The following is a 144,179-nucleotide window of genomic DNA, read 5'->3' as shown; positions in this document are numbered from 1 at the left end:
AAGAGCTGCATGAAATCATCAGTGTGGCAGGTTGTGATCCAGATTTAAGAAAAAAAAAGAACCTTGAGTACCTTGTTATGTGTTTGATTTGGAATGCATTACTAATATGCAATTTATTGTACGCTATTTTCCACAGCTACATGATTCTGCCCACAGGACGTAAACTCTGTTGTGGAAATAAAAGCCACCAAATATGCAGACCAAATTAAAGCAAACAATAGCGTTTATATTTACAGGGTTTGTGTGCTTTGATGTCTCTGCATTTAGCCATGGCTACCTTGCACATAGCCCCAGACCAACAACAGATTTTGAGCATTTCTTGCCCTCAATTAACCACACTGAATAATTTAAATCGCGCTGAATTCTGTGAGGTCAGATTTTCTTGAGAGGAGGCTGAAAATGCTAAGGAATTTAGGAGCATAATTCATAAATTACACTCTGAGTGTAATTAGGATTTGGTACTTTTGCAGATCTCATTTAGACATACATATAAACTATGAACAATACACTCTATGGTATGTACCCATTTTAAAACTTGGCCTGAGACATTCAGTGTCTTTGCTAAGGAACATTTTGATGGGGACATTCTAGGCTGCTGCTGGAGTTTAAAATGTGACTACTATGCCATATTGCCAGATATGATTTTTTTTTTTTTTTTTTTTTTTTTTTTTGTGTGTGTGTGTGTGTGTGTGTGTGTGTGTGTGTGTGATGTTATAGTTGTTCACTTGGTTCCAGCTGTTATGACTGTCAGTGTATGAGACTGTGCTCTTGTAAAAAATGACCCTTTAAGTTGTCTTTGCAGCAGCTTATAACAACCCATAGTTACGATTATGACAGGAGCAAAGGAGGAAGTCTGTCGATGTAGTAAGTGCAAAAATGAAGAGGTTGGAAACACAGGACCACCCTTCAGTTCCAGTGTGAAACCCATTGTCTATGTTGTTTCTTATAGAAGTACTTATTTTACCTTAGAGCATAATCTTTTCACAAACCTAACAAAACCACCACCATAAGTTTAATTTGGTGTTTATCATTGTAACCTTGGCTACCTGGATCCTGTGTACCTGCCACCATTGGGGCTAGTATTTCAGGAGATACTCCTATGGATCAGTGGGTATGGACCAATGACCTGTCATTCAGGTTAGAAGACTGGACATTTACTTGGTTAATTAAGTTTAACAAATTCAGTTATTACTATTATTACTACTATTGTTACTTCTATAAATACTGCTACTAGTGGGATTTGTTTAAAAATCTGTACTTAAAAATCCTAAAATTACATAGAAGATTTTATTTTAGCCAAAGTTCTCACTAAAAGTAGTATTTTATGACTTAGAACAAGAACTACTGGCTGAAGACTAGACTTGCTTGTTATGGTCCTGCCATCTGTTTGATTTGGACTTGGACTAAACTTTAATCCTTTTTTTAAACATCCGGAACTTGTGCAAATCGCTTGAGTGCTGAAGTAAAATTCAGACAAAAGCAAAACATTTTTCCATAGCTGCAGCACTGGTACATTTTCATGGACAATTGCCAGTAGCAGAAAGTGTGAAACCAGTTTGCAACTTGCCATCATTAAAGACAGACTAATTTTAAAGTTTATGGAACTATTTATCAGAAATTCCCCATTATTTCTGCAGATTTTCTCTCTTTCTCCTCATTTCTTACTGTGTTTCTTCTCTCTCATCCTTCACCCTAACTATGCCTTCACTAGAGAATCTGTCTCAAGCCAAAGAGAAACACAAAACTGGCCTATCTGAGGGGACAGCAATGGGAACATGTCCAGTGAAAATGGGTGCAATTAGTGTCTCAGAGATGGTACAACGGCTGGAGGACAGCAACATTCTTCAGAGTTGTCCCCCTAAGCCTGAATGCTACAAATCTAAAATGCACTGTGGAAAGTATTAACTACTAGTGCTATTGTTGCACCAATGAAATTACATTGTGATTATGTAGACATACGTGGACAGCACTGATAAACAGGGGCTCAGGCACTTGTTCGCACTATCATCCTTGAGCTCCTCGACTATTCTCTCTCTCTGAAAAATGAAGTCAGCACTCACTGTGACAGAATCCATTCCATGTAGCTTTCTAAAGAGGAAAATACTAGATGAACTAGCTAGTTCCCAGACAGGAGGCAGACAGAAAATACAATGAACTGTGAAGCACAGCTTGAAATTAGAAGGCAAATGTGAACTAGCCAGGCCTGGAAAAAGTCTCCACTGAGATAGAACGGTACTTTCATTCAAGATTTAAGAATGTCAGAGCACAGGAAACCCAACATTTTATCTATTTAACATGTATTTGTGTAGGGACAAGTATGTACCATGTAGCAATGCAGCTTATAAGCTAGTTTGCAATGCCTGTCCCCAGATCGGCCTTTGAAATACATTAAGCTTCGCAATTAATTACAAGGGACTGCAAAAAAAATAAATCTCAACTTAAATACATGCATTAAAGCACACACACAAAACTCAGAAAGAAAATACAAATCATTTGCAAATAATGGTACAATAAATAATACAATAAAAAATAGTCACCAGATCACTATTGACTACGTGACTGAGTTTGAGTCTAAAATGATCTCTGTTGTGACTTGATCTCTGTTGTGACCTGTTTTGAGTGCAGTGGGTGAAAAGTTGTACATGTTGATTCCACGAATAGAAATAAGTGTTTGTTCAAGCACCACCAAATTAGTGAGCACTCTGTGGGAGCCTGAGTACTTAGACATTTATAGATGAGGTTGAGATTAGCAAATGTAATGACACAATCAAAACATAACATGAACATGAACATGGCAATAGGGTGATCTTAGTGGCTTCCTGTCCAGAATCTGAATTGCTTAATTATATACATCATAAGAGGCTTGATTGTTGTAGATGCTGCTTGTGACCAAGAGGCTACACTGCAAATGTAAAAAGATCAGTGAATGCATAAGTAGTTGCAGCCTAAAATGGTAAACAGTCTCTAATGATTATAAATGCCTTTTCAGCTATGCTCATCATTCTACAATGTGTCTCAAATGAGTGGAAATCTTACATACATTGTGCAGTAATCTTTCAATTTAACTTGTTAGCCTCTGACAAAACAAGAAAGAAAAAAATCTATTTTATTCTATGAGTAATGGGACTAAAAAGCAGTTTTGACTTTGGCTTCAGATTTTCTAATACAGGAGAGCCTGCTCTCAAAAGCACCAACAAATCAGCTATGAACTGTTAAATATTGTATTATAAATAATTTAATTGTTGCTGTTACTGTAATAATCTGTGCTTTAACCAGCTATTTTCAGTAATGCCAAAATCTCAGATCAGGGCAGGGTCTGGTTCTTTATTAACTCATTTATTAACTTAGCGCTAATTGTCCATTATCTTTTCAATTAAGCTGGTTAATATAATGGCAGTGTCCCCAAGAACTACTGTGCAGTGCCTTACATACACCATACATGCACAGCTATTTTACATAATGTATTTGAATCTAATTCAGTTTAATTACTGTTAATCTACAGTTTCAGTAATGGAGATTTTCCTTTGGGTTTTGGGGCATGGTTCTATAAAATCATACCATAGTTACAGAAAATACCTAATGCTGATTGGCTGGCAAGTGTAAAAATTACACTGTAACTGGACACCTCAAACAAATATCCAGTCCTCAGTTTAACAACCGCTTGAACATATGAACATATTTTAGATGTGGAAAAAAAATCAAAGCTTGATTGTTAACAGGTAGCTAGGTAGGTAACACCAGTAATTCAGCTCTGGCAATGATTTAGAGATTGATCTGACCTTTATCAGGTGTGTGATGGAGAACTCTGAGAAAATTTCAGGAGAGAAAATATCCCCCACTTCTTCAATCAAGCCTTCAGCAGCTCTGTTTCACACTAACAACTACTTTATCTAATGTTGTGTATTACAGACTGGGATATTATAAATATATTTCTATAGTATATTAAAATGGATTCTACAGTCGCACTGGGAACTGTGCCCTTTGTCTCAGAAACCACTTGTGAAGACAGCGTGTTGAGTTTTAGGGAGCTGATGAAACGCAGCATTGGCCTGTTATACAGACAGCTGTGGTTAAAAGTTTAAGTTGTTCTCACTGGCTCTGAGATGATAGTTGTGAGTCTTGCAGGATGGGGCACTGCACATAAGTAAGACGCAATGCAGCAGAATAGTAAACAACAATGACATTGATGGAGTAGCAGCTTTGACTGAGTTGATGACACTCTTACAGTGGGTGGTCTAACAATTTTCCCCATTCCTATCTCAGCAGGAGAGTGATAGAGATGCAATGGACACAAATATGACAATAAATAACATCTAAAATATGTTCTCCTTATGTCTACATCCTAAAAAATATCTCATGCAAAATCATTAGTCAGTGTTGGGCCAAAAAGAAGGATTTGAATAAATGAATGCAAAACAAACAACTTTAATAATTCTAATATGACATAATTTACATAAATGGCCTCTATTTGTGGATAGGCTACTGCCAATGACAGATTACAAGATGGTGGACAATTAGACACACACATGTAAAAGACTTTGTGGTTTGTGGTTGGTTAGTCATGTTATAAAGAGGTTCTGATACTAACAACCCAACTACCTAACGCCCTCTTTGTCTGTTTTGAGGCTATGCCACCCATGGCCACCTTTCAGCCCTGCCTTTGGCTAGTGTACGTTCATTACTGTCCTCATTTTTGGCTTAGCCATGTACAGAAAAAGTTACTACTGTCCCATCAGTTGTGTTTGTGTACTCTAAGAACTGAGCGAAAGTGGTTCTGGCAGTAGAGTTATGTGCATATGTTTACAGTTGTGGGAACTGCTGGTGGCAGGGGACACCATAAGTCATGAATTTTACCCATATTTTTATTTTAGTAGCTTATGGAGTACACTGTGCCAAAAGAAAATTTGCATAATATTTTCAGGAGCTCCAGGGGTATGTCGGCACTTAGGGCTAGCATGATCTTCATGGGAGGAGCTGCCACTCACTGTCATTGTGTAAATCCATCCTAGATAATTCAGTATGTATTTAGTTATATCAGAGTGGAAGGAAAAAAAGGGAGAAAGAAAGGTCACACAGCTTGGTGTTAATAGTGGCATGACACATAGACATCTGAAGCCAGAAATCTACTGTATACATGAAGGTTTCAGCTGTCATGGAGACTAGTTTGAATGTGGGTGGGAAGTTAATGAAAAAGAAAACCTAGATAGTGGTGAGAAGTGGCAGTTATAGCCTACCTCATAGCAACACGACCCCTGAGAACAAAAAGGAAAAAACATTTAGATGCGAGTATTTGCTGTCCAGGAAGTGATTCTTGTGGGTGAAGAGTTGACACCAGAAGCTTTGCAACTTGCATTTGTGTTCAGGCTACAAAACTACTAAAACACACTGGTTAAAGTTTATATTTGAAAAACCTAAAAATATTTAAACTTGTTTTGTCTTGTGCACAACCACATACACACTGTGTTTTTTTCCTAACCATAACTAAATACACAGTGTTCCCTTCTAACAATAATAAATGTTAATCATGCTTAAACCGCCACAAGCAGATATTGTAGGGAAGTTGCATGGAATATTTTATCAACCTATATTTGTTTGATCTGTTTATAAAAACTGTCATCTGTAATGTCAGGCTCAATTAGAAAGTAGGCAAAGAGAAGCACCTGAAGAAGGCTAGAAAACCTTCCATAATAAAGGATGAAGAAAGTCTGGTAAGGAAGGGAACCCTTCTCAGAGGACACAAGAGAGAGCCTAGTTAAAAATCACTTCAACAACATCATTTTAATATTAAATGAAAAACTACAGTGAGCTAAAATAAATGCAAAGGCTTTCTACTGTAAGTTTTACTCAGCAATATGCTAATGTTGAGTAACTCTGAGCATCCATTTGGCTACTGCCCAAAACATGAACATGCCAGGATAACTTGGGAAACAAAATTATATGTGTAACAATTGGGTCAATTTGTTTTCTGTTGGCAAGAAATGGCAATGGCAAGAACCCTCCATCACTCAATGGTGCACATCATTACAGCAATAAAGAGAAAGAAAATCTTGGCACAATATTTGGCAAAGTTAATCCCACTTGCTACAACTGGTTTTGACATAATTTAGAATACACTTTTTCCCCCCACACTTTGTCCATGTTGTTGCAACCAGGGGAAAAATACAATGTATCAAAAGGGATGTTCACCAATACCAAGACAGTATTATTTCTCCAAAACACCAGGTTGTTGAAACTCACACTGGAGGCCAACATTGCCCCTAGACATCAGACCTGCCTGCGGATACTACATTGATGCTTGGAGCATCACAACCACAATGATATGTGGTATATTACTGCACTGATGAAAAAAAGATCAGTTGTAAAGGGAAATGCCATTGCTAAGAATGTTTACTAGTGATTTTAAAGCAACTGTGACAGAGAACAGAAAAAAAGATATATTGTACTCTCTGGCCTAGAAATCACTTCAGTATCACAGAAAAATAAAGTATTAATCTTGATCAGAGACACCTTCCTCTGAACATTAAAAATCTGGAGGCTCTGCCTAAACCTGTTTTTCCTGACAGAGCTCTGTGACTCTCCTCCCAAGTTTCTAGCTCGTTGTTCCTCCTCCGTACGGTCCCTCCCTGCATGTCCAGATTGTTCATTTCTGCAGCTCCCAGCCTGCTTGGTTTTGGCGAGGCTGTGCTGTCTGGTTCTTTGTCTTCCCTGTGGCTCTGTCTGTCTCCTCCAGGACTCCCAGTGCTCTTTGTCTCTCAGGTGTCCTTCCCTCTTTCCAAAAACTTCCACATTTCTCTACTGTCTCTCTTATTATGGCTAAGTCACCTAACCTCTACTAGTGTGGGCCTGATCTATGACCCTGCTCAAAGCAGGTGTTCACACAAGAAGTGTGAAAAGACTATGTTAGTGTGTCCGAATTGGCCTAAATTTTAAGTGTGCTGTTGATGGACACTTTAGTTTTGATGAAATGAAATTCAGCCAAACAAAATCATTAATTTTACTATTTGCACCTGTGCTTTTCCTTTGCAAATGTCTTCTCGAGAAAATAAGCAGATGTCTATGAGACTAAAAGCTGAAAAACAAATTTTAAGTGATGATAAGGCTGGTTCAGGAAGTTTTCAGCATTTGTGGAAAGTTTATGTAAGGTTTTACATAAGTCTGTTAAGTAACAGTAACTTCAGTATCAGTTTTAATTACATACTTTGGCACATTTAATTGATTCCTTGTTTGCTGTGAATATATACTACATACTTAACATGCTGCATACTATTGGTACACAGCTCACCTGTTGCTCATTTACCCATCAGCAATGTGACCTACTGCCCGCCTCACCAGCTGCACCTCATTAGCCTGTTAGTCTCTGCAGAGTCTATATAGAGGGCTTGTCTATGCTGCTTTTTGTCAGATTGTCTGAGGGTCTGATCTTTGTATGTGTGTCTACCCATCTACTTTCATGGTTTTTCCTGCTTTTTAATTCCCTGTGAAGTTAAGGCCTTTGTGTATTTGCAAAGTGCAGAGCAAGAAGACAGAGCAAACAATTATAACCCCACTTTTGTAATTTTCGCATGAAAAATACAATGTTTTAGCTCATTGATTTTTAGGCTGGGAACTTTCCAGCAAGGCACACAAATGTGATGTGGTTGGAATTTTAAAAAAACACCAGCATCCTAGAAAACAGTGCTGGCAAACAGCCATATTAAGCTGGGCTGGGCTGTTGAAATTTCAAAAATGTTGGGCTTCCTTCTCCAGTCATAGCTGCTCTGCTACCCTTATAGTGACAACCCAATTTATCAGCCTGAGAGAACAGATGAAGGTGATTACATCATAGGCCAATCAAGATAACACAAAGACATTGATGGGTCTGATATTGAAGTGATGACTGCCTATGTTGGTTTTCAGTCATTTTTACATCCCTTTAAATCAATTCACTTATCTCGTGTCCTCTATAGGTTCCTATTAGCACAAAGAAATACGAGTATTTGTTTGAATTTGTATGTGAAGGACATTTTTACAGCACAAAAGATAAGGGATGTTTGGGAAATGGCCAAAATTGTTTGTCTGCTCTCAATCTAAAAAAAAAAAAAAAAAAAACACTAGTGCAGATCTCTGTGAAATCATTTGTTTTTGCTGTTGTTTTGTTTTTATTTATTTATTTTTAATATATTTCTAGTTTGAAGAAATTCAGCAGTATAGTCTACACCCACATCTGGCTACAAACATTTCTGAGATTTAGAATTTCTTTATCCAAGCTGGTACATACCATCTTTTTTTTTTTTTTTTTTTTACAATTAAAAATTTGGATAATTCTGAAGAAAGTTGGGTTACGGTTAGGGGTTAGTTGCCTCTTTATGATTGCTTTGCAAATTACTGTGACATTCTTTAGCTGTGTCATTGCAACCATATTTGGATGACCACTGCACTTGAATGACACTTGAATGACCACAAGAATTTGTTACTATTTTGTTTGTAAGTCATGCCACAGTAATGGATCAATGGATCGGAACAGATGAATGGATCAGTTGTCCAACACTGAAAAGGGTCATGATACCAGCGCAGTTTAAATTTTGCATAAATGGTCCACACAGAGAGCCCTAATGTTCCCTGACAACATTACGATATTGTCTTAAAATCAAATCTGGAGTAGGCAGCTTTGGCAGAGAGAACTGTAAATGTATTTTCACACTTTCAGGTCTGTGAGATGTTGGGGAAAAAACTGAAATGAAAATCATTACCTTTGTGAAAGTGAAGGTATTATGAGTGTTGTTGAAATTATATGCCATTCTTGGACATTTGTTTGTATTTGTTTTTGAAATACTGCCATCTGGATTTTCATCTGAAATGAAAGTATGTCCTTTTTGGAATCATACCATTTCATTTCACTCTGGACAACCAAACTTATTTAACTTGGGTTTGATAACTTTATTGCTTTGTTTTGTTTTGTTTTTTTCAAAACTGAATGCACCTGAAGTGAAAGTAGAAGTCATTGTAAATAATGTTTGCGGGTCTAATCTATGATGCCCAACCACAAAAGCAATAGGGAACAGCTGTGCCTCTATTAATTCCAGAGATTGCATGTGCAAACGGTGTGAAGAAATATGTTGAAATGGCTATTACAACAGTGTTTTCCAAACTTATCAAAATGACAGGAAATGATTGAATATTAGCTCATTCAAGTGAGTCTCTTTGTTCAGCCGTGTGCACTGGTGTACAGCTTTGTCTGACTTATTAGCTTTTTAATACCATGCATAAATCCATTTACAGTCTGAATGTGTGTGTCTGTGTCTGTGTGTGAGTATGTGTGTGTGTGGGGGGGGGGCAAGCACATTTCCAGGCCCCTTCACCTCTGCCAGGCCCACAGAGAGTGGGGTCAAAAGTTAATACTTGTTAAATTACACCTGACTCAGCTATAGAAAAGTATAGAAATTCATCACCTAATAATTGCATTCATATCAGCTGATTCGGCAGGTTATGCTCAATGTGTCTATCTTGCCAGCATTTAATGCCAATACAGGAAGTAGCATGTAATTTATGTAGTGAAACAGACAAGAAGTGAAAGTAAATGTGTGGAAATTTGTGTAGTGGAAAGGCACATAGCTCATTTGATTGTCTTGCAAGAGAAGAATTAAAATCCCATTATAGCGATGTGATCTTATTCTACCTAATTCAAATGATTTGGCTGCCTAACTTTCCTAATCAAAGCATTTTAGTCGCCTGTTACCACTCCATAATCATAGTTTATCTGCCACAACCATAACATTTATCTAATCTTAACCACATGATAGATTTTGTAGATGTTGATACAAGATTAAGTTTAAGTGTTAGATTAACTCTACAACCATGCCAGCATCTATATGTGGCTGCACTTGGGCACAGCAGTGCTTTGAGCTAAATGCTAATGCTAGCATGGCAACATGCTCACAATGACATGCCAGCTTGCTTATGTTCAACCAGTGTAATGTTACCATATTTGACATCCTAGCTTAGCATGTTAGCAGGCTAACATTTGCTAATTTGTAACATAGCACTGAGCACAAAGTAGTCTATAGTTGTAGCATGTAAATTTGATCAGATTATCCCTGAAGCCATGCCACTGGCATGAACAAACATATATAGCAATATGCTACAAAAGATTCTCATCAATTTTACCTTCTATATACCTTCTATTTTTAATTGTTATGTCCAAAGAGAAATGTGTGTGTGTGTGTGTGTGTGCATTGTATTTTAAATGATTTCAGTTTGAGAATGAGAGTATTTGTTGTCTTGTCTTCAGTTTGAGAAAGGCGTTTGTTCTTTATGTGCACTAAAACTCTTTCATAAGATGAAATAGAGAGGTCATATACTCAGTCATACTGGATTTTGACTGCTGTGATCCATCAGAATAAAACCTTTAGTGCAGATTTTATTTTTCCATATTTGTTCAAATCAGCTGCTCAAGAGAGACTTGTAACTTATTGACAATGTCTAGACAATAATTTTCCAGCTTACTGCTGAGACATTACATCCATGACAGTCTGAATTGAGGAACTAATCGGGGAATTAATAAGATGTGATGTGGGCTGCTTTTTACAACATTGAGTACCAAACAATCTGTTAAGCAGACCAAAATCACTGTGTCACAAGCCTCCTCCTGCTGTTTACTTATTCACGATTCTTGCACATTAACAGCAGTTGTAAGATATTTCCTGACTCACTGATTTTAGAACATGAAGCCTCTGTGGAAACTAGGCTTTGTAACTGGGCCAACTCTGTCAGCTTCAAGACTCTGGGGTTGTTAGGATTGCATCTGTTGTTCTTGAAGTTAAGTTGCAACTGAATCACAATAAATGTGATTAAGATGCCTTTGCCTGAATTGCAAGTTAAGCCAAATTAATTCCCCTTTTTACGACTCATTTGAACCTGCATATCTGTGTTTTCATTGGAGAGTGCATGGAGATGTGCTACTCTAATCTATTCAAATAAGTAGTATGAATTCAGAAGAATAGCAAAAGTTCAGGGTGAGCTACACTTAGATTTGGTTCTAAAACACAACGTTATGATTTTATGAAACCATTTTACTATATTTGCTGCCCACTAATTATAAGTATTAGATTTGTGGTTTTTGCCTGCGATAAAGCCTGACTAGATTCATGACTTGTGAGCTGACCAATGTAGTGAAGAGGGAGCTAAGCATGAGAGTGAACCTCTCGCTTTACCAGTTGATATACGTTCCAGTCCAAAATAGGCCATATAAGTTTTCCTCCCAGGGCATCTTGGGCTCACCCTCAGGGACAGGTTCAGGAGCGCAGACGTCCAGAGGGAGCTCCAAACTGAACCGCTGCTCCTTTGTGTTGAGAGGAGACAGATGAGGTGGTTGAGGATGCCTTCTGGATGTATTCCTATGGAGGTATTTTAGGCATGTCCTACAGGGAAAAAACCCCAGGGCAGATCCAGAATGAGCTAGAGGGATTATATATCCATTCTGGCCTGGGAACACCTTGGGATTTGTAAGGAGGAGCTGGAGAACAAGGCTGAGGAGAAGGACATTTGTTGCCATAATGACTGGGACCTGGATATAGAGCAGAAATTAGGGGACACTTTATATTAAGGCTGCATTTCATTATATGGTTTTAATTAAAAATGACACAACTGACCTGTGACCAGATATCACTGCTCTATATCATGTTTATATTGTTGTTGTGTTGTCATCACCCAGCTCCAGCTGGTGTGACATGTAACAGCAGGACACAGTGTGACACTCTTGATGAGGGACGTACTGTGATTATTAGTGTTATAAGTACAAAATGTTAAAAACCTGTGAGCGACTATTTCAAGAAATTACTTGGGTCATTTTGCAGTGATGGTATTCTTTCTATTCATGGTGTTTTACTTGCACTGCATGGTGTATGTGTGTGTCTGTGTGTGTATTGTGGTGAGTGGATAAACAGGATGTGAAGAGAATACATTGGATTTAGTCCTTTTGTGAGTGAATAGATCATTATTACCTTGATGATTACATTATTCAACAGGATTAGTCATCTGTTGATAATGTTTATCGGATTAATTCTGGACTAGAATGATGCCTATTCAGATCTTTTTGATCAAAACACTGTGTTCGTGAATGGGAGTGAATCACAGTGTTTCTACCTTAACTCTCTGGATAACAATTTTGGACATTTCCATACTGCTAAAGCACAGCCAAGTGGGACTTGTCAGTCGCATTCCTCTGTTCAGCCACTAGCTGCTTCTCCCTCCTTCCACTCTCACACGAGGCAGGTATCTGGGCCATGTTTTGGCACCTCTGGGAGAGATATCTCTTCCCTCAGCACCCAAGCCATGTGTGGGGCCATTATTCTGCTGTGGCCTTTTCATCTCTGGCCTCCCATGGGCAGTTCTTCCTGGCTGGGACAGATTGGCAGCAGCAAGGGCCAACAATCTTTATCACCTTTTCTTATCATCTGCCCTGCAGTTGACAGTTTGCCCTTGACGGATTTATCTGAAGAGCAGTGGCGCAACAGCATGCTCATGGCGTGGACATGTAAGCAATCCTTTTCTGAGACTTTGTGCAAATAACACAACTGGTTACTAAGAGCACGTGTATGAATATACACTCTTCAAGCAAACAATGTCCTGTCTCCACCTGGTTCAAGACCTCAGACTCAATGCCACTGACTCAGATTTTGTTCAGCAATTCAAGTAGGTCTATATATATACACTGACAACTGTGTCAGCTGGTTGAAGAAACAGCTGACCAATCAGAGCTTTGTGGGCTCAAAAATGAGACATCATTTTCCCAACTTACTAGTTCTCTCACTACACATCCTCTACATTCATGAATAATGGCAACAAAATGGTCACATGCATGAATAAGTGTGTAATTTGTCTAACAGAGATAGCAACTCTTCAATCAGCATATTTCTTTGATTATTGTGAAAAATATTAACTTCTGCTTCCACTGCTACTGCTGTAAAATTGACAGCACAGATGTGTTTTCTGTCTCTCTGTACATTGCTTCTAAAAATAGCTTGACATAACAGCACATTCATTAAAAACCTACATCCTGCACTAGTTATCCTGATTGCAGTAGACGGAGAATGTATTTATTAATGTTTTCCGTTTTCTAAATCTGTCTCACATCAAACTATATTTCTACACAACACTGGGGATTTGTGTCCCTCACATGAGTACAATGTGTTTTATCACTGAAAGACAATGGACTATCTAATAACACCATCTAGCCAAAAAATGAGGGACCACGTTTTATTTGGTTGTTTGCTTTGAGTGTTGCTTCTCAGAGTTGGAAATTGTAACAATTCCTGGGTCAAGCAATGAAACAAGCAATGATCAAATAAGGATCTGCCATTCCCTTAGAGTAGACAACAAGATCATCACCACATTTGTCTCAACACACACACACACACATTAAATGTTAATACAAATGTGAGGTTCTTCCCTCTGCTCACTCATGGAAAAACAACACCTCTGGAAATTTGATGTGTCCCTACAAGCATGTATCACATGCCCTCTATTGCATATGTGTATGTGTATGTACAAGAGCAACAAGCTGCAAAGAGCCTATTGACAATAGGACAGAAGCAAAATTCAGTTTCTCAACCCTTATTCTTCCATGTTTGCTTATTGATGACACTGCAAAATGTAAACTTGAAAGGAAATATTTAAGCCAAGCCCTTGTTTAGTCAGTACAACAACTGCCCCCCCCTCTACAAAAATGTGCATGACAGATGGTAGGTCTGACTGTACTGACTGGCTCACCTGCACACCTATGATGCACCACAGAGCAGAGAAGCACAGTAGGGAGCAATAAAGCTACACACCTTAACATTTATTATGCATTGTCCTTCCATCTTATTTCCCTGTCTATCAGTTTGTAGTGACAGACTGATGATGTTGTAGTAGGCCAGTGTCTGGACCCACAGGAGAAAGTCTGTCTGACAAAGACCATCTGGCATCCCATCATTATTCAGAGCAACCCCCAGACCCTGAGGACAGAGCCTTCTTGTCGTGTAACACTGAGTGAAATGAAGTCCTATGACAAAACAATGCTACTTTAGCAAATGAGAGCAATAATACCAATTTGTATGACAAGTCACAGTAATCCCAGTTAAAATGTGCTATTAATTGCAAGTTTCAGTGTGTTTGTTTTACAGTCAGTCACAACATTTCTCCAATACCAAAAAGAACATTACATCTCTCATGGATTATGTATGGGAATGATACAAGAGCTTGAAGAATCCCAGCACTGTACATCAACAAAAAAACAGCCTTCAGCGTAATCAATATTGAGCTCTCACAGCAGATTATGGTTAGTGTTCATGTTCTGTACATGTAGATACGTACAGAGCATCCTCTGATGTGCAAGCAGATCACCCAGGACCTGTATCTGTCCATTTTTATTCTCAGTTTTTCCTTTTTAATTCAGGTCAGCAAGCTCATTTTAATTTAGATGGCACTTTGCACTTTGCTGTCAAAACTTTCTGTTGCATAGCAACAAGGCTGTCCCAGTGCCGCTAGCATTCTTTGATTTCCTGCTTTTTCAGCTACTTCTAACATTTGCAGCTGTGCTTTGCATTTGAGCTGGACAAAAAAGTCCATATGATCACAGCCTTGTGGTCAACAGACTCACAAAGAGACAGGAGGAGGGCAAGAAAAGAACAGAAAATTTCCTCTGATGGCAGTGTGTCTCCATCATTATCCAGAGTTATCTCAAAGAAAACCTCTAAAATGGGATTGCAAGCAGTGATGCTGTTAGAATGAAAGTTTGTTAGGAAATGATTTGCAAACTGCCACCTGTTGTAGTTTAGTTTATAATTACATATCAGAGATTGCTCCGTGAGTCTGAGGGTAACTGCCTTTCACATCACCTCACCTACTTATCACACTCAAATCTGATATGGTATCTGATGGTTGCATGGAGAAAGCACAGCATGTGTTTTAACAACTGGATTGATATTAAAACCAATGGAAGTTCAATTAGCCCAACTGCTGGAGAGCAGGTTGCAAGTGAGAGATTAAAGCACAATCAATGGTCTCCTTCCTGTGTCCTTTTTACACAGACAGGTTAATGGTGTTCAGGGGGAGACTTAAGCATTAGTCCCCTCGTTAAAGACTGACCTGCTACTAATTTATTGGGTATGTGAGTGAGGTTGACGTAGCAACGAGATTCAAAAAGGGATTAATCACTCGTTCAATAATGTTTTGAACTGGGGGGTGAATCTGAGCCAAACCACCAAGAGTTTGGTCCCAAGTCTTAAGGATCCTTTCTGTCTGGTCTTTGATGCTTTTTAGAGAATCTCTATGTTGTATGTTTGACACAACTGTCTCAAACTTATCAAGTCTTGTCTTGTGACTCACCCCTCATCACTCACTAATGTACAGATACATAGCAAGTGTGCACGTGTGTACAGAGACTGGGATGTGAGTTCCTGCAGTTTCACGTGCAAGGTTTTCCTGAGTTAGGGAGGAATGACACTGAAAATCAATGAAAAGCCGTAACAGACAGAGTGTGTGTGCCAGATCTGAGATGAAAAGAGCAGAGAAGTCGGAGATGAAATATCAGCAAGTCTACTTTGATCAGGGAAGATGCAAGTTCCGTAGCAGGCCAGCCATTTGCTTCACCCAATGTTTTAATCTCCACTATGCGTGGGAGGTTGAACAGGATTGTGCTTGCCTGAACCTTGTGTTGAGTGACATGAACGTTGAAAACATACAACAAATTGTCAAAGATGAAGCATGTTAAAGGGAAACACAGTATACTACGGGCACTACTTATGAAGATTTTTCTAGAAGAGTTTCAATTTGATTGGTCTTTAAAGCTGCCTCAAGCAATATTTTTATATTAACAATGGATCAAAAGACTCAAGTTGTGCTAAAAGTGATGAACACAGTATTACTTACGTTGCAGTTCCCCTCAGCTCCATGGAGCATTTTATTGTCTTTCAGCTCATTGTTTTGGTTTAATGGCCCAAAACTTTGCTGTTTTAGGTTCAGTCTCACCGCTCTCATTGGCCTCATTTCCCGCCGCACCAGGCAGCTGTTTTAAGCTCACCATAAAAACTGTATTGCCCACCCAATAGCAAGCAAAAGGCATACATTTAACAGCTGTAGGGCTTGATATTCCCCTCAGCATTTAGCAAAAGAGCTAAGAATGAGAGTTAATATTGGACTATTAAACTTTGCCAGGTGGCCAGAAATATGTCTCCAAATGAATAATAACGTTGCTCCAGGCTGCTGAAGGTGTACTTAGGCAACTGCTTGCAAACATAGAGTAAATGTGCTATCAACCCCAAGGAACAAGGTCAAATAAGCTAAAAACTCTGTAAATCACTGAAATGTTGAAGAAAAAATATTTGCAACCAGATGACAAATAAGACAAGACAAGACAAATATAAGCAAATATAGCCTACATGTAATATGCAGAATTTACTATATAAATATATGTATTTTTTTCACTGCAGAGAAACACAATGCAAATATACTAAAAATAAGATATTCCTCATAAAACAACATAAAATACAGTACAGTAACTGACAGAATAAAACAAAACACCACTACACCAAATCTATCCCATCTATCAGCAGTTAAAACATCACCTCACATGACCGTGAACCTGTTTTTTTTTTTTTTTTGTCTGTTTGTTTGTTTTTCTCCTGTTGTTGTTCGTCAGCTTTTTTTCTTTTCATCCTCAACTGAATGTGAGATAAAACAGTTCCTCACCCCACTGAAGCTCCAGAGGGGAGGAATTCAAACTCTCCAGAGATGAAGAGGACACTCAAATCTTCCAAGCCTTTGAAATCTCTCTCTTGGTTAAAATGTGAGGCAGCTCAGGCAGTTTAACACCAAAGGTCCTATTGGCCACTTTAACTGTTATGCAACCCGTTCTTGTCACCTGTTGAGAGATCTCCAAACCATGCCACAATAAAAAAAATAAATAAATAACTGACTCTACCAGGGAGTTGTCAAGTGTTTCACAAGCTTCTCATAATCCCAAACCAGACTGCAGTGGCATGATCTCAAAGTGTCATTTGGCTGTGTTACCTGGTTTGGACTTTAAACTAAAATCAGCACAGGTATCTTTAGTTTTCACTACATTAAAATGCAAGAATATGTAAATAAATAAAAATAACCTTCTGTATTTATAGAAAAATTCCTCCGTATTAATATTCATCCCACACTATATTTAAATGTAATTGCTGTTCAACTATAACTGTTAAACATTAAAATGGATCAATGATGTTTTACCTTTCAGCCTATATCGAAAGGCTTTAAAATGCAGTGGCAAAGATTTGCTTGAATTCCACAGATACATGTAAATAAAATTTGGAGTTTGAATAAAATCAAACTGCCTGAGGCCTGTAAGCTTGAACTCTTGCTGTTTCTATTAATCCTGAAATCCCTACCAGCAGTACATATGGTGAACTGATTAATGACTGAGTGTGGTAAAGGGAGAATTTTGGAAATAAAATACTGTGAGTCAGTATGGAGAGCTTATTTGAATTTAAAGGTGTATTTCAAATGCTTCTTTAAAACTGTGCATCATAATTTCCCATTAAAATACAATATTTTGTTTTCATAAGCTTAAATTGGACAACAGACTTTAGAAAGCAAGTATAAAGTTTGTGGAGGTGAAAAGCCACTTGTTTAGAAAGGCAGCTGAATGTATGCAGTTATCTCCAAGCCCAATGTCCAGCCCCACCTGCTCTTTCCTCCACTTGGGTAACTAAGCAGGTGTTCCTGAGTCGTGCAGGGGAGGGGAAATGGGGTTGCCGTGTCCTCAAACCTGCACTGTGAATGATGGATGTTTTAACAATGAGGGCAAAGGTCAGTGCTGAAGCAGGTCACAGAAGAGGATCAAAGTAGCTGTAGTTAACTACACAGGTTTGCTCCTCATCATTTCACTCTCCAACTTATTCTCCAATAAAGTATGAGGACATTCCTTGTTACATTTCTCTCCCTTTCCCTCCCACTCTCTCAATCACATTTTCTCTCTCAAACTCGCTCACTTTCTCTCTTCCACACACACACAATGCACAAATTCTACAAACAAAACTGGTCTCATTAGAATTTGTCAAGCAAGTACAATATAGTAGTGTTTTCCACCCACAGTATGTGTGAGAGATATATTTGTGTTATTGTTGTGTTGCTTTCTCTATATCACTTCCTTCCTAGAGATCCTTAAAATCGGTACATTAATTTTTCCCTCCACTTTGGACCTCTGTCTGGGCTCAACACAGAGTGGGGGGCACTATGGTGCAATTCCCACCCATGGAGTATCACATGCCCCACTTTATTTCCATCCACCTCCTAAAACTAACTGTCAGGTAAAAAGAAAAAAATAGACATATTAACCATTGTGCTGCAGCACACCAACCCAACAATGGCTGAAATGTATTTTAGATATTGTATTTATTGTATTTCTATCGATCCCTGTCTTTTGTTTGAATTAATGGGTGCAGTTCAACCTTTGCAGATGGTTTCCTACAATATTTTGAAAAGTGTCCTATAGTCATTTGTGTTTGTTGATCTGTCCATCTGTTTGTGAAGATGTCCTTCCAGGCTTCAGCACTGTCCCTATCCTAATTTGTTACCCAACACTGCAAAATCCCACAACAATCTTTTAGAAGAGCTGGGAAGGAGAGAGCAGTGTGCAGGGCTTATCTTCATATTTTGCAAGAGTTGTGCTACCCCATGTTTAGGAAAACTCTTAATGAAATAGTTGAAAAATGCAGATATTTTGCCCTGCCTTCTTTTTCCCGTGTTAAAGTTTGGCATAAAAATATTATAATTGATTTGAGTGTGCAAACCCACATTTGTACTTCTAAGGAAAACTTCTAAAGCAAAGGAAGTCTCGTGACATTGTGTATATAAAGAGACAAAGTGTGAGTTTGGAGGAGGATGGAGACTGTGGTGGGCGGATGAGTTGACAAAAGACAAGACTTTCGCATTAGAGTTTTTGTGCCTAACCAAACCATAACCATGCCACAACCTTAACCACATGTTTATTATTGTTACTGTCAGGATACATTGCCATTTGTACACTCTGATGGGTCATATCTGAGGGTAGGGACAAATTACCTATATGGTCATTTATTGCATACATTTGTCACTGTCTTGAGAGTGTAATTTGAAGGGAAAGCTACAAAAGCATAGAATACTACCAACATAAACTAATGGCATGTATCATCACCAACAACTATCTTAAATGTAGGTTAACTTACCATTACATTAAAGAGTGTAAATACCAGTGCTTTAATGTAATAAACTTATATTTCCCATCTACTGAAAATCACAGACATGTTTCCAATACATGTGGGCCCACACACTGTCTTCTGGCTGTAAAGCATCACCGATCAATACTGTCCAATTGTTAAAAACAAAAAAAAAAAACAACAACAACAAAAAAGAGGAGTTCAGTTTGTCCTCTCATCATCAGCACAACAGATTCAGCTGTACAGTAGCAATAGCTGTGAAAAGCCTTAATTTTGAGTGGTGTGTTTTTTCAGGGGAGGACAGATTTATGATACACATGTGTTATGTGTCTTTGTGGAATGGACCATCTTTTAGTACTCTGAATTCTCATTACTATAGCATATGTTTTTGACAGAATCCTTTAAAGTCAGTATTCTTTATCTATTATTATTATTTAAAATCTGAATCAGGTCTTGAAGCCTGTGACCTACATGTGACTCTATCTTGAAGCACAAATTCTAATTCATATCAGCATTGCCATGGCAGTGGGCAATGAGCACTGCAGGATGGATGTGACATCCCTTGTCATTCTTACACTGTGCAGGCGCGCCTTTCTGATACGGCTGTCAGGTCAGATTGCTATATGGGTTATATTCTTGGACAAATATGACCAACTATCGAAAAAAAACCTTGACATAAAGGTCTTGAATTAATGCCTCGTGGTGTGAATGTTGCCCAAAAAACGTCAAAGTTTGAGGGTGATTGATGTGTAGTCCATCCTGGTTTTAATCACGGAAATGAGAAAAAAAATGACTCATACATATTGACAAAAGGAATTAAAGTGTCTTGCGGTGGTGCTACATGTCAGGCAGTAAACACCAAAGAGGGACAGTGCAGACAGCGTGTGTCATGGCTGCACACATTGCTTGTACAATTACTCTCAATGTTCCATCCCTCTTGAGAATTTACACACTCCAGCTCCACTCTTAATGAGAGTGCTAATCATCCAATGCACTGCACTAGTCAGACAATACTTTATCTATCCTCGGGGTACGTACGTGAAAATAATGATTCATTAACTCAGGTGAAGAAGGGTATGGGATTAAATCAATATTTCTATTCCAGCACCCTTCATCTGAACCTTCTATTTAAGAGCAGGAAGGCCATCTCTCATGTTTGTGCTTGTCCTTGTCATAAAAGATTATTATTGATATGTCAACCTAAAGCTGCTCTTTAATGGAGGTTTTTTTTTTTTTTTTTTTTGCAATCTCTGTAAATCACAGTATCAGACAAATAATATGATTTTTATACCTTTCAAATACCTTAAATCCCTTAACTGGCATTTGAAAAAGAAGACTGATATCAGTAGTGATAACACTGGAGTGAGTCACTTTCCACTTTCAAGCCTTTCAGTTTCAGAACTTTTTGTCCCACTTACAAATTCCTCATCAAATTCATTATCTGTAAGATACATTATTAAATTCTGCTGGCTACTCTACACAGTCCAACAAAGTACAAGCATGGATAAGAATCATAAGATATTATGTTGTCATTCTGAAGCTCCCAAAAAGAAATCTTTTCTCTCACATTTTACTGTGCCCCACACTATTGGGTGAGGAATATTTCTGTTTTGCCATGCTGTCAGGGTGCTTCACTCACACATTGACATCACCATAAATCACTGCAATCCTGTCATTCTGTTTTTCTGTTATTGTGCCACCCACCATCTTCCCATCACCACCATTAGAGTTTCCATCATCCCCTTGCTGGCTTTACTTCATTGACAGAATCTAGACATTAAGGGTCTGTTTCCTATCTCCTATCTCCATGGGCCCATACTCAGTGAAAATGTTTAGGTGGGATTTAGTTGTCAAAGTCTTTCTCTGTTGCTAACCTCAGCAAATATTATTATTCACCTCCAATGGTTTCCCTCTTTGCTAACATGTTGGATGAGAACCTTTTTGCTGGATATCAGTCTGCCACCATGGTCCAGACTGCAGTATCTCAACAGCAGCTGAATCAGTTGGCATGATATTTTGTACAAACAGTCATGTCCTCTAAAGGATACAGCCTGTTGACTTCAGTGATCCATTGACCATTCTCTAGCCCCACCATGAGGTTGACATGAGGTTTGATTCTGGACAACTATTGGATTGATTGCCATGGAACTTTGTGCATATGATGCCCACAGGATGAAATCTAATGACTCTGGTGATCCTTTGACATTTCATCGAGCACCATGATGAGGTTGGATGGATTCCCATCATCGCCATAATTTGTCCACTGCTTTGTTTTACGAAATATCTTCAGAAACCCCTCAGAGAATACCTTCTAAACAAATTCCATTCCAGCCTCAATTGAATTTTGTATTAGTAATTAGCTAATGTTAGCATGCTAACACATTAAATTAAGATGATGAACATGGGACATCAGCATGTTAGCATTGTCATTATTAGCATTTAGCTCAAAGTACTGATGTGCCAATGTACAGCCTCACAGCACAACTAGCTTTGCCGTAGACTCTTGGTCTCTTTTTTCCTTGCACAGAAAGGGAAAGAAAATGAATGAAAACAGATTTCATATACTGATTTGACATGAAAAAAACTCCTTGATAGCTTAAAATTGGCTCATTGACAGTATTTCATGGTTCATTACACACATTTTATTTATATTTGAGCATACGAAATGATATCGAAATGACAGAATTATGACAGTTGAGAGGGTAAAACAGGCCTTGTATTTAGTATCTCTCACTGCATATTTAATCTTGTGTGAGGAGTCATGCAATAAGATGTAATGGAGGGATTACAGAAATGTTACTATGTCCAACATGGTACTATGTCCAACATGGTAAAATTACCACTGTTACTTTTTAAATAAAAGTTACCAATATAGTAACAAGACAGAAGCTTGCTTAAACATGAGACTGACATTTTAGAAAATCTAAAAAACCAATGTAGCTGATGTTTGAAAGAGGCTTTTCACATATGGTTATGCAATTGGCTGCAACATGTAACTCTCTAGCCTTTTAGAAACATAAAAACAGCAAAAGATGGCAGCCCTTGGGACAGCTACATGGATGAGTGATAAATTTTATGAGGATATATGTGAGATTGTCGCTCCCTGTGGTGGAATAACTTAGTGACTCAACACGAAGCCGTCAGTGCATGACACAATGACAAGGACACAGGAGGGACCTAGTCCACTCCATCATACCTTGGCAAAGCAAACAATCCTGACAGAAGTTTCTTGTGGCTGCTCCAGCCTGGCTTTGAAGGATATTTGTCCTGGCGAAGAAGGATACTTGAGAACAAAATCAAGGAGCCAGATATAAAACGCCCCCAGCTGCGTTTGGAGACAGCATAACTGATCAAGACCTATGCGTGACAGCCAGAGCCTTTGAAATCAAACGCTACCTTATAAACACAGAGAAGCTTAACTGTGTGTGATAGACATCTGTATCCACCTCCTTTGTCATGTCACAAGCTCCTAAAGCCGAAGCACTAATCAAAGGGAACAGCACTGACTCTTGTACCAAGAGCTTTTCACATGGATGTGTTTAGACCTGTGAATATGCATTTGATAAAGAGGCGACATTAATGGGGAAAATTCATCACTTTGATTGGCCTTGCCCTTGGCCCTTGTTATCTCAGGTAGATGAAAGATTGTGCATGTCAAGAAGTGTGGATCTATTAGTCTTACTGCTGTTATCCCTCAAACAGCATCTGTTTAACTGAAAGAGGTTTTTCAATTTAAGTACAACAACAGTTCATTTTTTGTTATCTCAGTAGACCAATTCTCAGAGACTTTGGGAATGTTTCAGGAAGAAAAAAGTAGCCCTGGACTCAGAAAAAATTAACATAATACTTTATTGATCCCTGTTGGGTAATTGCCTTTCTGCTTCCTCCTCCACGCGCTACCAAGAGGTAAGAATCAGCAGCAGAGCAGAGCCTCTGCAGCTGCTAAGGATTTGGTATCTTGCTCAAGGACACCTGGATGGATTCTGAAAGGAGGATATATTTTGTTAGGCCCAGATTCTCCTAACTCCTTGCACCATCGTGCTGTCCTGATCTGTGGGTGTTTCTGGTTACTAAGAAGATTTTCACCTTTCAAAAGTCCCTAGACACAGGGGACCTCTTCTCCAGCATCACAGGGAGAGTCGTAGCACAGCTGAATAAGTGCACTAATGCTTGGCTGTGTAAAGGGTAACCTTTAAGGATCACCAGACGCAGCATTTGCCACCACACTCACTATGCATTACAATGACTCTCACAAAGGAGTGAGTGTCACCTCTTGATTGTACATGCAGTAATGTTCTGGAGTAATCAGTTTCTGTCTTGTTACTATATTGGTGATATAGAGACCCCTTTACCTTCTCCACATTATACAGACTTGATTTTCTAAAAGTAATAATAATTACAAGGCACAAACATGTATACAGGGTTTGAAAAGCCAGTCCACTGTGAAAATCTCTATATTTTCAAAGTGTGTTTAGCCACTTTGCAGTGTTAGCCCTATGAATGGCAATATCAGTAGATTCACTGCTTTTGAACATACTGAAATATCACATGAACTTTTATATAAGCATTCACAGTTTCTCGCAGGACTGCAAGACTTTTCCTTTAGCAGCAGTGCAAGTCTGACATTTGTTGCTTTTAGTGAAATGTCTCAACAACTACTGGAAGGACTGCTATGAAATTTGCACACATTCATGTATCCATATGGTTGTATTCTCTTAACTTTTCATTAGGTGACATCATCAGGTCAAAATTTTAACTTTTGGTTTACAACCAAATACCCAATGCATGTTTTTATGTCCAGAGTATTACAATGCTATCCTATCTGATCTACCCCAAAAAGTTATGAATTAGTTAGCAGTGATTTTAGAATTCTGCTGCCTGAGTTCTGACTGGAACCAGAAGGAGAAAATACACTGCACCTATTTTAAAGTCCTTGCATGGTTGTCCATCAGTTTCTGTATTGGTCTGAAAATTATTTTCTTGTCTTTAAAGCATTTTATGGTCTTGCATCAGCCTAGGTGTCTGACTTGCTTCCAATCTATGAACCAGGGCAGCTCCTCTGGCCCACTGGTACTATGAGTCTTGTAAAGTCTTGTCTGCAAAGTGGCAAACAAAACTTTTGTTGAGGGAACTTTTAAAAGTTTTAAAAGGTTTATTTAATGAACATTATTTTTTTTTATTTGTATTGGAAAGAGGCTGAACTAATAATACTGCCCTTGCAGATTTTTTCACTTACATGTAAAGACTTTTAGGACTCAGTAAGAGACATGACTTGTTTGATCAGACGTAGATTTTTAAAATATGGAAACACCTTATTGACATATGCATTTGCAAACTGCTCAACTTCAACTGCTCTTGAACTCCACATTGAGCTAAGATGTATTTAACTTAACTCTGATCAATCTGAGTAGATTTGTGGCATCTTCATTTGATTATTCTCTGTACTTATGCACATTCACTTTCTTGGTGCTCAGCCAAACCACACAGACAGTATACAAATAAGGAAAAGTAAAGCTCAAAAGCCTTTTTACTAAAAAATGTATGCGGACAACTTGTCATTAACTGCACATGAAGGCCTAACGAATCAGGATCAGAATTTCTCTGCAGAGACGGCTGAGTCTCACAGGATAGGCCTCTCTGCAGTACTCCATCCATCATGTCCTTATACAGTAGTACAGTGGCTAGACACCGGTGCTGAATAAATGGCATGTGACAGCTTGCCTTTAGTTTGCCAAATGGCACCTAAAGAACTCCAACAGCATGAGGAATAAACATTATGTGTGACAAAAATTAAATCTTTGGCCTGAATTCCAAGCACTACACCTGGCAAAAAAAAAAAAAAAAACAGGTAGCACTTACAGCATACTTAATGTCTTGCCTTCATCGAGGCCATATCGTGGCAGTGTCACACAAGCGGCACACAAATGAGTGTCCAGGACTGAGGGAATGATGAACAGAGTGAAACATTTTTGACAAAGGTCAACCCTTTCAGCGCAATAAGACTATTTCTGTGTGGTTTCGGAAAGATTACCTGAATGTCCTTGACTTTCAGAAACCTTTGAGACCCGATGGTCTGTGTATGGATGTACCCTTTCAATCTGAGCTAGACCAAGAAGAGTAACTACCAAGACGTGTGTAAATCTGGCAACAAGCACACACAAGAGCACTCAAATCAATTTACGATCTATAAAGTGCTGAATGAAGGGTCTGAATATACAGTTGGAATATGTGATTGTTATTAATCATAATAATTAGGCAAGTCCAGTTTTTTCTGGCTGCAATCCCGATCCATACCTTTTAATATTGACATCATGACATCATGTCTGATCTGATACATATTTTTATTAAAATGTTGATTAAATATTGCGTCTGACACATGAAATAACAGTTGTAGCCTGCTTAATCTAGCACACTTTATTTTCACAAGATATATGATTCAAAAATGTAAACTTTATAGGCCTAAGTTATTGATGAGAAAAGAATGGATGACTAACTAGGAGAATGTTGTTCTGAAATTGACACGACACGATCAGCTACTGTATTGTTACAGAGTGGGGTTTTATTTTGGCCTGTCATCAAGTTACTTGCTGAATTTACATTAATTAGCTAATACAAGCTGCTGCTGGTAACGTTATCATCAGTCAGCACCAGCTAAAATTGAGAAGCTGCAACATGAATGTTTAGACTTCTCTTTGTTAATAATAACTGGCGTCATAGTTTAGACCCATGTATTTTGCCAACATCAGTGTCTACATCTCAAAAAAAAATTCACATTTACACACTCCAATTTTCACTTGCATATGCAGTGGAATTCTTGCACTTCAGAGTTCTGCAAAAAAAAAAGGGTGGGGGTTCAGGCTTAGCTGGACAAAACACTGTATAAAGAGTGTATGAGAATTAATTGGTATAAAACATAATTTGTTCTTTTTTTTTGCCAGCACTAGTCCTGATAAGAAAATCTTACTGGGCACTTCATTTTATTGAGGTCTTCATTTTACTCCTCTGCTCATTCTCATTTCTCTGTTTGCTTCAATCACACATATTCCTGCACGCTGTTACACAACAATACACTAATTTAGAACAAGTGGAGAATTAAGACACACTTTTTCAAGGCTTTAACAGTTGCATGCATAATACATTCTTGTTTTAATAGATCCCACCGAGCAAGTAGTTTTCTGCACAATACTTCACACCTGACATGTTTTAAGACAAATAATGTTGATTAAAATGTGAAAAATCTGTTACATCCATACTGTGTGTCAAAGCAATTTTGCAGCTGATTAGCACCCAAGAATATTTTGAAAACAAAAGCATTAGTAACCACATAATCATTTAGTTGATATGGGCTCCAGTTAATTCAGTAAATGAAAGGGGATATTCCCCTGCTCTGTCTTAATTAGTTCAGAGGTTGAAGAAACAAAACTGTATGCTGTGAAAATGTGCACTGATAGCATTTACTAAATTGAAAACCATATTCTTGATGGTGCTTACTTGCGTTGACATTTCCCTCATGGGTGCGTGCTGTGTAGTATGAATACTCAAACAAGATACAGAATCAGCTATCAGTGAAATTACAACATAAATTTGATTCATGTGGCTCAGTGCATGTTTCTTCTGGGACCACTTAGGGATTTGGACCATCCCTGTTATTATGACTTTGCAGTTAATAAAGTATATGCTGCAGAGCTATACATATCCCATTATTTAATATATTCAGATCTGATGATGAGAGCAAGCAAGCAATAATGCCATCACTGGCTGCCATATGTGAGAAATTTATTTAATGAAAAAGAAAACACTGCTCTGCCAATGTTCACATATTAACCAGGAGGTAAATAATGGGGTGAGTTATCTGTTCCAGTTTTGGGATGGTGCAGTATTTTTCTCTGGATGCAGCAGGTTGTTTTCTATTCTGCTCTGAGCTGATTCTCTGTTAATTGGCTGAAATGGCCTCCAGAATGTTGTGTGTGTGCAGTTCATTAAGCTGCATAGATAAGCTCATCATAATTTACACATTGAACGGAGACCTTTTTGTGTTTCCTCATTTATATTATAGTCTCATAGTGGGTGATACCACTTCAGCTCATTTGGTTGAAAACAAAACATACAATCATGACAATAACAGCTGTCCTTAGCAGCCAAGGTAATATAGTATTTTGTTGGTTTTATCCACGAATGGCCAAATGTCCAGCACTGCTCTCCACACTAACAGAATGGAAAAGGTAGGGCACTTTCAAATATTAATTAAAGGGCATCTCGTTCATCGTCCTCCCACCTCCTCCACAGTGGACATGACCATTAGCTGTGAAGTAATTAAAAGTGGCACAGACATATGAAAACCTTACTAATGACTCCATAAACCTTTCATTCTGGGACTATCAGCTGCTCACCTATGTGGAAGGGGTTCATTGCACCATACAGTGAGCTCAAGAGCCGGTGAGACGGTCATACCACTGCCCAGGAGACAGGAAGGGGATTATTAGCTGTAAACTGAGCCTTTCAAAACAGATATGGATTGGAGTGATGAAGCTAAATCCCTTTGCCTTTAAGCTGTTTTGTTTACTTTAACTGGCTGTTAATCACTGGATATATTTGAGGCTTTTCCTCTCAAATATCAAGCAGTTCTTTAACTGCAACAGTGGTGGGAAGTAACGAAGTACACATACTTTGTGTATCTGTCATGTATCTGTACTGCACATGGGCAGAGTTTTATTGGAGTGACTGCTCACTGGATAGACTCTGACAGTCTTGAGAGATGCTCAGCAGACTTATAGGATCCCACACATTTGATGTATTAGCTGGTTTCCTTAATGACACACATTCTGAGTACAACATCCATGAGAAAATCCTAAGAACCGCCACTGACGATGGCTCCAATTTCATCGAGGCCTTCGGGGTTTACAGCCTTGATGAAAACAACAATAAGGACGCATCTAAGTGGTCAAGTAGCTCCACAGTGCCATGACATCTGCTGCATTCACCAGTGTTAGCTGCCCAGTAGTTTACCATACCCATCATTAATGATTTTATTTCAGAGCTGTTGGTTTTAATGGTGCATGTGATGAGATGACAGGAGTGCAAAGTTGTGTGGTAAGCAATACTGTCAAAGTATTTGCTGGCAAAGAATTTAGAGAAGTAAAGCATGTCAGTGAAGCAAAGAGCTCATATGATCCAGTGAAGGTACTTAGACTAGCAGTCTGGAGCTCAAAACCCATTTTATTTCCAACTAAAGAAAATAAAAAATCAATAATGTAGAACAAGTATCTCATGTGCATCCACTTCTAATATTTATTCACTTTTCCTCCGACTAAATGTAATTTTCCACTAACACCTCTTTTTGTGTGCAAAACTCACACCACATATACACTGCTCACTCATTCACACACACCGTGCATACTCTGTATAGCCAGAGTGCAGACAGATGCAGTGCTCATCTGTCTACTTGCTAGAAACAACTGATCCTTTAAAGAGCAGGAGTCTCATTTATTAAGGCATGTGCAGAGCAAGTTCTAAATGTTTGGTGGAACTCTGTGTACAAACAAGAAAACTGGATTTAGTGAACTTGCACATGTGCACACAGTGCACAATCATAATCTTAGCTGTAATATATTCATCTGATTGTGCTTGGTTTATCTATACACAGAAACACATCAAAAGTACCAAATAAGACAGTACCCTTTGTAATCACTCTAAAATGCAGAGTAATATCAAAGTATGTTTTAATAATGTGTTGTACAGTAGTGGAGAACCCAACTTCACCATAGTGATAATTCAGCCTCTGCTGAAGAGTTAACATGATAAGCATTTACATCCTACATCAACCACATAGGCAAAGCAGCACTGTATGTCTGCAGCTGCAGTCTGGGTGCGTTCAGCCACAGAGCAGCTGAGGTAGCACATTTTGGAAGCACTAACAACCCAATAAGCAATCAATAAAGTTACACACACAAGAGAGATGAAATTAGACTTAAAGCTTTGAGTTTCAGTCATATACATAGAGCATGAGTGAAATGTGAGTGGTTACATAACCATGATCAACTCTGTCAGAGATGTGAATGAGACAACATCTGTCTGACCACCAAGCCACAAGGACAGTCTGGGTGATGCATTGAAGACATTTAGAGGAAAAAACAGCTTTCATTTGAGGTACTGAGAGGCAATTGATTGGTCTTATGAGTGCGAAAATAATGTGCATTATATGGTGCAGTCTTTGCAGTTACCTGATCTAACCCTATTGAGAGCTTGTAGGAGATTGAGGACTGACGTGTTAGGCTGCGCTCTCATCAAAATACCAAATGAGGATAAATCTTTTGGAAGAATAGCACGCAATCCCTCTACGAGAGTAGCGTGCCAAACAAAAAGAGATTTTGTAGAGAGACAAGTGCAAAGTATTCATTTACATAATACCTAAAATGATTTAGTACCCACTCTGCATGTCAGAAATGCTAATACTGTAATCTTTGCACATAATGTTCTCTGTTCAGATCCTGCCTGTAATCTGTGTGTGTTGTGCATGTAAAAAATCCTTTATGAGTGATTGAAAAATAAGGTAATGGGCGATCTTGGCATTGTCAGGAGTGATCCCTATTTCAGAGTCAGAATTCAGCGGGGCTCTTTGATCCATAATCCCATGATTGACTGTGGCACTTTAACCTAGAGGGCTCCGCCATGTCTTCAATCGACCTGCAGCCATCTCCATCACATTCACTTATACAGGGATCCTCCTGGTGTGAAAAATGGAAGTGTGTCAGAGGGAAGAGAGAGGCAGCCCCTCTGCCACTGTGCCTCACACCGTGCACAGGAGTGAGTGCAGACTGTAATGAATGAAAGAGGAAGAAAAATATTAAAGAACAGATATATTGCTACTGGTGTTGTTCAGTTACTGAATCAGCTGAGCAGTAAGTGAATCTTCCATCCTGTGTCATAGAACGCATCTGCTGAGCATTATGTTTGTTTCATGCTGCTGTGGACGTACTTTTCTAAAAAGCTTGTATTATTTCATCAAAGTTGCGCTCAAAGGTATGCTAATAGAGCATAATTCCTATGCTGACAGGAAGGGCACTGAAGGATTCTTGTTATAGTCTAAGAGCTCAGGTATTTCTTGTGATCTGTGTTCACCAAATGGTGGATAATTGAATAAGCTGTATTTAAATATCTCTCTGAGCGGCTTAACACCAACATGAGGACATTTTAATAGAGTGGGTGCCTGAAGCATTATTTCTGTACTTTACAAACTTATTTCAGTTGATGAACACACAGCTGTGGTCAATGTAATTAGTTTTCAGTGCAGCATGTTAGGTAAGATTCATTCAGTCACAGAGCTCCCGAATTTCACCAAGAATACCGAGCACTACCTCAACTTGTTTGCCTCCTGTAAGACTATTCTGTACTGTATATAATCTACCTGAAGCATGAAGCATTAAGGTTGAGATGAATGGAGGAATAATATATTCAATAATTCACCCTGTGACCTTGTTACACTAATTACTTTGTCACATTCACGCTTGTCTGGGTCAGATTCAGACAACAGTTAAAAAGGGAAAGAATTCGGAACTTCTGTTTAAGAGGTGGAAAGAAGAATGTGTTTTATCAAAATGGGTAACCCAGAGCTTGGCAGGACACAACAGGTCCTCCTTAGACTGCAGTGGGTCTAATATCCAGTCACATTCACATAGTCCTTCCTTTTCTACCTCACATAGGTGAGGTAATCTGGATAGCAAAAGGCTCAGGTGAAGAAGATCTATTTTTGTCAAGCAAACCAAGTATTTTCCTCCTGGCTGCTGTATTCTGCTCTCAGTGTTGACCTGTGTGGCACCACGGGGGTTTCAAGAGATTCACAAAGCCTTTTCAATCATCAGGCTCCTACTAAAGTCGTTCACCCTCAACTGTGAAATCCATGTGGTCAAAAGGGGCTTCAACTTTGTTGAATCATCTTGTCCTTATCTGCATGTCCATCACTCAAGATTTCAATGTTGCACTTTGAACACAGTGTTTTTTAGTACTTAGTTTTGCTTTTCTTCAAAATTATGATTGATGGGGTTGGCCTCTTAAGTTTGTTGTTTGTGTTTCTGATGAAGCTGCATCTGTGGGGTCAAACTTTAAATTGTGCAGCTAAGCTTTTCTCCTTCCCCAGCACTTGTCTGGAAATCAAATGTTTTTCTCATCTCAGAGTACAGATAGAGGAGGGTGTAAACGGAGGATGTGACAAGTGAAAATACAAGGTCTGGGAGTGGAGTACCCGGCAGAGATTTTCTTAATGTCTCTCTTTTTTCTCCCCGCTTTCTCTCTCCTTGTGCTCTAAGTACAAATTAAGGTTTCTTTTCACCGCTTTATCCAATTTGTCTGACAGTGTATTCCCATAAGAAGGGCCCTCTTGTATGATAATGATGGCTCCATTATCCAAGGACCACACTCACATTCCAGAAAAGGAGCCAAGATCATGTTGTAAAATAAAACTGGAATTGAGGTCCTCTTTCTTGCTTATGGTTTCACTTGGACAATGTGAATATCCCCTGTTAGACTTGTTGATGAAGCGCTGATGTCCCTCTATCATAACATTGTCCCAGAGGGAAACTTGTAAGCAGCATGTTCACCATTTGTGCAGGCCAACCGCCTGCTGCCAGTAACACTTTTATGCTGTGTTCTTTTTTTTTCATGGCACTCAACAAGTGGATGTGGGTAAATTGAGTGTTCTACATGGACACATATAACTCCATAACGGCTGTTTTGAGAGCTGTTACCATGATAATTTTGCTTCAAACCAGGGCTCTCGCCAGGAGCCCTTGGGCATGGAGTAAGAGATGGGATTTCAGATACTGTATTTAAAGAAACTTTAAATTTTATTAAGCAACCCAATTAGAGCGTATGAATCACCATGGATTGCCTTTACAGGATGGAGCATTTTAAAATGTACATTACTATAGGATACGTGCAGGAACTTATGCAAGTACAGGTGTAAATCAAAATTAATTTTTAAGTCAGTGAGGTTTATTCAGAAATTTTAAATATGTGTAAATGTGGTAATCCACACTGGCTTAATTTGTTTTTATGTTTACAAATGAACAAATCACAAGTACAAATTTTTTTTTTCACATTGGTGTACCATCCAGAAATCATAAAATGTCTCGAAAAGGTCTTTGAGAGGACAGATGACAACAGATGACTTTAAAAAATATATTATTTCCCTTGTTCACTTGGTTGTGTGCATATATATTTCACATTTACAAGTCTCTGTGTGTTTCACAAGTTTCATAATTAGAGAGCTATTGGAACTATTACCTAATTATTACCTGGAGAGCAGCCAGCGCTGGATTCAATAGACATGACAGATAGACATATCATAATCTGTCTTTGAGTGTTTTGTCTAGCCTACTCATTGTTTTCAATTCATCTCGTTAAAAGAATCACTTATTTATTTTCTAGTTTGTGAATCATCACAGAAATTTATCAAGTTGAACATGAGGTGAATTACTTAATTGCTGTGAGCGGATGTTGATCACAACAATTGCATTCAGTTGACTGGATTCTTTGTGAAATTTTTCTGTCATAAACACTGGTGTTACCAGGCCTTTACCCTGCTGTTGACTGAAATATGGACTTAGCTGAATCCATCAAAAACAAAACATCACTTTCAGTGGTTGTAAAAGAACCACTAATTTTTATAGTCAACCATCTCCATGAAACAGCTTTTAAAACAGAGGGGTTTCTATCCCACTGCTGGTCTGTGATAAGTAATTGTCTGTCATTACTGAGACCCACCCCTGAGGAGCTCCCTGGGTCCCTTCAGATAAGACGGTGACAGGTGGAGCAGGAAAGAACACCAATTCCAAACCAGTAACTACACAATACACTACACACAGCAGCCTAGTACACTACACATCTCCACTACACCGAACAGTCCTTATCAGGATGCTCCAGCCAGCCCTCGGAGGCTTGCTAAACACATATCGTGGAATACTCCCCTCTGAATTAGTACACATGGGAGTACACACATGCGTGCAAAATAACCACCACTAATGTACATTTGTGTGGTGGAGGTTTTCCAATTTGCATTTAGATTTCAGAATCTTTTTCCACAATTCCTTTATTTTCGACCAGAGTCCTCATGCCCCATCAGCTCTTTTTTAGATTTCTCCCTCTGACACAGGGGAAAAGTTTGACCCAGCAGGTACCCAGGTGATGCCAGGTGAAGTGAAAGTTTTGGCTTGTGTAATGTAATGGACTGAACATAATTTCCTAAAGTTAAACCCTGACCAAACTGGTCCGATCTGGTCTTCAATCCACGCAATAAGATGTGAACTAAATACAAAAATGTAAAAATGTCTGGGATAAAAACAGTTCCAGCTCAAACAGATACAGTGTACTCTGCAAATGATGAATGATAATAACAGCCATTGAAGTTTAAGAAAAAGCATTAATTAAAAATAACAAATAAAATGTTAAGTAATTAATTTTATCATTAACATGGCATAAAATAATCTAACCAAAGCTATAAATTCACCTATGAAATAGAAATAACAAACAAATGGGCCATTTCATGTCTACAGTGCTGCTTACTGATGTGGAACTGACAACAGATATTAATAACTTGACAAAATGAGACTCTGTCTCACACAAATACCTACCTTTGTTAAAAATAAGTTGCAACCTGCAGTTTTTTGTTGTTATAAGAGTAGGCATTGACAAGGTGTCTTATGTGAGAATATACAGTATACAGTATATATTGCCTTTAAAAAGTCTTATACAGAGACAGTTATTTATTTGTGTGCTTTTCAACAATATACACACAATATCCTATCATTAATCTCTGGCTGAAAATATCAGGGGCCCAGACGTGGTAAAAGATTTAAAATCACCTCTTGAAAGAACTTTTAGGGGAAGTTTAGAGGGATTTTACCAACTTTCCTAGACTCATTTTAGCCAGGCTAGCAGCATGGCTCAAGAGATGGCAATGTGGCAAGGTCTGTTTGTTGACTGGTACACTCTGTACAGCCATTTATGGTTCCTCAATAAATCCTATTAACTTTGGTGATACCATGAGTCTTCTTCTTGTGCCACCCTAAAGCTGACATGTTTGTCTTTTAGTGAAATGTCTTGAAAACAACTGAATGAACTGCCAGTGAAATGGTGCCAGAGGATAAAGCCTTAAGACTCTGGTGATCCCCCGACTTCTCCTTCAGCAAATACAACTTGATGGACTGCCATTAAATGTGGCAAATATACTCATGCCCTCCTCAGTATGAACTGTAGTCATTTCATCAGGACAAACTTTCAAATACTTTGGTTTATGACCAAATACCTGCAAAACTACATTTCCATCAGCCTAAATTTGTGATGTGTTTGGTGTTAGATATTAACATCATAAATAGGAGCATGTCAGCATGCAGATGTTAGCCTTTAGCTCAGAACACCACTTATCCTTAATGCAGCCTCACAGAGCTGCTAGAATGGCTGTGGGTACTGTACGTTTAAGTTAAGATGGAGTATGTCCAGCAGCAGTCAACAGTTGTTTTTTAGCAGAAGAAATAAATCCTACCTGCAGCACTAGCCCAAAACCTAGCAAATGGAAGACAAAGTTAGCAACTAGCTCTTGAATTGTTGAATTTAGCAGAATTTGGACTGCAGAGAATGCTGAACTTATATTTATCAAGAGGGCATGACTCCAGATCAATGATAATGTAGGCAACTGTTGCTACTGCATTAGCCAAATAATACTTAATGAGGTAAAAAATAAAATAGAGCTGTATGCCAGTCAGGCCGACCTGTGAGTACCTCCCCCATAGTAGTTAAATGTGACCAACTGGAAGAAAGATCCAGGTATCCCCTGCATCAAACATGTCTCTCTATAGCTCAGGATGTTCAAATTAAACATGGGCTCTTGATCACAGAGTACTACTGACTGCATGTTGACTCATTTTTCCAAACACTAACTACAAGTACCTGTAGTAGAATAAAAGATCAATCCCTTTTTGGCCAATGTATAAATACCTTCACTTCAAATAAACTGTCCATCGCTTATCTAGGAATATATCTTTATCCAAGTTCATACACGTCAATAGCATATACTTTTAGGGAAGTTTCATGTATTTCTGACAGTAGATCTTACAGACTCAAAGAAACATCTAGGTTGTGTTGCACAGACACAAGTCTCTGTAGATAGACAGAACAGTTTCACAGATCCATGCCTGCAGGCTGGGATAATGCCAGCACCGATTGAAATCTTTGACTCAAATCCGGGTCGTTTTTGAAGTTACATGCCCTCTCACTGTGCTTGCATTTTCTTGGGGTTGCAGGTGTCTGGTCATGATACCGCCCTAGGAACGCGAACGCAGATAAAATGAACCATTACCCACAATTTGATTGAACTGTCAGCTCTAGCTTTCTCTCTCTCTCTCTCTTTTTGACAACCTGACAGTGTTGTGTTTCTTTCAGTCCATTTTATGTTCCAACAATAGACTCTTTCTGTAATAGCCTCGGGAATATAATAAAAACAAGGTTGATTCCTGTGTCCTCTATTATCTATTCATTATGAAAACATGATTTAGAGGCCTTGCTGTTCGTCTGTAGTGATAATGTGTGTCTTTTGTGTGTAACTCTTGAGAGGTAGGTAACGCTGGTAGATCAAAAGCTCCTCACCATGTTTTAGTTAGTTCAAGTGTAATCATTTTTCAAATAAGCAGTGTTGTTGTCAAAAGAATTGTGTGAAAACCTTTCACAGGATTTAAAAAAGGCACAATTAAATACAGATCTATAGGGGTAACACCAAAAGTGCTGGACCACATGTGCATTCGTCTGTCCTGCAAAGTGTTTGCATTGAAGCAAAGCCAACAATCAACATTTTGCACATTCATGTGCTGTGTAGTGTTAAGGCCATTAGGGACGCCCAAATGGCTATTTTTCTCACAGTGGAGATTTGATGTTTTATAATAGTTTTTCACAATTGTTCACTCACATTCTCTGAATCTGTGGCTCATTTTCTCAAAACTCTAAATGCAAAATCACAAACACAAAATGCAAAACTCTACATCTACATTCAAAACAGTTTCATTTCTTTTGAAAATGAAATTCTTTTTTTTTTTTAATTTATCAAAATGACACACACACCATGATATGAATAGAGCTTTCTACCAACCAACACACTAACGTGTTTAACACAAAACACTACCATGAATATCATATCAGCAGGTTTATGCCTGTTGCATTTTCCACAGCCAGTTGTAAAGGACTGATACAGTTAAGTATATTTACTCAAATATATTTAAATAAATAAGCACAAATTCAAGTTCATTATAATTCAACATGGTGAAACAAGTTGATTTTATGAATGTGAGACACAGATGAATAAGTATAGCATTTTGATTAGTTGTATTTGGAAAAGGTCAGCAAGTTAGTTCTTGTGTAGTGTTTTGCAACAGGTGTTTTATGAAATTAAAAACAGGTGTGAATTAGCTTATAGTTTTGCAGGCTTGGTATGTGGTTTTGTTCTTTGAGTGAAATCTGGCAACATTTTAAGATTTTGTGTTGCCAACTGGTAAATGGCATTGTGGTTACTGTTGCCTTCGAATGGAACACAAATTATTTTAATGTTGAATGTTGTGCCTTATGTGGAGACCTGTGTGCAATTTTGCAGACTTGGTTTAGAAACTCATGTACCAAACATGAGTTTCAGTTTTTCATTGATCGCATTTCAACATCCAATTCTATTGTGTCAACAATTGTGAAAACTGTGCATTTGTCCTTGGGAATGCTCACAGGAGTTTTGACCTCCGGACACATGTTGAATTAATCAGTGTTCTTGTCCATCTGGATAGAATTGGCAGGTATTACCACAGTTTTCGTTCCTTACAGCAGGTAGATGTGTTTCAGTGCTGCTCAAAGTGTGTCCGTGTGTGTCCCTAAGTGTGTACTCAAACAGCTCATTTCGGCAGTACTCCATAAGGCAGAGTAGTTGCAGTTACATACACTTAGCTAAGCTCTCAGTCTCCTGCAGCTCTAACACCAGACAGCCCCATTCATCTTCATTCCCAATTCAGACCTGGTGCTCTGTTTTTTCATCCCTTCATCTGTAAACATCACAGTAAATATGGAACCCCCCTGTGAGAGAATTGATTTTTACAATCTGTGCAGCTTCATGCAGCAGCCTCTAAAGTACAAAAGGGAAATCGCTGAGTTATTAGTGATTTATTCCATGTAGCACACACATGCGTTTGCAGCACGTGAAGTTGCAGTCTGGAGATTGAAATTCAGCCATCAAATGTGATAATAAAATTTCTTAATTGGCTTGTAGTATTTCTAAAGAGTGAAACATCATATCCTTGTTTAAAATTAAATTCTAAGCAGCCTCTGTTTTCCACTTGTCAAAATAGCAGGTCTACCATAATTTAAAATTCATCCCTCCAAAAATGTTAAGATTTTAGCAGCATGGATCCAGGTAAACAGTGCAACACAGAAGAGAAGACTTGAGTCAGGTTTCAAAAATAAAGAACCACCACAAGCACTGCCTCATTTAAATGTGTATTCTTACACTCCATACCGACCTGAAATATTCAAAGATATTGAGTGGTCCAGGTTCAATGTACATCTGTACAGGTGCATCCTGTATTGACAAATTCAGTAGCACAATAGTAAGTGGCAATAGCCATGTAGTGCAGGGATTATCCAAGCTCACACAATATATAGCCACTTTTATGAGTGGGATTTTAATATACTGTGCCACTGATTTGAATTCAAGACCTATCCTTAAAAGAGAACCGTGTAGAAAGTAGGCCCGCATATTTTTCTGATCTTTATCTTCTTAAGAGTGAGCTGGAAGATTGACCACAGTGGCAACAAGGACAAATCAAATTCCATTGTCCTATCCAATCATCACTGCTCTCATTTATGTAACCTCATTATGCACTATGCCTTGTAACACATAGTGTACGTATAGAATGTTTGTGCCATGTCGTCAAAAGTCTTACAGCAAGTCTTAGGCCTAGAGTTTGGATCAGTATAATTCTGAGAAGTTCTAGTTCATACCACTGATCCAGTGATGAAATCTCTTTCATTACAAGTAAATATTCTCCCTTTTTTCTGCCTTTGGGATCGTTTTCATGGCTGTCAGGCACAGAGGTCTGTTTTTCACGTTTCTCTCAGGACTTGTCAGTCAAAGGTCTCTTCCTTTCAACTCCACTGTAGCATGCATTCATCTTTATCCATATATTGCATAGCATTAGCCATAAGGGCAGATGAACACCTGTTGAGTACTCTCTTCCAATACCTCATAAAGCTCTCTTTGTCCACACCAGAAGGTGCTCTTTGAACGTGAAGATCTTTTGGGATCATCTTATAGCTGATGTATACAGAAAGAGTATTGGCATGCCATCTGCTCTGAATCTTATGTAGGTCTTTCCACCTCTTCATGATCTCTGTTGAAGTCATTTCATTATTAAAAGTGTTTACCTTTAGCTCAGAGACTGTTTACATCTATATCATTACATAGCCCTCAAATATAGGTCACAAAAAATAATTGGACAGGTTTAAGGACAAGGCCTGTGATATTCTATATTTTTGTTACTGTCAACAAATCCCATGGAAAGACCAAAACCAACAATGTGTTTGTCCATCTCTTGATATTTTCCAGCTTCCTCAGCTTCTCTGTTATATTCATCATAAAGTCCATTAGTTCATAGTGTAGATGCTCAGATCTTTAATAATTCATCACAGCTATATTGTTCAATTTTTTTTAAATAGTTCCTTAATTTTCCAAAACAGCTATAGTTTGTAGCATGCATGATTCAGACATGAGTAAACTGTGCATTTAATAGGGCCTTTTTTCAGCCACAGATATGGTGCACTAGTTAGCATTTGCAGCAAATAGGGTGGTGTATATTCAATCAACTCAAAAAAAAAAAAAAAACATTCAAGGCACATATGAAGGGAACATGTCAGCCAGGGCAACAGTATGGTTCATGTATGTGTTTTTTTATGGTTTTTGGACAACAATACAGCTTTATGCCACTGGAACAAGCTATATAAGGCTTTGGCAATGCACAGAATACTTGTTACTAGCATCAATTTTATTGTTGGTTTTTGTATTTCTAACAGATTTGCTGACTAAATGTTGGAAAATGCAGAATACCACAGGACTTAACATATATAAAACATAACTAAAGTAATCTTATTTCATATGTGGTTGTAAATCCTTTGTAGTGTCCGCACACAGTTGTATTTCCCCTGTTGATGCTCTGCCAGGCCTGTACTATTGCCAGCTTTTTCCCTTCAGTCAGGTCTTTAGCACATGAAATACAACTGTCTAAAATCCAAACATATTTAAATGACAATGGTATAAAACTGAAAAAAAAACAGCAAACTCCCACATTTCAGAAGCCAGAACCAGAGACTGTTTGACATTTTTACTTAATAAATGGATTGAGGTCAGATGACTGACTTAGTAAATCAAGAATACTCCACTGTGTCGCCATGAACACATCAAAGTTTATTTTGTATGTTCAGGCCACTGTCCACTGTCCTAAACTTAGAGACTTATGTATTAAAAATGCTATGAGTCTCTCAGTTTTTCATTTCAAATACCATGTGCCCAAACAATGAAAAGGATGCCAGTCTTACAAATTTCTGACTACAGTGTAATTTATTACAACACACAAAATTCATTTACATTATAGTGACAAGTCTAATATATTCTGACTTTATATACAGTATAATGTTGCTGTGGTTAGATATATAATTGTGTTGTAAGTCATCTAATCAATATGAGACCAAATCAATATCTAATTGAATTGCAAAATGTACAATCAAAACCTAATCATACAGTGAAATCCTGTCAAATCCCACCCCTGCAGTCACTCATAGCTTTACATAAGGACCCAGTACATTGAGGATTCAGACAGGCGACAGCCAACATCCCTGAATTATTTTAGGCCCGGGCTCCTTTATTCCTCTTCAACTTGTGGCTAATCCCTGCTGGAGCTTTGCCTAAACCCCCTGGTCTAATAAAAACAGAGCTCTGACTGACACGGGGGACTGACCACTCTTCTCAAGTTAATTGAATGCTACAGTTATAATAGCATAGTGCTCAAACCCCCCCCCCCCCACCACACACACACACACACACACAAATACACACACTTGTGTGCACATGTGTGCACACAAAGATACGCAGGCATTAATGGGTTGGAAACATAATTAAGGATATATGTGTAGCTTATATGTACAGTATCGACACAGACACAAAATCTTATACACATAGTTTCACTTAATAGGCAACCACTCTGTGATTTATACAGCACAAATCTGCTGGTGATAATAACACTCCTGTCTTCTAAACCTCTGCACATCCTTAGCTGAACATGTGAGAACAGTTCTGAGGTTAGATGTTCGCATGGCTATGTTTAATAAGTTAGGGGAAAATCTGAGAGATGTGCCTGAGGGTGGAAATCATTTTCCCTTTTTCAGAAAAGGAATTTTATCAAACTTGTCCAGCAATCTGTGTTGTAATTGGCTTCAAGATACAAACAAACTCCAAACACCTCTCTTGGAGAGCAAGGCAGTCTTCATGGAACTCACTTGTTAAGTATATCCAGGGGGTGTATTGAAATCCCCAAACCAGCCAACATTGTGAGTATTGGATATGATTGCAGTATGAAATCCAGCATATCAAATACTTACATGAACATTTTGATGTGCCTCATATTGGACATGCTGTACATATAAACCCTGATTAAGAACAGCCTATGAGCCTGTGGAAAATAGGCTAAGGAATAAAATCTGTTATTTTCAATGAGTAGTTAGGTTTATAAATGCAATGCTGTTAGAGTAATGGCCATATGTAACTGGACAGTAACATAATTTTAATATCAGACTTTGAATTTGCAGCCAAATGCAGCCTTGCCATGTCCAAAAGTGAGTGCAGCAAATGAATTTACATTAGGACCCCTGTTTCTGCAAACATGGAAAAAGCAAAAAGAAAAAGAAAAAAAAAAACTTGCAAACACCTCCTAGGGCACTGATCCAATCTTAGTCAAAATTTGGGATCCAGCATCTGTGGATTTACATGACTAATACATGTCCCTTTGGTTCCCATTAGTCATTTGCACCCTGCTGAGTGCTGCTGGCAGCTGTGTTGTTTGTTACTACTTCTACTGCCTGGAAATGAGCTGGAGCTGTGAGACCAAGTCATACAGCAACTAAACTTGGTAGGTAGCTTTAAAATCTCCCTCGCTGATAATCTGATGCAAAACAAAACAGTGATAAACTACTACTATGCCACTAACTTCATGGTTAAATAACAGAAACAAAAAGTTTCCATTCCACAAATTCTTCTTGCATTGGTTGTTAAGCTTTCATCCCTTCCATTTTGCATCTCTCACATTTTTTACTTTTTAGTAAATGACTATTACATGTTTGCATATACAAACCTTTTGCTACTATACTAAAGTTTCACAAAACTGTTAATAAAAGCAGATGATATTTGCTCATCCCATCAGCTGAAAGGCATTCATAGAAATTAACAATGCAGCTTTCAAATTCTTCAAAAACCTGGCTTTGCAAGTGTGTTAACTGAACGACAGTGCATTCAACACATTTTTTTAGGCATTAGGAATACACACAGGGCATTTTGGGAGAAGAAATTGAATGAAAACATAACAGTTTATATGAAAACTTCATTGGGTTCCTTGAGTCAAATGACATCCAAGTATGTTTTGCATGAGTTGCATATATTTTCTTTATCATCAGGACAGAAGCTGTGAACACATTTTGTAGGGGAGAATGGCAAGATGTGTTTGGAAAATCAGTGGAAATTGGCAGCCATAATGGAGACAATTTGAGAACCAGTGAACCTCTCATGGGAATAGTGTTTCATTATGGCAATCATCAGTGTATCATGATGTGATCTTGTTCTCTAGCTTTGTCAAAGCTGAGACTGAGACTGTATGGAGACTTCAAGTTGGAGAACTAAGTAAGGCCCCAACCTTTATATGTGATCAGAAAGCATAAAAAGCTAGACTGTTGTATAGCAACTGCTAGAGAGGGTATGTACTGATTTAAACCATAAACAGACAGCAAGCCCTATGAAGTGAAACACATTGAAGGGGAAACAAAGGAATCTGTAATTGGGCAGTATATGGCATATTATAAAACAAATTAAGTTTTAACTGATGCCAGTTCACATATGAAAAGTGATTATCAGCCAATTTGTCAACCTCACAACAGTACATGAGAAGAAGGACTTCCCCAGGATACCTGCTAACAGCAATTAGTCATGTAGAAGGCTATGTTCAAGGGTCTAAACCCAATAATCCTAAGGTCATTAACAATGGCACAGAGCATCTGGAGGCTCATAATATTGAAGAAAGCAGACAATGAGGAAATAACCCCAGTTGTGAGGTATAATTGATTAGAGGTGACAAATTCAAGACCTTTATTTTGTCTGTTAGGATAAGTGGGTAAGAGTTCCAGAAAGATCTTAATATATCCCCATCTACCAAAAAAATAAATAAATAACAGTATAAACAGCCTCAGGTTACCAATGCTGGGAGGTTTATATACTAATCATATATTCAACATATTTCCATAGATTAGCAGGTTTTAGAGGAGTGTGAAGCCATATTTAGCAAAGCTAGAAGCATGATTCTAGGGAGGTCCACCACTTAAGTCCCCAATAAAATATCTCAACATCATCATCATACTGAATTTTCATGAAATTTTACAGATATTCATGGTGCACAGGGGATGAATTCTGTTGACTTTAGGTATCCCCCAGCTTTTCCTGTGATATGACCAAGGGGTCAAGGGTTTCACTGAACCTGTAAAATATCTATCTATATATATATATTCTACCACGGGAATTGGCATTTAAAAAATTGCTAACTCATTCATGATTCCCAGATGATGTGTCTTAATGTTGACATTCTTGGTTTTGAAATATCTTAGCAACTGTTGGATGGATCGCCAAGAAATTTGGTGAAGATATTCAGTGCCCAGAGGATGAACCTTCATGAATCAGCAGTTACAGGCACCACAAGGTTGACAGTTGTGGTTCAGAACTAAATATCTCAACACCTGTTGGATAGATTACAATGTATTTTGATACAGACATGGTATTTGTGAACTTTGGTGAGCCCCTGACTTCCACTTCACACCTTCACGTCAAAAGTTCAACTTGTCAGATGCTTTGGTTTATCTATGTGACAGTTTTATTTTCTTTATGGTGAACATTGCAGTCTCACAGAGCCACTGGTGGTCTGTAAACTCTTAAGTCCTCTTTCTTTTCTTGTTTAGGTTATTTTTCATGGATTTCAGTTTATGTTTGAGTTAGACTATAGATCAGCATTCATCTGTGAAAGAAAAATAAAAACAACATTTTTGCAAGTCCCCTTTTTATGAATGCCTTCATTATTGTCAATCAATGCCCACTGTGCCTTTTGAATTTTGTATCACTGGAAGCCATTGCTGATAGCTCAGTATTACTTTTTGACAAGGGAAAATTGTTTGTATTTTTTGGAAAAGAAATATAACTCTAGGTGGCTAGAAATGGATGATGCATGGCCTGTAACAAAAGGGAGGAAATTGAAAGTTAGAGAAATCCTCTGACAAGGCTGATTTGTTTTTATCATTGCCTGAAGCCTTGTTCGGTTGATTCAAACAGGTTCAGAAATGTAAGGGCTAAGTGGGCACAGGGAGACGGGAAAAAGAAAACTGAGAAGGTCAAAGGAAGATGAGGCACAGACAGAGTTCATACAAAGGGAAATGGAGGTAGATAATGTAGTAAAATCCAGCTGAACCTGTGCTGTATATGGTGAAGTAAACAGGTCATGATCCTGAAATTGAAATAAGGAGTACGTGTACAAGCAGCACATTTTCTGGAGCTGTACATTTTGGTGACTCTTAGCAGTAAGCCCTTCCAAAAGATAAATTCACAGATACATTTGCAAATCACTCCCACAGAGATGAAATGGTCAGCTGTCATACCAAATGAAAAGAGAAAACTTTGAGACATTTTCACTTTTAATAACATTAATTATGTAGTCATCCTCTATCTTTGATAATGTCATCTCTTTCAAAGGTATTCTTGGGCCCCAAATGATTTTTCAGGTCAGGCCTCTCATACTGTCAAGGTGACAAATTGGAATATAGCTATTTTCCCAAAATGTTTCACTTAACATCTGATGGAAAATACCATAATAATGTATATTTATTAGAAATAAAAGAGTGTGTGTGTATTTATTTATTTTAATTTTTCAAAGAAAGCCAAGTCCAGAGGGTGCTGCAGGTGCAGTTTTACATAAACATCTTAACAGTAGTAGTCATGATAAAGAGACATACAATTCAGTGCAAGTTAAGTAATTTTCTTGCATGTTCTACAAGGATACAAATACATCAAATTACTTATTCTCAAAACAACTCACAGTCAAAAGTGGCATCAGATTTAGTGATGACAACCATTTGTCAACAAAATAATTCTTGCTTGATCTTGTTGAGATCTCTGAGTATCACTTCGGTTACTAAGCTAACATAAGCTAACTAACACGGTTTCACAGATATTGATATGTGCTGAAAAACATTGCAGAAATTATGAGTGCTTTTTACTATTAGCTAACATTAGCTGTTGGTCAGTACTTGAGTTAACACAGCTCCAGCTGTGTAGCAAGAAACCCACCTCTACAGTTAGCCAGCGCTAGACCTTTTATCCACTGACAAAATCCTGACATTGTTCAGGTTTTTAGGCCTTTGCAGACAGTATTGCACACTGACCATGGCAACATAGTTGATAGTTTCAAGGTTTGGCTAACTAACAGAATACTGATCTGAGTTGATTGCAGGTAAGATCTAAAAATGAGAAGTCTGGCAATATTAGTCCTGCTCTTGATCTTATGAGGACAATTGGGTGCAGTGAGGTCACAGTGATTGGACATTTTAGGGAGTTACTGATGTAATGGCCTGCTCTAGTTCAGACATTGCAATTGAAATTCACGGAATGACTCATACTTTAAAGAAAAAAATAAGCACAAGTCTGCTATACTGCTTTTCAAACTAACTGGTTGACATGTTGGTTAAGAGTCAGCCATGACGTTGTAACATCCTGTCTGTTCATGCGATATTTCTTGTTTTATTTTGATATACTCACCTGTCCTGTTGTTTCAGTTTCCTGCCTTGTGTGTTCTCTGCCCTTGATCAGCCACACCTCCCCCTGGTGTTAGTGTCACCCATGTATACTGTATACTTCTCTGTTTCCCTTTATCCCTTGTCTTTGTTACCTAGTGTGTTCATAGCTCTCTAACATTCTTTCCTAGTGTTTGTTCTCATGGTTATTGACTTTGATTTGTCTGAGTTTCTGGATGTTTGCCTGCTCCCTGTCTGCCTTTATTAGCCCTGATCAGACTGCTTTCCTGTGTATACATTTTTTTTATATTTAGATTTTGTATTGTTACCCACCTGCTGTGTCTGAGTATCTATTCCTACCAGATTTGTTACAGATGTAGGTGTAGTATCAGAGCAGAGCAGATGATAAATGTCACAGTATTTGTAGCAATTAGTTAATTATACCTCAGGATGAAGCAAGCCAGTCAAGACATATGCATTCTCAGGGGAAAATTACTGCAACTGCATCAGCCATGTTGTTAGTGCCATTAGTGCATAGTTAGTATTCACTTTGTAATGTCTTGCAGTTTTTAATCCAGTGAACGGCTGAGAATATCATGTTGTCCTTCTGTCAGGACCAGCTGCTGTGACATGGCAAAGCTGGTAAATAGACTTTGCTTAACTGGATTATCTGTAAATTCATTTTTAATGGTGTAAGATACAAGCAAGACAAGCAAGTACCCTGTTTTTATGTTAAAATACAATTCCATAAAGTGTTTCCCTCTTGTTCCAATTTCCCCCTCTTTACTTCTTCCACAGTTTAAGTCGTAGATACCAGATATGTCCATTTCAATCATTAACTGCTATTGTCGCAATTCATTTTCACTCAACTTAATAGTAATTCTCACCTGCCAGATACTGCAAGATGTTTACACCAATGCATAAAACACCTTGTATGGCACATTTTTATACAAAAGTATACAACATATACATAGCATGCATGACTCCTCATTTTCTCATCAACAACATTCACCATCAGACCCACACAGAATTCAGCAAAGCTGAATTTAGGCACAAAACACATATCTGCGAACAGAAGCTGCAGCTGAGGCAGATTTCTTACTTCTGTATAATGCTATTGTGTGGAGTTTGTCTGTCCTATAGGAATAATGCAGACATCGTGTCAAAGACTGAATTGCTACACAAGATGTAACACATTTAGTCTGAGGTTCTGCCTGCTGTTTGAACTGTGTATTGTGCTATTTTGTTGTGTCATGCTGTTCTGTTCAGTCATTGGTTGTGAGCACATGAAGAAAGATGTACTGCTTTGTTTGTCAGTACCTTTATTAACAAGTATAAAAAGTGCATTAAATGTCATGTTTCCATGATGAATGCCTCCCAAAAGCAAAAAGCCAATTAAGTCCTTCCCAGAAGGTTACATTTTCCATAGAGGGAGGCCTGAAGGAGAAATCAAATTCCAGGATACTGAATCCCATAGATCCTGTAGAGGTTGTCACCCACTGATTAGTTCTTGTGTCTACATCCTCAGTGCCAGACAATAGCCTCCCTGCAGTGAATAATTAAGGTTTGCCGGCACTATGTTTTCCCTATTCCCATTGCAGGATCACTAAACACTCTACTCCTCTAAGGATGTAGGTCTCTGCACGTCATTAGAGGTTTTACTTGCTGAGATGACAGACATGTTGAGAGATGTGTTGATGAACTTTCTTAGCCACCCTGCTGACTTCAATGCAGTACAACTGAACGTTCACTTAACAGGTTTGACAGAGATCTTAAAAAGAAAACACACCTTCCCATTTGAGCCAAAACAGAAGCTTATGCTACTCTGACAAACAGTATGAACAGCCTAAGGAAAGCAAAGACAGGCGAAACCTTACACAAGTACATTTAAAACAGATACTTGATTGAGCACAAGACACCATTAAAATCTGAGGCCACTTCCACATTGCGTTAACACAGGATAACTAACAAGTTTTGAGTTTGGATGTAAAAGTTAGATAACTACGATGGTGCAAGTGCATGTAATGACTGCACTTTCAAGAGAAGTACTTTAAAGTCAGATCATGCTTAATTGTAAACCAGTGGGAGGAGGTCAAAATGTGCAAAATAAAATCTAATTTCATAATCTGATTTTATGGTTTTAGTTGATCTTCTGGCAGCAACATGTTGTGCAAGAACTAAAAAACAGAAACTGCTTTTGAAGAAAGTAGATTACTTTTATCTTGTTTTGCTCCAAAATTAATGTAATAAAAATTATATAGGTTCTAAACTAAATGGCGGTTTCTGTCATGCTGCAATTAAAGAGAAGTGTTATTGTGACAAGATAAAAAGAAGTGGCCATGTGTCCAGACACCAGAAGATTCTGATGTGCAATGCCAAATTTCAAGAATGGTCATATATCATATAAAAATAAAGGAAGGCGGGTTCCTGTGTGAATAACTGTGACTTTTCAAGTGTAGGAAATTTATGATATTAAACTTACAAAATTCATGAATGAGGGAGCGTTAAAGGTGACAGACAGAGCTGGTTTTATGTCCTTAGAGGCAAGTCCGAGTCAAGTCACAAATAATTGAAGACAAGTCCAAATCAAGTATGAAGTGTGTCAGAACAAGTCTCAAACCAAGTCTTAAATATGTAAAGTCTCACAGAAGGCATGTCCCCAGGTCTCATTTCTGCAATTTACTGGGTGTATGTCTGACTGGATTCCAAGTCTCAAATCTACAGGTCTGTTAACATTTAATATTTTTAGGCAGCCTGCTGTAACTGCAATGCAATGATGGAGAGTTATTTTGCACAATATTTCTTTTCAGAAATATGAGTCACTAGCACAAGGTTCCTTACATCCCAGTATTTCCATTTCAATAGCATTCTCGCTTTCACTGGCTGCTGTGTAACTATGCACAGCTATGCATTCCATTTCCCCTCTGCTCGCAGTCACATAAAGCAGTCTTACACTTTTTTGTTGTATTTTTAAAGGGGTGCAGCAGCTCTCTTTTCAAACCTTCAAAGGCTTACTGTATGCAACAGTATAAGACATAAGTCAGAGGAGGAGAATCAAAGTGTGCTGTCAGTAAAAGCTGTTCCATGGTTTGTGGTCTTGTTTCAATTATCCTACAACACAACTGTTCTGCAGACATCAAAAGACTGGAAGTGCTGGGGTGAATCATGCCAGGGATGAGAATGGGTAGGGGCTTTGTTTTCACCCGAGACCGAGGACAGGAGGATGGCAAAGTCACAGGAGATTTACGAGCTGGTGTTCACTGGTCTTTAAGAGGATGCATAAGGGAGTGTGCTTAATGATTTATTACCTCATGCCACTGTGGAAATCAAAATGGATTTTAGAATCTGCTCAACTCTTAAATCCAGACCTGCAAGAATGTGATTTATGAAAGTGACATCAGGAGCACTGTGTGTTCCACTGTGTGTCTTAGCAAGCATGTGTGAAATGGCATGTTGGCCTCATTAAGCACATTCAAGTTATGTACAGTGCAATGCATTTTTTTTTTTATGCAAGCGTTTCATGAAATGCTGTTTTCACATCTGCTATCTGCCTGTCTTATTATGCTATTAAACAGGATGAATCACAGACAAGTATCCATTTACAGAGTCAGTTATGCAAACATATAACATGGCATAACATAATAAAGATGTAGACAACTTGGGTAAAAATGTTGAGGTTGTTTGCACTGGTGGTGATGAGAATGGAATAGTCTGTCAGATCTGGTGTCATATTTGGTGTTGTGATAACTTGATCAATTCAAAGTTTGATCAAACAAATGAAAAGCAAAAATGTTAAGCCCTGAGAACAGTCAAGGAAAAAGTATTTTGGAAAATGTGACAACTTATTTGTGCCAGAGTGGGGAAAGAACCTAATCCCTAGAACATGGAAGCTGTGATGACAGAGCAGTCAGGGGCAAATCTACCTCTCACAAAGAATTGAACATTTAATAAACATGGTGATTTCATCTTAGAGGGTCTAGGCGTGGAAATGTGGAGAGTATTTACCTTCAAGTCCCTCCTCCCTTTGAAGTAAAGTTTTTCCCACTGGTGTTCAGACACGCACTTCAAAACAAAATACAGGCAGGAAATTGTTTCTGAAATCTAGAACTCCAAACGCAAAGTCAGTCAAGCGTGAGTCACTATTATTGATCAAAAACCCTGTTGATCTCCTGCAGATATATTAAGGGTTTTTCATTTAATTTTTTTTTATTGTTTCCCAAGTTGAATTGAAACAAAGTCCTGTAGTCCACCCATACAGGTGTTTTCACTTATTCTGCCTGGTTTACCTCAGTTTGTGCATGTGTAGACTACTATTGATTGACACTTCATTCACACTTGATTAGCTTTTTTGCACCAGTTGCGCTGTGGCAATTTGCCTTATCATTCTTAGTGGTACGTGTGGCTTCGTGACATCATGTAATCTCTTGCAGAGCTCCACCTAACTTCAACCTGAACAGAGGTTTAATCAGATAGAATAAGTGGAGGCCTTGTTCAGGGTACTAGCCAAAATTATTTTTATTTTTATTTATTTATTTTTTTATTTTTTTATTTTTTTTGCATATCCTGATTGTATCCAGACACATTTGATTTGAAATTTGGTTTGAAATGTGACTCCAATCAGAGCTCTACAGATGCGTCTCAGTCTGGCTCTGGCTGCTCAAATCAGACTGAAATGTGACACATAATGAAAATGTTTTTATGGTTGGGGCTGTTCCACCCTCTTTTCCCTTTTTGTTTTTCCCCTCCCTTATGTGCATTGTTTGTCCTTGTTCATTAACTGTGTGTTTGTCTCCTGCTGGGTGTGGCTTCCCAGTTCCTGCTCCCGCCAATTCTCCTGCACACCTGCTGCTCATCACCTCATCAGTGCCACCTGTGTGCTGTGCTGCAGTATTTAAGCCTGGCTCCTCCCTCAACACGTTCCCAGTTCATTCAGCCAACCTCAGTAGTAATGGTGTAGACAAGCTCTCAGTTTTTCCTTTTGCCTGTTTTTGCTCTTACTTATAAGACATCCCCTGTGCTTCAGACCCTGTCCACCAGCTGCACCTTTTGTTTGCCGCATCCAGTTTTGTGCCTGTCTTTTGGATTGTTCCTCACAGCCAGCTCTGCCCAGCCTAACCCGGCCCTCAGCCAGCTCCAATCATTACCCTCCCCTGCAATGGCTGCTCCCTTTACCTCCCTGATCAGACTAAAGACACTGGCTTCCCACAAAACTTTTAAACTGCTTTATGTCTCACTTCATGTTCTGCTTTTGAAAAGAATGCTACAGACATCAAATTAAGAATGACAGTATACGTAGTTACTGTTGCCTACATCACTACAACAGCAACCTATGGTTGGAGATGTCTGGACAGACAAATCCAATCTGATCACTTGCAAATAACAGTGCAGACTGTCCAAAGATCTGATTGGAGAAACCAAATCTGATGTGCCTGCAGTCTGAACAAAGGCCCCAAATACCTATGGAAAACATTTAAATTGATCATGAATGATGACCACATATTTTGTTGTGAGGATAGTTAGATTTAAAATTAGTAACCAAAAAAGATGCATCAGTCAAAGTTAGGGTCACAGTAGTGGGACATCAGGACACAATTTCCAAAAGTCAGATATGCAGTGGAGAAAGAACTTAAGGAGACACGCGCACAGTTCATAAATGTGACTGGCAGACACCTGCCAACACCACAGAACATCCTAGCACAGATATCAGGTATCATCTGACAGGCTCACAGTGATTAGAAACTCGAATGATATCTTGGCTGGAAAATAACACTATTCAAGTATCCAAAATAAAGTGACTTAAATGTCACGCAGTGTCATCTAATTACATGCACATCAACTGTTTAGGAAACTAGATTAAAAACGTCAAAGAGAAACACAAACTGTTTTTCTTTTTTTTTCCAATTTGGCATTTTCCTGACACAATTAGTTTTATGTTCTTGGCCTTTTAAGTGTAGCTGTTTTTACAGCTTCAGGGTTTTGAAACACTCTTGTGTGATGATGCACTTGAAATAAACTTTGACTTGTCTCGACTTGACTTGACCTAGGGCTTCCTCTCACCTCTTGGGAAATAATTAAACTACTGAATCCAACAAAAGCTCTTACTCTGCTTGTAATCACAAGTTAAAGGATAATTCCAGTATTTTTTTTAACCTGTGTTGTTGTGTGGTACTTTTACTTATGTAGGTTCTGAATACTGAATACTTCTGCCACTGAAAGTCACACAAAACCACAAAAAACTAATCAACTGAGGCAGTGATATTACAGCACCTTCTGTCTTCTGCTTGGTAGAGTTATTGTTTAGTAAATGGAGTTTGGAATCTTATCCATAATGTTGTCAGACAATTACTGTGATGGTTTGAGCCTGTCAGTAACAAAAACAGTCACTTTTTTAGACCTACTTTGATGTGGACAATTGCCTTTGGATTACATAGCAGCAGTTGCCAGGTTCTTGTTTAATACTGCACCAATTTTAAAGATTTTTGTCTGCATCAATCATTTATACCCAACATGGAGAAATAAGGCCCAGGATTAAAATCGAGTGTACATGTTTCACCAGTTAGACCCATTGTTGCATTCCTTGAAAAGATAGTGGAATAATGAAATGACTAGTATGAAATCTGATTGTCAGTGTGTGCTGACAGGAAGACTGTAGAAAATGCAGTGTGCAATTTCCAGGATTAGACAGACTGACATGTAAAAGGTGGCAGAAGAAGCCGTGTGATCACTCTGTGCAGAGGAAAAGAAAGATGTTCAAAGCAGTGCTGCTGTGCAGAGTGTTGTGCGACCAGTCATGCAGCAACTGGAGAAAGAAAGGTTGTCTGACTTTATTAAGCATCAGGCAACAGAATCAAATTTCACGGTGTGGTTTATTCAGCCTCATCAGCCTGTGAAAATGGCTACAACAGAATGATGTTAGCATTGCTTTATGTTTGCTGATTGTACACGCAGCTTTCAACCATGGAGGTAGAGGAGCTACGTTAGGAGGAGCAGCAGGGCAGTTAGCAGATCCCACTGCTATCCAACCAGACCCCATCCATTCTGTCATCACCTCCATCTACCCTGCCATCCAGTCTCCACACAGCTCTTGTGTTCTCAGAGGGACAAAAAGAAAATTTAATGCACCTGATGAGGCCATTGTTGAGCGAGAATTTCCTTTTTGATCTCCTGTATCAGAGAGGAAGATTCTGCAAACAGTAATAATAAATGCATCATTGCATGTCTTCAACACAAATGGCACTTAATGGCAGCAAAGTCCTTATGAATGCTCATAAAAAAGCTCAGGAGCACAAATAGATGTCAAGGAGCACCCTATGTTTGTGACTTATGTAGTCATCCCCCCTTTTATTTTTGGCTGGAAAGAACAGACGCATATTTTATGTGATGGTCATAATGTTTATACAGCAATTATGCTTTGTAGCTAAGTAATGCAGACAGTGTTTATGTGGGGCAACATGAACATGTCTGTGTTTGCAAAACATTGCAGCTTTGTTTATGTACAACAGAGTGAACAGATGATGTTTAGAACTGCAGCTTCTGGTTTGGTTCAGGAAAAAAAATGGCCAGTTGGTTGATGAGAAGTGATTCTCAAGTGATTTTTTTTTTTTTTTTTTTTTTTTTGGTAAAACAGCAATTTTCAAGATCAAGAATGGACTTTCAAGATCAATGATGGGTACAGGTATTAAAACTGGGGAAAAGTGAAATATTATGTATATTATATAACACAGAATATGACCAGAACATTTTTGAGCCAGCAAAACCTGAAAGCAATACTCAACTACACTCGCAATATTTTCACACATAAGAATTTCAGTGCAGCACTTGAAGGTTGGCCAAAAGCAGCACTTCACTCACTCGCCCACCTTCTGTCAGTTAAGTTTTTTTTTTTTCAGCATCTTACTTATTTTTCTCAGAGGAATAAATGATGGAGCAGAGGAGGAGGAGGATGTTGTATCAGTGAGTGTAATGGGACATTTAAACAACTGTTCAAAATATGCAAATGCACTTCAGTTTTGAGTGTGATCCCACACAAAAATACAGTGAGTGATTGTGTAAATTCTTGGGAGGCCAGCCAAGACAAGAAAACTCACAACTGGAGGATACATACTAGTCATCACTCTCACTCATCACCACATGGAAAATCTGTAGCTTGCCTCAAAGGCACCCATTAGTAAAACTGGTTCTCAAGTGCTTATAGTCCTTCACACCTTGGCATAATGGAAAGTTAGTGACTAGAAAACTTGGCCACATGATAAACTGTGACCCTGGTGGACTACAAATGGCCTGGCACACTCACACTACATTACTGCACACTGTCATAGTGGCCAACTTACCAACCTCCACTGAGCTCAGTTCTTCTCTAACAAGCATAATACAGTAGAGGAGGTTTGAAGTGTGGATCCTAACATACAAAGTGTGTTCCCATAGTCCTGCTATCATCATGCAGATTTGCCACCTTCTGTTCATTGTTTTTGTTTTGTGACAGCAGAGAAAAATCTGTAAAGCTTTTATTGACTTAAATGTAGCAAATCAATATACAGTCCTAACCCACCTAAACACCACATTGTCTTTTCACCCATCTACGTACACTTGGTATGCAAGGTCAGTGTTAGCTCTCAGGTGCTTTGTTCACAACAGACAAAACACTTCACGGTGATAAACGGGCAGTAACGAGTGATATTACCACTCTTAATAGTCTCTCATTAAAATGGGTGTAGCGATGCTGACGTGGGTGCATTATGAATATTTTACCTATTTGTCACTATTACCTGGACACACAGATTGACATGTGTTACTTTATGATGAAATAAAATGACAGTGTTGGATACAGGCACAAGGCCACGAATACAATACTGATGTTACGATGTAAGTCATTAAACACTAACAGATATATTATAGGAATATGTAATACTGGATTTTGTATGGATGACTAAAGGCCTAAAAAGGCCTAAATGTATAAAAAGCCAAGGAACATGCCTTTAATTCTACAGGACATGTTGAGAAGTATATCTCCACAAGGATACAAGGATCAACTTGGCATTAATGGACTTGTCTTTGTGTTTGTGTCCATAATTAAGAATTCCCAGAGTCTGCAGGCTACATTAACTCTGACTGCACCACACACTCCATTTGTACCTTCATGCATCCATAATTCACTCATTTTTCCTACAGACTGTTCTTGTGTTGCCTTGGGCAGCACTCATATCCACTCACAGGTGTATGTGTATGTGTGTGTGCCTGTGCAGACTCAACCATTAGCCCACACACAGCCGCACACTCTGGCTCTGGCCCCATTTTGTGGAGTTTCTAATATCCTTGTTTTTTTCTCTCTCTCTTTTTGTTCTTTGTACTCTTTTTCTCTCTGCTGTGTTTTGGCCACTTATCTCTGCGAAACATTTTGTGACAAATGGGTTAAATTTTCATATTCTCCTCTGATGCCACCTCGTTCTGAACTTTCTGAACGCAGTCTTAACATTAGAATCTAACCTAAGGGGACTTTATTACTCACAACTGACTTCATGCACAGAATGGATTAATTATAACATGAAATCTTATGAAATCATTCGAGGGCTTCATCATTGCCAGAGATCAAGGGAGAGAGAAGCTTGCAGACTTTTGTGTGGGAACGTATGTGTCAGTGTATTTGGGTTTATTGAGATCATTACAGGCTCCGATATAGGTGCAGAAAATTGAAGACTCAACAGTGAGGTTTCAAGGTAATCACTCTATAGGTAAGGCTGAAACCAGGAATGGGCAAAAAATGTAAGGGATCATAACATGAATGGGAATCCAAAGTCAGTCCTGTTCTGGTACTGGCCCAAATGTGTCCATAGCACATACTGGCAGACAAAAACTGTCAAGTCCTGAAGGCTGACACCAAATCCCTTTAATCATTCTGTCTTATACTGGCTTAAATCATAATAACTTTATAGTACACTTCATAAGCAAAGTTTCTGCTGTTTGTGATTAAACTGAGACATCTGGTTTATTTTCCTAAATGAAAAAAGGAGTTCTGTTTTGGTATCTGTACCAAAACTATTGAAATTTAGTTTTGTCAGCACAAGCATCTGAATATTCCAAACAGTACCAGCTGTATATAGCTGGTAGGTATAGCTGTAATGAATCACTGGTTTTGCATGTTTAATCCATCTTTGTTCTGTTAATGTTGCACTGTTGTATTACGCATTCACATATTTCCTGCACTTGGCAGCAGGAGATGTATAATCCCTCGTCAGTGGAGTCAAGACAACCCCCGGTTGCATAAGGGTTAAAAAAAAAAAAAAAAAAAAGTTGCATGCCACATTTGCATTGATGCAGCCCTCTAGTATAAAGAGTAAACAAAGTTTAATTCACAGTCTCTATTAGTAAGCAGGCCAACCTGGATGCCATCTGGCTCCCCACTTACCACTAGCTACAAATTTCTATCAGTCAATTCCCAGGAAGGGACATGAATCACTGGTTACATCAGTTGAGCAGATGCCAGTGAGCACTACGCCTACAGATATCCTGCAGTGGCAAATCAGCAACAACAAGCAGAGGCAGGAAGCTACATACATTGGACAACAGCAACAAACAATAGGATTTGCCACAAGGAATAAATAATAATCAGATCACAGCACAATTACAGATTAACCTACATAGAGTATACACAAACAAACCCAGAAATACAGGGTGAGGCAAAAAGTAGGTGAACAGCAGATTCCAGCAGCTGTCTTAATTACCCTTGAACTAAACTGATGATTGGATTATAAGCAACAGTGAAATAACTCAGCGTGACATTAAAGAACCACAAGAAGGTAGTTACATCTTCTGTGTGTGTGTTTCATAAAACAAAACAATACCTTTAGTCTGCTGAGATGCAGTTTCTGGTGCCTCAGAATTTGTTTGTTAGCAAAATGGGATGAAAGCAAACTTAGCATTAAAGTCTGATAATATCAGACAAGTACTATATTATAGTACTTGGTTTGCAACATAAAAATTGTTTGTGTTTATTTGGGTTTTGAGAAACTTAAGGCAAGTAGGCTAAATTTGTGGTGTGATATGGTGTAGCAAGGTAGGAAGGAGGCAAGTCCAGGTTACATTAAATTTTGTGATGCTGAGTCTATATAATTGTGTTCCCAAAAGCTGTGTGAGATTAGCCACATTTGGAATGTGATAGCTTTCTCAACCCATCATTATATCAATAAATTGTTTGAGCTCCAGTGGTTTTACTTTTAAAATATTTGCTCACTAAGCTTACACCATGTAGCTATGACATTGACACAAGTTACATACAAGTTGATGTAATGTAATAGGCTTCCTCTGACAAAATAAAAGCCATGTTCTGCTATTGCAGAAGATTTATTTGTACACTACACAATGCTTCTTCTGTGCCTTTGATCACTTTATTTAAGTTACACTCAAACCTCATGTTGTTTACACCCTCTGGGTGCAAGCGCTAAATTACAACACAAAGGCCATTACAGGATATCATCTCCAATCACTGAGAGGAGACATGGGACATTAATCACTACAAAATGGTATATAACACACATACGGAAGCAGAAATGCATGCAGATGTGAACACAAAGGTGGGAGTATGCCACAACAGACAGCCACACATTTGCATACACTTCTATTCACACATTTTAAGAGGAGAACTAAAGAAAATGATGTTTTAGCATCCCAAAAATCATTGAAAGCTTACATGTTTTAAGGACATGCATAATGCAGAGTGGTAAGAAAACCTGTAGTGCTGTTGTGCAAGTGTGTGAAAGTCCTTTGTGCCTGCACAGAAATGACAAATTGCTCTTGGTTAGCAGTGTTTAAATCCATCTACACATACCCTCAAAAGCCATTGTATCTGAATATATATTTCATTTAAAATGACTTATAGTATTGACCTTCGTGCCTGTGCATTGTAACTGAAGATTAACTAATGACTACTTGTTAAATATCCCCCAATTTTTCATGGCAGGATAATTAATGAAGTAATTAAGCACATGGTATGAGTGCAGAATCATCAAAAAAAAAAATTCAGGATATTTTTCACTCCTCTCTTCCTCTGTCCTCTCCTTTATTTTCCCTTTCTCTGTGATACATCTCAGATTATTTCCCTTGTGTTAGCCACTGACAGCTTGCCCTAGCCAATTGTGCTGTTACTGTCCAACAAATCCATTAGTTTGGCAAAATCATTCTACAAAATAGAAACAAACCAGCACAGACCAGCTATTAAACATGCATATGAAACACATAAAAAATAGTACTCTCTCTCTCCTCTTCTTTTCTGCAATGTTTTGAAAATGCCCAGAGGACATTTGCCTGAGGTGAGACAGAGCCTTACTTCACGACAAGCATTTGCTGCTGAACTTTATGAAGCATGCATTTCTGCTATTATCTTATAGTGTATGACACGCATACTGTGTGATTTAAGTCATACCCAAAAAAATTCCATCCATTAGTTATATCCACTCATCCTTTAGAGGGCTGTGGGGAGCTGGAGCCTGTCCCAACTGACGCTGGGAAAAGGGTGAGGTACACCCTGGATCCAGAACCTTCTTGCTGTGAGGTGACAGTGCGAGCCAATGGAGAAAAACCTTCAGGTTGGGTGAGGTCATTGCAAAAGAAGAGGACGCAATGAGATGATATCATTAAAGAGTTCCAGTCAAACCACAAATGTGTGGTTGAAATATCTTGTTTGGAATTGAAAGCCTTCAGTAATTCTATGTAAATTCCATATCTTAATCTGCCACCTATCAAACTACCACACAAATACATCTCTTTTTTATACCAAGCCTGAAAAAATGTTTCAGCAAGAGTGTCATTAGGAGCGAGAATAATCAGGGTTAAATAAGATTTGATAACTTATTGGACTTGGAACATGACAATGTGCATTGATACATTATAATGTATCTCTGTAGCAGTCAAACCTGCACAAAGCAATGTCTTCATCCACATTCACTGACGTCCTGTGTAATTATGAAGTTAAGACTGCTGACTTTATGTAAAGTGATGAGAAATGAGCTTGTGATGAGGACCTTGCCTGGAGCAGCTCTGTGGATTTATGTCCTCTCTCATTCATGAAACACCCCTCCACATACAATTTAGAAGAGGGAACAGAGGGAGAAGAAGAAGACATAAAAGAGGGGAGGGAGAAAAGAACTAACGTGTTAGATGTTAATAAGAAGTTGTCACAACAGATAGTCAGACCTTATATCAGCTATGCAGAGGCTTTGGGAGATCTGCCAACAGACCTGAATAAAGCTCTGGTCCACTGGGGCTTGAGCTTTCATGGCCACAAAACTAAACTTCTCTGCTGCTTTGTTACCTTTCTTCTTCTAGCACAACAAACACTTTATCTCTACTATGACCCTGTCCACCAAAACTGTCATAAATCTCTCATTTCCAATGGCTGGCACAAACAGCAGGTAAATTTCCCTCGTCCTGTTTTATGCACATTTTCAGCATTGCACAAGCTCGCATATCAGATCCCGTCCAACCAAACCAGTTTTAAACATCATCCACACGTGTCCTGCTCCTGTTATTTCTTAAACACATCATTATCACTAACTGAGGGTTTTTAAATCATCGCCTTTAAATCATCTCTATTCTTTATGCATACTAGGGACATTTCAGTGTACCACCTATCGTGATGGACCCCTTCCCACTTCGACAGACCTCCAGGGCTTAACTCGTTGATCATCGGAAAGTTATCAGTGTTTGTATTAATACCTTGTCACATTGAACACCATCCTCTGGTCCTGGAGATATTTCTGCTTACTTCAGGGACACTTTGGAGCCCATCAACCTCAGCTTGCTCTCTGTGCTGTGAAAAGTTGACTCCTCTCTGTTGGAATAAAAGAAGAAAAGGGGGAAAAAAAACTTTTGAAAAGTCTTTGCCCTCCCTTGATCTCAGCTTCTTAGTAGCTAAAGACCTGTTTTTTAGCTGCTAAAAGGAAAAAGTAGCATCAAAAGCTCTTCAAGTGGATGGAAGGAAATCATTTTGTAACATTTAAAGAATTTAGCAAGGTTGGACTTAGAACTACCCTTCAGTGATTATTTCCCTTTGAATCCACAGTCTGGCAAGTATTTAGTTTTAATGCAGCTTCACTGAAAGAAAAACAGGAATTTGGTCTTTTTCTTTGGAAATGTCCTGGACTGATTCTCCGTCGTTACCTGTCAGGTTGATGGAATTTACTTGAGCCAGCATTGTCTGATGTCCATTCATTCATCCATACATCCATCTATCCACCAGCTGTCATCATCCTCTCTAAACTGACAAAAAAATATATTTAGAGCTTAATTTCTGCCAGATCCTGACTGATCCAGACTGTCCCACATTGGGATCGCCACCTGTTCTCTGAGGTCCACACTGGCACTCCCTCTGTCACTATCTGTCAATACACTTTCTGAAATATTACATGTTCTCATTCTGTCATAGTTTCATTACACATTAGTCATTTCTTCTGTGAGCATTTCTATGGGAATCACTGGGGACTGTTGCCACGCAGACAGACAGTCCCAAATGGGGATAAAAGTAAATTTAACTTCTAGCCTCGACTCTTAGATTTTTTTTTTTCATCTGCAACTTAACCAGACCAGGTTTACTGGATGAGGGAACTCAAGCTCCACATATCTAGTACCTCTGTGCACTATATGCTGATAAACTGTATTGCAGTTGTTTTTGCAGTCTAATTATTTTGGCATATTACTACTAAAGCCAAGACAAGTGGGTGTTGAGCTGTGTGGTAAAAAGAGTATGACTCATAAAATCCTCTGAATGGGCATCTGTAGTCCAGGCTGGTTTTGTTACTGCACATACACGAGATGTTTTCCAAAGTGCTTCAGGTAAAACATTTTTGATTCATTCTTTTTTTTTTTTTCCTCTCCATCTCCCCAGTCAAATCAGCATTTTCTGAGGGATCTCTCTCCAAGGGAGTTATGTTGTTTTTTAAATTAACTATCTGATTACTATTTGCATCCATAAGTGCTATTTTATCATAATCTTACTCATAGCGTGCCTTCAAAAAATTTGGGTAAGCTCAATTTCCAACAGAAATATGTAGACAAACTGATTTATATGTGTTTACTCTCCAATGCATCTTTCTACTGCGTGCACACACACACACACACACACATGTACACACACGTTCACTTACTCCTATCAAGTCCCTGCCTGGCAGTCCTCCCCAGTTAACTGGGCTTGTAAATCATCTGCACAACATCAATGGAGAAACATTTGTCACCTCCAACGCCTGCCTGACTCAGCATCTCTTTAACTGTCCTCAAGGAACGAGACACGGTGAGGCACGCAGGGTGTCAAGAGAGGTCAGAGGGTGAATTTTAAAGGGGGATGATCAAGCTACCAATTCTGCTGCTTGCCAGATGGGATGTTATATGATGAGAGGTGAAGTGAAGAGACCTTGAACCAGAGCTCACAGATTTTATTTTTAACTGTTTTTTTTTTTTCTTTGAAGGAGCAGATTTTTTCAAGTGATTTTCTCAGAGATTATTTGTGCAGAGGACAAATATACATATAAATAATATATAAATATGTATGTTGTTTATTTATATATAAACAACGTCCTCCTGCAAGGTTCAGTACTAAGGAAATCTAGTGTTTGCACTGCAAATGCTATTCTTAAGATATTTGTTGTTGTTGTTACACAAATGTTTGTATTTTTGTTATTATTTTATCATATTAACCCTGAAAGTGATTGGTTTTGTAATAAAAAAAGGATTTGTCCTTATATTAATGGTGGAAATAAAACTACTGGGAAGTTATGCAACACATTTAAAGAAAAGAAAAAAAATTCTGTAAATGAAATGTCCTATAGAAAAAAATGAATTGCCCACATAAGGTGATGCTGTGATGGAATCTCTACAAGGTTTATGCATTTTACAGTTTAATGACCAATGGATCACAAAAGCAAGACTGACATGGTTTTGTTCATCAGTAACCCATACTGGTAAGCTAAGTGGTTCTAAAGTAATATGTCCATTCTGATCCCGCAGTCATTCCCCATGACAAATCCATAGATGCCCTCCCCTCTGTCTGTGCAATTACCCCTGTGTCAGTTTTCCCGCAGTGACCTGAATGCTTAACCTGCATGGATCCCAGGTAAATTTTCCATATTAACCGCACACTGTTTCAAAGCCCACAAGAACGACTATTAAATCCCATGTGGCTGATATAGATGTGCTGGCTGGGATGCTGGATTTCAGCTCACAGTAAAAAATAAGCGATGAAGTGGAAAATTGCCATGAGTAAATAATAGTCAGGCTGAGTAATGAAGCTTGATGAAAGATTTAAAATTATCTCCACCACATGCTATTGTTTATAGATTCTTGGTGAAAAGTAGCACAGCTGTGTCAATAAAATGAAACTTTACTGATTACCATATTAGCTTACATTTGTCTGTTAGGCTATACAGCCCTGCCAAAAAACTACCTTTAATTCAAAGGGGGAGAAAAGAAATACTGAAAAACAAAGTAATTCTTTATAACCATTTCTTAGGTAGTGCCAGAGGAAAATATATGTTTGCTCTCTTCTGCCAAACTTTTTCACAAAAATAGCTGAAGCATGAAAAAAGTTGTAAAAATGAAGTTCCAGAACTAAAAGGAGTTAAAGTGGCAGCTAGAAGAGCTTAGAGGCATTTTAGTTTAGATGTCGTCAAGTAAATGTATTTATAGAACACATTTAAAAACGGCACATAGACATTTGCACAGCAACACATTAAACATAGATGATCATGCAGTCATGGTGACATTATTGGTTTTTTATAGACTTTGAGAATTTAAATAATTTTTGGGTCATCTCAACCAGAGGGAGCATAACATTTTACTTTGAGCAGCAGAAACAAGCCAGATATGTCAGTGTTAAAGGGTTACAATAGACAAGAAGAAACAGGACGTTACACAAGTAAGAATAAGGCCACATACTCTTTCGACTGTGATGCATAATTTTTCAACAAGGCTTTATTCATCGCATAGACTGGACAGCCTTGTCAGACCGTTGATTTTATTCTAATGAATAATGGATTTAAGCTGAGAGAGTTTGCAGCTTCACCTCCTGATTCTTGCAAAGCAGCACCTGAGGAACAGCCATCCCTGTCAGCGTTTTCACCTCTTCCAGAACTGGTTCACTGCCATCGTGTGGTTTGTGAGACTGTCTGCGCACAGAGGTCATGTTCACCCCCCTTCCTGTCCCACATTGTTTATCTGTGATGTTCAGTCTCTCTGTCTGTGTCACACACACCCCCCTCACCCATCCCACCCCCCTCCTCCCTGCCAGACTGTCAGCAGCCTCAGCAACAACCAGGGTGGGATGTGTCTAATTAAACACTGGTAATGATGAGAGTGTGTAAGAGGAGGGGGGGGGGGCACACTCATTACACTGAGAACAGATGCTCTCACCAACCCCTGCCAGCCTGCCTTGATGCCCACAGTATGAATACATACATATAGATCTCTCTGTCTCTGCCCTGCTTTTAGCCGGAGCCGGCGCTCAATGCCAAGGCAGCCCACACTTACCTTCCACATTTTAATATTTGGTCTCACGCTCTTATTGAAATCAGTTTCTAGAATTTGTATCAAAAACAATAAGAGGTTTATCTTTTCTCTCTCACACAGATTATTATTCCACACAGCATTCAGCACAGAATGCCAACCCACACTTGGCCAGGGCATTCTTTTCTCTTTTATTTATTTATTTTTTTATTTTTTATTTTTTTTTTGAGTCACACCCACATTGTGTTCAGCTCAAATATGAGTGCACTCTGGTGCGGTTGTGAGGTGCAGCACAGTGTCAGTAGTCACTGTAACAAAATAAGGTCCAGCTAAATATGAAAATGAATTTAACCCCAGAAGAAGTTTGCCAGAGGCTACATCATTTTCGTGTGTTAAGAGATAGGTATGACGACTGAGTGAGGCTGAATCTACAGAAGTGGTAGAGAAATATCTTTAAATTCATTATGAAGTCTCTGGTGCAACAGTTTATGCAACATTCCTCTAGCATGGACTTATAAACTGGGACAATAGCTTCAAAAACAACCAGGAAAAATAATCCCTCAACACTGTAGCTTCAATTTACCATTTCATGAGGCCGCTGATGCATTTTCACAAACATGCCTTAAACTATTATTGATGTAACACGCCTTCAGTATTATTCTTCCTATCTGGGAATATGACAACACTGATACAATGAAATACATTGGTATGAAAAAAACAGCAGTGAGTTTATCAAGTTGTAAACAAGCCAGCAAACCAGAATATCTAAACCACTTTATCTCGAGGCAAAAACCGAAAGCAAATATATTGAAATGTTGATAAAGTCAGTGCGTTCCAAATCCATACTTACTCCAATCTCTGGTGTTATGACATCACTGACCACATTGCTTCTGATGTCTAACATACTGTACAGTAGCTCCTATGAAGTCTTTTAAATATAAAAAACAAAATGGAGGGAGGTAAATGTTACAGTAAGTTCAGTTACCCTTTGAGCACAAAGCTGTGCATAGTGCTCTTATGTTGTGTTGGTCCCATTATAAATTCTCACAGTTAGCATCTGTGCCTTAATTTATAGCCTAATGCTGTCATCAAGGGGCCAAGGCCTGCATTGGCCTCTGCCATCAATCTGATAGCCTGCAAGTAATAGCCAAGTTGCATATTGCCACAATTCCAATACATTATTTACTATGAGACATTAAAAAGTAATGCGTATTAATAAACAGGCCCAAGGCCAGAGGGCACAAACAGGTTCAATCCAGTCGTATTTCTCCTTGCTTTCATCAAGGAGACACTTTATAATATATGTATGGCCAAAGCAATACTCAAGGGCCTTTTCTCTTGCCAACACTGCTTCTGTGAATCATTACTGTTACCACTGTAAACATATTTAATTCTGAAATATTATTTAATTATTAATTTTACTCATCAAATAGTCTTTTAGTTATGTCATTGCCAATTTCTGTCCCTGCTAAATGTTTTCTCACACAGTACCTGTGCCCTACCACTATCTTAATGGGATAGTTGACGTCACTCCAGTTTCCATTGTCATTATCATCATCTACAACTGATCCTTGCGTGTTGCAACACAAAAAGTGCAGGCAAAAGTTAGGGAAAATATCATCTTATAGCAAAGTGAAGTCTTTGCAAGAAAATCATAAATGAACAATTATAAACGCTCATAACTCTGATAATTCAGTTCTCAGTATTACAGCTATAAATGTCCACGGGCTACTCTTGACATTACCTCAGCAGCATGCAATTATGTTACAAAAAACTGAAATTTTAGTAACGCCTAAACTTGGCATTAATTGCATATATTACGTGGTTTGAATATTAATATCTAAACTTTGTAAATGCTAGTGGGTCCACTTGTGACTCTGTCTTTACAAACACATGCTGCTCTGTCCAAACCCACAGTACTTTATTTAAAATTCTATTGGTGAGAGATCCAAGATACAAAATTTTGGAGAAATGCAGAATAATGCCTTTGTGGTGCTGTAGCCCTATGGAGTCTTGTTTTAATCAATATAAGCATCAAAGCTTTTCAATTAAGTGTAAGAACAAACATTCATGGATTAGATATGGAATGCTCATATATATATATATATATATATATATATATTCATGGATTAGATATGGAATGCTCATATATATATATATATATATATATATATAATAATATATATATATATATATATATAAACAAACATCGAGGAGAAAATCACCCTCTGTGTTACTTGGATCAGTATGAAAATAATGAAACAGACCATATCAGACATCACTGGGTTCACCACTCTTTTCATCACTTTTTGAATTTCAATAAAGATATTGTTTTATCAGCACATTAATGTGTCAGAGAAAATTAGGAATAAAAATTTGGATTATTTATTCAAATTTGAAAATCTGGTGTAACTATAATCCCCCAGTTTGGACCAAGCCGAAATGAACTGAAAATAGTTTTTTAAGGAATCATAGTTATCTAATTATTAATATGATGATTGGCATGATTGAAAATCAAGTGATTTCCTTCCATATATATTTCACACCTATCTTAACGCACAGTCTGACAATAACATTGAAACATTCATCATTAAAATTAGATAGTGGAGTAAGTGAAGCAAACAGATAAACAGATGCTTTCTTTCTCCAAAAAGGAAACATCTGTGCCCTTGTTACCCTCTGCTTTATGTCATTTTTATGCTGGGCAAGTGCTGTAAGTGCTCCCACATCTGCTACAGTTTATATAAGATGCAGATGCATCATCTGCCGAGGGGGAACCCCCCATGGCTGAGTTAAGTCCTCTCATCATTGATTCATGCTCTTGGGGAAAACTGACAAATTGGACCCTTTGCTTCTGTAACAGCACCTTATGGATCTGTCCATCTGGGGGAGGAAAGTCGGGTCAAATCCTGAGCTTACAGTCACGTCTGTGGAAGATCAAGTGTGTTCACTGAGGGGAGGGGTTGGGCTCAGTCATGTAACATTATTGAGTCTGTGTATAGGAACATGAACACATGGGTGTGTTTGCTTGCAGTATAGAACAATTTTCTCAAGGTTTCTTTTGACTTCATGTTTCTTTTCCAAATCAAATAACAAAACACAACACAAAAAACAAAGAGACACACACATCCATGCAATATATCACTAAACCAATATGCCAAAGCAAAAAGTAACCGAATGTCTGAAAGTAAATAAAGTACAAGAATCTCGATGTGGTCTATAATGGCTTCTGCTCTTACTTCTTTAACACTGGGACATGTTTCACCAAATCTGCATGAAGTTAGACTTTTAACATTATTTTTATTTTTATATTTATTTTTTGAAAGTATTTTGGGGTCATTTTTATGCTTTTATTTGATACTTTGACAATAAAAAAGGAAATGAGGGGAGAGAGATTAGGAATGACATGTAACAAAGGTCCCTGGCCAGATTTGAACCAGGGACATTGGCACCATGTTGCAGGTTGCGTTAATATTGACACATTTCACTAGTCAAAACAAACAGCTGATTTACAACTCATGCCATAGCATACAACAGGACTTGCAAGCTTAAATGTTCCCTGTGTTCCCTTAAAAGTTCCCTGTTTTTTTTTTTTACCTCTAATATTTCTATGGATCTGTTTTTCTATGAGTCCATCCCTATTTAGATGAAGCACATTCCTGCGAATGGTTTTACATCCTTTACTATCTATAGGTGGCAGTAACATGCCAAAATATGTAGCAATTTGTCACAAAAGACAGGGAAGAGGAGGACTGTGAGCAAGTAATTAGGAATATCTCTGCACCTGCTAATTCACATTGTTATCCAGTCAGCTAATCATGTGGCAGCAGTTCAATGCGTTAAGTCAAGTAGATGCAGGTCAGGAGTTTCAGTTAATGCTCACATCAAACATCAGAGTGGGGAAAACATTTCCTGTCAGTGACTTTGACAATGACATGATTGTTGGTGCCAGAAGGGCTGGGTTGAGTGTTTCTGAGATTGCTGATCTCCTGGGATTTTCAGGCACAACAGTCTCTGGAGTTTACTCAGTGGGCCCTGAGAAGCATTTGGGAAGAAGAGAAAGAGAAAACTTGACTTCAAGAAACAAAAAGATGTACTAGAGAATATAGCAGCATAGCTAACTGGGAACATGCCACAAACCCAAAATCTGGAGAGAAAAAAATAGAGATGATAAAAATGACAAAAAGGATTATAGAATAATTATTAGACAGATGCAAACCAACAAAGAAGTTCAACACATTGGATGATTAGGAAAAGATCTTGTTAAGTTCCAGCAATGGGAAACAGGCATGTGTGTGTTGCTGTTCTCTGCCTCTCACTGTAGAACAGCATGCAATATGCAATAAAAACGGTCATTCAAAAACCCTGCAGGGGCACTGCCGAAATTTATTTATCAATCTGCCCTAAAATAATTTCTGTCCCCCTTCTTTAGCCTCTATTTCGAGCCATTTCCCAAGGTCTCCAGAGTGCAGAGTTCTGAGCCGTATACCACAGCATTATGAAGAAGCCAAAGTGAAATATGTCAAAAACTGACTTTCAGTGGGAGATGGATTCAGATTGACAGTGAGGAGGCGACAGCTGAGGTTGCAGAGGTTATCCAGAGGGTTCAGTTCCTGTAGAGCTGATAGCTGGTGATGCGTAGCTGCAGTGGCAGTGCAGGTGAGTGTGTCTGGATGCTCTGTGGAGTGTGACACACCTTGCTCCTGGGGGCAATGTGGGGAAGATAGGAGACGACGGAGTGGGGTGGGGTGTGGGGTGGAGTGGAGGGATGGGAGTGAGGTTTGGAGTAGCATTGCCTTCTGGCTTTTCACACACTTCTGCACTGCTGCGCACAGTCAGCATTAGGGTCTTTTCATGTATGGGCCATTTATGGAGTTAAAGTGTTTCTGCTGCATGAATTATTCATTATTTATCCTTGTCAGAAAATCTGCACATACAAACAGTAGTTCAAACACACACAAAAATATGCATGCCTGCTTATAAGTGAGCACGAAAACTTTAATCATAGAGGAGAAATTGTGTCTTCTATATTCATCTATGTTGAACTGCATTGCATCATTTTGTGCAATGTCCCTCTTGTGGTTACCAGTTAGCTAAAAAGCAGCTCCTCCTGCCACACAGTCGCCTGGATGAGACTTTCTTGTGTGACAGTGACTGGAAGTCCCCAGTGACTTCCTGTCCACTGATGTGTTTGCTGTGAGTATCATGAGTAACAGCGCTCAATTTCCATATTTTGACGTAAGAGGGGATATTTGATAAATAGTTGGAGACCTGAGCACATAAATGAGGCATAAATAATGCATAAATTAAGTGCCATTTTATGGAGAGATGTCAGTGCGTTTCTCCAATAACGGGAAGATTAATGACCTGACTGTGGAGGGGGGAAATACTGCATGGGAGAGCAGCGGAAAGATCAAGGGAAGAGTCCTCACTCTGACTGTTTTCAATCAATATACCCATGTATTTACAGAGACTGGATGATGCAAGCAAAGCAAACCTCAGCTGAAGTTTCTCGGCGGAAGAGAAAATGGGCATTTAGTATGACGACTTACTCAGGAGAAAAAGCTCCCTTCCTCTCCAGCAGTACTAGATATTTTTGAGGGTTTTGGGGGCCTGACAAACCAAGGCCAATTTATAAAAGTGATGTGCTGCCCTACAATACTTTATGTCTTCTGTTAAATGTTGCACTTTTAAAACGCTGCAAAGACTGATGCCTAAAAAAAGGAATTGACAGTATAGCTTTCTCCTTTGCTTCACACTAGTGATTTCACCCTGTGTGATCCTTTGCTTGAAGAGAAAGATTGGAGAAAATGATTGATTCCAGTCAGTTCTGGGGTTCTAGATTCTCACAAACTACCTCTGCCACAGATTCAATATGCTTAATATTTGGCCAAACGGCCTCTGATGATAGCCGACTGTGTACAGTCAATAAGGTGGGCAACCACACATGGCTCAATGGCGTCCAACAGTGCCAGATACAGTGTGGCAGAGTCAGCTTTGCTGCCAGTTTATCCCAGTATCTAACGGTGGTATTGTAGAAAAAAAAAAATCATGGCACAGAGAGCATTTCCCCTCAGACCAGCATTATAAAAGACACATCTGTGTATCTGTTGACTGGGCATATCATCTTTGTATCAAGAATTCTAAGTCACGTTGTGAATGAATGTCTCCAGATTGAAATATCTCAGCAACTATTCAATGGATTGTAAGGAAATTTTGTGCAGACATCCATGGTTCCCAGCCTTCATGGTCATGACTGAATATTACTAATACACTAAAGCACTACGTCTACTGCCTGTGACTCCTATCTACCACTGGAGACATATCACCCTCCTCAGACCATGGTTGCCCCATGTGTCTGTATTACCTGCCTGTGGTTCAGTATCATTTCCTCCCTGACATGGAGATGCATGTCCGTGGGACTCTGAAGGTGGTGAGACTGTCAGTCATGCTAATGCCAGCAGACAGCTATGTGTGTGTCTCTTAGCCATTTCCTGTTTGCTGGGGCATTCAGACATCGGCAGCTGTCCGCTTCTGTTTCTGTCCCTGGAGCTCAGAGAAGACCTGACACTGCCTCCCTGACACAGAAACCCCCTGCACCCATGGGCCGCTCTCTGGCCCAAGAACCAAAAAAATAAAGAGATTACACCAGCGGAAGGTCATGGAGAATACCCCCACCATCACTCAGAGCTGATCTAATGTTCACTGTGGCATAACTGATGACTGATGTAATTGACATTGCATAACTAATCTTACATATTCCACAGAGGCTGATGATAGTTTCCCAGCAGATGAGCTAAAGACTTTAGAAAGTCTGAACATTGGAAAAGGTGACCCACGGCTCATCTAATCTAAATAGGGAGAATGACACTTAAAATTCATGGGGACAATCTTTGCAGTCTTGTTCATTTGGAGTTCTCTCTAATTCGCCAAGGAGAGAGGGGATGATGGCAAATTGAAAATAATTGCAGTGATTACGGCAACATCTGTAATGTTCGATAAATGTAGGTCAAGGGCAAATATCATTGGAGGCAAACTATCTTTAGCGCCACCATCTTTCCCCATTAACTTTAAGTTTTTACTCATGTCTCAGGATATTTCAAACTGACCTAACAGTGTAATTCATACTAGGTTTCATCCTTTGAAGGGAAAAAGCAGTTCAATTCTTCCTCACAGAATCCTTCACTCAATTTTATTTTTTCCCCAGTTACTACCATTGCCATTCTGATCAATATTCAACTTAGCAGGTGGCCTGCCAAGTTCATAGCGCTGGGTGACTCCATGAATGTTTTTTTCAAATGGAAATGTTATTCTTCCTGCCTAGCAATGAAAGATGAAAGAAAAGCACTCCAAGCAGGAGACACACGTGCTAATTTGGAGTGTTTTTGCGTAGCCTCCTGGCTAGTACATGTATGCATCCAAAGACACTCAGCATCTGGTTAATATACATTTGAATCACACTTAAATGCTACACTCAGGATTTAATTGAAAACATTAGGAAGGTTGAAAAGTCTGAAGGTTTTAAATCAGCAGCTGCTGGTTTGACTACAGCTGCAGGAGGGCAACACTCCATGGCCAGAGCAGGGCCACTCAGCCACTCAGCTGATACTCGTGAATGGTACAAGAATTGTAATGAAATAAAATTAAGGATTATGTCATTATGAGTTATGATTGTGATTAGTTTTACTTCTGCATAGGTAAAAGAAATCCATCCTTTTTGTAAGCTATGGCAAAGTTGCCTTGTATCTATCTGACATATTCCCTGCTTTGAGCACTCACTTCCATACAGATGTTGCATCTCTCAGCTACTCACTCAATGACATTTCCCCCTTTGAGAGCCACCTTTAAACATTTTTGAAAAAAAGTTATTTAACACCACTCACAGTCTTCCAGTACAAGTGGCAAGGCAGCCAGCTGAGAGAGCTTGGTCGCTTAAGGACCTGACACTGAGGCAAAGGCCATTCTGTTCCATTAAGCAGAAAGACAGCTGCTTTTTACTCAGGGATGACAGTGTCAGATTTATGACTGAAAAATATGGCACATCGATCTGAGATGCCATTCTGTGGCATGAAAACCTTCAACGCCTTTAACAAGAAGTGCCATGTAGAGCTTTTAAACATTTGTGGCCTGTATGTGTGTAGCTGAAGCAGAAGTTGTGTGAACACAACTGGGGGTCGGATGTGAGTTATTTATTTATTTATTGTTCCTGGTGTGATACAAACAGCAGGGACCATATGTAGAAAGGCAAACTGTGGAGAGACACAGTCATCTCTTTAATGAAAACTACACTAATGAGCTAGCAGTCTAGCACTTCTTTGATGACTTCAAAATCTTTGAGAGAGAATAATAATAGCTCAGAGGTTCTTTAAGAGGCCTCACATTGAATGTGAGATTTTATCACAACACCAAGACCCACTGAAACCCTCTGAGAGCACTGTGACTTCAGAGCAAAATACAACAGATCTCTCTTATTTAAAGCTAAAATGTAAATAACATTCAGTTATTGCTCTGCCCTAATCTCCCCTCTAAAACTGAGGCTTTGATCATTTGTGAAGTTGGTGTTTACAGCATTTTACACTATTTAAAGTGTAAATTGGAGCAGCTGTTTCAATACCCAGAGCGACGTAGAGCTCATTTTCACTGCCGCAAGTGTCATCACACCATTGAAAATGGAAAGAACTCAGCATTTACAGCAAGTGGCCAAAGGACAATGTATTGTTTTGTACTGCTCAACTGTGAGGGGGGTGGGGGGTCCAGTGTCTATTCATCTTAGTTAGAGCTTTTCTCATAGTATATGCTGCTGAGATAGAGCCTTACATTAAGATGATGATGATGCTCTTTGTAGCATACAGTTTGTAGTGTTCACTGTAACATAATGGTAAAAAAATATATATATAACCCACATAAACAAGAGATGATCAAAAGATTACAAACCAAAATCCCTCAACGCTCTCTGATTGCTCTCACTTGTAATGTATTTTACATGCATGAATACAAATTGCAGCATATGGAAGAAGCCTGCCAGGAATCTGGTTTTAGCTATATAATTATGAACCATGATTACAAGAATGCTGCTGGTTAATATCTATGTGGATCAACAGGAAATGTTCTCCACCTATCAATTACTGCTAAAATGCGGATAAAGAAGGGTAAGTGCACCAACCAAGAATGAGTTCAGTTACCAGGAAGGCACCAGTCTGGCAGCAAAAACAAACTGAATTTGTGATATAGCTGGAGATAAACTCAGGTAGTATTTTGCTATAAGCGCTGGGAAATTATGAGATATCTGAGAGGAGCACTGGGCTGCTGGGAAGTCATAAAGTGATCATATCCCATACCTTTCTTAAACTATAGATGCAATCCCTGCCTGTGGGGATTGATGACATTGTGATTCACATACCAAAATGATTCACATACAAAAGCCTTGGTCCTGCATATCAGAACCATATTAGACATCTGCAGTACATACTGTATGTGGCAGTTTTACATAAAGCCTGCCTCCAAGATGTGCCTAATATTTTTCTTTTCCACAGTATGAAATTCAATCATAATGTGAGAGAGGGTCCTCCAAGTCCTCCGACTTAAATGGTCACATTCTGTAGGTTGTTTGAGCCTACCTTTAGATATAAATCCTAGGAGGACCTTTGCAGTCATGTAGTTAAACTTGTGGGATGGAAAAAAAACAAAAACAATGCTGACTATTAGTCAAGAGACCACTGTTCATTTTCTGTGTGTTTTTTGTTGACCCATCTATCCACCTCAACCTCCTCCAAATGCTAGGTCTCATGACTTCCTCCCATCATAACTACTACAGCTGCTAGAGATGGACTGGCAACAAAACGTAACTATGGGTCGTAATAAGCTACTTGCACAGCTATGTGCTATGTGCTTCTTTTTTACAAGAAGACAGTCTCACTTTATCACTCCCAATCCCTGTTGTCAGAGTTTAAGCAGGTTTTTAGATGCACAGTCATTTTTATCAGGGATCCTGGATTCTGCTGGTCTTAATGAAGATTTCCCTGCCTCTTTAAATCCGTCTTCCAGGGGTTCACTCTCCCCTCTTGTCTCATAATTAAGTCAGTATATGAGCCGTAAAGGCTGAACTCTCCTGAAATAAACCCCGAGAATTCTTCACCATCTGCTCCTCTCCTTCTCCTCTGCTGTCTGCCTCCCGACATCGCAACTATCGTCTGGAATATCTATTACTGTGAGCATGATCAGTGTACCATCACACTGAAAAACACATTCACAAGTGTGGGGTTAGACAAAAAGATCCCCCAGACTCGATAATTAACAGATAATACAAGAAATAAGGCTCATTATTTACAGGTAAATTCCAGATGTTTTCAGATGAAGCAGACTGGCCCAACTTACTTTTCAGCTAGATTTCATTTGCTACACATCTGAAAGTTTGTGTGTTTTCTGCTACAGGGACACTGTTCAGCACACTTTATATATCATATAACCATGTGTAAATCATGACGTGATATGTGAGAAAACACAAGGATACTGCTAAACATGTGTTAGAGTCTCTCAAGCAATATTTAAAAAATTATCTTTCCTAATGACAATATTAATCAGAAACTGTTTCCCCAATATTTCTCCCAGGTTGTTGAATCAAAACAATGGAGACCACAAGACACACTTGAGTCAGTCCTCCTAATGTACCGTAGCTGCATTGAAATGGGCCAGAAACTGAGAGCAAGGTAGGAATGAATGAATGAATGAATGGGCTGCCTGCTCTATAATTGGAGGCATTCATTGATTAATGATTTTGTGCATGCAGGCGTCAGAATTAGCAGCCCCTGCCGAGAGGGAGGATTCTGTATAATCAGCTGATTTGCTCTTATTCTCATCCCTTGTGAGCGCCAAACCTGTCAGGTTTCCGCAAACTCCTTTCATTTGATGTGAGGCAATCATCCCGGCCGTGGTCTACTCATCAGAAATAAAATGCCCCCATGTGTTACATAAAACCAATCTTTCTTCCACTGCAAGATGAATGCAAGGCTTTTCTGTGTTGCAGCAAAACTCATTTAGATCTCCCCAGGTTATTGTAGTGGCATGCTAATGTCAATTTTGTAACATGGGAAATTTGTGTGTTATTATAAAAATACTTTTCATCAGCCACGTAGCAAAAGGAGAGGACCGTGTGGACTTAATAAGGACCCTTTTTAAATTTTTAAATCAAAAAATTAAATTATAGCTACTCTACTATTTGTATAATTACAAAAGAAAATCTAGTTTTTCAGAATATATGACACAAAATATATTTAATATTAGCCATAGCCTAAATTACCCTGAGCACAACACTGTTGACCTTTCTAAAAATGTACCACATTCCCCTTGCAAAGGAAGCACATGAAGCATGTGAAATTAGCATTTTCATATGAGATTTCAATTCACATTTGTTATTTGAAAGGTACCATAACACAAAATAGTAGTAGTGCAAGTGATATTTTACTCGCTTTGCTTTTTCAGATTTCAAGTTCAAGTAATCCTGAAGTTTCAGTCATGGTTGATTTTGATGAAGTGTGTTTTTAGGTCACAGACTTTTTGACCATAAATGAAAAAATTGGGTTTGAATCAAAACTAAGATTCTACAACCAAGCTAGCAGCTCCGTCAGGTATAGACACAATGGCACTTTGAGCTAAATGCTGACCTATCCTAGTTTAGTGTGTTAGCATGGCAACATTTGCTAATTAGTGCTAAATACAAGCTATAGCTGAGGTATTTGGTAATAAATCAAAGTATTTTAACAGACTATAACGTTGACCTGACAATGGCACTAGATAAAGAGTTAAAGTTAAATATTCATTAAAGTATTACAGTTGACCTTGAGAGGGACATGAGTGTTTGTACCAACCTCCATTCAAAGGACATTTCATTCAACACCACAGACATGAGCCAGTTGACTGTTGCTCACCTGGCTGCCCTCCCTCCACTCATACTTGTTCTGGATCATTCACTACACTGCAGCCACATCTTATCAACAGCATCACACCTCCCTCATAACACAGCGCAGAACTGGTCCTCAAGCTAGAATATGAATTCTGACTAATCAGTGTTTATTGTGTACAGAGGAACACAAATTCACTGGAATATAGTCTTCTTTATCCAAGGTCCCTTCAGCAATTTTCAGTTTGAGGACACTAATGCAACAAGATGAAGTTGCAAAGCAGTCCAGAAAGTGTTTCTCTCCCTGTTTTGGTCTGATGAGAATCTGCTGGAAGGTATTCTGTGTCACATTGCAAAAACGCTGTTGTGGATAATTCTGCAGAATACCATCTGCTGAATGCAACTGTGACTTGTATGGGCGAGTGGTAAGATTTTGTCCAGTTAAGCATCTAATCAGAGTCTGAGTATTAACAGAGCAAGCATGTGTGTGTGTGTGTGTGTGTGTGTGTGGAGGGAGTATTTGTGTTTGAATGTGTGAGTGGGTACATTGTATTCACATTAAAGGACACACATGAATCATCAGGTTACAACCAAAATAGAGCACAAAATTTACCACAGGCCAATTGACATTAACCACCATGGTAGCTATGAGCACATCTACACATTTATCTTCTCATTTCACACACGCATGTATTCCTCAAGGCCAGGTGTGAGTCAAGCACAGTGTAAACTGTAAGCCTATTTAATACAAGGGTTATGTGTTGATGCATATGCTGTTGTTATTACCATAGGAAATAACACAGGAAATAATGTATTGACAACAATAATATTACCTCCATATGTTTTTATTTAATTATTCAGTATTCAGACAACATGTGATAATTCACAGATTTGGGGCCGATGCGTCCAGCTTATTGTTTAAGGTAAAGCTAATGTGCATCAGTTCAGTTTGTATCACACTGAGCTCAGGATCAAATTGAACAGATGCAGTGTATTCCAATTGTGCTTTTGTTTTTAGCATCTAGAAATGGCAATTCCTATCTATCTATCTATCTATCTATCTATCTATCTATCTATCTATCTATCTATCTATCTGCCCCCATCCCCCTCCCCCCTTCTCTCTCTATCTATCTATGGTAAAGGTTGGTTAAGTTAGAATCCTTAAGATTTCAGTCCTGTTGTCTTGGCAACAGCAAGTGCAGTTCAGTTTTTTGCAAATAATAAAAGACATTTTTCAATACTGAGTTCACTTTTTCTACACTATTTTCTAAACACAGTTAGTATAACAAGTAAGTATACTGAATTTGTATAATTTTGTATTAAATTACTAGAATTACTTAAGTGTCATTTTGTGCACTCCATGTATACATGGAAAAATAAGTGCAAAACAAAATAAATTGAAATAAACCATACTGTAGCATTTCTGATATTCATCTCTGTGACATATAGCATAGTCTGTGCAATAAAGAAATACCCTTCTTCTTTGTAATTGAATCTTTATTTATGCTAAACACATGGAACATACTTAGAAGACAACTGACAATGATATAATGCAACACTCCCTCTTACTGTTGGGAGACAGTGTTCTGGTACCAGAGTTGATAGGATGTTTATCAATTGTTTTAGTTGTATTTGTAAATTTAACTGCAACTGCAATATTGTAACACTACAGGTCACAGATTTGAAAGGAAGCAACAGTAGGCTCAAGGTTCCCTTTGCATCAGCAGTAATTTAATGCAGCTGATTTTAAATAATATAGAGCATGTGTGATGTGATAAGCCTAATACATACATATAAAATTAATATAAACAAATTATATATAAATATAATTTATAGGATTTGCATGACATTAACAAATGCTGTTTTTCAGTTTACACAGCTACAGTACAAAAATATGTTATTTTACTCTTTTTTTCTATTTGCTTCACATTGTTAACACAGAATATCTCATTGCAGAAAAGCTTCATTAATAAATCAGTTGCTCATTTGAAAGTGTTATTTACAGTTGACTAATTTATGAATGGGATCCAAATAGCATGTTAACACCAGCCCCCCACTCTTCCCCTCCCTGTAACTGGCGTGTTTACCAATTAGAATTTCCTCTTGCAAGCAGTCATATGTTATTAGAATTCCAATGAAAATGTTCATAATGTTGCATCACACTGTACTGAATTGTATCATATTGCACCACATGATACTGCAAGGAGACATCAGGGCTGAATCAAATCGTATCGATCTGTTGTCTGCTTGGAAGCGTCTCAGTGGATGAGCTGCACTACCTCAGACATTAGCAATACCTCAAAACCAAGGGCAAAGGTTTCATTGCAGGTTTTGGTGGGGGCCCACGTCATCAATCTGTCTCAGTAAATCAGAGGGACTGTAAAAAACAACTTCAGTTTAAAATGCTGATTTAAAGTGAAAAAATAGATTTAAACACAAAAACTGGGTAGCAATGACTGTTCTACAGAATAGTGTTTCATGTTTTACATTTTATAATTTTTCTTGTTCTATTGTACATGCCGTATATCTTTCATGTTTGTGGCAAATTGTGAGGAGCTAAAGATAATTTTCCACTCTGGTGGATGATAAAGAAAGAAAACACATCAATCTGGGGGAGTGAAGGCATGCCCTCATCTCTCCCAATAGCTATATCTACATTATGAAAGTCAACAATACCCGTGAAAAGGGTTTTTCACTCCACAATATACAGTATAAACTGAAGAGCAGAGAGGAATTAGGCAGCTCAGAATCAGACATAAAGTAATGAAAAGAAAATCTGAAGAACTTCAAATGAACTGACTAAAAAATAGCTTTCATACAAATCTGCAGCACTCCAACCTGAAAAAGAAACAAGGCCAAAAGAACCAAGAGCCGGGGAGTGTGTCGTGTGCTTTTGATGTCATGGCTTCATATCTGACATTTTCTGTGGTGCCACCCTCCCTCCCCTCTCTCGCTCTCTTTAATCTCCCCTGTTGCTTTATAGTTCAGTCGTTGTAAATGAGTAGAAATGTCATAAAAATCAACTATTCTTGTCATCTGTTCAGCTGCTCTATTTTTCAAACATCAAGCTGACCCGTGAGGAGCAGCTTGCCTTTGGTAATGCCTCCTTATGCCCTGCTTTTCTGTTTCTGCTCATCATAGCTACTGTACATCTACACCTAGCAGCGGATGGTAAAGGCCTTGGAGCAACTGCTACTGATTAGCAGCTTTATAGGCTCAGGGGATAATCTGTCATTCACAGTATGTATGAGCACACTGCTCTGCTTTATTACATGAATTATTTACATGTTACCTTTGTTAGCCCACGAAAAGTGGCATTTAATTACCATTTCAAAACAAAAGCCCAATTCTAATTAACAAATTATTTCAGAAATGCACAATCTATCTAAAACTCTTTGAATAGATCAGGACAGCACCCGATTTCAAAAGCTGAGATACTGTACTGACTCCACTTTTGACATGTTGAAGTGTGATGGGCTGGACCCCCGCAGCCACACAGAGAAAGCCTCTGCCACACGACTACACATGAAAACTCAAAGTGGATTAAAGACAATCCTGCTGTTCGTGTTTTTCAGAGCATTTCTTTCTCTCAATACTGCCGAAAGATAGTATTCTCTTCTAACTAAGGTCTATCATCCATATCCAAAAGCAAGCTGACAAATCAGCAGAGTTCTGCAAGTTCTGTGGGTGTTCCTGCATGGATAGCTTTTCTTTGGCTTTCACTCACTGATGCTATTTCTGCCAATCAATGTTGCTCTCTCCATGGTTGTATTTACAAAAAAAAACCATGTGAAGCAATGCTATAGTACTATATCCAAAAAGCAGAGCATGCAGGAGTAAAAAAAAAAAATTAAAAAAGCAATGAATATGGTGCATGCGGTGTTGCGTTTTGACATGTGAATTGAGCCATGGAGGCACGACGCTGAACACAGAGAAGATTCATGCTGAAGAACAATCCCAAGTTGGCAGCAAGGGAATTTTAAACTAGGACACAGAACAAAACATCTAATTAAAGCTCCTATCTCTAATTGCAGTATACTGTTCCTGTTGTTTCTCTGTTGTCTTTGTGTATGTTCTGATTCCCTGAATTGAAGGCATTTTCTGATCTTTAAATTACTGGGTGAACTTTTAAGACAACAAATGAGGGTGATGCTTACATAAGACTGTGGCCATTTTAAATTCTTCTGGGGCTTTAGAATATATTGGTAATGTTAAATCTGTACTTTATATTTTTCTCTCTAGTGGGCCCAAATATCAACAAGAAGAGAGAGGAAATCTATATACACACCACTACATACATTATTTAGACACCCAGTGGTGGTCTTGGTGGTCTTATAGTCCAAACAATAATTAGGGGCTTCTTGCAGCTGACCTCAGACTGCCATTGGATCCTCAAGTAACAGCTGGGGGTTACCTTCTCCTGACCTGGGTAGCTGGCAAGATAATGCATGCACGGATACCAATCCCTGTTAATTTTTTTGCAGAAAAACCCTTTGCTTGCTCCAATTCCCATTCATGCAGCTCTAAATTATTTTCTGTCAGACTTAATAAATGATACTGCTGTGGCTGTTATTAATTATGCATAATAATCCATGTTGCAATAGTATCAGAGAATTTAATTCAGTGAAGAAAAGGCTGCCAACTGCACAATGCAAAAAGCCCAAAGGAATTATTTTCTGTCTCCCCAGCTGCAAAAAATTTAGTCTGTGAAGTTTTGACCAAATTAGAAAATGGACTAAATAAAATATTTATTTACATTGCACTAATCTATTCTGGATGCTTTCCAGTATTTTATAGAATTTTCTAAAGTCAGCAGCTTCAAGACTATATAACCTCTAATACCATTAATCTTTGCCTTTTACTGACAATCTAAAAACAGTCTCTCTGTCATGTCCAGTTTTAAAATAGCAGCTATTGTGCAGTTGCACTGTCTGTCAAGTGCCATGAGAGTTTTCCACCCAACATATCATTTTTATTCTAATGTGTATGCGGGCCACCAGTCATGCATTTCTCTAAAATACAGATCCTCTCACTTATTCAGCATTCTGTCAGGGAGAGCTGCGTGGCAGAATTCAATTTACTGCTCTGCACAGCCTGCTGAAGGCAAAGAATGTCGCCTGGCTGTCGCTTATAAATATGGATTTGGCCCACACTAACTGCTATCAGAGTATTTTGGAAAGCCCCAGTTTCCCTTAAATGTAGAAATTGTCATGTGTGTTTACTCATAGAGAGTCTTGGCATGTGAGCAGCACATTTGAAATTGCTGGTCAGAGCGATTAAGAAACCTCGATTTACCTTCACACATTTGGTCACACTTTCTCTCACACGGAGGGCATTTCCCCCCTGCACATGAGCATTAAAGGGCCATGCCAAAAATACTGAATCACTGACAGGCTCGATGCCCGGAACAACTTTACGTGATAACTTCCCCCTATCTGCCACACAAGCCATAGCCAGTTTGGCGGCTCTGAGCAGATGGAACCGGAGACTTCCATGGATGCACTCCCGCTGCGTTTCTTGAAAGCATCATGAATCAGACACAACAGGTCACAAGACAATGCAACTACATTGCAGAGACTAGAGATTTTGTGTGCAGGAGGTCAAAAGGTCATGATAGCTTGTGTTGAGGAAGGGTCTAGGGAGTCAGGTGGAGACAGAGAGAGTGCCAGGCAGATATAGGCAGGTCATTTCCCATCCACTCAGGGGGCCAAAGCTACACACTCAGCAGTACTGGATTCAAATGATAACAGCAGCTATGGAATCACCCGCCTGCTTCCTCCACAAGGCCATGCCTTTTCATCAGCCTCTCAGAGGGAGAGTTCAGCCAAGTTAGCACAACACTGATAAAAATGTCGCCATGCGGCCTGCACTGTACTTTGATACTTTATTCTTCATCGTGGAACAAAAGACATGGGTTCCGTGTCATGGAGATTTCATCCTTTCTTCCCCTATCTTCTCTCACTCAAAAATGTGCTTTGTAAATGCACACGACTAGAATCTATTCAGCAATCTCTATGCAGGTATATATACTCAGACACAGTGCCATACACTCCCACACAGTAAGTATGCTGATAAGCATACTGCATTTCTCTGGCTCAAGTGTTTCTTTGAAATACTGTCTACAAAAAAGCAGCAAACTTCCATTTTTGTGCCTCCTGATTAATGATGTGTACACGGAGACTATGCCTCTAGAAGAACCGTTTGCTCTACTTTGAAAAAAGTGCATTAGTCTAGAATTTCTCTCCCCCCTCCTCTATTCATTCAGCCCACTCCAAATAAGACAGATCTAATATCTGCAGATTAGATTATTCATTTCTCTTTTTTATTAAGGGGATATGGGCTCATTTTCTGAATGACAAGGATGATAGAGGTCTGACATGATGAGTATTCACTTGTTTGAGCTAAAGACAAATCTGGCCATAACACAATATTAAACGGATGAGGAGCCCAGATTCTGTGCCTTGATTTGACATTTGATATGAATGAGGAGTTGATTAGATGTCAGTGCATGAGGCTGCTGCTTCTGTGTCCTGGATTCTGGATCTGACTAATGAGAGGAAATTAACCATCAGGGCGTCACAGGCCTCTCCTCTGGATTCTGGATCTGACTAATGAGAGGAAATTAACCATCAGGGCGTCACAGGCCTCTCCTCTGATTTCCTGATCTTTAGCAACTTCTCTTCTCTTCTCTTCTCCTCTCCTCTCCTCTCCTGTCCACTCCTGGGATGTTGCTGACATAACTGGACAGCGCCCTTGACAGAGGTACACAGGAGAGTGATGAAGCAAGACACCCCCCCTATTTAATCCAGCCTGATTGCCAGATTAGTGCCACAGAACAGGGCTTCCAGTTGCAGGTGAGTGATGCTGGCTCGGTATTGACTGCACCTGTCACACAGTCTAATGACTCATGTTAAAGCCCTTTTTGACTAACAGGATCTATCAAAGATATGCCACTTCAAGCGCTTTTCCATTCCTTCAAACCTAATGGTGGGTGGGTGTGAATGAGAATGGTCAAATCACTGTCTCCTCAGGTTTGATTTATTGGCAAGTCCACTAAAAGTTTGTGGATCAGGCTTTAGTCACTTAAAGACACAGTTAAATTGTAGTTAGAGCCTTCATAATGTGACATACTGAGTGAAACAGGATTTCATCTTATCAAATTCTTTAGAGATTTTGTTTGAGAGCCACAGCAATATACAGCTGGACAAAGCCCTCTGTTAACTACAGAGAATTGTTCATATTCACCCACACCTGCATTGCCATCGTTGTTGGATCAGGAGCAGACAGGAGGAGGAAATGAAGCAATTTCAGCCTTTTAGTCTATGGTGCTTTTAGAAATGTAAATGAAGTTTAAACACACACCTACAAAGGAGGGAGCAAAGGGAGCAAAAAAGTTTTTTTTTGTTTTTGTGTGTGGCTCTTGTAATGGCAATGATGTCATTCAGTCTGTCAGTTGGTCCACCACTTTGGTCCAGTTTGAAATGGATCCCTGGAGGATGAATCTTAATTTTTGACTCTTTTCTGACTCTTCCTCTGGTGCCACCATGAGGTTGACATTTTTACTCCAGAGAAAAATGTCTCTGCAACTATGAGATGGATTGCCATGTAATTTGGTCCAATCATCTCTCTCATAGTATAAACGGTAATGTCTTTGGTAGTTTTTCAACAGGTTTCCAGTGTTATCATCAAATGTCATCATGGCGGTAAGAGCCTGCCCTCCTGTTTGTAGCAAGCACATACTGTAAGTCATAGTACATACTTTAACCCAAAACCTCTTTTCCTAAACCGAACCAAACTCCGAGCATTCTGCAACCACATGTTCATTATTGTTACTATGACAACACAGGCCCAGTATGCCTGCCCCCGAGTTGTGTCCAAGAATAGGGACAAACGACTCATACAGCTGTTTAAGTTGAAGGACTTGCTGGGTGGAAATATTGTTCTTCATGTATTCATTAACATGAAATGTCCCCTGACCTTACCATCTTAACTTCACAGCAAGTTAATGTGCTGGAGGAGAAAGAGAATCTTACCCACAGCTTATTCTCTGAAGGCAGCTACAACATCGGTAACATCATCCCTGCAGACCATAGATCTTTCTAAGTTATTATTAAGCCCACAAGACTTGATGAACTGTATATGCTTTTAAGCTCTTCATCTGGGGTGAGCATGTCTGATGATGATGAAAAGTGGGGGGTGGTGGTGGTGTGGGATATTGTTAGTAACACAAAGCTATAAATTAATGTTTAATTACCATTGAGAGTACATTTACAGTCCAATTTTACAGTAGCGCTCTAAACATCTCTTATTGCACTGCGGGAAGCACTGTGAGTTTAGGTGAGTTAACGGAGATAATAAATGTGATTTGTTTTGCCCTTTTCATGTCTACAATGCACTTCTTTAAGTGGCAGAGTAAGAGGAATGACCTCTCATAAAATCCTAATTAAGGTAATGTGTGAATGAGTAGTGGAGCCTTGTGGATGCTGATGGTGATAAATGTCTGTCCCTTCAAAGCCACACTGAAGGTGAAAGTTGCTCTCGAGTTCAGGTAGCCTACTGTGGCTTATTATTCCAGAGACAATAGAGGAGACACAGAGCTGATGCCTCTCCTGTGTAATGAGCTACCAAAACAGTTTGCTTTGTAGCCAATCATCTTCTGCAGAGAAACAGAACAGTGCCAAACATCGGATGTGATTCAGAGGAATATACTCAAGAAGTCACTTTGACAATTCATTCCCTTAAAGCCAAAAGTAATGTTTCCATTTGTGTTGAAGAAAGACTATCAGCTTTGACATTTGAGCACCAATTCCCATGGAACAGCTTGTCTATTCGCATCAAGGGCATGAAAAGGAGTGACTTTCAAAGAACCATGTGCTTTAATTTGACAATCCCAAACATGTTTCAATGCAAAAACCAAAAGCGGAACAGTGTGGGGATCTGTCAGGTTTATTTCCTCTCTTCACACATCCTGGAAAGTGCTTTGTTCGTGATGCTGAATCTAGGCTTCAGCAATTTATCACAAAGCCAGAGATTTCAGGCTGGCCTATTTAGTACTGTCCAGGTTTAAGAACATTCAGAACACATTTATCAACATCCACATTCACTCAGGACTGGTGATTTAGGAATATACTCACTCATCCATGTCATCCATGTCATTATCTTTCAAGATTTTATTCTTTTGATGGATTGAGTGTGGCCCTTGCCTGAATTGTCTCCATACTGAGCAGCTAGATGAGCCTGAATTTGCTCTCAAAATGCTATCAAAGCTCTCATTAATTATTTCTGCAATAGCCTCAATAATTCTCGACTGAGAAGAGGAGGGAAAAAAAGACATGAAGCTCAGGAATCCTCCAGGGAAAATAAGAAAAGGGGAAAACAAACATGGGACTTGTATTATCAGATGACTTGTGTGTTTGGGGAAATGCGGTGGGTAATTTGCAGTGGAATTTTTAATTCACATATTAAAAACATAGAATATTCACATGGGAATAAGAAAATAGATGACTTCAGCAATTTAAGAAATAACAGAGGGACCTTGAGTAAAATCAAAGTCATGGGTTAATATGGGCTTTGATTAGAACTGAAAAAAACTTTCTTATTCACACAGGATCACTCTGCTGACCCCTTTCCTAACAGCACCAATAATTATAATAATAATTTGACAGCATGGCAATGTTAATCAAATCAGTCAGTGTGTGTATTTGAATCAATTACTCTACATCAAATTCAATTTTTGTATTATACCTTTTGCAAAGTAATTTCTCTTTGCAATGCTGAATAAATGTTTGCACAGATTTCACAGCCAGTAGTGATTCTATGAAATCACTACTGGCTTCACATTGTACAACTTCCTATCACTCTGTGCCATCATTCTTTTTTTTTTTCCTTCAGTGCCACCCACAACAGATCATTGTTTCTTCCAGGGCCCGAAAACTGCTGTCAACCTCAGTGTTCCTCCTTCACTCCCTCATCTTTGTTCACTTCTAATTAACTGAGATTTTGCTTGGCTGAATTTCAAAAGGCCATTGGAGAAAACAGCTCTACTTGGCTGTGAGTCACTCAATCTTTCATCTGAATTATGGGTTTTTAAAAGTCAAGGCATTATGAGATTGCCAAATGGCGAGGATAAAATACAACAATGTGCCAATTATGTGAAAAATTGGAAGTTATGTGATGTGGGTTCACAGCTATAAGGACCATTGAAGTGCGACTTGGGAGAATAAAACCTGCTGTGATTCTAAATTTGCATTTGCATTACTGTATGGAGGATAAAACAACTTTAAGACGTACATGTTCATTTACTTCAATGAAATGTTAAGGGGAAAAAGGTGAACTCAGTGGATTAAGTCAATGTAGTAAAGTGCTCTCAGCAACTCTCAACACTGTCATTGTCATGGCCAAAACTCTCTCCTTTTCTATCTTAAACAGGATGCTACATGACAAGGTCTACTTTATGTAATTTACACCCTTTATCACTATTATAAGTGTTTTTTCCAAGCTGTCAGTGCACTTGCTCTGTTCATATCCATACTATACTGTAAGATCTGCTGCTGCAGTGACATTAAATAAGGAGGAAGCCAGTCTGCCAACAGTCTGATCATGTCCCCTCAAAAGTGCCCAACAGGACTATCATAGCCTTCCAGCAACTGGCTGCTTGACTGATCTGGATGGATTATTATGCTGATAAAAAAATTTAAAAAAAAAAGCAAGCAAAAGGGGAGCAGAGAAAAAAGAGGGAGAGACCAAAAGCAGACTGATGGTGAAAAATGTGTGAAATTGTTAGAGGCAGCAGTTACAGTGCTGATAGCAAACAGCAGTGAGCATCGTCAGTAAGCCTTTTTTCTCTGCAGACGTGTTGACTTGTCCTAGCGGGGAAGCACAGGTGCAGCTAATTCTGTTAACAATGGCTCTGGGTAAGCCAGGCCAGCCAGGATCCCTCTAAGTCATTTATGACATTAATTACACCTGTGCTCCTCCTGCTGTGACATGTCAAGCTGTCTCTGGTGGAAGAGAGGCTATAGCATGGACACTGAACCTGGGACTGGTGTTGGCATGTGGCTGGACATTGTTACACTGATGTCCATTAAGCACTGTCTGAGAAGCACACTAACACTGAACAATTCGGAGGACTCAGTGATGATGGCAACAGGGAGAGACATCCTAATGAAACTAATAATGTGATAACAAACTCCTCTGTAGTTTGATGACTTAATGAAGGTAAAAAAAATTTAACAAGCCATGCCATTACTGCAGATTTTTCCTCACATTTTAAGGAAAATAAAGCTACTGTGAAGCTACTGAATTATAATGTTACATGTAAGGCCAAGGCTGTGTTTGGTAGTGGAGGACAATTCTGTCATGTTGTCTCAGTTTTGTTGTATTGTCACTGTGTGACTTGTGGTCGGCCTGAATAATTTTTAATTCAAGCTTCTTTTTTTCCTGTTGACAGCTAAGGCTGGCGCTTGGTTTTGAACTGGGGCCATTGGGAATGTAACGCTTCATGACAGCTTTGTCGAGGATACCATCTTTGCCTAACGTCAACATTATCTATGTCATGACCTAACCAAAGCCATAACAACGAGGGCAGCTTTACAGGAATCGAAACAGTCTAACCTGATTCGGGACTCCATTCTTCAGCCGTCACGAAGTTGTTGTCATCAAACGCACCATGAAGCCAGAAGACGGAGTTTACTGTCCACAGGTTGAGACCTTAGCGATTTCCTGCTTCACTTCACCAAGGTAAGAGACTACTTGTGCTAACAAGTGTATTGAGAGAAATTTTCTTTGCTCTGCTCAGTTGTTGTCGCTTTGAGGCTAACAGTTGTGCTAACTGTATGATGGGTTGGTGTTTGCTAGCTGCGAATTTCTGTTGTTGTGTGTCTACGTGCTATATTTATATTAGCATAAATAGGGACATTGCCAAGTGCTTTATTGTTGTGCCTGAGATTTACGGTCGTCGTTTAGCACATGCTAATAATGTTCTCGTGCCAAATATGTAGGCTACAATGTATTAAATTTGAATATTCTTCAGTATTTAAGTGCGGTGGATAATTTGGGTTTTGCTGGTTGTTTTCGGGGTTTCTATTGGCTCAAAGCAGACACGCATCTTTAGTAAAAGGTAATATTGAATATTGGTTGTAAGTTTGTAAATGTGACTGTCATGCTTGTAAACTTTAAATGGCTCTTTCCATAAATAGTCATATTCATTCACTTAATATTCAGCTAAACATCAGAGAATAGACTTTTTTGTCAGATCACTTTACAATTCTCCAGCTACTATTTCACATGAACTAGGGAGAACTTACTGTATTGTTTACATTGTTACTTGATGCTTATCTTCTCCTCATTAACTTGAACTATCATATATCACTTAATGAGGAAATATGACTTAAAGATATCCATATTTGTTCTTTTTGCTACCCACACAAACATTTAATGGAATAGCAAATGTTGGGCTCTGTGCAGTATTTGGCCCCTGTGCTGATCTCGGGTGTGTTTGTGAGGAATGATAAGGTCAGAGCCTAGACACCACATATCAACTGTGCATACTCGTACGCGTTCACTTAAATAAATCGGTTCCACATGGGTTGGCTGACTGAACCAACTCCTTTCCAGTTTTGTGACATTGTAATTAAGGTATTGTCAGCTTGCTCCCACACTCGGGGCATGATTAAGTGACAATCTGTAATTGTTTTCTGGTTGTACTCCTCCTATGATTTCTCCGTTTATTTTCAGTTTTGTTTTGTCACAGCTCATTAAATATTTACTGAAATTAATTCAGAACAAGACAGTAGTGCCACTGCTGGTGGCTGAGCTGACTGAACTGCACAGTCATTGTCATGCGTTATGTAAACATTGTTTTACATCAGCAGTCCTTACATGAATTAGGAAGATCAGAGGTTTTCAGACTGTGAGGGGAGTTGAGGGGGAGGCACAGTGGAAGAGACATGAGGCAAAGACACTGTATGAAGTGAAAGGGACAGATGCAGGCCCCTGTTCTAAAAACAGGAGATAAGTTATTGTAGTTTGTCCTGATGATTTGGCCTGTCTTCCAACATGGTCAGCAGTTGGAGCTGCAGCAGTGGCTGTGATGCAGCTGATGGAGGCAATTAAGCTATTTTAAAACCCTGAGCACTTGAAGGCTGCAATTTGTGTCATCAACACAATCAATGCTGGACACACAGATTTACACATTTTCTACACATTTTTGTTAGCTTCAGTGTGACTTGCACTTGTGTAGGATATCATTATCGTTGGTGACGGTGCATTTAAGGAAATGTCCATATAGCTGTTTAAAAATCATAGTAAAAAGATGCTCCTTTTAACTCCAGAACTTGCCTAAGAATCATCATGTGTTTACTGCTAACAAGAACTGATAATAGCTAATTTGGCATACTGTTAATGGTGCCAAAATATATAAAAAAAATGTCTTGTGGCTTAAGTTGTTGCCCACACAAGTAATTAACTGACTCCCCAAATTATGGGAAATTAAGCTGTCTGAGACTTCTGCCATATATTTAATAAGATTTCAAGAATTTACCAGTGATCTCATGTCATATAGCCCAGAGGCCGTATATGTCACTAGAGGAGTCAGTGAACCAGTGAACCTTGAAATTTTTGTGGTTTTAGAATATTTTCTGACACATCCTAGGATAGCACTGCAGCTAAACCATTGGCTGCTGACTGATCTCTGTCTCTGATCACTGAAATAGAATGTCTTTAGTTAGCTTAGCCACTGCTACCAAGCTAATACTTCAGTTGCAGTTGATATATGATTAAGTTGATAACCAATGAGATGTATGCACTTGAGATGAAGTCAATTAAGAGACACATTCTTTACCATATTTTTGTCTTTGCTAATTCAAAACACTGCAGGCTGCAACACATAATGCTAGATTTCATTTTACTTTGTGATCTCATTTGTCTTTACTCAGAACTATTCTTAATAGAAAACAGTGAATCCCATCACTTCAATTTACCATAATATAGTTTGCAATTAGGCTACCACACTTATTTTAATAGACACTTATTTTAATAGTGACATGATGCATGTGATATACATATATATATATATATATATATATATATATATATATATATATATATAGATAGATAGATAGATAGATAGATAGATATTGAGCGTTTCAGAAGACTAATGACTGATTGTACCTGTGTTTTTAAAACAGACTGCCATAACTGACGAAAGTAATACAGAGATCACTCTGTGTGATGGGCATGACTCTCTTTTGCCAATATATGGTGTGGAGTTTATAGTCGGTGAAGTGTCCCCTAACTGCCTCTCCCAGCAGTAGTTGCTGACCATGGGAAAAGTGTTCCCATTCACTCCTCTCAGGTGTCGCAGGCATTTGAGCTGCTGACCTTCCAATCAGAACTGCACTCTTCCAGCCTTTAGGCTACCACTGCCTCCAAATTGTATAACAAGCTGTAATTTCTCCTTCTTAGCTACAGTCATGTCCATATCCCTCAGCAAGTGCTTCATCCTGCCACCACAGCACTCTCATCTTGCCTACAGGGCTAAATCAATGAATCAAGTGAAAGGATGACAGGCAGGGAGGGCTAGTGTGTGAGATAGACATCAGGAGGAAAACAGAGAATGAGAGGTTAATCCCCACAGCTCAGTATTATTTTATATCTGCTGCAGAGAATAGTCAAGGATACCCAGTCACCCTTTTTCTTAAGGCCATCTCAGGACGCATGTCGCAGCTTTAGCTGTAACCTGTCACTGAAGGTCAGGTAGTAGATGCTTTTATATACATTTGTCCCCTGCTGTCAGTGCCTCTTGCACTCAACAAATCGCTTCAACGTGCTCTCTATTTTGCTGCCATTGCTACCCAGAAAAATTGAGAGGATATAAAAACATGTACATAAACAGTAAGCATATGTGCATGTGGTGGATATGTCACAATAAGACATAATTCTGACAATAATGTAAGTATAGTATAAGACAATTCTACTTTCAGCCCTCATCGGCACATAATAGCTCTGCATTTAACATGTGTGCTCATATCTAATGTATAAGACATTATCAAAAATGCAAGCTGTGTGTTCAGAGCAGACAGAGTGAGAATGTGAATTTCCCATTTTGCCCTATTGTGCTCCATCTGAGGAATTCCTGTGAGTTTTATACTACGTTAACTATCTTTCTACTTTGCGCTTATAGTAATTACTATGGCTGCTAGACTATAAAATATTGAATTAAAGTAGTATTTTGTGCATCAATCATAGATCAAATTGAACAAGGGTTGTAAAAGCTGGATTTTACACCAACCTTTCATTTTGAAACTGACACAGCTCAACACAGTGTATTAGTATTGCTCAGTTCCGACTAAATGACAGAGGGTCAGTCTCACATCAGCTGGCACTTTCTGTAAATGTTTGTCTAAGGAAGCATCATGGCTACATATGGTATGGGAATGTTTAACAGTTCAAAGGTTTTAGGTCCATGTTTTCCACATAATTAAACCTGTATTGAGGCAGATCAGCATTATAGAGTTCTCTCCAGACTGACTAATCAACATAAAAATAAGCAGTTGGCTGTAGCTTAAGCATTTGCCAGAAAGATAATTTTTGTATGGGGTAATATTTCTGTTACAATGCCACTCAAAACAGGAGGAATGCTTTGTGGTAAACCTGAAATCAGGGAGCAGCCTGATTGGAGGAGACCTGGGACTGACGGTCCAACTAGTGGAGGGGCAGAACCGACCAATCCTGCTGGCGATTTTAGACCACATATTAATATATCTGGTAGGAAGTCATGTGTCACATGTCGTCAGCTAACATTTTTGGTTTTTACAAATTTTTGTAATAATCTAATTGGAGCTGTATTTCTTGCTTTTGTTTCATTTCGGGCAATGCATATCAGTGGAGCACAGTTCATTGGTCTTTAAATGTATTTTATTATTTTCTGAGTGATTTTGGATACATTTGTTATATATATACACACATACACATACACACACACACACACACACACACACACACACACACATATATATTGGAAAATATCCCTATTAATAATGTGGAGTGATTCCAACCATACCACCTGGCAGTAAACACTGATGTTTGCTTACTTATGTTGCTGCTTTTAAAGATGAAGCCTGCACTACCCCAGCACCCACCTGCTGATGTTGCGCTCTATGTGCACCTTGAATAGTGTTTGTCTCTACTTTATACCAATGGGACGGGGGGGGCATAACACTCCCTGCATGTTGCTATGTATTTCATGCTGACGTGCTTTATTGAAGCAGCAGGTAGCATTCCCAAGAATAGACTTGCATTGCCAAGTCAAACTGTACTGCCATCTCTATTTGCTGTTTGACGTCAGTGCTCTTAACAGAGCTCTTCTTGGTGTGTATGTGTGTATATTAGTGCCTGCAACTACGCCAGTCCCGGAGGGTGACATTTTTACCAAATTTAGAAACAAAATCAAAATTAAGTGGGAAAATACTCATAAAAAGAAATACAAAACTCTTCCCATGGCAGCAATTCAGCCCCACCTGAGGAAAATTATTTTGGCATCTATTACTCATAAAATTATATTAGTTGTTTTTATTAATAGAGAGCATTGTAAAACCTACAGTGTATTACACAAACTTGGAAATACGAGATGGAATGAAATAAGAATACACAAAAGACAAAAAAAAGACAAAAAAGGCAAACCTTTTTAATTACCTAACAGCTATTCAGCAGAAAGTGAAGGATGAATTGAACCGATCTGTCATTCATTCATTCATTATTTTGTCACATGTTTGCTGGATTACTCACCATGGGCAGAAAGAGGAACATGTCTTTATAATCAAGACATGCTTTTCAGCAAAATACCTGAAAATCCTCTTGTGAAAGTTTAAAGCCAACTTTGCAGTGAAGGTCTGATGTTGTAGAATGTGTGGTGTGTAGGAACAATGCTGCTTTTTTCATGTGGGTGTTTGTTTTGTCACATTATTAGTTTCCTCCCACACACTGCAGCAGATAAACCTAACTGACTGTAATGCTATTCTACTTCATACTGCCTCACTCAAATGATGGTATTGATTCACTAAGTACCCACTTCACACTCAAAAATCACATATGTGCTATGAGAGGAAACACAGTGTTGAAAAGATCTGGAGTCTGTCATAACTGTGTCTGGGTAAGAGAGATGGTTTTTAAGCTCCTCTACTATTGAATTAGACAAAAGTTTTCCAGTACAAACTGATGATCTAATCTGTCATTGTGCAAAATTGTTGACAAATGTCCTTCAAGAGTCTTTCTCTCTTGCATCAGTTAAGGTAAGGAATGCATGCAGTTATTTGAACTAATACAGGGTACTTTTGCTATTCTGACCTTCTTTACAAATGAGTAATGCAGCATCCTGTAGGGAGAAGAATTGACGAGAACACTCTGATACAATACAATACCTAAAGTACCAGTTCAATGAGGCGTTTGATTCTTTTGTAAATATGTACTATTACAGATTAATATTATTTTTGTGATACCTTTTTCCTTTTTTAAGGCTGAACCATATAGAAAAGTTTACTGATACTGTTGGTGGAATTCAAAGCAGGGTTTTGCACAGGTCCAATTCTGCAAACCCACACCCACCCTGGCTCGTGTGCCGGAACTGACCTGTTACCTATTGATTATCACTTCAAACACTCACTCAGACAGCTCCAATTCTTGTTTATGTAATGCAATACAAAAGTAACAGATATGCAGTAATCATCTGTCACATATCAAAGTGACAACAGTCAATCAGTCAGCTGAGCTATCCACCACTAAGATTTCAGTCTGGACAAAGTAGTGATCAGCTGACAGTGCATCCTAGAGCACTCTGCTGCATGAATTAAAGATTATTTGTAAGTTTTGCTATAGCTACATAGCCAAGGATAGCATTAACAACAGTCTAGAAGACGTATCAAGGGTTCAGCATCAAACTTCACTCCTTTACTCACCAAGAACTTTCTCTAGCAGTGGAAAGCAACAGCAATGTTTTGCTTCCAGTTCTGTCACTACTTTTCTTCTACTGAAGCTGCCATACTCACTAGCTAGCCCTGGTCGGTGCCTAAATTTAACCAAACCTTAACCATCATCATGATCCGCACCTGTGTGTCTTCCTGCCCAAACTCTGATCACCCCAAACTGTATTTATTGTCAGGCTTTGTCACAATAATGGCATCAAATTTGTCTATGTGTCATTATATGTCAACACACTTTCTTCAGCAGGTCCTAATACTGAATAATTGTTTTGCAATTGCCGAGAGTAGAACTCTTAAATTGCACAGCTGATTTGACACTTCTCAGCACTGAAACCCTAAAAAATAGTTGTTTTGTTCTTTTTTTCTTTGAGTATTTTTGCCTTTGTCTGAAAGCAGACAGTGTTAAAACTTTGGCAGGAGCAACTTGTACTTAACATGGTGTTTTTTACATTTCAGCAACAGCTGTCAATAAGGAAGGGGGGGGTGGGTCTTCCCTAGTAAGGAGAGAGTTCACTGTGACCTTGGTGTTCTCCAGCAAACTGTGGCCATGTGACAAAAATCAATGCTTTGGTTTATGTGCAGCACTTAAAGAGGTAGCCATCACACTCATTAGATAAATTGGCACTCTGATATGCTAGAACATCCTAGCCAATTTGTTCATAATGTTAGGGTTCACAGTGTGTCTCTCAAAGTTGTTAGCAGCCTGGTGGAAGTGATACCACCTGCTGTGCTGAAGATGTTTTATAGTGTGAAATTTCCAGGAGGGGTGCTAATTTGCCCTTGCATCCACACATGAAGCAGAAAATAGTTCCCTTCTGTAATGAGTACTCAATTCTGTAAACAACTAGGTGGGAACATTCAAACTCAGACATAGACAAATGTTGACAGATGACTAACTAATATCAAAAAATCAGTTTCAATTTGCACACAACCCATACAGTATCACGATCCCTGTTTTTCTGAGTGGGAATCTTTTTGTTTTGACATTAGGGTTCATCTATGGTCATCTAACTGAAATACTTGGAGTACTTCAAAGTGGTGTCAACATCTTTTTTTTTCAGTTATCATATTTGTCTGTTTTTGGAGGGCTGTAGAAAACATGAGAAAAGTGACTGATGTTTTATTGAGTCTGTTTGCCTTTTAGATTTGTCTGACTCCATCTGATGTTTCCTGTTGCATTTCTCTTTGTCCTCATACCCCTCCCCCCTCTATCACTTCAGATCTGGCTGCCAGTCAGCCCTTCTGATTTTCAAAGGCTCCGGAGCATGAAACAGAGACTCTGAACATGGGCCAGATTTTGATTCTCTGATCTTCCCTTCTCACTTCCCTCTATCTCAGTAAGCCTCTCCGTTTTTGTCTCTTTCTGTTTTCCTGATAGTCAGAGCGGCAGACGGGCATGCAACAGGCAACTATTGAATCATGGTACCAGCAAGAACATAAAAACATCTACAAGGGTTTTTACTGCTTTTATACTAATGATAAAATATGTTGGCTGAAAAGCTTCCTTTACAATATCAAATCCAATTTGGTTGGGGTTGAGGAACCACTTCATTAAGCTTAGAGGGCCTTTGTCATCTTGGTTACAATAATGACCACAATTTTAGCTAAAATAAACCAGTCTCAAGAAATGGGAAAAGGAGAGTGGTTAACTCATCCACTCAGTCCAGTGTCCTTTATCTGCAGATTTTTTGGCTCTTCAGTATAACGATGGCACCCTATTTGCTCCAAACAGGCAGGTGTCATAATCTAGGGCAGTTTCAAGGCTTTGTCACTTAAATGTAAACATTTTACTGAAACAACTCATACTCTTTTTTTTGTTGGGAGGACAGTCTCAAATTAAACTACATTTTGCATTTACATTATGTACATCACACAAGTCATAGAGAGGTGGTCAGATTAGATGGTGGACATACAATGTGCAGGACCTTGACACTGGCGTCCCATCTGTTGTTAGCTTTAGACAACAACAGCATTTTTGTTAAGGTTCAGGAAATATGGTAAAATGTGGCTAAAGCAGACATGTTGTGTCTCATGCTTCAAGTCACTATCGATAACTAGTTTTCTTTTTACTTCAGAAGCGATGTTTGAGAGTGTGTCCCAATCAAGACAATGACTATAAGGTTTTAAAGTTGTTTCGTTGTGTGTTATTGATTGAAATTAAATGCATATCAATAGTGGGTATATTGAAACATCCCACAGAGTCCTGTGTGAAACCCCTTTCTGTTAGAATTTACTGACTACTCCTTTGCTTATCATCAGCTGTTACTCTGGGGAGCATGAAAACGGAGGGCAGAAAACAGACATCAAACAGCCGAAGAGGCGTCGCAGCCTATCTCCCTGTGTGTTCTGCTACGCACAAGGCCCGCACTATCATGGCATGGTCTATCTTTCAGTCCACTGAGTGAGCTAACCTGCAGTAGGAAGATAAAGAAAAATGGGTTCAGTTTCTTCCATCTGAGAAAGTGTGCTTGTTAGAGCGCAGAATCCATTCCCATTTCCCTGGGACCTTTGATCTGGGATTACACAGGAAGCTCTAAGATGAGAGCTCTATGTTTGGCCTGGGAGAGCTCATGATAGAGCAGCCTGAGGTGGTCGTGGCCTCTGAAGTGAAAACCGCTGCTGAGTCTGCTGTGAAGCAAGCTTGCACGCTCATAAGTGGATTATTACATGATTGCCAATTTTTGTAGAACAAGAAAAGAAGAAAAAAAGCCCTGATAGAGATTGCCCATAGAAACAACTAATCCAATTTACCTGAAATCCACTGGACAAAACCTTGTTCATTTGGTTCTTAAGACCAGAATGTATTTCTCATATATATGTATATGTACTTTCTACTCTCCGTTTGCACTCTTATGTGGAAGCCTGCTGTTTATCACAAAACAGCTCTATCACAAAACTTGTAAATGTGTCAAAAACTTAAGTGTGATATTATCCTAGATTGTGCTTGGTTTTGATATAAAGAAATGACTTTACTGGCATTTTTATCAAGCTCAGGTGCTACTCAGCAAGCTATGGCAAGCTAATCAATATTTCTCAGGAACAGTCTGTGGTTAACACCACCTCATAAGATACTCCACTGTGCTAATGGAACTGTTAATTTGAGGCTATGACCTGAGCTAATCCAAAGGATTTGGATTTTTGATTTTTATATTGGTAGTTCACTGTAGACACTACATTTATTCACTACTAGTATAAATTTATTTTGCCAAATATGTCTTGAAGGAAATATAATATTCTGAATTATGTTCACTAACAGTTTCTTCTAGTTGTGCAGGTGCTATGTCTATGTCCACCACAGAATTCATAGGAAGGTGGGCAAGGTTGGATGCTGGGCATACAAAGTGCACAACTAGTGAAGAGTGGGATTCATGTTCACATGCTGTTAGGTTTAGATTTACAAAGTCAGCATTGACTTTTTCAGTATTTACCAAGAACCACATCTATTCCTAATCTTAACGAAGTATTTTCTCAATTATGCTTCATCTGCTGCAGAGAAAGCATTGTAGGGAAGGCACATGAAATACTGTACATTGTCAGTAACTTTGCAGATGCACACTCATTAAAAATGTTTTCTCATTATGTTTATTAGAAACATAATTTGTTAGCAATATTTCAGTCAAATGGGTTCAGATGATGATGTGATGAATTCTGCGCAGTTCCGTCTACTGTTTGCTTTCCATTCCATTTCAAAGTTTTAACTGTATTGACAATCAGTCAACAGACAGCACTGCCAGACCTGCTATGAAAGACAAAGCATGCTACTATTCCTCGATATGCACCAGCCTACCCCAAGAGAGCTGTTGTCTGCAGACAAGATGGTGCAGAGGATGTGAAACTCTATTTTGTAAATGGGCTAAAACCACTAGGAATTTGGACCTTTACCAACAATAGCCCTTTAATACCAAAATGACTCCTTTTCAAACTCCTTTACCTCATGGCTTAACAATGGGGAAGCAGAATAATGCCTCAAAAGACCATATTCCAACTACAAAGTTTATACATTCATTTATTCAATTGGTACCCTTCTGCCTCTGTCTCTCTCCCTCTCTCTTTCCCTCCCCCTTGCACTTCTCTCTGTGGATTCATGTTGTGATCTTAACATTATAAATGGGTTCTCTGGCAGCACTTAGATTAGATTTGTTTCTATGAGATTCATTCCAGCCCTAACTCTGGTCTCGGTGCTCATGTGGCTTGTTTTCTTGATGAATGCCCCCTGCCCTGTCAACAGTCATTTGCAAGATCTCTTCTCATAAACTCGTCCACAGAGGGAGGCCAAAATCCTTCCCACTGAATCTATACTGCATTACCTCTGTGAGCCTCTAACCTTTTGCTAAGGTCATTCAGCCAGTCACAGACTAAACATACGTGTCTGAATTCTAAATAATAATAATACAATTAAGATTAAAAGAAAGTTTTGTCTCATAGGACAGCTGGTATGTAGCCCCAGGGTTTGTGAGCATGTAGAGGGCATGGGTGATTGGGTTTTGATTGATATGTTTGCTCTTTTCCTAGGGGAGCAGAAAGAGGAGTATTTAATGCCTATTGCTTCATACAGAGTGAAGTATTGATCGTTCAGGGCCTCCATCTTGCTTTTGTCACACGCCCTCAGGCTTGACAGCTCCCAGTGCTTGAATAAGATGTCATTATTTCTCCGTCAGAGGGAGTCATTTTCAAATCTGACGCTAGCATTTGGTCTGGGTTGTTCAGAGTTGTATGGTTACACTTAAAGGATAAAACGTGTTGTTTTGTCTTTTTATTATCATCAACAACTCCCCTGAAGAGACCAAAACCAACAATGAATTCATCCTGCTAACAAGTACTGCCCTGTGTAACACAGCTTGATATAACTTCTGCACCACTGTTATCCAAAAGCTATTAAAAAGACATTAAAGGGCCATACTACTGCAAGGGGTGACATAGGCTTCTATTACGATGTACACAGCCAGCGTCGTTTATTATGAAACAACTGTGATTGCAGTCTCCGGCTCAGTAGAGTAGCTCCATGTCAGGAAGATGTCACTAAGCATGCTTGGAGGCACAGCTCTGTGTTTACATAGCTTAAAGAAAATAAGAATTAGTTTGCAATTGTTTTGTTATGTGGAACATTTAGGAGCACAAGGGTAGACTTTGATTATTGCTCTGATATAACGTGTAGTAAAGTTTTCTAGGTCTAGGCTATCGTAAGCAAGACTAATATTATAAACTAGAAACCAACTGAGCTATCGCTTCGAGCTGTTGAATTCTGTGTGGTGGATTTAATAGTCACAAGGATGCTTTACTGGAAATGATCCAAAAGAATTTCACTCTCTTTGGTATTACAGACACATCATATTTCAGTGCTTACTTTTTAATATAGTAAGCACTGGTATAGTCACTTTTTTATTATTGTAACTCATTGCAAAATGGCTTAAAAAAGGCAAGGTCAACTTGACTTTGACTTAAAGCTTAAATAGGCCTTTTTTACAACAGACTTTCAACTTGTCAAAGTAGGAAACGCACTATACCAGGACCCTGAAACTGAGGCAGCTAAATGGAATTCAGCCATCATTCATTTGTTTATTTATACCTGTGCTTTTTCTGTAACATGTCAGGATATCCTCTCCTGAAAAATATAAAAATATGTAACATTTTTTTTAGGCTTGAAATTTTAGATCTCCAAGTTTATTGGTTACATACCATTATTAAGTTGCGTGCTCTACAGAAAAGATCCAATTTGCTGTGGTCTCTGGGCTGTTCATACAAGGCCGATTGGGCTCCCCACCCCATAGGACACTTGAGTGAAAATATAGTAGGAAAAAAAGATTTTCAAGGGGTCACCAAGATGTTCTCTTGTCGCCGCTCACTCACAGCAATGTTTGCAAACCACAAACTGAGCCATGTTTTCCTCTTTTTGACAGTGGAGAGCAGCCATGATTGATTGTCAGTTGTCAGTGAGTAGTGTGGCACACTTTTTAAGGTCAGAGTTAGTTTTATAATTGTGACCTGCTTTACACTAGTGTGAGGGCAAAACTATGGTTTAATTATTTGAAATCAGTTCCTTTGTTAGTTTTCTGGTCTTTCTCCTTTCTGTACTGTAATACTATGTTAAGATTTTTTATAATAGTAGCTGACAACATCTGCTCTGCTTTCACACCATCATCTAAGCATCAAGTAAGCTCTGAGATTATTGGTGTAACAAATGTTTGACAGTTATGAACAAGGACAAAGAAAGGAAAGTGGGGGATGAAGGGAGAAAAGAACAAGACAAGGACAACAAAAAGCTATCAGACAGTTGTAAAAAAAAGAAATGTACCAAAGACTCTTTCTAGCACCATGGCAACTTGCAGACAATGTCATTACATCTTGTTCAAACACAAATCCAATGTACACAACAAAGAGGCAATTCTATGGTCTGCCTGCTTTAATGTTCCCCTAGGACAGATAAAGAATTCAAACCTTAAGGTGAGAAATGGCATCTTTGATGAACCACGCGGGGGTAAAATGATAGCCCATTTCACTGAGCTGAAAAAAAAGATAAGCATGTGTTTGTGGCCACGGAGGTGTGATTCAATCAAACTTACAGAGAATAAAACATCTAAAAGATGAAAATGTATTTTAATTTTATAGAAAACCCTGTGCAGTGTAATTCAATGTGAGGTAGCCTGATGTGAGGCTGTGCTGGTGAGGCAAATAATGGGTTTTCCAAGAATAAGATTTATACTTACATAAGATAACCATGCACTGATTTACACCTTTTTATTGAATAACTGAAGTTGTATTGTTGTTACAGTGGTCCACAATTATCACAATTATACCTATCAATGTGGAAATTACCCAGTCATTGCATAAAAGTGAGTGAAAGTGTGAGAGGACTTTAATAATTCACTTTTCTCAACTCATCTGGGTACATATAAGTGTTATCACCCCTGTGAGACTTGAGAAATGCCATCTCCTTTTTGAACTTTTAGGCATTTTCCGGGGTAAATATTTTCATGCATGTTTTGCATGTCTTTTTTTTGTCTTCTGGTATAGACTTTCCAGGCCCTACAAGAATTCAAGATGGTACTATTTATTGTAGATGCTTTGCTTCGTTTTGGATGAATCCATTTGTTGGTGCGAGCCAACATGTTAAAATCTGATTTTGAGTACCCACTTCTTTCCACATTCACTTTATTTGGCAGCAACAACTAGAGCCCCTAGAGGGGCCATAGACTTGAGATACAAGAAGTGTGGGGCTGGCTCTTACTTTGTAAGGCCATGGATTAGTGACAACTTTGGTGTTTGCTTTCATTAGAAAAAAAAAACATACATATAACATCCATAGGATAAAAACCTCTCGATAAAAGGATGAACAAGATGCTTTGGAAATACTTAAGGTGTCGCTTTAACATGAAGGTAAGTAGCAGTTTAATGCAGTCTGTCAGACCTTCACTGTGCTCCCTCCCTCTCTGAAGGTGTAGTGCATACTGCCAATGATTAGAAGGTGACTGTGTATCTGCCCTCCTGCTCATTGTTGAGTATGCTCTGATGAAGGTCTGACAGACTGAAAGCTCACAAATACAGTAAATTGGAACACTGCATGGATTTAGGAGAAGTGGTTGTCCTGCAGTTATTAATGTTTTTAATAAAAGGAACTAAGCAATGATCAGTATCAGACAGGCCACATTGCATTTATGTTTATAGGCTCTAAAAAGCTTCTTAAACTGTCCCCAATACTTAAACGTGACAGTCTCTAAACCATTGTCGTAATAAGTGGATTCTCATACAGAAAAATTAGCAAGGAGTTGTATCTTGAAGGCAAAACAAACCTGTAATAATCAGTGCAATTTCTCTTTTTCATAATCCTCTTGAGATCTTAATTTGGAAAAAGGAGGAGAAAAGAAAAAAACAATGTTCCATCAGGAAAAGTTCATTTCTAATCAATGTAGTTTTCAACAGCATGTAATTAGTCCCTCAATTAAAGTTAAAGGGCTCTTAGGTTTCCTTTCCAAACAGTCAAGAAATGTACAGAAAATAAAATACAATTTATGTGATATGAACAGTGCATGTTAATTCTCTATTAATAGTGAAAGTGACAGATTTGCAACAAAAACTAAGCGGAAACTGTATAGATATGTATTTATGGCCATCTGTTGATATGAAACACTGGTGGTAAAGCTACTAATGCATTCACCCAAGTATGTGTTGATACTATACAAACGGAAGGTTCTTGTAAATTTATTCTTTCCTTTTGGACATTTCTAGAGGAAATGTATTACCGATTGCCGTCTGTTGACTTGTGCCTGTCTTGTAAGAAAATCTTTCTGTTACCAAATACCTCAATGCCCATGTAGTGCTTACCTATTACAGTATGAAAATGTATGCATTTCAATCAGTTGATGAGTAACAACATTTAGTCAAAGAATTTTGATCTCTGATTGCAGTTTATTGTCCCAGCTCTGCTCTGCAACTACTCGAACACTTTCACTGGACACGTAGTGAGAACTGGACATCAGCAGCAGCAGCAGCTCCAGTCTACTGTCCATGTCCATGCCTTAAGCCACAGTATGCCACGCGTGTATGTGCAGTTGTAGACAGCTTGTCTTTTAGACGTACTTGAAAAACATGCCCGAAAGTCTGCATTTGTACAGTGAATGTGCTGACAAATGGGACTCCTGTGTAAAATCCTAATACCCTATGCAGTGTAGTAGCATAAACCAAACTTATGGATGTTTTATTCAAACTGGATATCCTGGATTCAGCTTAATTTTCTCATCAGTACCTGCACCAACATGCAATACAGCATCCTCACAGCCCCATTCAGTTTGAAAGCAATACCCAATCCCAGCTCCTCCTTGCTTCTCCCTATAGACATGATTGTATTCCAGTTACTCTGTTGCTGTTTGCCATTGTCAGTGAAGACTTGCCATTAACCACAGAACAGGACAGCATTCCACCGCTGCCTCTAAGTATTTTTATTAGTTTGCTCAAATAAGGAGTGAGGCCAGGGAGGTCACCAATCAACATGGGGAAAGCAGGCCAGACCTAAGATAGTAACACTGAGGTGAAACCCTTAGAGAGTGAAGAAATCAAGGTCTAATATGGCTGCAGTGTCCCTAGGCCAAAGCCATCTGGCAGTCTGAGAGTGATAGGTTTGCTAAGGCAATCATACATCACTTTTCACCTGTATCAAACCAATTGGCTGGCCTTCTATGGACAGCTGCTCCCTTGCACAGTGTTTGACACTTTGATGGATAATGGATAGACACAGCCTCCATATGGTAGATATGGAGCAGATTTAGACCATATAATCCTAAATCCTTTTTCAACCCTCACCAAATTACACGGAGAGAGAATGTCATATATACAAAATAATCCATGCACAGACTAGTGAGAAGAAACTAACACAGTAGTAGAAAGTAGCTAACATAATCCTTCCAATCCAGTCTGCAGTGAATTTTCTGCAACTATAAACATCCCAACTGTCAAGTGGGCTATTATTCTAATCACCTCCAACTCTGCTATGGTACCAACTGATTGGTTGTAATGATAGCTAGTTTCTGATGATAGCATAGTTCTCATGTGACACCTGCATGCTGATAATGTTGCACTCGTTGCTTATTCTGTGCAGTATGTACTGTCATCTGGGGAAGACAGCAGATATAAGAGAGGGCAAAGAGGGCTAGCACCCTTTTAAATAACTCACATTTACTATTTCTGTGCAGTTGTGACCATTGTAATCATCCACTCTCTTAAAGCCCCTGAAAACTTGGTTTGGTTGCGAATATTAAGTGAATAAGCAACAATCAAAGTTAAAGTGTGGGGAATGAAAAATGTTCTTAGTTATTATTGGTTATGAAATTAATGCTCAGAAGCTGAGCTGATTGACTTCATTAGGACTGTGTGGGTGTGGTTTTTATCAGATTTGATTGACAGTGATGGCAACAGAAGCAGACAACCCCACAGCTGTCATCAAAATTTGAATGAAATGTTGCTAAACTCTGTTGCATGGAAGTGTAACAACTTTTTATGTTTTGGATGCTAACTTGTCTATAGCTTCTATCATGCAGCAGGTATATCAGAGATTTTGCCAAAAGCATCTGAATAATCCAAAAGTTCATTACACATCTTAATCAGGTAGCATACAGTAGTAAAAGCTGTTGGTTCAGTGTCCGTTCATCTGAAGTGTGTGGTCTTCCTTGACCTCACTGTTTCATACATTAAGTAAAGAGAGCCATGCAGTATTTAATCACTTCTGGGAATTGAGCTACTGATGATCATCTCTCTCTTTCTGAAGAACCTTTGATTATTAAAGAGAATAAAATCCTCCCTCAAACTGGTACTACATTGTTATGTCATAATACATGTGTACAGAAACAAATGGGCATAATTGTTTGTCCTTTCAGAGAAGTATTTTCCTGTTTGGCATAGATGATGCAAAGATGAACATCTTAAATGAAAATCAATCATTGCACAATGCTTACTGTGTGTGTGTGTGTGTGTGTGTGTATGTATGTGTATGTGTTACGAGTGTTGTGTCACTAAGGTGGGCTGTTTCTATTAACCCTTACCTGTGCCATAAACAGGTCAACTCTCTAGGGAGGTGATTATTCTCTAGCCTGGTTAATGGTCCTTACTGACAGCACTTAATGAAAATTAATGACCAGCTTTAGGACACTGTGCACACAAACAGGAAGGCTACTCCCTTCATCAATGTGCAGTTATTGCCATTGTTTAACTAGCATTCATTGTGAGGAAATGATGATCCATACTGTAATGCAAAAATGCATCATGAGGTTTCAATTGCAGCCACTGAGATGTTCCCCGTGAGGTTTTCTGTATTGTTTTTCTCAGTCTGTAGTGATGAGCATGACACTACTTCTGTTTAGGAGCTGCCTCTGTTTAATGTGAGGGGAATAGAATATAAGAACATTTAATACACTTCATTAGGTTTCCATTATATTTTGCTTTGGGTGATCGGCTGAAATGAGCGATCAGATTTGCCTATTTCTGTCAGTGATATACAGACAGCAAGATGACATGATTAAGGGGTCATATGGTTAATTGCACAATACTGCCAGTGTGTCGCATTCTTGGAAATGAAATAGGTGCCAGGGGCACAGTAATTCATGCGAGTCACATCATGAAAAACAATCTGAGCAAGTTATGATTGCTTTTAGCTTCTTGTTTTTTGGAGGAGGGTTTTTCTGTCCTCTGTCTGTACGCAAATGATTATTAATATATATGAGGAGATGTGCATTAGTTTGTATGCTATCTAGTGTGTATCACAGTGAGTGAAGGGGTGGCACCGAGGGGGAGAGAGAGAGAGAGGGCCGGGGCATGGAATGAGGAGTATACTGTAAGAGTTTATCACACATTTTCACAGTGACTAATTTGATTTTGGTAAACAATCAAGCACACCACCTGGGCAAAGGGCACAGAGGTTGTGGGCGCGTAATTGTGTGACATTCGCAGTGTAATCAAAAGTCATTAATAATGCAATTAAATTGAATTCCCATGTAAGCCTGTGGATAAAGTGGTCCAAGGCCATGGCAGAAGCATACAAATATGGCCACCCACCCCTCACCATAGCGTCATCTGTATGAAGCCAGCCCTCTGCTGCTATCCCCTCCGTCTCATGTGTTCCAGCCCCTTTAATCTCTGTCGTTCACACACTCTGCCCTTCTGTCCGACCTCCAACCCTTATACCCATTTCATTCCTCTGACACCCCATTCTTTCCATTCATTCCCCTCACTCTCCCCAGTCTGAGCCAACGCTGTGGCAAGACTGCCATCTCTGGTTGTGACATGATTTTCTTGTTGCTATTGTCTTCCTGTGTGTCTGACGATGGAGTCCTTCGTATCCCCCAGAGTGTCTTCAAAATCAGCCAACCAACAGTGTAATGAAGCTAGACTGCCATCTACTGCCTGCTGGGATTTTACCTCTTTCTCACTGCCATGCCCTGCTGCAGCAAAGACAGAGCAACATTGCCATCTGCTGTGGCTGCAAATTCAATTAACCAGTTCATTTCAGTTCAGTACAGGCTCCTTTTGGAGTTCTTTTTTTGCAACTTTTTGTTATCATTTTCCATTTCTAATTGCCAGAGACCGGAACATTCAGATTTTGTGGTTATAATGTGATTGTGTTTGTCATTATTTGTCTCTGAAGAAGACCAACTGAAGGTAAAGCATTGCAGAAGACAGCTCTAATTTGGTTGTTATTGTCTATTTTTGACCTCTGCCCTCTTTTGAAATGTTTTATTGTCATCTTCAAACGGCAACAAACTGGCTTGATGTCAGCATCTGTTTGTGTCAGGCAGAGTAGCAGAGATGGAGTAAATGCTGCTTCTGGCTCAGCACGGCACTGTAGGATGATGGAGAATACATTGACATCAAACCAAGAGGCATCAATCAATTTTTGTATTGTTTATTGCTGAGAAATGAGGTTTGAGATACATAATCAATTAGCTCCTCTCGCCATTTATGCTACAAGATTATTTCACAGCGCATGTCAATCAATTTTGCGATAAAACTTTCATTAATAAATGTCAAAACACCACATATGCTCTATATCTCAGAGAATGTCAACTTGAATTTTTAGATATTTCCGTCTTGTAGAATTATTGTGTTCGCCAAGGAAACTTTTGTGCCAGTTTTATGATGCATTGCTGTGACATAAAAGTTTTCACTGTGTTATTCATCTTCTCTCACAATGATAAACTGCAGTTTCTGCTCCTACAGTTGCACCTGAAGGCAAAGCTCTGAGGTCAATCAGCACAATAGACTAACACAACAATGTGCTTTGTCTTCCCTCTGTTTCTCTTTTATTAAAAACATTTTCCAGTTCTCAGCCCACACAGGAGCAGACACCACCTTTGCACAACCACACACACACACACACACACACACACACACACACACACACACACACACACACACACACAAGTATACATTTCAGCCACTTCATAGAAAAGTCAAGGTGTCTCTTGTGAGTTGAGACTGATTTCAGAGTGTTGCCATGGTGCTGCCACTTTTACTTAAAACATCAGATTTATTTCTCTCATGATCAGAAGCCTTGTAAATTCTCTACAAACTCTGCAATGATATCAACATGCTTCTCATATCTGCCGTCATGCCCTGGTTTAGATTTTATGATTTAGACCTGGCACCAAATTGCCCTGTTTTTTTTTTCTTTCCTAAAAAGTGATGTCAGGCAACAACTATACGACAGGAAGCAGCAGAGGCAAAGGCAGATTTCAGCAGTGATTGTCAATATTATTGCTACATCCCTCAGGCCAGAATGTTCCCTACATGATATGAATGAAAATCACTTTTTGACGCATTTCTGGTTAAACGATATGTTTATCCTAATGGTGCACAACATTTGCAACAAGCTTGGACATATGTCCGCTGCCATTTGATGGATACATCTGAGTTATGACACCACCATTTCCAAGCAGCAATCACTACATCATATTTTGGCTTTGGTAACGTAAAATGAATCTTTAAACTTTCACTTTAGATGTTTTTAGACGGTTACTGGAGGATGGCACACAGAACTGTGTTCATTGCTTGTTAGCAGTCACAACTAGTGCCAAGATTTTCCTTTTACTTTCATTGTGAACAATTCCTAAGAAAAATACCCAGCTCCTTAGTTGGATATTCCATTTTCTTCTCCACATAATCACTAACTTCTTCTGTCTGCTGTTTGATATTGGGTAGGTAGTGTACGGTGGGAGAACAGAGACTAAACCAATATACAATAAATGTGCCATATACCAAAACAATAAGTTACAAGGGGCTACAAAGCTTTGTAGAGGTGCAGAACTGGCTGTGCTCTCATCATTGCTAGCGACTCCCTTTACATTATAGGCAGTCATTTGATTCATTGTTAACAAGAAAAAAAACATTAATGCAGCTTTAATACACATTCACCACTAGCCTATTTTCCCATCTCAGCACTCCTACCTCACTGTAGCTTTGAATTATTACCTGGTTTCCACAAGCATTTTCTGTGTGAGGTTTATGATTGTGCTTGTATTTGCGCTTTGTCAATAACAAGACCAAAAGCGTCTCTAATCACCTCAGGAGTGGTTCAGAGAATAGGAGTATCAATGCATTCTAGCAGCATTTACAGTCAGATTTATATGCAGTTACGCACTATGCAATCCAACCCAATCACCCAACATGCAGTTTTAATAGCAGGTGTGTCAGGGGTTTATTTTGTGAATTGTTTGCAATATGATGCTAATGATGTAAAATTTGTATTCATGAGCCTTAAGAAAGGAATGTATAATTTTACATATTATGTATAGTATTTTTTTCTGCAATGGACTGGCTATCTGTCCAGGGTGTACCCTGACTCTCGCCCAGTGTCAGCTGGGATAGGTTCCAGCCCCCCCACGACCCTTAACGGATAAGCAGTATAGATAATGGATGAATGAAGTATGTTTTTCTATCAATGCTCTATAGCATAATCCCAAGTGATTCCTCTAATTTTTGAAAACCAGGTAATAAACAATTTTCTGTTATCTTCTATAATTATCCTTTTCAGTTTTCTGATTGCATTAATTGTCTATGTTGCCACACAAGTTTACCCTGTATGTAATGGGCAGTGTATACACACCATGCTTCCATTATTTTCACCCCCGTTCTTCTCTGTAAGTATCCTATTCATCTTGCTTATTGTGTTTTTAACTCATTGTGATTCACACTTGTCTTACCCTTTGTATGTATGTTAGCAAATAACGCTAACTGTTACAGGCCCAGTACTAGTGACAAAGCAGTCTATCACTTCATGAAAAAAAACCAAATCATGTTTTATGAGGTTCCCCTGAATATCATGACTCATTCCAGTCTTTTCATTGCAGTACCTACTCAGTAAACATAATTCAGAACTCAAATATATAACAAATTTGTCCTGTATAGTCTGTCTCTCACAAGGCAGTTCAATAATGTGACGAGCATGTGAGCATACAAGTGTTTTAGTATTTAGAAACAGGATTCTCACCTTCAGTCTTGTGTGTCCCTCCAACATTTTATAGCTGGTATCAGTATATGTTGCCAGATAGGAAAATGCAAGAAATTGCAGTACAGAAATGGCAAGACATGTTTTGAGGTACTGTTCCACCAGAAGTAAATGAAAAGTATTATTTTTTGACTGTGCACCACATATCTTGGTCACTATTATTTAATAACTTAATTTTAAAGGAATTCTTCTCAATAATGTTCATATTTTGAACTCTCAAATATTGACGAATGTAGAAACCAAATGAAAAAAAACCAGAAGAGGTAAGTTTAAGCAGTTCAGCAGGGAAAACATGGAGCTGAAGGCAGATATGGTTTAAGGCTCGGTAGTGATGAGAGAGCTGGTACACAAGCATGCAGAAGAACCACCTGACGCAGGCAGGTAGCAGGCAAAGGGTTAAGGGAAGGTTAAAATAAAATCTAGTAACAAGGCAACAGGCAAAGAAGTGGCTAAAGACTACCTGGCAATGCTCTGACAACTGACACATGTGGAGAAGGTGAGATTATTCAAGCAGGAGGGGATTGACTGCAGATGAAGTGCATCTGTCGATGTGTATTTTCAATTGTGAATGCTGCCAAATACCTTGCAGCTCTGGCATACCTGCATGTATTTTAGAATTGAGATGGAATATGAAATTCTTTGAAAGTCCTGCTCTTTATACTGTTTGTTTAGCTCCATGGGATGATGTCATATTTAGTTCCCACAGTTAAAGATAAACAAGAAAGACAGGAGTGAAACGTAACTGTCTTAACACTGTAGTCCAATAATAACAAATCCTTCTAATACCATAGCACGCTTCACTTACAGTATTGTACTCTATCTCTATCACAAAATGATATTAATATTAATCTCTCTATATTACAGTTGGTCCTGCTACTTATGTCTACTACTTTTTTTTCCCACAAATTGTTGAGTACTCTAACTATTTATAATGTAGTCACTTTTATACATATAAATAAAACTGATTTAACTAACTTAGCTCAGAGGAAAGATAGTCTATAGTCACAGTAGCCAACCAGCACAGTTCATTATCAGCACTTACAATGCAGCATCCTTTTTTAAAATCCAGGAACAATACCAGCAGTATACTGTTTGCGTCTAAAAAATTAAAGAACTGCAGTGCAGGCTTCCCCCACAGGAGGGTGCAAGTGTATCATCACACCTCCACCCATATGTTCCAACTTTGGGTCCTGTTCATTCTTATCAAAAGAACTTAGAGTTTCAGCAGACAGTATTTTGAGAGGCCAGTTGGGACACAGTGAAGGCTCTGGATCATGAAATACCTCCTCTTTATGTTTTGTCCAGGAAGAGATAATGCAAAGGAATTGTACCCCACAATATTTCCTTGTGCCAAAATGTAGCAAGAGATGTTATCCTTCAAATCAAAAGGACTGGTTCATATCCATTTGATCTACAGGATACATATCACATGAGTAAATACATACTGTATGTATACAGAGAATTTGGCTCTTAGGTATTTGATATCACAAGAGTCCATTATTCCAGGTGGAAGACTAAACCAGTGGTGCTGTTCTGGGCAGCTGTGAATGTCAATGAGTTCATGCACTGTGGCTTTGTGAGGTCTGGCACTGTAGAAAAAAGAGCATTTGTGTTAGTGTACCCTGACCTGCTCATTCAGAACAACAATTCCTCACATTTAGCTCATAGCCCATGGTATTTCTGTTTCCATCAGCCAGGCACCGCATTTCTCTCATTTCACACATTTGACTGAAAATTCTTCTTTAGTCAGTTTTATGATAACCCACACCATGTGGTAAATGAAAATGTCCACAAGATGTCTCTCTTTACCAATATTTAAAAACTATAGATCTATACTATTCCACATGTAAGACCAGTGAATCTAGAGTTTATGCTGTCAGATAACCTGTTAAGTGCCACATCCATGTAGGACCTGAATAGTGTCAAATTTATGTTACTAAATTGCCTTACATGGTCCATCCAGGATTGCTTTCATTGTAGTAAGCATTGAGAGTGTACAAATATGACATATTGTGTATACACTTACCTTTTCCTGTCATAAGCAAAGCAAAAGGACATAGCATGGTGTTATAACTTGGAATCTGTTTTTGACACAGAGGCTGTTGTTAACATCTTGTCTCCTACTGGCAGTCAGTGATGGTTTCTTTTAAACATAACTATGATCCTTAACAAGTAGAAGAGACAGGTAAAAGACTCTCCACCCTTCCAGGGGACCATCAGTTGCATCATTTATAGTTATTTTGTGTCTCTGTGTGAAGATTTTGTGGCTCTTTGAAGCCATTTTCATCTTTCTTTGGGATTATTTAGCTTCTCTTTGTGTCTTTTAAATGAGCTCTGACTTTCACACAAGACATATTAACAGTCACTTCATACAATGGCTCTGGCCCCCAGGGCCTGTGCCCACCAGGCCTGTTCTATAATCCAACCATGACATTTTGTGAGATATTAACAAACAGCCTATTTTTAAGTTTGGAGGCCTTGTCGGAAGGCTACTACTGTAATGTGTTTACTCATGTGTTTTGAGTTTATACTGACATTTATTACTGTCACAGGGACAGGAAAAGTATATTTGAATGGGGAAATGCAATTCCCTGCTTTTTTACAGTCAAACAGATCTATCCTATTTCTGCTTTGAACCCCTGCCCACAGATAAGCCTCACATGACGCTGGTGTGTGAATATATAGCAACCTAGTGGCTGTTTTGTGTCTCCTGCATTGGTGATTGCCTGGTGATAGGCTCTCTTCAACTCATTAGTCACAGCTTAACACCACAGATGATAACAGAGAGCTGGAGGGAGGAGAGAAAGTTGGTGAAAGAGAGTGACTTAGAGACAGAGACAGAGGGAGAAAAAGGAGGAATGATAAATAGGGCCCTCATTAATGTTTTATTTATTTATGTAAGAGGCAGAGAGGAGTGAGTTGATAGGCAGCAGCTTCTTTGCCAGCTGAGCAAAGACCAGAGGATTTTCACAGACTTGCCACAGTCATCTCAGGGACATGTGGGAAAAGTATCATTTGGAGAGTGCTGTAAAAATTATGAGTGACTTATTGTAAAATGTTCATGTTTCCATTCCCAGTAAGACATAATGTGAACAGCACCATGAGCTTACTTTAACACACTCACCCACAGTCTGTCCAGCCGCCCCACCGCCCCCCATTTCCCTCCCTTACCCCATATTTTGGAGCCCGTCTCTGAGTCTGTGGCGCCACACTTACAACTGACAGCTTAATACTGCTGCAGAAATTGGTTTTGTGGAGTGGGCAAAAATGAGATGGGATTTTAAAAGGCTTCTTTTCGGGTGGGCTTTGCTGCGCTGTCTTCCTCATCATCTGTCATATTTGCCTGTCTAATGACGTTTAATAACAGAGTGAGGCACAGCGCACAGAGCAAAATACACTGCCAACCATTGTGCCTCTGTTTTCCTGATGATGACTTGAGGTAAATGTTATGACGCAGAGGAGTATTTCCACTCACAGGCAATATTCTCTTCAGCCAAGTCAACTGTCTGTCAAACAGATCCTGGTCAGGACTCGGCTTCTCATCAGTGAAAGTATAGATTTTATAGGCTGCAGTTATATTTCTGTACCCTGTGTTTGTGTGTGTGTCTGTGTGTGAGAGAGAGAGACTCTGTGCTATTGCATAAAAGCAGTGTTAATGTAGAAGCTTTCAAGCCTCATTATACTCAAAAATTCATGGTTGTCAAGCTAAAAACAAAGTTGCTTTTCTTACTTTCTTGGAAAGTTGACATTGTGGAGATAGAAGGTTCCCCACCTCCGAAAGCACAATGTGTTGGTACTGTATGCATTTGTGTGTGAGAGTATGTGAATGAGTGTGGGCTCACACGTGTACATGTGATTTAGAGTGTGATCCCCTTGTACACAGGCCAGGGTATATGATATATGAATGTGTGTCTAAGAGAGAGAGCACATGTGAATTCATGCCCCTCAACATGCTCACAGTTGACTCGTTCATTGTACACAGCTTGCGTCAGCACGACATACAAACCCTTCACTTCTCTCTCCACAGTATAGCCAGGAGCCAGAGCCTAGTTACAATTGAATCCTTTTAATTAAAGAGAGTCACTCTGTGCTGTTGCGGATGAGGCCTGCGGGTGCATCAATCCTATCTTGTAAATAAAAGCAGCTCTACACAAGTCAGGAAGTGCGCAGACAGGTAGAGCTTCCACATCATATTGTCTTTGGCAACAGGGCTGCTTTGTACACAAAAACCTCTTTGTCTCACTCACAGAACTTACTTGAATGGAAAGTGGTGCTTTCTCAGAAGCAATAATGATGTTATATCTGTGTTTTCCATCAATGTGAAATAATGTTGAGGGGAAGCTTGCTGCTGATTGTGATCTTTATAATTTAAACTACATTTTGTGCCTCTTATGTTCACATGGAGGTGCTTACAACCTCACAGCTCTGCTTTTGTCTTTGCTTTGTATGTCACATGCTGTAGGTACTATTTGGAAGCATAAAGTTTTGACAGCAAGGGCTCTTGTGACTTTCAGCATCTAAATTTATTTGTTGTCACATGAATGCATACTGTGTCTGCATTGCCAGTAATTGCATTTTCCTGTAAACTTTTTCTTTTTTTTTTAAACCATAGCGTCACACACACACAAAGCATGTAAAAAAAAATAAAAAATAAAATAAGGAGAAGATGGAGTTCAGTATAACAGTTTGTCTTTACAGATTATGTGAAAATTATGTGAAAAAAATTTCTCTTGTTCATTTTGAAACTGCAAAATGGAATACAGTCTACCATGAACATTTAAGCAGCTACTTAACATTAACATAACAGCTAAAATAGTCACAAAATGCTTCTATATAATTTTTTTTAACATTTAAAGTTCAAAATGTTCAAAAGTTCAATCAGTGCAGTCCAATGTTTATTTTTGTGAGTATAGTTAAAATGAGAATTAAAGTAAAAATAAGGAGAAATATGATTCCAATCTATTATCAAACTGTATTCATTATATTTTTTGTTATAGTTTTTTTTTACAGCCTTTTGCAACCCAGTTCAGTACAACATGACCCGTAGGAAGGTGAACTGTTCAACCAAAGAATAATTTCTACTTTTCATTTGATTATCACAGGGGCTGGAATGTTGAAATAATTGGGCATTTCACAAAAAAGCACAAAACTGGAATAAATGAAGGGGGAGCAAGAGGTCAGAACATTTGTGGCTATATTTTCAAGGATGGAAAAAATGAACAAACTCTCTTGTATTCTGTTCTCAAATCGGTCCACATTTATTTGGCAAATCCTTCTTTGTTTATAAATAGTCCTTTAAATGTGTCACTGTATAAATGTGTCATTAAATCCTAATAATTCTCTCTCCTTTCCATTACTCTGTCTGCTTGTTGTTGTTTTTAATCTATTGTTAATTCTCTATTTTGGTTGCATCCTTTGCTGGGATGAAGAGCTAAGATCAAAGATGTGTTAAAAAGACATGTCTGTGTATAATAATGTGACCCTGTGCTCTGTCTGGGTTTGAGATCAAAGAGTAATGAATCTATTAAAAAAAAACACTAGAATATTGCAGCAAAAAGCAATGATAGTGTGCAGACTGAAAAAAAAAACTAAAGGTGAGAAAAACATTATTTTTCCATCCAGCAATGCACAATATAAATCTCTTCTTAACTCCAGCATAGCACATTAAAGTGTCAGCAGCAGGGCTCTGCAGGTGGGAGTATATTTTGATCCTGTATTGAGCTGGTAATGCCTCCAAATTATTTATATTCTGTTGCTTTATTTTATTCAGTGCTGTTTCATCTTCCCTCCCTTCTTGCCAATCTGATCTGGCAAATGGCAGAATAAGACAAAGAAACACAGACAGACATGTTTTAATCCATTTTCAAATTCAGGTTTGAACTTCTTTACCAGAGTGGATTCTTCTGTGTCTGCCTATTGAAGGTGATGGATAGCCAGGCTTTTTAGCTTTTAAACTGGATTAGTTAATGTTTTATTTCTCAAGGTTAAAACAGTATCGGCTTTATTTTCTCAAAACTAAATTTGAATTCAGTTTAAATTCACTTCTTGAATGTAGACATTCAAGCCCATCTTCATTTTCAGGTGGATAGAGCAAACAAGGGAGTTCCCCAAACAGAAAATAGGGAAAATCGAACCGTCAACTGACTTTTCACTGAGTTTTGAAGGTGCTAACAGAAGATACATGTGATCTTGTCTGAAAAACTAAAACTACAGAATAACTCAAACTCAGAAGTCAAACTGAAATTTGAGAAATATAAAATAAGACAACACTGGAGTTATTGTGCATAATTTTCCATTTTTCAAAGGATTATACATTTTCTGGATGTATTTGTGGAAACCTTGTCTAAGCTTAAAGCCTTTGGGAAGTGCATGGCAGTGTTTGAATGATATTTGAGGACATTTGTGTTGCCAGGAAACATGGTGTCAATTTCTGTGGAGTTGTACTGACAGCATCATAGCCCTTAATAGCCCAATAAACACTGACCAAAGGTGTGTTTTTTTGTTTGTTTTTTAACCTCGTTTCAACAAGCCCATACACTGTAGCACTAATGTACAGTTAAAGTGATACAAGATGTCTGTTCTTGTTCAACAGTGAACACTGGGGAGACTCCACCCTGTTATTTCATTCAGAAAATGGAAGCTATAGCAAGCTAGGCTAACTTGCTTTCACTCATAAACTGGAGGCTTGTTAGTCTAGCTTGGTAGTAGTTAGTAGTGATTTCAAGTAGATGGTTCTCTTGGTTAATGTTTCAACATCTTCTAATGTGTCCATCCTGCATTATGTAATATAGGAAAATATACTGGACTGTCCCCCTGCATTTCTTGCATTTTCAGTATACATGTGCAGAAATCCATTCCAATATTTCCATTACAACTCTCAGCCTCTGTCCTCTTTAGAGTATACAGCACGACAGAGATAGAGATGGTCAAAGAGATCTGTAACCAAGGTAACTAGCTGTTGTTTCCTTGGTACCAACCTGGATTAACAGATTTGTTGTCTCACATCATTGCACTTAACAATGTGTCCACTCAATACTGGGTTGTTTTTCTTCATATTTTCAAAGTCAGGCATAATCTGCATGCTCAGCTCACTAGTTGGTAATATAATGCTGGAGGGGGTTGCAAGATTTCCTAAACATTTTAGATTTTGCAAATAAGGTCCAAAATCTTTTGTGGTAGTTTTCCATCACTAGCATGTAGCTTTTTAACTTAAGCAATTCCATGTCATGTGGTGTATGAAAGTCACAGCAAAGACCAGAAGGGAGAGTGGAAGGAAGCAGAATGCTATAGCCATCCAGTGGGAGGGCTTATCTCAGCAGTCCACATCCGCTGAGTTGGACTGACAGGCCTGTAACTCTTGCGGCAGGCTGCTGGCTGTGGGGTTAACCTGAGGTGGCAGCTAGCCAAATGCTCTGGAGTAAGCGGGTTCAAGTTTAGGCCTCGTGACCCTAAAATGATAAGGTGAGGGGTCGTGGAGAAGTCAGGAAACCATTGTTTTTAGAAATTCCAATTATTTGGTTATTTAAGTCGACTGGGGCTTGTATCCCCCCCCGCCTCCTCTTACTGCACTCAGAGGTCTGCACACCATCATCCCATTAACCACATGTGTGCTGGCCAGAACTGCACACTGAGAAAGAATGGGGGAAGGAAATAGAATGATACATGTACAGAGCGGAGGAGGTAATGAAAGGATGTTTGAGATTTAACTTAGGTCTGGAACATAAGTTATCAATTACACAATACAACATGGAAACTGTAGTAATTGAGTCACTGTTTATGAATGACAGTAGTGTAGTGATTTTTTTGTCAAAATGCCTTCCTTGTAGTATTATTTTCCTGTTTCTAAGGACAAAAATCTGTATTTGTGGGGCCACTATGAAACCTAAAAGCAGAGGATTTAAATTTTACAGCCTTTCTCAACGTCCATTCCACATTCTGTCGGCTGAATTGAAAGTGTACAGTGTAAACAGACCTTGGAAATCTTGTGCCTCCTCGCAAGAGGCAATGTGTTTATTTCAGCTCAGATTATTCTTCTTTTCTGTTACATTGCTGAGACTGGGCTTTGTCTAAGCACAAAGCACTCTCCTGTGAATCTATTATCTCCCCAAATGAGCAGTTTAAGATGCTAGCCTCTATTTGACCTCCTCCTGCCCTGAGTTCCATACATACTGATAAACCAGGCATGTGAGCACTGAACAAGTATCTCTTTAAGGATCCATAAGTATCAACGCTGAAGCAACCTGGTCACCAGATAGACAGAACTTAAAAACTAAATTGAATTTGCAGGTCAATGCATCTATTAACATTTGACTTTTGATTGACTCCCCTGCTCACATGAAGATATTCCAACTCCGTTCACTATGTTTCTGTAATTGCTGCTCGTTTTAGCAAGATGCATTACGCCTTGTGCAGCGTGCCACTAACAGGAGGACCCTCCAACGCTAGAGTCTGTATAATCAAAAGATTTGTCTGTGGTTATGTATTTGTTGTGGTTCAGTCTGTGTTTGTATTCTGAGAGGCGAGGACTCATTAGCACCATAAAGTCCCATAAATCAAAAACTCTGAAGAACATAAGAAATGAACAGAGGGAGGCAGTAAAGCAGAGAAAATAAAAGATGGTGCATATAAGGGGAGTCGGATGGAGGGATTGTGATGGGTGTGTAGGTGCGGGGGAACAAAGAGGAAGAGTACAGCTCTACAAACATTGCTGTTTATCAAAGAGAAAAGCCTTCCCAGAGGATTCAGCTGTAGGCCCTCATGGGTGCAGTGCCAACTCTTGGCCTGACTGCTTCCCTCCCTGCCTCTTTGGCAGCTGTGTTGGGTTTTCTGTGTGATTTTGCCCTTCCTGGACCGAATGCCGCCACACAGAGTGCTCAATGCCAGGGGCTCATTTACACATAATAAGTCTCAAACAAAAAGTAGAAAAGGATGAATGCAGCAAAGATGCTTTCTCATCTGGAAAACAATTTTATCTCTGTCCCTTTTAGTGCAGCCACAATCCCAGCGCCTTGTTTTTTGTTTTTTTAACTACAACTTTTCATGTAATTCCTGAGGCCACATTATGAAGTGGGCCTCTTGTTGGAAAGACATGCTTTTCAGTGTTTTTTACCCTTGGCTTTTGGACAGCCAGTTCCCTTATATACCCCTTTCTTTACTCTGCCAATACCACAGAAACCTTTTCCTTCCATTTAGATGCCTGAAGTCAATACAAACCGAAGAGAAAGAACCCAATGCCAAGAGTGAGGGTTTGTAAGAAAAAAAGTGGCATTTGACACCCGAGGAAACTACAAAAGCATGCATATTTTGATTATAGAAGCGATGAACGCAGCATGACTCTGTCCTCATAAATCTCTTTTAATAGCACACATTTCACTGTCATATCCCATAACGATTACACGCATTAGTTCCGTTCTTATTGTTTAATTTATCCATAAAATCATCTATCACATCACGACGACTATACCGGGGGTGTGCAGTGCTCTCAAGACGGGCTTTACCATGCTTTTTTGTCCTCTGCCAGTGTGATCAATTGTGGTGGATGTGGCATTACTCTAATCCACAGCCGTGATGAATGGAAAAGTGATTCTGCCGCATATGCCATTTTCTATGCAAATCAATACTGAAAGTGAAGGAACAGAGGACAGGGCATCTTCCATCACTCCCACTTCTTTCCCCTCTTTTCTTCAAGTACTAGTCAGATTTACAGTAAGCATGTATTAAGATAAAATACCAGTGTTACTTCAAATGATGAAAAAAAAAAGTAATTTATCCAATTGGTGGCACCATGGCAGTTTTATATTTTCTGTATGGTGGGAAACCTGATGTAAGATGATTTGAGGCCAAATAATAGAAAATCTACACATGTAAATCTAGAATGACCAAGGAATATTTTTTTATATGACTGACTAATCTGTCAATTATTAATTTTGATCAGTTGTAATTAATATTAATATTAATAAAACTATATATAAGTATTATAAATTATAGCAAATGTGGGGAATTAAGAGCAAAGAGAAGCAAATTTAGGATCCATCAGTAGGATATTCTATACATCCTCTAGTACAAGATAGTGGTAAAAAATGAAAGTTTGCCTCTGCTTTGTATTTCTACTTTTAGTTCCCAGAATGTTTTTAAATCATGTGACAGGAATACCTATTTTCAGCACTTGTGATCTCTGTTTGAGGAATCTTTACAGTTTATGTTGAATATGGCGCAATGTACAGTTGATCTTGATGTTGACCTTGGTACAGAACTGTATTGGTCAAAATCTGGGGCACACACAGGCCTTGTTTACAGTACAGGGGGAAAAATGGGGGCTTTCAAGATGATGAAACATTTTATTAAAGTAAACACAAAAATGGCAACCAACCACCATTTCAGCGGACCAAAGCTGGACTCAAAGCCACATCCCATTTGTTTACACAGGTTGCTTACACTGGACTAATGGACCATTGGTCACTAAAGTTCCTTGTACAGCTGTATGTGGCATTGCTAAAACACAGACGGCTGTAGGATGATCCATGTATATAAGTGAGGTACTGTACAATATACTTTCCCTTCTAAAGTTAGGGAAAGCTCACAGTTGGCAAAACAACTATGGTTATAGTATGGTCAAAGGTGCTATATGTAAGTTTTTGCTATCTCTACATAGCCAACATTGGCACTAAGAGCAGTCTACCTGCCAGTCTAGAGGAAACATTGCAAGTTAGAAAGAAAGTAAGGCCAATAGTAAATGTTCTTTTGCTCCTATTTCTATCATTTATCTACTGAAGCTAACCAGCTCGCTCTGAACAGTCTTGTCTTGTAATACCATTTAGCCCTTAATCCAGTGCAAGATCATGAAGAAGTAGCGCTGCACAGAAGACGTATTCTAAACTCTTGTCTTGTAAACACAACAATGGCTGTTGCTCTCGGTAAGTAAACAGCTGTTGCTGCTAACACTAGCTATGTAGTGGTAGCAAAATGGAAATATAGCACCTTTAAGCTGTTTTTCAAAATTCTCATAATGTAACTCTGGAATTTGATTCATTGATTTATGTTGAAATTCCCTCACTTAATTTATCCAATCGTTAGCATTTAACTATGTCACTAGCAGCCCCGTAATCTCAACAAAGATAAGTAGGCTACTGAGAAGAGTCCAAACACTACATAGTAATGTCCTTATACACATTAAAGAATACAAGACTCAAAGAAGTACCATGCTTATATGTAGTGAGATGGAAAGTAAGGGTGTGGAGCTCAGGATGGATAAGCATGTAGCACATTTCTCATGCAGGAGACTGGAGATTTCCTCTCATCACAGACCTGTAATTAATGTTTGTCCTTTAATTAACTGTAATCATAGCATTTCCCTTACCTTAACCAAGTATTTTAGTTGCCTAGCCCTAACCATATTCCAACCATTTTTTTTTTATTTATGTCATATTCATCTGCTCAGTGACTCATTTATTCCATCCATCTCTTGTTAGTTCTGTATTTTCAAAGTAAAAAAAAAAAGAGAGAGAGAAATGTTTTACACTTGGCAGAGATGGAAAAGTTGGCATCTTGAAAAAGAGAGGATCTGATAAAGACTAATGGAAACAGATTTTTCCATCAGAAACAAAGGACCCTTGTTACATGTGAGCCTGCTCTTTATCATCACAGTAGCTGATAAAAACACAACAGGGTGCACATGAATCAGAACAATCTCAAATGGGAAATGGCAGTGGTGCTCTTCTGCTTGATGTTATCTTGTCATGCCCTTTCGAAAATATTGGCAAAAAAATTATGCATACAACTACTGATGTTACTTTTCTAAAATCTGCCACTTGCACAACATTTCACTGGCAACATTACAGTCCACTTACTCACTCACAGTACTGTGCGGGGTTATGAGGCACACATCTTAATGTCTGACACATTGTGGATTTCTGAATACTAATTAGCCATACTCCTTCTCAACTTAGCAATGTGTCATTTTTGAATGCACACGGACCCCCCCCCACCAACCCAACCTCTCATCTCAATAATGTCTCATGTATTTGATTCCAACACTTGTAAGCGTTGCTCCTCAGGGGGTGTTTGGCTCACAAGGGGGCGGATGTCAGCCCTCCAACACTCTGCCCTACATTTGTTGGGAAAACAAACATTTACTATAGGGACATGGGAGCTGTCTAGGGGCATAAAGGGGTGGGACGGGTAAAGGAGAATGATGATAACTTCATCAGGGCCATGCAGATTGGTTGCTGTGAGAGGATGGATGGAAGTTAAATGAAAATTGATTGTGGGGTGGAGAGAGAAAGAGGAAGAGACAAGACTGTTCAAAAACCAAAAAAAACCCATACCCATTGGTCATTAGTTCAAGCACCGTTTGACCCACAGTTATGTAGCAACAAAATCCATGTTAGGAGGAGGTAAGGGTGGATGGATGGGTCAACAAAACACAGGAGACCACTATAGTCAACATTGTTTCTTTTAACCATGACACTTCCACAACCTTAGCCGTGTGTCTATTATTGTAACCATGACGACAAATGTCCCGTATACCTGCCGCTAGTACGCTCATACAGGTCGTATTATTGTTACTGTGACAACAAAGGTCTGGTACACCCACAGCTGATATGCTTCTATGGGACATGTCAGGGGCAAGTGACCTCACCGTTTAAGCTGGAGGAGGAGTTATTTTATAGCAAATACCTCATGAATGTGTTTAATTTGGTTGCAATTAGTTAATTAAGTAATACTCTTATCAAGAGAGGATTAATGTTTTAATGGCTTTTTAGTCATTTTAATGGCTGGTTAGACATTCAAGTCATTTTAAAAGCTTGGCAAAAATGAGGATTTTTGGATTTTGTAGTTTTATGTCACTGTAAACTGAATTCTTGGGATAGGAGAATTTGTGTGGTGCATTTTTCACAATTTTTAATAGAACAAATGATTAATCCAAAAAGAAGAGAACATAATCAGTGGTTGTGGTCCTAAATTGGTTGCAGATTGCCTTTGTGTGTTTGTGTTGCTCTCTTTGCTTCCATTCCTCCCTCTCTCTCTCTCTCTCTCTCTCTCTCTCTCTCTCTTTTTTTTTTTTTTTTTTTAAACAATATAATATTTTTTTGTAGATTTCTTGCTCAGCTTCTCTGTTTGGCACCAGTGGTTATTACTTCCTGCTGTGAAACAGAGTCCCAGTGTTGGTTAGTTGTAAGAATGATCAAATTAAAACCAACAAGGATGAAATATTCTCTTTTTTCTGGACAAGATAGCAATTAATGATTCTCTCTGTTTAGGATTAAAAAAATGATAACTTGTAAACAACAAATATCCACACACCACAAAAATATGTGTCTAACTGATCTGTGTGATTCTGCACAGGCTGCAAATTTCTTCATGTACTAATCTTTTCTAAATTTCTTTATACAGTATGTGTAGCCCTTTCACTCAGCTACTGTCACATTTAATTAATGCCTTTTCACTTAGTGGTAACAAGTATAAGCAGTCATCTGTAGTGAATGCACTGCAAATGCAAACAGGAGTCACTTTTAGTTGTTGTATAACACTACATGAATCACTGTGTGCATGATTCATGCAAGCACAAACCTCTGCTCCAGTCCACATCTCTGATACAGACGTCAGCATGTTAAACCAAAAGCATGATGTCACTGTGACAAAACCATAGAAGCCCTAATAAAAATCATGAAAATCATGAGAAAAATTCTTCAAAGGAGCACAAAATGCAACTATGCATGTTTTCTCCCATTGTATTCTATCCTAGAACCAGTAAGAGCACTACGGACGAAGATGCAAGTGAATATACAGAAGGGTGATAGGCTGCAAACACCAGTCCTTTGTCATCCTGGCAGATTATTATCTGCTTTCAGGTAAACTCCTATTTAAAAGAATGACATAGTATGAAAGGCAGAGGAGGAGAGACCTCTTTTCTTTTAATGTATTTTTTTCAGTCACTCCCGGGTACTCAGTCTGTCACAGCAACAGCATGGTAGGAATGAGGTTTTTCTTGGCAGCATCTCTCCTCCCTCTCAGCATGTCGGTCTCAGCCTGCCATCACCTGCTTCAGCTTGTTGACCCTCTTTCTGTCTGCTTGTACAGTATGTCCATATCCTGTTTGGAAGTCTGTTTTTTAATCTTTTTTTCAAAAATCATTCCCTTTCAATACCACTCCATCTACACCCATTAAATTTTCAATATGATATGCTTTTAAAAGCATAGCCAGTAATATTGTTGTGTCTGTGAGAGAAACAAAAGTTTAGACTTGATGTGTCTCCTCTCGTTTTTTGTGTTTCCTCTCACTTCCTTGAATATGATACTTTCTCATCATCCTGCCTATTTCCTTGATTCAGTGTTTGCCATCATTCACTAATCGCACCAAAATTACAGGCTTTCAACATCGGTCCCATTACACTCCTGACATTATAAAATGAAAATGACACTGTTGTTAGTGTGGGTGAGAGGCATAAAAAAGACTGAGGCTACAACCATTGCAGTAGCTCTGGGAGGCTGTACTCATGCACAGTGTTGCTTTGAGCGAAATGCTAACATCAGCATGCTAACATGCTCATAATGATGGCATGCCTATGTTTAGCAAGTAAAGCATTTAACAAGTTCATTCTCTTAGTTTAGGGTATTTTCTTCCTAGCATTTACTATTTAGCACTAAACATTAAGTACAGCAGAAGATGATGGGAAGAATGGAAGAATTGGTGGTGCTAATTCTCTGGTTTGATGCCATTAACATTTTTGAGGAACACTGTCTCCTCATCACTCCACACAGATCTGTTGTTTTTGTCAGTTGTTATTTTTCATCTCTGCAGTGGAAAGCTTCAGTGCATGTTCATTTTCAAGTCTTTTTCCATTACACTTTGTTACATTTAGTTTTTCCACTCATTCATTTATGTGGAAATTAAAACTGTGCATTAAAAGGGAGTGGATGGAAACGCATTTACTAAGACTAAAAGACTAAAAACCAGATTCAGTGTATGGCAGTGGTTGTGTGTTGACCTTAGAACATGTTTAAAAAAAAAATAGTAGTCATAGTCATGTCCTGAAAGAGGACAAACATTTCTGAGAATTCAAATACAAATTTCTGATTAAATCTAGGAGTACAACCTTACAGAGGTTGTGGGTTGCATAATTGATCCAGAAAACAAGTACCTCAAAACTATTTATATGAGTTACTGTTGCGGGGTGGCATTTAAAATGTTTTGGAAAAAAGACAGCTACTCTTCCACCTTGAGCATTTACTCGGCACTTCAATCAGTGTTTTCTTATTAACAGGCAAAGGGTCTAGGTAGCACTTTGGAGGAGAGACCGGATGAATTATAGCATGATGATTACCTCTTTCCCTCTGTCCTACATTTGTCTTTTGTCATCCCTCTGTCATTTTCTCCCTCTGCCCAGAACTGGAGAGAGTCCAAACCCTTTAGAAAGCTGTCTGCCTCACATGCAGAGATGACTGTTTGGGTGTCTGGAAAACAGCTAACTGGTGACGGATTAAGAGATTTTAGAAGTAATCTTCCAAAGAGGAAGTGCCCCTAGTCATGGATATGCTGTCGTCATTGTTATTAATAAAGACATGGGGGATTAAATTGGTAAAAGTTCGGGAACGTTTTACAAAGCGAGCAGTTGTTCTAACAGTATCTGCACCTTGAACATAGTGTACCATTGTGTGTCATGTTTTTTGTTCTCCAAAAGAGATGGAAAAATATGCCTCATACATTTTGGTACTTTCAGTTTGGTTTAGAGTGAGAGAGTGATACCTAGTAATGTGTCTCAGATCTTAAGTATTATACGTAATGTTTGTACCTGTAACTATCAATCTTCTGCTTTTTTACATTTCACTCTGTAACCCTATAAACTAATACTGTTTCATTGTTTTGATGTGGGGTTTTTTTTTGTTTGTTTGTTGTTTTTCAGTTGAGATGAATCTAAGGGCACAGGAAGCAGTGTAGGAACCAGACCATTTGGAAAGCTATTTGTAGCTCATTATATGTTCATTAGTGTTCACTAGACTCATCATGGTGTGCCCCAGGGATAAATGAAAGATTCACAGAACTTTGGCAGATGTTGAATTTTAATCAGAGGGGTCTAGACTTACACCATGCAAGCATCCTGAGCTCGAAGAGGAAGATGTTGGTCTGTATCGTTTCAGTGAATCAGCATAGCAGAGACAAACTCATGGGAAATTGTGTCTCTGCAAAATTAGACCAGTGACAAATATTAAACCTATTTACACTAGATGACACCCAATACCATGATGTTGGTTGTGTAATCTCTCTGGATTTTTAAATGAATTGCTGTATTTGGCGCATTGTTGTTTGATGTCAACTGTCCATTATCAGAGATTGCATAGAAGTAAAATGAATGTGAATGTGAATTAAATTAATAATAGTTAGTTAATAATTAAAACACAGGGATAAATAAGTAAATACTACTCAGTTATTTCACAACTGAACAGGTATATGTGTAGGTATAGGTATAGGTATATTGTTTTTATGCAGTTCACGAAAATACACAACAAGCCCAGAAATACAATACATTATCATGTCATCATGTTCTTATGAGTTGTCTGCTGACACATTCACTAGACACAGGACAACATGGACAGACTCCATTCTCTGGTCGACTGATTATTTTAAGTCCAGTATTCACTTGCTGAGCCTTGGCTTTGTCTGCCACTTTCTATGATATCTGACATTCAACCTTGCTAGCTTTTTTTGATCCTCTTTATCAGCCACTTGTATTTTCAGCATTACTGTGCGTGGGTGGATCAGTCCTGAAGTATTGATACTATCAGTACAAAGACTTGAGTCTTGAGTTTTGATTATTGATACTAGCATCTATCACCCTCTGAGTTTGGAGACTTGACACATAAAATGTAATCTAATTACCTTTAGAAACTGCATTTAACATGCATTTGATTCACTGACTTTTAACAGTGAAATGTAATGAGTGTGGGGCCAATTATTCACTTTGTATTACTTGGTATCAATCTAACCAATTTTGTGATATCCCAGACTATACTATGTCATGCTGTTTAGGTCTGTTTGTGTGAGTCTGCGAACTGGGAGACAGTTTGTATGACCTTGTGGAACAGCAATCCAAAACAATGAGCTTAAAGCAACTGAAAGCTGTGCCAAGCTGTAGAATTTGCTTTTGATTCTCAGAGGGACTGATAGTATTAGTAACCATTTCATGGATTCATTTGTTAAAATGTTAATATCAAAATGTCACAACAGAGCTTTAATGTACTATGTAGACATTAATAATTTTAGGCCTTTATTCAAAATATTGTAAACAAGTCAACAAGGCATAATATAGAAAATAAGTCTAAATTCTAGTCTAAATTGTGGCTTGCTTTAGGGCTCGTCACTTCTTGTGATGGCAGTCCACTACTTTCTCTTTGCACTGTCTATCTGTTCTAGCTTGCAGCGTACAGATTATGAATGACAGGTGATTGCACCCCGTCTTGAAGTCAGGATGAGGGCCATTACCCAGCTGTCCTTGGGTGGGGGACATCCATCTCCCATAAGAGGCGTGACATGGCCAAGTGAAGGTGATGATGTTATGAATGAGGTTGGCTGGCAGCACAAGGTAAGGCTGGCTGCTCTGTCACTCAGGGCAAGAGTTGACAGGGTCCATGCACAGGCAAGGAGACAGGCCTTGGGAAAAGAGGCAAGGTTAACCTGAATGATATCCGGATCTGATAGGAAAGTGACCATCCTCAGAAAGGACATGATAGATGAATGAGTAGTACGATATGAGGGTGCTACGTTAAGTCCTATATGAAAAAACTATGAGGAATTCTTGCAATGCATGTGTACCTGCATGGGAGATTAACTCACTGACAGGTCCATGCTTGTTTCACATTTCAAGCCCTGGCTATCAACTATCACAGATAATTGGCACGTGGGAGAAACGGTGAGCAGGGAGATATCCCTCAGCAGAAAATCCTATTTTGCTTTGATGCCTCACAGGAAAGTAGATTTTAGTCACAGCCAAGCAGCGTTTGATCTGCTATGTCCATTCGTTTCATTGGCTCTTCTGCCAGGGGAGCTTAGATGAGCTAAACTGGTGATGATGCCACAGCAGGCTAGCGTTTTTCACCAGCCTATCCTAGACTAAACTGCCCAACGATGGCAGCCATCTGGACAAGAACGGGTTATTCACTTCAGCAGCCAATTCAGACATAAAACTGTATATTTAGGTCATATGGCAGAGGGAATTAGATGTCAAGAGTCTACGCTGTCAAACGCTCAGAGGACATGCTTTTTCCTTCTTTCCCCTTCCCATCAGATGTCCAGCGCTGGGGTCCTTTGAGGTTCCACTGCAACAGCTGAATGGCTGTCACATGTTGGGTGTGGTGGACGGAGGCTTGTCTGAAGCAAAATGGGCAGACGGTGCCTGATTCTCTTTTCAGAGAGCCTGTGGCTGATGTAATTGAAGTGGGCAGAGTGAGGACGGGATGATACCCCCCACCCCACCCCCCACCCTCATAGAGACATAGTCATCTCCCCACCTCTTCCTCCCTCCACTGGCCTGCCAGGCAATAGAGCTGTCGAGTAGTGAGTCTACTAATGGAACACCCAGCTGGCTAGAGACTTCATCATGCTGCAGTGAATTATTCAGCTACCAGAGGGCTCTCCCCAAATTATTTAAAAGCCCGCTTTGGCGTTCAGATGAACACGGCAGGGCCCCAAAGAAGGTACTCAGAGTTCGTCTTTTAGGTTTCTGTGAGTTTCACCCATCTCCTTCAAGTCCTCTAAGCCTGAGAGGTAAACTACTTTGCAAGTCTGCAAGTCTGCCCTCCACAAGCACGGACAAAAACTAATCTGCATATACATCTTCTCATAGTGGAATCCCTTTTCTAATGCATGATGTCAGGCACAGTTTCATCCTGCTAAAGCAAGCCTAGGTTCATCAGTCCTTCTGAGTAGGTGTCCTGGCAAGGATGACTGATTGGAATTCCATCTCCATATACATCACACTCGATCCTCGTCCACTCAGCAAAGAGTGGATAAATCACTCCGTCTGGGCCGTCCCTCAGCAGGCCCCAGAAAGCCTTTAATAACAGGCTCAAGCTGCCTGCAGTGCCGGCCCCTGATTGTTTTGAGTGAAAACAGATGTGGTCGCTTGCTTCACAGCGCAGCCTGTTCGACGGAGGTTCTGCACAGACTTCTGTCACAAGGCCCTCGCTGCCATGTTGTCTTACTAAAACATCCGGCACCAACAGGAGGCCACCTGAATTCCCTCCTCCCTCCCTTGGCCTCCATTATTCCAGCACCTCCCCACTGCCGCGCCCCATTGCAAGAGAAAGGGGGGGGGGGGGAGTATTTCAAACAAGGTGGAAACAGGCTTCCCTCTCCACCCTCGTAAAGCCCACTTGAGAGTCTGGGTGAACACATTCATGCCCCGAGGCCCTGATGAAATAAAACACCAGCGCCATGCCCTTTATGTGAGCCAAAAACACAGGCCATGTTTATTACATCTGACCATCTGGGTTTTACACGTGCATGTCTGCTGGACACAGCTCCACACAGCCACGCACTCACACATAGGTCAGAGGTCCTGCAGACAGCCGATAGCTTATTAGCTGCATTCAACTTAAATGCCAGTGACACTTGATTGCCATAAATTGCTTGAATGCTTCTATGCCTGGAGCAGTTGAGCAGGTACTTTCCCTCTTCTTATATTAGAAACGTCTCTCTTTCTTCCCCTCTTTTTACAGATGACAAAATGGTCTCTCAAGTGGAGACAAATGCCTCTGCAGCAGGGGAACAAACCAACAGCATCTCCCGCAGGGGCTTCAGTGACTGATATTCTTCACTGATTTGTTTAAACAGTCTCAAATGTCCCCCCTGCCAGCAGTCCCCATCCCACCCCAATACCTCCACTCTCCCCCAGTTGCACATGTGGTGTGCGCCCTGCTGGAGCCTAGAGCGGTGGTCGAGTTCCGCTTCAGGCCAGAAGTTTTAATTAAAGCAGGATGGACCTGTATACTAACTCTGCCTTTTAAGATAATAGATGAATAGAGGCCTGGCTTGCCCTGGTCGCCCCTCCCCGTGGCACACATAAACCCACCAGCCAGTCTGTATTTTCCCTTTATTCTCTTCTTGTCTAATTTGTTTCTCACACCACGTCTTTCTTTCTGACTCAGCTGCTAGACTCCATAGCCGTAGTCTGTCCCACCCAGCTCAATGTGTTCTGTTGAATCAGGAAGGAAATATTTACCCAGCGCTGGTGTGAAGGGGTTGTGACCTCCGGGTCAAACTGGAGGTCAGGATGTGGGCGGCATAGGTATGGAAATGTTTAAACACGTCACTCACAAGATGGCATAATGTAAGCTGAGGATAGTGTGTGAGTTAATAACATTCTTTGTGGTATTCTGAATTACTGCACTCGTACATTTATTGGTGTTAATGGTAATTCCTCTCTTGAGTTGAAAGGAAAACTGGATACAGAGGCTCTTATAATATAAGATACCCTGAGGCAGCTGTCAGGGTGAGAGAATTTTCTTATCAACTGTTGCTGTGCCAGAATATACCAATAAAAATCATAAAATCAAGAAAAACAAGCCATGAAAATGATATAGTGATCAGAATATTAATGTTGCACTAAGCTAGAGTTACATACCATACATGTGAATATAACAATCACAGTGACATGGGGATTTTATGACCCATATAGATTTTACTCTGAGCTAATCTTTTATTATGCACCCTAGATATCTGTGAATAAGGTGAAATTTCGACTGTATGATCATTCTGGTGGAAATGTGGAGGATATGGTACTGTTTCTGGCTGTGGTTCTATAGTTTTGCTGTATTTCCTTTTTGATTTGCCATTGTACCATAGGTTACATAAACATAAAATAAACCAAACAGATTTGGCACATTAGATAGGACGTCACAGGTCAGGAAGTGTGAATTCTTTAGGGGTTTTGCATCCCCTTCAAAGCAAACCAACAATTTGGATGTGGAAATTAAATCCCAGAATGTTTTGGAACATATTTTGCTGTGTACAATATGTTGCAGTGCCGGTTGCCTAGGTCCAATGAGGGCAGATTTTTCAACATTATATGCACTTGGCAATCACAAACAAGTTACATAAAAAAAAAAATCCATTAGAAAGATAATTGGTCAGCATGAAATGGTCATGGCCAATTTTTCCTTTAAGTAGTTATCAAGCAAATTTCTCTTTCTCCCTGAGTGGAGGGAGGGCCTTCAATATAGAAAATAACTTAGTTCTGAAAATGAACAGCATAACAATGAACATGAGCTCCAAAAAGATATTATAAAACTCATTGAATTGGCCTATAACAGTTCAGGGACTGAACTTCTAACCCTGAGACGTCTAAATATCAAATAGGTTCATGTTTGTCCGTGGCCTCATGTCATAGTGTATGTGATGGAATGATGTTATAGATTTCTCCTAGCCTCAAGATGAATGTCCTCCTTAGAGACTCAGCACACTGGCACTTGACTCTCATAGTATGAGCTGTGACTTTTAGTGTGGAACAGATAATTAGAAAAGAAATGATTGTTTGTAAGGTACAGACTATCTTAAAAGGGGGAGGATGACAGAGGTTCTGTGAAAATGTCACAGGACTGTTCATTGTGGTCCTAATTGTGTTCTGGCATGATTGTACATTTGAATTTAGTTATCATAACTAGTGTTATTATATGAGATTTTTTTCATTTTGTCCAAATTGTGTGGAAGAATGTCAGTGAGTGTGTGTATTTAGGATGTGACGCTGCAGAAACAGGTACAGGGCATAATGTTTCACTGATGTGTGGTGACAGTGGTTGTCATGCATGTGTCACAACTTCTTTCCGCCTTATTATTTAGCATAACTGAGGTGGTTAACATTATTATGCATGGGTTAAAAACTGTGCTACCCATTTATATATATATGTGCCTTAAGTGAATGTCCTTTGTTTGTACTGTCTATTATCTTGGCTGTGAAAACAGTTTGCTACATGTAAATGATCTGATGAAGGTCTTGTAGATGGAACATTTGGTTTAGTGCAGAGATTTATGTGATGTGTGATGGTCTTCCCACTCAACTGAGTTTTAACAACAGTGGTAGGGCTTGCTGGCTTAAATCATGACAATTTTTTTATTATATTTTTTTAAATGAAATAGATGACCTCATGATTTATGCTCTGGTCAACTTAGTTTTGCATGTGCTACCTGTGTGTGAAGCCCTGATAATATTCATATTCATTCTTTTGAATGATGCCATGCAAAGCACAGCCATGAAACAAAGTGGTGTTAAAGCCACAAAAATAGTAAAAACAACCAGAAAACAAACCTTTAGCAGCCGTGGCATTGTCCTGAGAGGTACCAGCGGGCATGAGAAAGTCCTGTTTAAGAGTTCAGCCATGCAATGCTCTCTTTCGCTTGCCTTAGAACTAAAGAAAGCCAGGATTTCCTAATGCCCAGAATGGGGAGCTCTCAACAGATTGATCTGCAGCAGGGGACTGTCCATTCTTTGAGCTGGCCAGAAAAAAAGACTTTGGTAGGAGAACAGTCTGAAATAGAGCTCATCTGATCTCCAGGGCAAGTTGCACCTGACAGGGGAAAAACATAAATCTGTGGATCTGTCTGTCTGCTAGAGGTAACTCACTATGGACCCTTTCTGTCCGGACGTTAGCATGGGTGAGTCAAACACAAGTTTTCATTGTGAAATCAAAAGTAATTATAGTATATTGCCCTTGGAAGCCTTATTTCTGGATAGCTGTTCTTGTTATATTAAAAAGCCTTTTTCTTCTCCTTTATTTTGAAATGTTTGGCTTGGAGAATTTGCTTTTGACCATATCATTATTATATTATTATGAAAATGTGATACTTGTGCAGAGTTTTAAAGCTAAACTGCATTGTTTATCTTGTACAGTGGCTTCAGAGAGTATTCAGACCCTTCACTTTTTGCACATTATTGTGTTGTATATTTTTCGATGGATAAAATTGAAAGTTTTGAAATCAACACTCAGTAACCCATAATGACATAATGAAGTAAATTGGCACTTTGGCGCCTCACATTGTGGTCAGATGCATCCTCTTCTCTATAATTATTCTTAAAGTGTCTACAATGTGATTGGAGTCCACCTGTGGCAAATTGAATTGACTGGACATAGTTTAGAAAGGCACACACCTGTATATAAATGGGATCACAATTCACAATGCATCAGGACAAATCCAAGCCATGAAGTCTGCGGAACTCTCTGTAGATCTCTGTGATAAGATTGTAGTAAGGCATAGATCAGGACATAGATATAAAACCATTTCTAAAGCTTTGAGTTTTCCCAGGAACACAGTGGCCTCAATAATTTTGAAATAATTTGGAACCACCAGGACTCTTCAGAATTGGGCATTCGGCCAAATTGCTATGGGGGGCTTCTCAGCAGCAGAGACAGGGGGACTGACCAGAATTGAGGGAGGGAATGTGAATGCAGCCAAATACAGAGAGGTCCATGAAGAAAACCTGCTCCAGACAGTTTACCTTTCAGCACGGCAATGACCCAAAGCATACCACCAAGATGATGCTGGAGTGGCTTTGGGACAAGTCTCTGACTGTCCTTGAGTTGCCCAACAAAAGCCCAGACTTAAACCTCATAGAACATCTGCGGAGAGACCTTCTCATCCTATCTGATGGAGCTTTAGAGGATCTGCCAAGAAGAATAGGGAAAAACTGCCCAACTCATGGTGTGCAAAGTGTGTAGAGCCCCAAATGTGCTTCTTACAAAGTGCAGCAATAAGGATCTGAATACTTTTGTAAATGAGAGGATGAAGGTCTTCATTTATAAATTTACAAAAAAAACTCTTAATCAGGTTTTCACTTTGTCATCACTTTGAAATTATGTTAATTTAAAATTAAATCAACAACACAATAAAATGTGCAAAAAAATTAGGGGGTCTGAATACTTTCGGGGTCCTTTGTAATATAATCTGTAATGTATATTTTATATGATCATTTTTGCCTTGGTTAAAGATCCTTTTATGATTGCTATATTATTTGAAACTGATTAAAAGAGACAGCATATATTTGTTTAGGAATTAATCCATACACAGTTTATGTAGTTCAATAATGCAGTGTTGTTGAGATCTGCTGCTACTACACTATAGCCTCATCATATTCATGTTTGTTTGAGATGGCTTGGTACTGGTATCATATGAAGGCTCTGTAAGCAAACTCTTGGATTCCAGACGTCTTTTTAAAAAAAAAGAAAAACAAAGATAACACTTGATTCAGTTTTGTCCAAAAGTTGTGGACCAAGATTTGACAGGATGGAAAACCCTGGTACTACAGAGAGGCTCTGGTGGTGTATGATTGTCAAGCAGGACTGAAGATTGTTGATTTTGCAAGTGTGTCTGTGTGTGTGTTTGTGTGTGTATACTGTATTTGTGTGTGTGTGGTGTTTGAAGGGGAGCTGGCACATACCCTTGGAATTCAAGCAGTTGCTGTTGCAACAGCTATGGTGATTTAGAAGGAAGGCTAGACTACACCCACCAACTTTCATGATTGTACTTTAAATTGCTTCATACATTAAGTCCCTGGAGACATTTTGAAATGTAGGTCAAATGTCTTTTTTTTTTCACGTCTTTGCAATAACTTTCATCCACATATGGACTGTTAGTGATGTATCTATGAGGCTCCAGTTAAAGCCTCTTATACCTTTTATTGCCCTTCATCTCTGTCTTGCTATGGCTTTCCTTTTGCAGCTTTAGACTGTATTCATATACAAACTGGACAAATATTCACATCTTCAGCCTCTAAAAAAAAACCAAAACAGAATCTTATCTAATCAGAAGGTCTTACCCATTGATCAGCCAAAGTTCTCCTTTACTCACATGAGTTTGCCCAACATCCAACTCAAACTTTGTGAAAATAATCAATAAAGTGGTGAGGGCTCAACTTGGCTCTAAACGTCCCTGCAGAGATACCATAACTTTAAAATGAAAACAGGGTTTTAATACTGATTTGGTGAGCTGGTACTCAGCAGGACTGTCTTATCAACTTATAAATCATTCAGAATAAATTTTTCTTAGCTTTGTTTGGTGTTGCTTGGTTCTTTTCAGGGAATCAGGGAAATATGTAGCTCAAAATAAGAAAAACAAAAACAATTCATGAAGCCCTTAATGTACTGTGAGCATCATTGTATAGACACTGCGCCAGTGTTACCTAATTTGAACTTTATTTCAAAACTGTTTTTGAAAGCCTTAAGCATTCAAGCTATAAATCATGTTCTGTGCAAGAATTGCTGCAAGAACTTGATACATTTGCAAAATATTCCTGATTGCAACTTCAACTGATGAGAAAAACTAAATGTTCCATCTGTGTGGCGTCACGGCTGAAAGGCACTTTTGAATTTAAATAGAGGGAAAATGTGGAGGAAATTCATCAAACTCTGCATTACACTGTTACTGAATGCTCAATTTAATAACCCATAAACTGTTGCAAATATGAAGTCAACCAAAGAGAAATAGAAACATGAACATTGTCACTAACAACACAAATCTTTGCTCTGTTCTTTCTTTCCCTTTCTTGTCTCTGTGGCTTTTTCTGGTTAAGACTGTGAGAGAAAAGAGGAGTGTGTTGCACTAACACACCCTGTCAGGAGGCTGTAAGGTATTGATCGCAGGAGTGTGTGACAATGATGGGCTTTGACAGCCCGCCGCGTGGACCTGGGCTGAGTCAGACAGGAGCCTGCTCTGTCTTCCGTCTGTAAGGGCCCTGGGTCACGTTGGCGAAAGCCTGCATCCCTCCGTACGCATGAATGCCCTCAGACACGGGCTGTGAGGAGACGAGAGCAGCAGAGAAATATGGCTCCAATTTTTAACATTTAGATAAGAGCATCAGCTAAATGTTGACCTCACAGAGTGACTTACAGTGGACATAATATTCCATGAAATAGTCTTACACTTCTACACATCAGTTTAATAGTTAAGATATAGAACATTGTGATTAAGTTTTGTTTTCTTCCCCTGCCTTATCTAACTTTATTTTTGGCAAATTCCTGTGTTTTCCTACTTGCTTTTCAACACCAGGGGGAGAATAAACATGCTGGGTTCCAAAAAACTGCAAAAATGACGATCACAATTTCCTTGAGCCTAAGGTGACATCTTCAGATTGTTTATTGTTTTCACCTAACAGTCCTCAACCTTAAGATATTCATTTTAAAGTGATATAACACATTTCCATGTTTGGGGAAAAATAGACATTTTATACTTTTAAATACTGCAGCTTCAGATTGTAGCTGATAATTTCATCTTGTCTCTGTCTGTCCACTTATCTATGGGAATATAAGAACTCAAAATAACTGAGTGGATCCAGACTTTGCCTCTGTACAAAAACAATTTTAATGGATTTTCAGAAACGTCAAGAGCCTCTGGTTTCTGGGAAAGCATGACAAACCTGCTGTTGAGTGAATATTAATAGCTTCTGAAGGTATTAAACGCATGTGGGTTTAGGCCTTTTGTGGCCATTAATGGTAGCAGAGAAAAAAAAAACAGTGCTGTCATTCACTAGGACACAGTGTCCCTACAGTGATTGTGTATAAGCAAAGATGACCAATGTCAGGAAAGGCTCCATGCCTCATTGTTGGTGAAAATCTGATCTGGTGAGGGGTCTTTGAGCAAGAGGCTGAAACGCTTGGACCTCCAACACCATCACTCCAGTCTAGTATTTCTTCCCTGTTGGGAAGTTGAAAAAAACATTTCCGAATGAGAATTTATTTTTAACCCTATAATACTGTGCCATTATTGTGAAAACGCACTGGAAAATGAAGTACTAAGAAAGAGAATTATCCATTGTCTGCCTTGCCTTGTGTTGGATTAAACTGGGATTTGATTACCCTAATGTACAAGCTCTTACCCCTAAATGGCTGTGCTCCTTATAAAGTATTTACTGAAGTCTCAGTCTAAAGTACAGGTTGATTGGATTTCCAGTGGTTAGATGGTGAGTAAGGGTGATGATGTAGGGGTGGTGAATGGGCAGGTAGCGCATCTAAGGATGTTCATGTCTTAGCTTAACTGGCATTCACCTTACTGACAACCTATCTCAATAATACTATGGTTTCCATGCATGGATTTGGTGGAATACATGTTGTCATTAAACATAATCTGAGGTTTTGCAGAGTTGTCTGCCAACATTCTCTCTAGCGATAGGGCTGATCTAAATATAACAGTAGAGCATGCTTGCTAAAAGGTACAGTGCAAATTAGCTGAGACACAAGAACTCCATGGTCCATTTCTCTCTTGAAAGTTTTTCCACCACAGTTGGACCAAATCATGTCCATGTATTATTTCTCAAACAGAAGGCTGATGTTGCGGACATGTGCTGTGCTCTCTGGACATACAGAATTAGGTGTTCTGCTTTAGATTTGTGTTTCTACTGAGTGATTTATGTAGAAATAAATGAAAAGCAAACCTCCTGGCATTGGCAGCTCAGCGCAGGCCCTCAGTGAGTAATCTCAGAATGTGCGCTATCCAAGGCTCAAACTAATGAGCTGGACTGAATGAAAGCTTTCATCAAATCCACTTTAAACACTGTAAGCAGTGTTTCAGCCTGTAGGAGTCACTCAGCATGACTGGCTCTATAATCACCTCCAAATGTGTTTTGTGTGATTGTTGCCTCGAAGCCCCAGTCTCCCCTCACTCTCTCCCTCCTTTCTCTCACACTGACCTGATCTCACAGGAAATTTGTACTTACTTTTTTGAAGATAAATGATGTGGATACTTGTCCAAGAGTTTGAAAAAGAAATTGACTCAGCCCAGGTGCTTCTTCTTACACAGAGAAATGAAGAACCTTACTCTAGTAAATGTATTTTTTAAAGTCCTGTTGTGAAGGCCCCTAGTCATTGAAACATTAGCAAAAGATGTGTATAGCCTTCAACACAGTCATGGGTACAGTCATGCTTGTGGCTGAGTGTATTTCAGGACTGAGGTCACTGTACCTTCATGAAGATAAAAAAAAAAAAAAGGTGTATTAGCTTAGTGACAGATGAAAACTTAGAGAAGCTTAAGCCACATTTAAACTGTTACCAGCAACCCAGTGACACAGTAGTTTATGAAGTAGTTACGAAATGTCATATATAAATTTGTGTACATGAAGAATTTAATTTTTTTTCATAACAACAAAATATCCACTTGTAGTGATAACAGCATTCAGATTGCCTTTAAAGGTTTAAAAACTGAAATCAGTAAATGTTTGGTATGTTTGACATTCATCATATTATCTTTCTGTCAGTTCAACCTTCACCTTAAATAGTTCACAGTCCACAGTCACTCAAATTAAACTGTAACTACAAGCGACTGGAACAGCAGGGTTTTGAGTGTGGGTTTAGTCTTATTAAATAATAAAATGCCACTTAATAAAGATGCTCCCCCAAGTAGAGCGTTAGCCTTTGACAGGAGTTATTGATCTGTGAGATGCCTTCACAGCTGAGACAAAACATATTGTCTCTAGTTCTGGTGAAACTACCACCTCAAGGCTAGAAGAATACTGCTCATGCTGGAAGTGATTGCAAGCAGCCGTGGCAAATGAAGCACAGAAAGAAAAGAAAAATCATTCCAAACTGACAGCAATCAATAGCAACAATGGGCGTAAAGAGAATTGAAGGACAGGCAGTAAATCCTGTCAATCAGCTTAGTGAAGGGGATGTTTATTAGCTAATTTATAGCTTCTGTCTTTTTGTGTTTTGATATTTTTATTGGGATAGTGATAAAGAACACGTTTTAGAAAATTAGACTGTTCCTTGGGTTGATTGCCACATTTAGCCAGCTGGTAACCATGGCCTCTGCGTACAAAAAAGGATTAAATCGTTTAGATAAGGTCATTAACATAGACGTTGTACTGGCAGTCATTTACCCCAGTATTTGATATATTGTTTTTCTAAATAGATTTTTTGCAGAACAAATGGCTGTCTCCCCCAGTAACATGCAAACTTTCGGTGGAGATACAATATCTTAATCAAGAATGATACATATCTTTTAATGGCGAAACCCAAAGGGTTAGAAACATTTCTTTTTTTTTTTTCTTAATTTATCTCCCTTCTCACTGGAAATATGCTGCAAGGGTGTAGAACTTGAAACCCTGACAAGAGAGAAAAAAAGAGAAGCATGAGGGTTGTTTGAAGGGGGAAAGTTAGTATTGAACAAGTCCCATGGAGATTTGCTGTATTCCCACCGAACCACGGAGCAATTAGTCACTGCTCATTAATGACTGCAAGTCCCACATGGCACACCCCAGCTGCCGCTATGCCACTGATCCAATCTTTATTTGATTTAATATCCTGACACTAGAAGAACTATGAGAAATTCAGAGTATAGCAAGGTAGAAAAATTTCTGAGGGAGGTAACATGGCAGAATAAAAGGGGAAGAAGAGGTGGAATAAGAAAGAAGAGGAAGCAGAGGAGAATACTTTTTCACTCTATATTTATCCTTTACTTAATTAGGCAGTTACATTAAATGCACTTCATGATATCAGTGTAAAGAATAGTGTGGCTCCAACACCAAAATTCAAAGCACATAATTGAGTGCTATCATTCCTAAATTGATTGAAAATTTTGAATACATCAACTTGAACCAAGATTTAAATTATTACGCATACATTCAGATGTTTTCAGGTCTGCCTTAGCAGAATATTTATCCTCAATATATGCATCATTCCTACTATCCATACTGTCCAAGAAGGCATTACTTAACTACACTGTAAAACAAAGCACAGGACAAATGTTTTGGCAGGACTTAAGGATGTATTTTTGCATGAAACAAAGGTTGGTGGATTTTGACCCCTATAGTTTTCAGCAGACTCTAGACACCAGGAGGGGATCTCTTCACGGCCAGAATGGCCAGCCATAATGGTTACAGCAACCAATAACTCTTTCAACAAGCACAGTATCATAGGAATTACGTCCATTTTCGAGGATTTTGCACCTCACGGTTCCAGTCCAGCACAAACATTCGGTGCATTTGGTGAAGCTGTGCATAGCGATTTTCAGTTTTCCTGCAGGGGATCAGAGTTCACGTCCAGTCACAAACCTCCATTTGCCCTTTAATTAATCATAATCACAGCCCAAGGACAGAATTATTACTTTTTCAGCACAGGAGCAAAACATGCCTGTATTTTCAACTATGATCGTCACATGCAATTACTGTAAAAGCTTGTGTGACCTATGAGTCAGAGATCAGTGTTTTTCTTCTGACTTATCTTTATGAATGAGATGCCCTTTCTTAGAGGGACAACTGAGAATAAAAAGAAATCTAAAATGAATAAGAAATTAAAGCAAACTGCCATATTGCATTATCACTGTAACATATCACAGCATTTTACCCTGTGTTAAGACAAATTTGACCTGGCGACAAGCTATTTATGACAATACTCACTCAAATCTATTCCGTACTTTTTTTTTTTTTCTCTGAAGCAGAGCTCACAACTTCCCTTTTAAAATCCCACAGGGTTTTATTCCTGTTTCATGTGCCATTTGAGAATACACCATGTATAACCACTTCTGTTAAATAAAGCAGTCCAAAGTCTTATAATAAATGGGTCACCTTGAAAATTTCTAATTATGTTACTTTCTCCTTTCTGCTCAGTCTCATGGGTCCTCGCTACCTTTTCTTTTGTGATCCTAAGCAAATGGAGCAGGCCCGCAGGACACATGAGCAGGTCTACCCCCGGCGCTCTCAGGTGATCTGCCTGCATGGATCCGTTTACCAGCCGGGCAGCTGCCGTGGGAGGTTTCAGCCCTCTTAAAAGTCCACGTCAGGCTATGGTTACAGGCTGCAAAGTCTGAGGCAATGTTGGAGAGAGGGGATAGCTTGAGGCCAGGGGGTGCTGTAGGCCTCCTGCTGTGAGTTCAAAGAGAGGTCCCCAACAGCTGTGGCTCTCAGAGGAGGTTCAGAGGGCTGTTCAGGTATTGAAGGGGGGGGGGGCAACTCAATCTGACCTCAAAAACCAAGTTGCTGTGTTTGTGTCATCACAGGAGGATTATAGTCAGGCCCTTTCTCACACTTTCCTAGGATGTGATGCTTTTACTTCACAGAGGTCTCTTCGTGATTTCCTATAGGGTATATTTACTGTGTAGAATATCTCCATAACATAATGGTTCAATGCCACTGCAACACACTGGGGTGACAAAGAATTCAGTTTGCTTTGGAAGGAATTCAGTTGTGTATCTAGCTGCTTACATTTTCTTTGGAAGTGATTTAATGCTGAAAAAACCTTGGGGAGAAAGTTACATAGAAACCAGATTGCAAAATGCCTCATATTGAATCATACGCTTGGGAAATTTCTTCATACCTTCTCTGAAGTCTGAAGAGTTCTGATTTTGACATAAATGTGAGGGTTTGTTCTGGCATTTATCAAATTGATGATACTGCGTTATAAAGTTAAGGTTGGAATTGACATACAACATTCCCCCATAAATGAGTGCAGGCGCTGAGATGCAACCTGACAGAATTCAAGGTTAGTTTAGCAAAAACAGGGGTGGATTAAATGTGGTACTGCTGGTGGACCAGCGCTTCTGCAGAAAATGTTAATCAGAATCTGGGAATACAGCAGAGTTACAGCAGCCCAGGAAAGTTTTGCAAATTACAGCCTTATTTGAATACATTTCTGTGTATTAGTCATTGTGGCATCACTGCAACACCCACGACTTGCCAGTGTTCTCAACGATGCAATATTGGGCTGTAGCAAACTTCTAGTTTACAAACTTCTAGTGTAGTTTACTGCTGCCATCCTTTGAAGTAAGCTAAAAAAAATCTTACTTTGCAGGTACTTTTCAGAGTTAAATTGGATATGTCTGATCTGGAGTTGTCTGGTGAAATACTGGTGTGTTGGGTTGTAGGCAAACAAACTGCAGTCACCATTCTGCAGTGTTTTACTGCAGACTGTTTTTGTTGGCTTCCATCTACAGATGTTACATGAAAGAAAGTATATCGGATGCCAGCAGGAACGAGACAATGCCTATTGCTGTGGATATACAGGCAGGTCACAAATTAAAGGAATATCCTGAATAAATGAGCAGAGATACATATGAAATGCAGAACCTTCAATAGGCTGAGAGGGCTCACTGATTAGTTGATGTGTATGAAATGCTTGTAAAATGTATTAATACAGTTCCATTTTCTCCTTTCCAGCACAAAAAGCCATTGTGTAGTTGTTGACAGACATGAACAGGAGGCTACATCCAGGTAAACACACCTGTCCTCAGGGTTGGTGGATGTGAGTGTTTGGTGTTGAGAAGTCAATGAATAATATTAATTGGTGCATGAAGCCACTGTGGAGCAGACTCTCTAAAGAAAACTCTGGCTTTTTTTTTTTTTTTTTTTAATGGTGCTGAATTTTGGTTTCGGTTTTAGCAGATTTCATAATCTTTGGATTCTCTCTGGTGGCAAAGGAGACTGAATATAAGCAGTTTCACAGGCATGAAATGTACTGCAAGCGTGAAATTTTCAAAAGTCTTTTTAGTACAAAAGTCACCTTTCATTTTACAGTTCTTTCACTGCTTTTTGACAGGAAAACACAAGAAGGAAGAGATCTGAATTTCATCCCCTGTCACTTACAGTGAAAGTCCACAGGAAGGGATCTTTTAATAAATGATTATAGCAAGCAAAACCTGTTTCACTGTTCATACAGACAGCTGACTATTGTACTGGGGTTGAAAAACTTGAAAAACTGTGAATCTACTCTTTAACAATTTTGTTGAACATAAAAAAGTTTCAAAGCTTAGATTTTTCCTATATCATTAACTGGATTAGACAAAATCATCTAGTTTATTTGATCAGGTGTAATTTAAACTTTTACAAATTGATATTGTCATATAAAATTAAATATACCATTAGGATTTTTGCCCATAATGCATTTCGAACTGCGAAATATTTCCAATTTTTGCTTTAAAAATAAATACTCTGAAGTGTAACAAGCCCCCTTCATTATTGTATTTCCTGAGCTTTGATCAGTGAATGATCCAATCCTCAGATAAAGTAGAACTGTAGTACATGTGTATCTGACTTTTCAATCACCCTGCCTATTCTTGTCTTCTCTAGTTAGAATGTTCCAGTAACGTGATACTGTATAAATATTTGTCCGACATAAGTGCAGGCCCATTCAGCTGATCCTGTGGCTTCAGCTCCAGCACAATGGCCCCTTATCCTAACCAAGTAACTCTACACTCACCTCTCTGGTCATTATTGATGGCCTAGTAAGTGTTACAGTTACAAACCAATTACTCTACCATTAATGTTAGATGAGCTGCCCTACAAGTACAGCTTGATGCTTATCAGCTTTCTTCTGTTATGTGCCTTTTTACTTTCACTAAATTGCACACCTTCTCCCGCTCTTGGTTTCAGTCTTCAATAAGTGGGAGGTGAGAATGACAGCTGGCAGTCTCAGCCCTATATCAGGAAAAATTTCTCTCAGTTCAAGAGGTAAAGAAGTCAAGAGGTGAACAACATGTCCCCTCGGTGACTCTGGGAAATCTGGTGACCCAGTAAAGTGATATCACACCACCAAAGAGGAGGAACAGGGAGGGGGAAAAAAAGAACAGCGGAGAGGTGTAGAGGATCAAATGAGCTGTACTGCCACAGCGCAATGTGGTTCCACCGGCACAGACGCTGTCTGTAGGTCAATGAAAGGTAGAACATTTAAATGACACACACGCACACTCACGCACAAACGGTAGTTTTTTTTGTGTGTTTGAGCTGTGCCAGACAGGTGGCTTGTTTGTGTGGAGGAGGGAGAGGAGAGACATTTCACAGATCAGGTCGACACCTTTCACATCTCCATCGACAGCATTTGCTGTGAGACATCTATTAACACCTCTTCTCCTACTTGGGTAAGAAACTGAAACTGAGTATACACTTTTAAGTTTGCAAAAGTGCATTTTTTTCAGATAACTAAAAAGGTTTTCATATGGTTTATTCACTGTAGGAAGCAGGAATATTTTCTTAATATACAAAATAATATTCTGATGCTTGTCCAAAATTTTTTTTAAATAACCAAATTTGAAGATCCATAGCTTTTTCAGCAAGAACTTTGCAGACTGCAAATTTTGCCTATTAGCACTAAGTAGCACAGTAAAGCTGAGGTTACAAGGAATGTCATTAGTTTTACATATTTGATTATATGTAACTAAAGTTGGTAAGCTCCAATCTGAATAATAAATAATAATAATAATAATGATAAATGTCTAAAAAGTAGCTAGGTATTTTGGAACATCACAGCCATGGCACTAATTGCAGTGCTAGTAATTCTAATTTCCCAACACTGGGCAGTTTCTCTCTTTCTCTAATAAACACACACACACACACACACACACACATACACCTATATCTCTGTAGGTGGTGGTGAAGCATACATCAGCAGCTTTGCAGAGGAGCATGTCCTTAAGAATATGATAAAAAGGAAGCAGGCATTTCCTCCTCAAGAGGGATGTTTTCCGCTGCATGTCCTGTCTGATTAGTGAGACCTCTGCCTCTTCCCTGAACTGCACAGTTAGACAATCCTTTACAGAGAAAAGGTTTCATGTTATACAGCATGTTGTGAAAATGCTCTCCATTGCATTGAGACAGAAAGTGTCTCCATAATTCATAACTCTGCTTTAGCTTGCACTCCATCATAAAACTGTCATGAGACAAGTCTGTGTAGCTTTGTGTTGACTGCCTCAACACAGTTAACTCAGCATATGCTTCTTTTTAAAATGCCAAAGTTTGGTTTGCAGGATTCCATATACTGTACATAACACTGAGAACCATTAGTGGATGTTTGTTACAGCTACATAAATGGATAATGTTCCTCAAACCAGAAAAACTTGAGGTCAAAACCCCAACTTCAGCAACATTGCCCATCAGTTGCTCAGTTATGGGAAATCAGGAGTTCCCCTTGTCTCCTCTGGAGTCTGTGTGGGGACTGTTGAAGAGGAGATGCATTATCTGAGTGTCCAGGTGAAAGTGGGGGGAGAGTGGCTAGCTGAAGTTTATGGAGATTTATGGCTCCTTCCCCAGGCCTTAATTGCCTCCACCTCTGTGGGTAGTCCTGGGAGGCCCGCAGTGAGCGGCAACCAGCACCGGGGCTCCTGCAGGTGGGCCCACCAAAACGCTGTTTTCCTGAGACTTGTTATGGAGACAAATGGTGTCACGGAGCAGTCCAAAACCAGACGACAAACAAAGAAGAGGAAGAGAAAAGTGGGGGAGATCAACAGCTGGCCACTGAAAGGGCCCAGGACTTCAACTTGGCCTTCAGAGACACAAAAAAGAGTTATGGGAACCTTGGCCTTACTGGTGCCAATTAAATATCTATCATTATGGAGTGCTGTGATAAAGTAGTGACAGCTGAACTTGATCTCAGGACATTAATTTTGTGACAACAAGTCCAAAACCAGAAATTCATCTCTTTCTTTTATGAGTAAATCTTTTCCTTTATTCAACCAGGTAAAGCCAGGAAGGCAGCATAAAAACATTTTATGACAATAAATAATCATTTTTAAGATGCATATGTTTCAGTTTCCAAAAACCACCATAATAACCAAGAGTTTCTTTATCCTAGTGTTTCAAATTTGATATAAATTCACTAAGATTAACAGCTTCTCTTGAAATAGCAGTTGCAAGTGCCTCTGAACATTGTCCTGTGTGAAAGGGGCCAGCACATTTGAAATCATTTTTGCATTTTTGTGAGTGTTTTAATATGCTTATCCTATTTGCCTACATAAGTAGAGGAGAAGAGTTAACTGAGGCAACATTAAGTAATGTATAAACTTGACCTGACTTGTTTACCAAACAGTTTATGCATAAAAAATCAAGTTTATGATGCAGCAAACATAAACATATTTGTATTCCTGAAGCACCGCTCACTTGTATACCAGAGTAGTAGTACTGTTAGCACCTCTGTTGGTTTGAAATTCCTCTTCAGCTGACCTGTTTATTGACATCCTCTCCTCATGGCTGAGGTAAATTTTGTAGGTTAAATCAATAAGATGATGGCTTTCACCTGGTTTCACCTGGTTAGTCAATTCCACACACAGTGGTATACAGAGCACGCTGCTGTTGATTTTTGTTTTTTCTTTTAATAGATTTTTGTTCTACTTCTTTTCATTCAGAACTCGTCTTGCAGGTGTTCCGTCTTATCTCACAACATTTTGCATGGTTGCCTTAAATCCAAATACAATAATCCCTATACTACCTCACTCAATATATCCACACAACTAAAGAAGGAGCTAGCAGAGGGAGAAAAACACTTCCTTCTCAGCTGGTGGGTGTCAGGACTGCTGGAAAATGACAGGCTCATGTTTATTGCAGGGGAACATGTCTTGAGTGACTGTCTCTGTGATGAGCTTCAGAGAGGAGATTGCAGAGAGGCAGTAAGTGCACTAATGACTGCAAATAGTATGGCCACTCAAACCATGAATACTGGATATTTATAGGAGCACATTTAACCCCCCCACCCCCCCTTGGTTTTCTGATGAGCTAGAGCTGCTGCACATTAAAGCGAATTTACCTACAGAACGTAGGAACATATGTTGTCATGACGAAGGTTTAAGAGGCAGAAACAGTGGG

At 39.0% G+C, this 144,179-nt stretch overlaps 1 long non-coding RNA gene across 1 annotated transcript; it reads left to right on the top strand.

Moving 5' to 3' along the window:
• The first annotated feature begins 85,608 nt into the window (after window positions 1-85,608).
• On the top strand, window positions 85,609-140,425 carry LOC127142775 (uncharacterized). The gene is made up of 4 exons (XR_007813824.1): window positions 85,609-85,896; window positions 86,129-86,418; window positions 139,767-139,820; window positions 140,146-140,425. It is a non-coding gene; the product is annotated as an uncharacterized LOC127142775 (long non-coding RNA).
• Window positions 140,426-144,179: the final 3,754 nt, after the last annotated feature.

The sequence above is a fragment of the Lates calcarifer genome, linkage group LG9 (genome assembly GCF_001640805.2).
Source record: "Lates calcarifer isolate ASB-BC8 linkage group LG9, TLL_Latcal_v3, whole genome shotgun sequence".
Taxonomy (NCBI): Eukaryota; Metazoa; Chordata; class Actinopteri; family Centropomidae; genus Lates; species Lates calcarifer.
This window is presented reverse-complemented; position numbering and strand designations above follow the sequence as displayed.